The 131,189-nt window shown below is 30.7% G+C and overlaps 5 protein-coding genes, 1 non-coding gene and 1 pseudogene across 11 annotated transcripts; 4 read left to right on the top strand and 3 right to left on the bottom strand.

Annotated features, from left to right (window-relative positions):
* Positions 1–9,443: 9,443 nt before the first annotated feature.
* LOC132938850 (uncharacterized) lies at positions 9,444–10,091 on the bottom strand (annotated as a pseudogene).
* A 26,120-nt stretch (positions 10,092–36,211) lies between these two features.
* On the top strand, positions 36,212–36,790 carry LOC132938849 (uncharacterized). The gene has a single exon (XM_061005852.1). It carries the CDS (start codon positions 36,212–36,214, stop codon positions 36,788–36,790), a length of 579 nt encoding a protein of 192 aa, XP_060861835.1.
* Positions 36,791–40,794: 4,004 nt separating this feature from the next.
* Positions 40,795–95,814, bottom strand: LOC132938559 (serine/threonine-protein kinase NIM1-like). Of its 4 annotated transcripts, none has more exons than XM_061005471.1 (8): positions 95,347–95,814; positions 51,320–51,395; positions 51,017–51,169; positions 49,727–49,838; positions 48,471–48,627; positions 48,273–48,378; positions 46,331–46,570; positions 40,795–42,320 (listed from the first exon to the last, which is right to left on the bottom strand). In XM_061005471.1, exons 2-8 carry the CDS (start codon positions 51,369–51,371, stop codon positions 41,902–41,904), a joined length of 1,239 nt encoding a protein of 412 aa, XP_060861454.1. In that variant the 5' UTR covers positions 51,372–51,395; positions 95,347–95,814; the 3' UTR covers positions 40,795–41,901. The 4 variants fall into 4 exon arrangements, with proteins under 4 accessions (XP_060861454.1, XP_060861452.1, XP_060861456.1 ...); XM_061005469.1 differs by lacking the exon at positions 95,347–95,814 and adding an exon at positions 57,223–57,638; XM_061005473.1 differs by lacking the exon at positions 95,347–95,814 and adding an exon at positions 54,286–54,304.
* Positions 76,747–77,412, top strand: LOC132937878 (uncharacterized). Its single transcript, XM_061004462.1, has 2 exons — positions 76,747–77,098; positions 77,176–77,412. The coding sequence occupies exons 1-2, from the start codon at positions 76,747–76,749 to the stop codon at positions 77,187–77,189; spliced, it is 366 nt and encodes a 121-aa protein (XP_060860445.1). The 3' UTR covers positions 77,190–77,412.
* Positions 95,815–113,045: 17,231 nt separating the features above from the next.
* Positions 113,046–113,164, top strand: LOC132940000 (5S ribosomal RNA). Its single transcript, XR_009664052.1, has one exon. It is a non-coding gene; the product is annotated as a 5S ribosomal RNA (ribosomal RNA).
* A 3,415-nt stretch (positions 113,165–116,579) lies between these two features.
* LOC132939558 (uncharacterized protein C3orf18-like) lies at positions 116,580–119,999 on the top strand. Of its 3 annotated transcripts, none has more exons than XM_061006797.1 (5): positions 116,580–117,106; positions 117,166–117,321; positions 117,389–117,529; positions 118,214–118,284; positions 119,003–119,999. In XM_061006797.1, the coding sequence occupies exons 2-5, from the start codon at positions 117,166–117,168 to the stop codon at positions 119,022–119,024; spliced, it is 390 nt and encodes a 129-aa protein (XP_060862780.1). In that variant the 5' UTR covers positions 116,580–117,106; the 3' UTR covers positions 119,025–119,999. The 3 variants fall into 3 exon arrangements, with proteins under 3 accessions (XP_060862780.1, XP_060862781.1, XP_060862782.1); XM_061006798.1 differs by having other exon boundaries at positions 116,582–117,106; positions 118,217–118,284; XM_061006799.1 differs by lacking the exon at positions 118,214–118,284 and having other exon boundaries at positions 116,587–117,106.
* A 5,427-nt stretch (positions 120,000–125,426) lies between these two features.
* Positions 125,427–130,107, bottom strand: LOC132939314 (high mobility group protein I). Its single transcript, XM_061006407.1, has 4 exons — positions 129,921–130,107; positions 126,578–126,678; positions 126,346–126,504; positions 125,427–126,268 (listed from the first exon to the last, which is right to left on the bottom strand). Exons 2-4 carry the CDS (start codon positions 126,638–126,640, stop codon positions 126,155–126,157), a joined length of 336 nt encoding a protein of 111 aa, XP_060862390.1. The 5' UTR covers positions 126,641–126,678; positions 129,921–130,107; the 3' UTR covers positions 125,427–126,154.
* Positions 130,108–131,189: the final 1,082 nt, after the last annotated feature.

Genomic DNA, 131,189 nt, shown 5'->3' with positions numbered 1-131,189 from the left:
GTTTTTCCAAAAAATGTATATACGTCTGCTGCAGGCCTGCAGCAGCAGGTCAGATCACATTATAGTATCATTCACATCGTGCTCAGGTTTGATTCCAGCCTCCCCCGCCACCCCGTCACACGACCGAAGTTTCAAGATAATTGATTTCGAAAAATTGCACGCGTTTACCTATACCACACCCATCAGGCCATAATCGTGAGTTTTTCCAGCTCAATTATTAGCCGACCTGACAATAATATAATAATAATGAATTAATATCAATTGACAACCACAGTAAGGGTAGACGCATTTTGCATAGTGCCGAGATTTAGAGGCACAACAATTAAATATCCACTTATAGTAATCAAGATACAATTCAGCGGTGGGTTACGTATAGCTATTTTTTTGGTAAAAAAATTATTATTGATTGTTAATTTTCATTTAAATATAAAACTGGTGGCATCGTCAAAATGAGACATTAAAATACATATTATAAAAAAATGTCCATATTTTTGATATTTTTAATTTGTCTCAAGATGAACTACACTTAAAAGTTAAAACAATTAAATCTAATGTATTTTATAATACCTATTAGACATATATTTTAAATGTATTATCAATATTATTATTACTTTCTAAAAAATATATTCAATTTATACTTATTGTATTAAATAAGGATCAGTTATAGATAGAACTATAATAGAAGTAGGTATAGTTAAGAAGTAAAATCTGTTTTCCAGGTACCATAATGCGCCCAAATGCGTCACTATAAACTAAACATGGTCGGTATGTATCATTAGTATTTTGATTCATTACGAACCACTCAGTGACGTGTAGAATATATTTTTCAGGTGAGGCTCTTACATTTTCTACCACCTACCGGCGCTACCACCCATTTATCGGTGCAGCACGTTTGGGCATTTTTACCTGTTTAGTATTCAAAATCCACACAACGTTTGGGCCCTCTATGTCTCTAAAAAGATACCACGTTCGGGCAATAAAATGTAAAATATATACACCTTTATGTATATCAAAATAATATAGATAACAAGTTTTATAAAGTGTAAATTACTATTTATTTTGTAAAATAATCAAAAGAATATAAGTACAAATAAAATAAATAATAATGTAGCTAAAAAGTGTTATAAAATACGTAAGTTATTTATACTCGTGTTAAATAAAAATAGTAATATTATATTAATCAAAATAATGAAGGTATCAAGTTTTATAAGAAAAAAAAATAATATATTATGTAAATTATAATATTTATATTTTATTTCCTTGATAACGAATTCCCATAATTTTTAAGTATTCAATTAGTTATGTCTCCTTTGTCATAACTCATAAGCATTCCAATTATCAATCAAAAATGTCCTTTTAAGTTCAGCCTCTTTTCTAGTGTAATTGAATTGACATTTTTTCATACTATTTATTTTTAATGCAGTTTCTGCCTGAATGTTAGTTAGAACGTCTACTACATGGTGTATGTTTGGATGCGGATGGTAAAATTGTGCATTGAAATGTTTATGAAAAGCTTCGGGTCCGTTGGTTGTCCTAGTATTATTTATGGGAGTTTCTGCCCAAATGATTGGTGGAAATTGAGACTCTTTATTAATATAATTTTCTAAAATATAATCAGTAAACGTATGGTTATCTGTAGGAGCTATAGAAATGAGCTCAACAAAACCATCATCAACTTGTTCAGGTGGTAAGAATGCTAGACCAAAAAAATATTTTAGCCATAACCCTATTCTGTATTATTTTTATACTGATTAAGTAAATAATTATTTGATTGGATTTTACGATACCAGCTTTGAACCAAATCAAATTGGCACGCAATAATGTGTACAATTGGAAATGATTCTTCGATTGCAATATGTGCACTTTTTTCAAAATCCAAATGTATATTGTTAATTTGTATTTCTTTGTTAATTAATTTTTTACAAAGTTCTTTAATTAATGTCCACATTTCCTTATATTTATCAGTTGATTTCGAATTTAAAAAACAATAAATCTAAGGCAGATAATAATTGTTTTGTAATATGTAGATTGTATATAGTTGATAAAAATATGACGAACTATATGTAAAAGTATCATCAGCAAAAATTTCACGTACTTCCCGCGACATAACTAAATTTGTATAACAAGTGAATATTGGTATGCTTTCATTATTTTTCATAAAACAAAATTGTTCTTTATTATTAGCAATGATATCGTTTTGATTTGAAAACAGTTGATGCTTAGCCTCGTCTATTGATTTAGGAATAGTTAATATTAGTTTTCGCTTAGCTTCATACATAGATTTCCTAAATATACGCACATCTGAATGACTTATATTAACAGTAGTTTGATCTTTAAGTACTTTTCTGATTATTTTATTTGGTTTAGTAAACACATCATAAATGGCCTTTCATTTAAGTGTAGGCATTATTTTTTGTCGATTTAAAATATTTTCAGAAGATGATTTTCCATTCGCCAAATCTTAACTGTATACTAGACGTCTCACAGAGCCAGACGAGTTCATATCATTGCCGTACCAAGGATGGTACATTGCACCAGCAGCACAACCTCCCACAACCTGACCTTAATCAGTCGGCTTCCCAAAATCGATAAGAGGAACCTGCGTCGAACACGTTCTGTTTCAGCTTCCTGGACGCCGTCATCAATATCAGCTGATAATAGTCTGGATCCTCCAGTATCTCGATTTTTCCAGAAGACTTTTCTTCGATGACGTCAACATTGATTCGCCGTGGAAAAATCACTGGCAGTACCGGTTTCATTTTCAGCATTACAATAATCTCAACCTGCATAGCCCGCGTAGTCAATACCAATATGCTTATTACTGAGTCATTATATTTGTTAAATTATTGATTTTTATCCATATACCTAATAATTAAATAAATGTACCAAATGGGTGTACCTATCTCCATGGGCAACCTGGAAAATATTTGAAAAGAAATGGGAATTTTTAATTTTGACCTTCCAAAAGTATCAACTAAGTATCAGATTTCCTACCAAAAACCTCTGTTGAAGTTGATGTGATCAGAGCATGTTTTCAGGTTTTTACTAGAAATAAAAGGGTTTTCATACACGAAAATAAAACTATAAAAATAAAAAACACACGTACTTGTATTATCAATACGATTATTGCTCCACTTAGTATCTAAAATTACTTTAAAAAACTGAAAAAATAAAAACGTCAGTACGACACTAAAGTGTATGTAACCTAACCTGCGGTCCGCAATACTCATAGGGGGGGGGGGGGTCCGCGGTAAGCTTAACATATAACATACGTCAATAAGTGTCATGAGTGCATTATTACAATATTATTGGATTATTATTATTATTTTTCATATATAATATGTAGATTCTACACAAAAAATTTGGTAAGGGGGTCCTCGATTTCTAAAAATCTTTCATCAGTGATCTACAAAAGGTCAAGAACTGCTGGTATGGACTATAGAGAAGTACAAAATGTCAAGTGTCAACATTTTAGATTCTGAGCGAAGCGATGAATGTATTGATTTTACAATGATGTGTGTTTTTTTTTTAATTTTAGATTCTAAGCGGAGCGATGAATGTATTGATTCTACAATGATGTGTGTTTTTTTTTTTATTTTTGTGTCTGTCATCACCTTTTAGGACAGTAAAAGTGCTTGGATTTTCTTCAATAGTAACTTTTCTGATAGGAAAGTGAATCTAGTTAGTACTTTGGGGGGTCAAAAGTAAAAATTTCCCAGTAGTTTTCACAAGCGACGTGAAAAACAAAAGAAAAATTAAGGAAAAACGGGAATTTTTACGCAAAATCTGTTTTCGAGAAAATCGATTTTGGTTTTTGGTGTAACTCTAAAACAAATGACCGTAGGGACATGAAATTTTGACTGAATGTTTATATTAGCATTTTCTATATACCATACAATTTACAAAATATTTTGACTCTTTTTGAGCTGTTTACGGCCATTGTCAGTTTTCAATTTTTTTAGTTTTTTTTTCTATAAATATCAATACAATTTTATCTGTTGAGTAAAAAAGCTTGAAAATTTAATAGAAGGCTCCTAGGTTATTGTTTCAAAGGCAGATGAAAAAAATTAAAAATCCTTAGTCACAGTTTTTATTTATAAGCATTTAAAGTTCAAATTTTGACAAAATACGGAAAAATCACGAAAAATAGCAAATTATTTTGAGTTGAGAATTCATAAAAATTTTTTTTTTTAAATCTAAGATTTGAAAATGTAATATAAGATTACTCATAAGTTTGTCTACCTTTATCAAAAAAAAAATGTCTAGAAGAAACTTAAATTAAATTTTTATGAGCGTCTGAAATTTATATTTTTACAACATTTGATATTTACTCGATTTCTCATGTAACTATTTTCTTATTTTATTGTAATTAAAAAACGAATGACTGTAGATACTTGAAAATTTCACTTAATGTTTATATTAGCATTTTATATACACCATAAAATGTTGAAAATATTTTGACTCTTTTTGAGCTGTTTACGGACATTGTCAGTTTTCAATTTTTTTTGGTTTTTTTTCTATAAATATCAATAAATTTTTATTTGTTGGGTAAAAAAGCGTGAAAATTTAATATAAGGCTCCTGATATATCGTTCTAATAGCAGTTGAAAAATATTAAAAATACATAGGCACAATTTTTTTTTATAAGCATTTAAAGTTCAAATGTTGACAACATTTATCAAATTTATAATTTATTAATTATTTTGTGGTTAAAAATTTATAAATTTTCAACTTTTATGGCTAAGGATTGAAAATTTAAAACAAGGCCCCACGTAAATAGGTTATATATAAATTACTTTATTCACAATAATATCATCAAATATACTTGGAAAAATCATAGGCTGACTTACCGTTTTCGCTCAGAATCGTTTTTCTTATACAATGATATAATATCATTGAATTCAAATTTAACACCATCCATTACAGTGACCCACTTGTAACCTACTGTACAGCAGAGTGACATCCACTTATCCACCTTTTTTTTTATTATATATATTTTTTAATTTTTTAATTTTTCAATTTTTTAGTTATTAATTTTTTTAATTAAAGTGCGAAATAAATGTTTCAAAATCGTTTTCATTATTTCAAGGACACCCACAGGAATGGAGCCAGAGGCCCTTCCCCCCTCCCCTTAGAATTTTTAACTAAATTAAATTTAATATCAATAGGTATCACTATAAAAACTTTTATTAGATTATAACGCTAGCGTAGATACTAAATACAGTTACCTAAATGTATAGGATAGAACTCAGAAGTATAATTATACACACTCGCTGTTTGTTAGTTATGTTATGGACAATGGCTATAGTAGACAGTATAGGTACACTACATATTATAATCTACACTGACTACATTTCTATATAGATTGTGCCGCGGTAAGTTAAATATGTAAGTACCTAATACATTTATTATTGGTTATTAGTTTATTGCCTCAAACTCACTAATTGGATAATCTACTTGATTATATACAGTCTTACGCGTCCGACCACCCTGGTCACCGATTTTGGTTGAGGCACGGGCCTCGAAAATATAGCCTTCGCCACGCCCAATGTGAACTATATATGTATCATATTATTATATCCGTTTTCACGCACCATATAATATTGAGATATCAATTGTATAATACTACATAGAACATCACTACGCGTCGTGTACACCCCGCGATGAGGTGGCGGTCATTAATTGTCATTACTCATTAGTCACTATACTCATTACGGTTACAGGATAGTTTCGTGTGCGCTTTGGTTAACGCAACCTCGTGTAGGCCTGCAACCGCTGCGGGCGTAATGTATAATATTATAACTAGGGTTCGGATTTAAAGGCAATAAAATCAAAAAAAAAAAAACATTTAAAATGTCAAAAAAGGGAAAAAAAGTATTTAATTTATATAAAAAAGCAATTATAAAAAAATTAACAACAAATTAAATAGTTTGAATATTGTATATTTAACTAGTGTTTATTAAAAAAAATCACTATCATGTAGGTACTTAGATAGACTGTCTTCTGCAAAACGTTGATGGTTTGGGCTTAAACTATTTTTGTACATGTAGAAAATGATCTTTCTACGTCCACGGAAGTTATCGAGGCGGACTGACGAACAATTTTGAACCTATAGTATATACGCATTATGAACATATTTTAATATATATATAGGTAGAATGGGAACTTTTGTAAACGTTAAATTAACTGGCCATACCAAATACTCGATAAAGTATTTAGCGATATTGATAAATATCACCGATATTAAAACCCAGTAAAAATAATTAACATGCAGACGCAATGCAAAGTCTTCAGAAAATCTCATCGATCTGTACCACTAATTTGTACGTCGTGTATAAATCTATTAAATCAAATGAAAATTAAACACAATAAAGGTATTTATAAGTGAAAAAGGTAAATAATTAAAATAGTACGATAATAGGTACCTATATCACATTTTTCCTTCCGTTCTCATCTATCGTATAATTTTTTCGCCGTCGGCTCGGATATTATTATATTTTCCTATGACGAACGTAAGAAAATCGCGTCGCGTCGTGATCTCGCGTTGACTCAGTGACGGACGTCTGTGACGACGAGGTACATACGCACAGGCTTATGACGATGTTCTGTCTATACTTGCCGTCACGTGACGTCGGCGGGAAACGCACTGGCGCGTGTATATTATTATCGTCGTCGCCGCCATCTTATAATATAATTATCGCGGTTCACTCTCGCGGGATGATCTAAATCCCGAATCTGTTTCTCTTCGCTCAGGGGGTCTGTATATACATAATATTATATTTATATATATAGATATGATAACGACGATAACGTGTATTGTACATCCTAAACTTTCTTCTAAACGTTATATTGTTACCACAACTATAGATACGAATAGTATCTATATAGCCGTGATTGTTGCTCGTAAACGGCTAAACAATCACGTTATATGTGTGTTCGACCGCCCGACGACAATACAACGAGCTAAATGGGACAGTGGCGCAATTATATAGACGTTTTTTTTTTCCAATGGAGGTGTCCATCACTAGTATATACTTCGTTATTCGATGTGCGCGGCACGTTACGAAACGTTCTTCGTAGCTGAGTTCGTCATATTTTCTTATCATAACGCGAAATTAACATAATATCGTTAATAATTGATTATAACAGGTATATAATATTATTATGCTTAAATAAATACACTATTATAGTTGATACATCGTTTTGTATGGCTCAAGTAGGGGAACACGTCCTAGTTTGCACCCCTGTCATGGGCGTTTAGCAGGTAGATCACTTCGTCGATAGCCGTTTCCCAGTAGCTTTATATCCCCGGGAGGCCTCAGCACCACAGACTTTTGAGTATTTCTGTTGCGATAGGACTTTTGGTGTTGTCACATTTGGCCCGGAACCAGGATAAGAGTTTACCGGCCGTCATAACGGGTGGTCCTTGAACGATCGGTGCCAGAGGAGGAGGCGGTGGAGGCTGTGGCCTCCCACTGCAGGAGGAATGTTAATGTTGTTGTATGCGGTTTAGGAATGAATAATACAATTGTAGAGAGGTTTAATTGATTAAGAAATTATCAATAGTTTGTAATAAAATAGACTTTTGTTAAAATAAAACACGAGCTCAAAATGTAATGGTACAAGTCGTGTGGCGCGTCCAACAAACGATGTTACATTGGGGTAAGTATTGTGCAAACAGTTTATTACGAGGTGAAAGTTATATATTTTATATAATACACCTTTTTGTCCTTTGGTTATTTTTGGTACAGATCAGTATGTTGGGTACATGACATTATGCCCGCTTAACGATTTCACTCATTATTTATTTGCTTATAGTATAGGAATGACGAATGAGTAAATTGTCTTAAAAATTTATTAAATATAATGAAATATTATCAAATGTATCAGGTTGATATTTTAGATAGAATTTAAGTGATTGTGAAATTATAGAATCATAATATTCGATACCAATAAAATATTTGAAGAAGTTATCTTATTTTTAAAATAACTAAAACAAAATGTTTTAGGTACTTGAAAGTACTCAAGTATTTAACTTGCATAAATTATAGATCAAATGCAAACATCAACATGAAGATATTTCTAACAACTTGGTGTGCGCCCGTAGGATAAAATCCTACCCAGGGCAAGATAAAAATTACTTATAAATTATAATCTAATATTAGTTATAGCGATATTGATAATAAAGTACATGTAAAGAATTTCCAGAGGGAGGGGGGGAATGGCGCTCTTAGCACCCCCTGGACGCCCATGTAACCTATAATCAATGCATTTAAATAGTTTTATTTTTAACTAATTGTTATTTAATATTTATCGTCTGATATTCTAATAGCTTGTTAGATGTATAAATTCCTAGAGATTATAGTTTATAAAAGTAAAAAGAGATAATTATTGTTAATATTAAAATAATAATGATAAAATATATACATTGCAACTACTAAGTTCTAATAATATATCGCAGAATGTATTACTTATTAGTTGTAAATTATAATAACGACTGATCTAATTATATAAATTAATAACAAATTTGTTTTACATTTCATTTTTCGATGCAGGTAACCTTGCTAACTTCGTATACTAACCTAAAACTGTAAAACGGTGAAGAAAGTATTATAAATAAATAATAACATATAAATATAAATATTATAATATTGCTATACAACATAATATTAGAATTATTATTGACTGATATAATTTCTTATATGACATCCGGCGCAAACGTAATTTTGTCCTCAAATATATATCTATGAGAATAATAAATTATCCTGTCCTGCGAAATTTACCACATTCGATTATTTTTATATTATTAATTTTTTTTAATTTTTTTAATTAATAGAGGGAATTATTTTACAGCTCACAAGAAAATATGTTAATTATTATTAATCTTTAAATCTTAAAAATCAGACTTCAATGTGGGCTGTAGAAAGTCCCGTTTTTTCCGATAAAAAAAAAACAGTCATCAAAATCCGCAAATTCTACGAGACCCGACAGTTTTTTTTTAATATTGTCTATTACCCGTAATGCCGTAAATATAGTTAGATAAGTAGTTGAAAGTTGATCGTTGTGGTATTTAATTGCAACTTTTTCTCTAAGTATGTAAACATTTTTAAAAACTTGGCTTTTTTATAGTGTTCGTATATGACCCCATTTTCATCAAAATGCTTAACTATTATGCGTTTAGTTTTTTAGGATTTAAAAAATGATTATAGTTTTAGTGAAACTTTAATAACTCATAATAATTGTAATGGTAATTTGAAAACCTATCTTATACAACAGACACGTTAGGTTTATATTAGTAAACAGATTTATTTTATACACACAAATATAAATACAAAATATGGTTCAACTGAACATAACTAGTACTATAACAATGAGCAGGGCCTGACGGAATGGTCACGACAACGTACTGCCAGAACTTGCCTTATACCGCTCAAGTCCGCCGCACTATACAGGCTTGAGTACGATGGACCTAAGAATCTTCTCATCTGTTATTGGGATACGGCCGTATGTTTTCTGGGCGTTTTTCTCGGGTCTGGCCGCCTTGGAGGCATACGTCTTGTTTCCGAGCTCACTCCGTATAAAGCCTGCGTATCGGTCGTCATCATCATCGGGGGCGGTGGTGGCTCAAAACCAGAGGTTACCGAGGCAGGTGGAGGTGGTGGCCTCGGGATCGAATGTACCGGTGCAGCCCTGCCAGGCGAGGACGTCGGCGTGGTGGGTTGGTGACAACGCGCGTTCGGCGGATTTCGGTCGAAACGGATTTCTTCTGCTGACCTCACAGCAGCCCCCACACCTGAGTTCACTCTCTTCAACAACAGTGCCCGAAACGTATATGGTCCATTCCAATTATTTGCGAAGAATTTTTCGTCACTTCTACACGCGCACACATCATTAGTAATCATCTAATACCTATTATCTGATATTTTAATATTTACTTTCGAGGGTTGAGATCCGAGTCTTCAATCTGCCAAGCTTGCAGATATCGGGTTTTTCGGTATTTCCTAAACGAACGCTAAATGAAACAACTATTGTGTTATTATTACATGTAGTCAGGTCGATGTATATTATAATATTACTTTCCGTGGACGTCATCTAGCTAAATTGTTTGGCAGTGAAATACCGTATGACCGACGCTATCCAGACGATACAACATACGGTTAACAAGCAAGATTTAACGATCGAGAGCTTGAAATTAGTCATGTAAATTGTCAGGCGTTAAAACTTATTTGAAGAGGTTGATCGACTACCTATATAATAGTATAACACAATAGTTGTTTCATTTAACGTTCGATTAGGAAACAACGAAAAACCCGATAGCTGCAAGCTTGGCGGATAGCGTCGGTCATATGGTATTACATTGCTAAACAATATAGAATACATTCTTCAAAATTATGCTGGAAATTAAATCAAAACCATTTATCACTATATTGGTATTATGATTACTGTACATTCGATTTTTCTAAAGTTATTTGTTTCATACTAGTAAATCTTTGAATGCCTGTTTCTCTAATGCGTCTTTATACAGATCTAGAAAGTATGGAATTATATGAAAAAGGTTCTATAGGTACTTAGTTTGTATTAAAATTTACAACGTATGTAAATTGTATGTACCATGCGTTATATATTATGTATACATTATACTACATACCTTTAAATAATATATTTACCTACCTATCTTACTTAAAAAGTATGGAATTTGTGTATACCTTTGTAGTTACCAGTGAATAATGACTTCCACAAAATCAAATATACCTATCCCTAGTAAGTTTCCGAAAACATTAAGTGAAATAATGATCGAACACTCACAAAATGTGTTTGGCTCCTCCTATAATTTTTAATTACAATTTTGATTGACTTATTAACCATTTTGCATTTTGAAACTCTTTCATAAATATAATATATGGAAAATACTCTTTGAAAAAAATAATTAATTTTTTTATTTCAGTTCTGAATCATATTATAATACACATTTAGCATTCTCATATCCGTTCATTCCGTTCTACCCGCTTCCCATCACTAACCTGGGCTACTCTAAGTAGATAAGATACGCCGAGCTATTGCATTATGATACATACATAATAATATGTATTATATTTTGTTTACCTCCAAGTGTTCTTTTATAGTTTTTGGTTCACAATCATCGGTAGATGGATACTTTTGCCTTGGGGATAGGAAAGACATTGCAGCGATACCGACACAAGCCAAGGAAATTCCAGTCGAAAATTCTTTTGAAAAATTCATTTTGCGAAAGTTTCAAACGTTCAACAAACAATATAATATACATTGTTTATTCATAGACCATAGTGATGTAGCATGTAAGTAGGTATATATTATATTATTATTATGTTATATTTTGATATTTAAACAATTAAACCAGATAAGATATAATAACAAACAATATTATCGTTTAATTTATAAAGTCTTAGTTTTTTATCGAACTGCATTCATAAATTATTGTTATGAAAATCTGAATATGTATAAAGTACGTCTATGTCTGATAAATAGGTATCATCACTTTTCTTATCGCTTAGATAATATTATAATTTTACTCTAAAAAGTAAAAACTATGTCTTTTGCATAAGAATATGCGATAAAATATATTATTATAATTATAGTAATAAATAATAATAAAAGATGGTTTATTCTCCATTCGGAGACGACTGTATATATGGGAATGTAGAATCAATGGGAATATTCTATTTCCAAAAAAAATATCGTGATATAATATAAATACTATATATTTTGTATTGGTATATATAGCTGTGGTATTTGTTTTGTACGTATAGTGGACTGTGCAATTTTCAGAGGGCGTGAAAAACGAAATATTTTTGCGACGACGGACGGCAGATTATAGATAGGACCGAGAAAAAAAATACTTAATATAGGTACGCGTACCTAGCTGTAAAGGATTATATTGTTTACGGCCGATTGATTCCATCCATTATTCGGCCGCGATATAGCCGCAAATCCCACGAGATCGCTCAATGATTTACAGTTTTTTTTACTACGCATAATAAATATCATGCATAGGTAAACCGATAGAATACTATGTGTGTTTTATGTTTCCACTGCGCGCCTATATTTCCTATAATACTGACACGTGTTCGCGCATGTGTCTTTTAAGCCGTGTCGGTTCTTATTTTGCACTGCAAATTTAATATCACCTTTTCACGTTTGTAGGTTAATGCCGTCCTTCGTACCTATATGCCGTACATTGCACGATAAACACAATATATAAAATATATCGATACACACAGATTACTATATAGATGGCTATCTATATATTATATTGGAGATGCTATTTGGTGAAGCCGATACAATGTAAATAGCGGCCGTCTCCTCTCATCCAAGAAGCGAGTGTTTACATTGCAGTATATTGCAGCATTGATGAAGAAAGTTGAAAACGATTTTTATAATAAAAATGAAAATAATGTTTACGCAAATAATTAAAATCAAAGTTTCAAAATATTTTACTGCCGCATTGAACTTTCCAAACACCGCAATGATTTTTTTTTTTAATATTGGTCAATATATACATTTATTTTATCTTTAAACAATTACAATTAATTATTATCTTAATAGTAGATAAGTAGATGTAATGCCCGATCACTAATAAATATTTTTGGAGGCCACATTAGGAATTGAAGAAGTTTTCACCCATCAAAATTGAATGTACTTAAATGTTTTTACAAAGAAAGTAAATACAAAATCAAATTAATATTGATGAAAACCTCTTTTAATTCACTACCTATATGTCTATCAAAAGAAAATAATTTAAAAAATGTATTTCCTGTCCGCAGGTCAGATAAAGTTAGTCCTCGGGCCGCATGTGGTATACAGTATACACTATAAAACTCAATAACTGCTTAGGCTTAACTAGGCATTTGAATTTAATGGGCTTTTGAAATATACTCATTTTTTCATACACCAATGACTTTTTTCCCCAGTGTATTACCTATATAAATAAATATAAATAAATATATAAAAAGTATATAAATATATAAAAGTAGATAAAGTATATATAGTATATTAATATATTATAAAGTAATCATTTAACTTTAAAACCCGTATTTTTGGCTGTAGGTTTTTTCCGCTTACCCCCTCCCCTCAATTCAAAAGTTATGTACACACCGTGGATTGCGTTCAGTATAATATTATATCTATACAATCTATGCATATATATCCTATAATTTAGGAAAAATTTTATGAAATAGCAAACATTTAAATTATTATTATTATTAAAACCAATAGCAACTATTTATAAATAAAAATGTCCATCGTAAATCTCAAAATCCCTGTTTGAGCCCCTCCCCGGGTTCCACCTATTGTCCAATTGTGAATCTAAATCGCCCAGGGAACCACTCAAACACTCACAAAAAATTTCATCAAAATCGGTCCAGCCGTTATTATAGGAATGCATTAAGGACAGACAGACATTAATTTTTATAGTTATAATAATATACATAACATTCGGCAACCGGCTGCAGTCGTGGTATCTTCGCGATTTATAATATAGAGGCACTGGTTTACGCGCATTTTTATTATACCGTCGTCGGGGGAATCCGACGATGAGCACATATTATTGAGGGTCAAGATACCTCTATCTGCACCCGCGATACGTGCCTACACCTATAATATTTTTGCGGTGCTCATCGCGTACAACAATCCTTCTGCAGTGGCGGAACCGGGAATCGTTTGCGTACACGTTAATTTCGTACCTATATAATATATTATACGACCGGAAGCTCGCGGTTACCTGTATATATATCTGTATACGTACGTGTAATTTCTGTGCGATCGACTCGACACGACTCGGAATACGAGTGTGAGAAATTACCGTACACTTATATTATGTTTTTATATAATATATTAATATAAACACAGCAGTAGTATATTATACCTACGTCTCATGGTTGTATATACGCACTCAATAAGAAAATTGTGTGCATCTGTGTTTTTTTTTATTATTATTTTACATCGTTTTAAATACCTAATTTTAACGGGAAACGTAATAATATTATAATATTACTCTGCAATAATACGCGCGTATAATATAGATACGCAGCACAGATTATATTGTGTATATTATAAAATGTCCATGGTGCAGCTGGGAAATATTATGTCGTGTCTAACAATGCGTATTATAATAATTATGTTAAATATTTAGGTTTTAGTGCGTTAACGATTCATAATAATTTCTTTCTCGTAGTATAACTGTGTAAAAAACAATCCGTTCGGATTAATCTTTCTTTTATTATTTTGTTACACACGCGATAACATAATATACCAGGTAATAATTTATTATATCCTTATTTAAATTCTAAACCGATGTTACTTTTTGGTTGAAAGACGAATGTGTTGACCATCATCACTTCATACAATGTTGGTAAAATATGGCAATGCAAAAATGGCCCCATAATACCATTAAGTATAAGGTTACTCAATGGTACCTAATGGCTAATACCATTGATTAAAATATATATAATAAGTATATGTGCTGATTACTTATTGATTTATTGCGGTTCAGTACGATGTACCGTGATTTCGATAGGTGTGCGTAGATACCTATCTCTTTTTCTATATTTTTAAATTTTTTATCATTGTTCTTAATATGCGCTTTTTTAATCACCACCAACCTGTTCATATAAAATATTACTAATATTATACTGGCGGTCGTATTCCAACACTCATTAATGGCGTTATATTTCAACGTTCGGTATTTTTATGATATTATGTGATCATTTTTTCTGATTTATAGAAACGAGTTTACCACGTGCGGTACATACAAACATAACCGGCGGCCAGAACTTTGAACGTGTCGTGGAAATCAGATAGAGCTGGTATTCTCGGTTGTTTATATATTATTATGTATAATATACACATCTTGTTTTTTTTAACTTATTCGTGACTATTTTGTGTTCTCGTTTTTGCGGTTTGAAAATCGCGAACGGTTCATATATTATAATATTCCGATCCTCGCGTCGGCACATCGCAGGCACAACAATAATAATATTATTAATAACAATTGCACGCATTATAATTAGGCACGATATCATAATATTGTAAACAATATAGGTAATACGCGTATAATTATTATATTATATTGTGATGTTGTATTCGTGTGTGTCTGGCCGACGGCACATCGGCGGTAGATCACGACTGCTGAAGCCGCTCTCCTTCATCACTCCTCATTGATCTCTGACCGCCCGCGCGAAAACAAAAAAAAATGAGCCGACTTTTTAAATGTTCATTGTTCAGTGACCCAAATCTAACACCGCCCCGCGTTCGTTTACTATGGATAGGAAGTAATATACCTACCGGATACAGCTGCTGACCACATATATATAATAGATATTATATATATATATACATAATATCATGTACCGACGGAAAATGGAAACTATAAATATACCTACGCCTACTACATACACTATAATATATATATATATATACGACGGACCGTAAACAGGTGTTTAAAAATATATAATAATATATAATGTGCACCTACCTATATATGTATTATTTTTATTTAAAATTTTTTTTTTATTAGAAATCATCGCCTCCTCCCCGCGTTTAACATGATAAATATAATATTTATTTGGTCATGGTCAAAAATACATTCGGGTGTACGGTAATTTAATGAGTCGTATCATACACCGCACGTGATCTGCAGGTTGCATGCAACAGGTACAACAATACACCCGATCGTATATTATAATACGATCATAATAATATTATAATATGCGTAAGTACGTTGTAAAGACACATTACGTTAATGTATTATACATAGATGACGACAACGTGTCCGCACGAGCAGACAAAAATTCGGTGTTTACGCACCAGAGACAAACTATAATAATTATTATTTCATACTATTTACCTATATTGGTTTTTTTTTTCGTATCATCTGTTCTTTCGACGACGCAATTTATTCAATCTCATAATAGTAATAATAATAATAAATAATTCGTAAGCGGCCCATTAATATTATTATTATTATTATTGTAATATTGTCACAACGCGCGTCATCGTCGTCTTTTTTCAGATATTTTGGCCGGAGCGGTTCACAGTCCACCGAATTCGCGGTAGCGGTATTTTGTCATGGCGAGATCCGCCAGCAGTGAAGAAGATTTTTTTCATTTTTTTAATTACGCTAAGACTACCGTTCCTATGATGTATTGTCTGAATTTTCAACAAAGAATAACGAAAGATAAAAAACCGGCCGCGTGAGAAATTAGGCTTTTGAAAAACCGTTTTTTCAGTATTTTAATTTAAAATTTTTATATTCCAGAAGATTAAATCCCACCGGATACCGACAAGTGGCTCGGATGTTTTAATGGCAATTATATCATCGTTTATTATTCGATTAAACGCTTCGCTTACATACAGAACGCAGCTTAAACCGAATAATTATTTGTGTAGGTACAATTGTATAAATGTACAATAAATTATTATAAGGTAGGTACCCAGGTAGGTTATTTGTTATTAGAACAGGATATAATATTTTTAAGTACTCATGCGCAAAATGTAAGACATTATACTGTTCTACAATAAATTGACCAATATTGAGATAAGGCGGAATTTTAATACAGTAGGTAACGTCTTAAAATATTAGTATTATAATAGTATGGATATTGGGAAAATATTTTTGTATTCTTATAAAATAAATTAATACATTTTAAAAGAAGTACCAATTATTGTGCTGTGCAGCTCTAAAAATCCAGTGATGTATTATTTGCAAAATAATTAAAAATAATTAGGAAAGTGATAAATTTTTTTTTATTAGTTTTATACCTGTTTGTTGACACTTGTGCGCATAATAGTATGGCACCTATAACAGTTATTGTGACAGTAACGTAATACAAAAAGAAAAGTATAGTTCATAAATAGAGCATTAGTAAGTGGTACCCAGTAGAGTTCAAAATAAACGGTTCGACGAAAATATTGACAAGTATATTAATATTGGTTGACGTAAATCGTTCACCACAGTGTACTGAAAGTTTAAATCTAGTCTATGTAATATATATATGTATTATGTATATGTATGCTGATATTCTTAAATTACTTATTATACATTTTTAGGTCAATCGATAACCATGATTGCCATTGTCTCGTCTAAATGATTACCTACTCTTTTTCATTAGTAGGCAGTCATCGAGTGGGCGATAATAAGGTCTACGCTGTCCATTGATTTAATGTTTAAATTTATAATATATATATATATATAGGTCTCCTCATTATTCATACCTACCGTTACCAAAACTTGTATCGATCGATCTAAATATTTTAAATACCTTTTTACCTCGGTCTTTTACTTGACAAAATGTTGACTTCATATTATTTAACTTTGTATAGTCGTGTAAGTACCTATATAACTCTTGGGGGTTGACATTTTCAGGCAGTACTTACGATCCAAACATTTCACAGGGGCTGAAAATTGTATGATATAAGCCGAAAAGTATGATACGCTTGTCGTCTTCCTTAGTTCCCTAATTGACGATTTATTCTCGGCAAATTTAAAATAAATCATGACAAAGGTACAATTATTAATACAAGACAAAGACAGTGTACGGTTAAAAATAATTAAAATATTAAATATAGATATGCACCTGGCTTATGTTTGAAGATGTAGGATTGTATTTATTTTAATCTATTATATTGAGAGCTATATAGATACAAGTATAGAACTATTGAAGGTGGCTAACCTCACGTTAACAGTGCATTATTGTGACTTGTGGAAACTATGAAAATAAATTATTAGTTGTATTATTAAAATACATTACAAAACCAATATTGCAGAACTATATAGGTACACGAACGCCTTCGTTAATATTATTATTTCTAAAAAATATGATCATCGAAACAGATCAAAACTATATACAGAAAGAAGGGGTTAAAAAACTCGGATGAAAAATAATAAGTTTCCACGGTTGAACAGCGACGGATATACGGACGCACTGTCTCGTACTCTCGTCTATAGATGTTCTGTGATCTTAGTTTGCGGAAAACAAAATATTATGTCTATGTTAGTATTATTGTTTAAAAATATTATGCTGTGATATTTTTTTATGGTTTTTTTATACGCTCAAGTACAATTATTTTACTATTACAAATAAGTACCCGCACATTATCTGTTGAACACTATTAAATATAAAAATATTCAGCAATGTTTTTGGTACACGATGACAATATTTTGATACTTTGAGTTGCATTAAAATTTAAAATTGATAAAATCAACCAAATATTAGGTACTAATTAGGTATCTATCATAATTGAATATTTATCAGAGTTAAAAATATATGAATATATGAATAGCTAATAGTTAATACAACTGTAAGTCCATACTTAATAAAGTATAGGTAGCTGATTTTTTTTTCATTTAGATCATTTTTAACAAGAATTACCTTAATTGAATTTAAATTACCGTACATTATACCCGCAAACTTACACATTTTATGTTATTTTTTTATGCGCTGTAATGACGTATACCATTAAAATATAATTTTATGACATTTTTCTATTCAAATATTATACGACTGCGCATTAGATGCATCTATACCATAATTCAGAGTAATAGAGCGACCATATTATTGCTTAAGACTGAGAAATGTATTTTTTTTTCTTAATGTATGATTTTTACTTCAATTTGTTGATAAAAATGTAATTGATTTATTTTGTGCTAAATTTTTTCCGCGAACCTAACATTTTACAAAATATCTTATACAGATGTATTAAACTAAATCGCTTACAATATTTTCTTTTTATCATATTTATTATTTATACATACCAGTAAACACGATAATCGCATGAAAATGGAAGTATGTATACCTACCTATTTTTCACGAATATAATATTATATCGTCGTCGTTTTCTTATTAATAACTTGCACGTATAATTAAAAAAAAAATTGTATTAAAAACAACAGCACAATATTACCGTTAGATATACCTCGTGCACAATTCGTTCGATTTATTTAATTAATAGTGCGTGCCATCGCGACGTATACGGAAAACGGATAGGACCATAATAATGGTATATAATTGAAAAGACATAGGTATTTTATAGGAAATTTTTTTTTTAACATACAACGATCGCGACCGAACGTCGTGCACGGGACTTATAAGTATAAGAAAAATCGTTGTACGCAAAGATATATGTTTGCGATTGCGATACACCTATACACGTCTCAATAGGTTTAAGATTATAACCGTTTGGTATGGTTTTCTCTCGGAGGGCATTAGAAAATTATGTTGTCCGAGCTTATATATATATAGGATAAACCTGCAGGTAAATGTAGTAACTTAGTATGTTATATTAAAAAAAATATTCATATAATATAGGTATTATAGGTATATAAATCATAAGCTATGAGGTTTTTCGCATAGTATAATATAATAATATAATAAAATAAAATCCAATTTCCTGGCAGACAGCTGTTATAAGAGATCTGAAGTATGTATAACTTATTCGGGTGACCGCGACACGGTTATTATTATATTATTTTATTATACGTTCGGCGTTCGCCCAATTTCTTATCACTCGCGTTGTGTATATCTTTCGAATACGACTATTACGACGTTGCCGTAGAACCAAATAATAGTAATAATATTAAGTAGGTGATATTTTGTCGGAAGAACGATTTACGGCGCTCTCGACATTTCGACATAGTTTCGCTATAACATAAAATACACGCATATATATATATATATAAGTACGTATAATATAAAGCCGCAACGGGTGGTACATATCATTTTTTTTTAATTTCCAGCTTAAAGTGTATAACACATAAATGACGGAATGCATTAAATAATTATTATTCTTCAGATATGTAGCGCACGTCGGCGAGATTAGCGGGGGATGCTATACACCTAACTATTATGAAAGTATAACGAACGATATTTAATTTTGGTGACTAATCGGCGATTAAATATTAATAATTGCAAACATTCTTGACAATGGCTTACGAAAAAAAGAACAGCTCAAATCACCTATATTTCCGGCACTATTTTACTGCAAGTCATTGTATACATGATACGTCGTAGGTACAGCTTATTAATTTCTTACTGGCAACTGTGTAATGAAGATCCTTATGTGGTGTATGATTGTATGAATGGTGAGCCTTACCTGCCCAAGTAAAAATATGATATATGTATATATAATATATATGTAATATGTTTATAATATAAATATAAAATATGTATATATGTATGATACATGATACAACATATATAACATATAGGTATATCGCATATATAAACAATACTTAAAAGTTACAACTTATAGAAATTTGTGCTCTGACCCTAATTTACTCTTTCCAATGCGCTAAAAATGTCGAATTGAATTTTTCATTCGGTGGAACAATTATTATCACTTTATAATAGGCAAACGAATACAAACGATCATATCATTCCAAAACATACGTTGTGTAGTAGTCTTGATGTGAGTCTCATTATAGTTATAACTAAAAATTGCTTTATAATATATAACCATTTTTTACACTATATTAATCACCATACACGGGCCTGCGTGCTTTTAAAATATATATTGAAATTTGGTTAAAAATTGGGGTTCAACTAAAAAAATACATAGTGTGGCGGTCAAACGAGGGTGATGAGGGAGATAAATCCCCGCCAAGACCTTTTTTTTCAACGTTTAAGATCTGATAACCATAAATTATATTTTTAATGTCTCTCCCTCCCCAAAAAAAAAATTACAAAATCATTTGACTACCACTGAACAGTGAACACACATTATGTTTAAAAACTTTCTTAAAAAATGTGTGTGTATGTCGGTACGTTATATTATAAAAGAGAGAATGACGAATTTCATATACTAAGTTTTACTTGGATTGCATTGATGCATGGCTTAGATAGTTAGATATATCACTATAGTGGTCTGATTCACAATATACTTACGGATCGAAAAGCTGAATAGTAAGTTTTCACCTTTCGATGTACCAGAAAATTGGAAAATCTAAATAAAACCAAAAGTCTTTAAGTTTTAAAATTATATAATAAAATATTTATTTAACATTTTTATACTTTCTCTAATTTAACGTACACATAAATGTCATTATGATTACAGTCATTATTATCATTTTTTTTTTTGCAAGAATGTATTGTGATACATTTCTATAAAAGTGTCATCTGTTAAAATACACACCAAAAATTCCACACATGTCTAACGAAAAGTAAAAAAAAAGTGTATTCAAAAACAAAATAATGAAGCATTAGTAAGTTATTTGTATGAATATTGAATACAAAAACACACTTTACTAGATAGTTTTTAAATAAATAATAATGCGTTTTGTTGAGTGTTTTTATTAAATAGTTCACAATAAAAGAAAAGTAGCATTAAATTCCAATATCAAGTTAAAAATAAAAATATTTTTAAATACACACAAAAAAATTGAATATATTTAGTATAAACTCCTTAAAAACCATTATGAATTACGTGTAACTATAGGTTTATTTTTTATTTATAAATCCATATTCCATATAATATATAAGTGGATCATTTTTTAATCAAACTATATTTATGGATTTGGACATTTGGTGATGCTATTTTTTTTACAAATATTATTGGATATTGCTCTGAAACATTGTTTACAAACCGTGAGATCGGTTAGCGAAATACTTCTGTATGAGTCGACGGGATACCTATGTTCTCTCGTTCTATTAAACATTTTTTTTACATTTTTTAATAAAATAATAAAACTGGCGTATCTTTTAAATCGTTTTGGTAGTCTGTGTACCAATTACCATTTATCTATTTTTGGTGGAACGAAATCAAACTGACATGTGTTTTTAAGTCATCAGATACGATTCCGTATCGATTAAAATTAATCTTGATTTACAATTAATACAAATATCTTTTAATATTTAATATTCAATATTTATACCGATATGCAACCATTCTGGAATACTATTTCCATGTAATTTAAATTCAAAATTGTATCTGAATGTAAAAATATATTTGTAGTTTTTATTCTTTATATCTATTATCAATAGACAATATTATATTTTTAATTACATTTTTGAACTTAAAAGCTTATCAAATAGTGTGAACTGTATAATAATATGTAAACTTCTAATCCATAAATTACATTTTTAAAGATTGCTATTTTTATACATAAAAATAATTGTTATAATAAAGCGTCATATATTAAGCAATGGATATATTATTATATATCCAAGGGAATACACCAATATACCATAAAATGTAATCTTATAAAATACAATTTAATGAATAATATTTTGTCTTAATAATTTTTTATGAAAATTACAAAATGGTTACTAATTGGCTTGAAATAAAAAAAACATGAACCTTTTGTATCAAAATAATTTAAAAAAAGAAAAGATTCATGTTATAATATAATAAATTGGACGTGTAGTTGATCTTTCCGTAATAATTTGTTTGCCCAGATTATTATGTTTAGTTTGAATATTGAATATTGATTATAACATAATTCAAAATAAGTTAGAATTAGCTAGTTAGTACAGATTTTCAAACTGGAAGTATTTAATTTCAATATTTGACCAGTTGAAGTATTTATCGAAGGTAAAAAAAATTAGCTGTTAACTATAGATAACCACATTAGTACGCAGAATATAAAATAGAACAATTTATTTCATTATTGATCTTTCAGTATACTAAGCGTGTAGATAGGTAGCTTAGTGTTGAAAGACGGTAGGTTTAAAATATAAATCAATATTGATTATTTCAAAAAAAATGTAGACTAACTAGGACTTAAGAAATGACAAGGAATATAGTAAGAAACATCACAAACATTGAAATATGTGTTATCTTAACCGTAACCGCGGCGGTCGTAACTCGTATGCAGAGTGGTACCAGCAACATAATAGTTGTTATTATTATTATTTATTATCCTCTTTCTCGTCCATCATAGGTCTCCACCATTATTATCGCGTTGTTCGGCCGATTGAAACGTAAATCGCGATCGATATTCAGGTATCGTTCTCTTAACGGTCGAGCGGACACAGCAAATAAGATAAAATCATAAGTTCATAACCATATGACTTATACATAGACCGTGCCTATATACCTACATGCCACTAAACTTGAGATCGTCGACTTCTTAGCTGTTACCAATGCCGGTTCAATGCCTATATAGGTACCAGCCACCCGGTATATCTAGTAAACGGTCTGACGCTACCGCGGTCGTCGTATACGCTATACCACGGTCGCTACCTACAGTCACATTTTCAAAGTCACTTTCGCCAAAAACATAATATTAATCTCATCGTCGATCGCCCGACTACTCAAGTAATAATTTATTATTATTATCAACGAAAACGCGAGATAGAAACGGAGAGAAAGATGATAATAATAATAGTTATTATTATTATACATTTATACAACTGCAGCCTCGTCTACGGGACCACGTAGACATAATAGATATTGTATGGACGTATGCAGGCCGTCTATATAATATGCATTATTATTTATTATTATTATTATTATGAGTCCGACGATCTAGGTCCGCGGTGCGATTAGGTTTCGCGTGTGGGTCAGCACACGCCGGACAATAATGCGTCTGGAAATAAATGGTACGTACAAAAAAAAAAAAAATGATAAAATAAATGAATGAAAAAACGAATTTCTCTCCTTAAACGGATCCGCTTATATATTGTATACGTGTGTATATATATATATATACACACACATATACATAAACGCCTATATGTATTCGAGTCGTATTGTGTAGTATTGCTATACAAGCGTTATCGTAGCGATAATTTCGTTCGCCTATTATATTATTATTATTACCATTACACTCGCGCCGCATACATAATATATATGTATATAGTATATATATGTAATACGCGTTATTATATTATATACAGCGGACGTATATCATATACATTGAAACCGTGGCAGCTGTGCCCTATATATTATTGATAGTAAAATAATATATAATATGAATAGCACTTACGACGGGCGCGAATAATAACGATCAATGCAATCCGCCGTCCGATCGCGAATGGCAGTTTTCGATAAAAAAAAAAAAATATGCTAAAAAATGGGTTTGTTATAATAGTACAGTATCGGCATTATTATAGGTGCACTATTAATATACGCTCGGGTTCGACGATTATTGTCCACCGTTGCGGCAGTGCGGTTACCGCGGTACATGTATATACTATAATATATACCTAGGTATATTATACATATTATTATTGCTACCGTGCGGCGCCGCTGCAGATGGCGAACCGCGATATTGTAATCGTACGATATGATCATGTCGCGGATGTAAAAAGCCGATCGGTACAAACGTACACCTACAGACATTATTATGTCGGACACTCTAGCGGTCGCTGTCGGCCGGTGGTACATTACTATACTATACGATGGTATTATTATTATTTATTAATATGCGTTTTACTCGTTTGAATGCAATTTAACATAATATTATAACGTGATAAAATATATCATCGAAAAGCTGTTCTGTCAACGTTTTGTTCGCAATCCCGCGTAGTCTTATACCTATTATTGCCCTTTGCAAGGTAATATCTATGCTGTCGACACGATTGAAAGACGATACATATTTTGCAATAATATAATAGGTGCCACGCGTGCATATACAGTGCTCGAATTGGAAAAAAAAATCGTAAGGGGATCCAAAATTCGCGTACCCGAATGTTTAAATTGTTTATTGTTTATAGGATACCTATATAATACGATTCAAGCACTTCGTGTACATAAATCCCCGATCCGAGTCGTTTACTTATCCAAAAAGGAGTACCGATAGAACGCAAAAGAAACAACACTATAAACTGATGAGAAAAAATCTGGTTTTAGATGACGAACTGGTCATGTTCTTAACTGAGTAAATATGTTCAACAAATATGTAAAAAATTTAAAAGTAAGTCTGCAAGTCGCACTATAATATATATAATACTATGGTATTATGCTAGATGTTGGTAAATGATAAATGTGCAAAACGGCGAATATTGTAGGCAACTGTATTTACATCAACGCGTAACAACAACAACGCGAATGGGCGAATAATGAATGTTAGTAATTTTACTTATTTTATTTTGTATTTTTCATATGCATTACTCGACGTATTATATATAATATGTATTATACTATATTTAATCAATTGTTTTCATATTGCATATATACTTTGAAATAGAATAATATTCTAGCGATTTAATGAGATTTATCATAGTAGGTACTATCTGAATATCATAACACGATTATCTGAAGCTGTAAAAATATGACATCTACAATTATTATGGTTAATTTTTGCGTAAAATGTGCAAGTGTGGTTATTATACACATCATTTCAACACCAACTATAGACAATAAAATCGTTTAATATTCATAAAGTGCTATGGAAATTATTACGGAATTAACAATGTTAATATTACACAATATATTATAAGTGTCACGAACTGTAAGACGAATACGCGAAATGGCTCGTTTAATTTCACAACGGAACGAAAACCTTTGGTGAACAGATCGATCGAAATAGACTCAATGTCATAGTATCGCGTACAAAGCGTATCGAGCTAAGCTCAATATATTATGTTAAACTTTCGAACGATACCTATTAATTATAATTATTTTCTGTTCTAACAATAATTATGAAACTCATAATATATTGGCTTGTTTGCTGGGACTTTATATTCAATTATTATTATAATTTATAAACCATCACATATTTTATCATGTGAGTAGCGTTTATCACTGACTAGTTACCAGTTGTAGACAACATATCGACTGATTTAAATTTTGTCATTTTTCGAGAATAGCCTTTTTGTGCTACAAACTGCAGTCGATTGATCTCAAGAATTGGCCCGCAGGTCCTGCAGCAGTTTAACTATATATCCTAATCGCATATTTTTTTTCTCTCCGGAAAACATAATAAATAACCACAACCATTATTAGGTATAATATGAATTCCAAAAAAAGTACACAACCCAGTATACTTGTATATAATGAGAAATTATAACGACATCGGATTTTTTGGAAAACAATCATCGAAAACGGACCGATGAAACACATTTGACAACTAATTCTGCAGGAAGTAGCTGGAAGAAGAAAACCCGCTGTTGATCTCGATACGATATTTTACCGAATAATGTGATATTTTTAACTACAAGAAATGTGATTTACCTTGAGAACTGTCCAATTCGTAGGAAACTGTCAACGAAAAGTTTGTGGGATACTCTATATAGCTCAATGACTAGATTTCAATGTGGTCGTATGGTAAATGTTTGTTAACCTTAACTAAGGTGAAATGCTCAATAATATTTTTAATACTAACAATTAGATTTGATTTAAAAAAATTCTAAATTGCCAATTTGTAAACCTGTAAATCTTAGAAAACTTTTGATTGTAAAAACATTTACCTAAGCCAAGTGGTTTTTTTTTAAAATTACAAAATGTTTTTAATATTTAATCACAGTATAATCATTGAAAAATCATTATTACTATATTATATTATATTTATATTTTAATTATATATACTTAATTTGGCAAATAAAATTTATTATATAATAATAAAATATAATTGTATTTAACTATCAAACGAATATTATTTTCTAACGGATTTAAAAATAATTCATTACCTATTATATTAACAAATACCAATATTATTAATCAAGATAAAAATGTTTTCCAGCAATTGTATTATTTTAACTCTCGACATTTTATTAAACAATAATATTTTTATAAACTCAGTCTATTAAAGTTTACGGTATTATTATGATAAACAATATTATTACAAATTCAGCCTATTACAATTTACAAATTACAGTATTACTATGGTCTACGATTTAGACACGGCACAAACACTAATTGGCATATATAGTACAATTTCAAGCTGGATGTCCGGCTGTAGCCTGTAATACAATTTGAGGAATTCGAAATAGTACTCTATACTTCACGTATACATTTTCATGGAAGTACTATGCTCCAAAATGTATGTGCTGTGAATTTTGTTTAATGTACACTCAGTGTCAATCGATTCTGGAAAGACACATGCGCCACTGTAACTAAATACCACCACCAGGCACTGTAATGGAAATTTGTGTGAAGTTAATTTCAAATAATGTAGGTATTGCCAAAAATCACGTATATTAGGAAAGTTGTTTTTGGACCATAAAATCGGACCTTTCAATTTTAGGTAGGAGATAACCTGAAAACATGAATTATACGCCATGATATATTTTGCTCAAACGATCGCCTAGGTCCATATGGATTTTACTTACTAAATTCGATGAGAATTCGTCCATACCCTTGTCTTTAATACTGTGGCATGGTTACAATACAAGCTGCATTACAATATTGTCCTCATTACGCTTTAATTTAGAAAAATAACCAACCAAATGACAGCTCTTAACATGTTTAATGAAACATTATTACAATAAAAGACAACTATGAAAAACATAAAATAAAAATATTTAAATATAGGTACACTTACAAAACCGTAATTTTTCGACGCCATATAGTCCAGTGTTTTAAGGTCCAAAATAATTTTCCAATTTGACATAATGTTTGGCAATACGTTATGTCCATATTTCCATCAACCTGTGTGCAAAAAAAATAAGGAAGTGTATGGTTTACCCTCTTATGAATTGTTTAAAAAATTAATTTACTTTAAAAACGGTCAAATGTCCATTTTGGTAGATTTCTGTGTCTAGTGGTTATCTCCAGTAACAGTACATGTGTCTTTCCATAATCGATTGACATTGAGTGTACTTTAAACAATATTCATAGAACATTTTGGAGCATCCTCCTCCTGTAATCCTGCAGAAATGGACATGAAAACCTATTGTATCCACTTTGAATTCCACAATTTGCATTATAAGCTTGTATTTGTACTCTATATGATAATTAGTGTCTGTGCCTTGTCTCAATCGTAAACCATAGCAATACTGTAAATTGTAATAGACTGAATATATAATAATATTGTTTATCGTCTTACTGGAGTTTGAATTATTATACTCTGTAATGTCAGATATCAATTAGAAATCAGAAACATAAGACGTATTATATTAAAATAAAATAAGCTATTTAAATTTTATATTATTCCCCTTACAGATTTCTACATTCTCGTGTACAACGCTTTGATGGTAAGCCATTTCCTTTTTCTCACTGCTCTGCGGAGTGAAAGCGGGGTTGTTTCAATTTCAGCTGAATCTACTGTAGGCAATCGTGTTTTCTTTCCGGAACTATGTTCGGAACTTATCGTGGGTTACAATGGTATAGGGTACACGATGGGTGTCTCGCTCCCAGTGGAACCACTCGGCGGGGAGCCAACCGTTACGACCCATATTAGTCTAAAATATAAGGCCGAAAGTCGGAAATAAACTAATAACGTAAAAAAAAACAACGAAATGTAATTGAACGATCTATATTATACTGGACGGCATTGTTCGACTATTCGAGTATTTTTTGTTTTATTTTTCTTAATATTCAATTATTGTTTATTACCATTATAATAATATACTATGGAGCCAACGTATTATTTTTACACACAAAAGCTGACACAAGATATTATTTTTCTAAAGAAGAAAGTATTAAATTCTAAAATGATATTGTCCCGTCTATAATCAAGTTAAGTGTTACTTATATTGTATATAATATTTATATAATAACAATAATCACTATATACATAACATTTTTATACCCTGCTTGCAATTATTAAAGAAAACATTATAATACGTATACATTTTGTATTTCTAAAGTAATCAACTATAATTTTATAAAAGCAATTTACATTATCATATAATAATAGTATAATCTACGTTTGAATTTAAATTAATTTGAAATAATTTTATTATAAGTACCAAAAAAAAATTTAATAAGACCTATTAAATACTATTATTATTTATTATCATGGTAATGCCTGACTTCTTGTTGTTTATATACAGACTAAAGTACACACTTAGATTGGAGATCCAAAAGGTTAGTACAAAACAAATCTTCATTCCGTTTCATTCTAAAAAAAATGAAATTTATTTATTATGTCATTATGAGCGTTAGAAGATCAAATTTTTTCGACATCGGATATTCAATTTTACCCGTAAATTAACGAATTCTCATTGAATGGTTTTATTATTTTATTGTAATATTAGCGAATATGCGATAATATAATATGGTTGGAGAATCACCCTGTATATTATGTATGTATGTTTTATTTTAAAATTCGTAAATTATACATTTCATATAGGTTCTCCAGGTAATCACATTAAAAAAAAATATGCGGACCCACGGATGCACTAAAATATGACACGCGCTGCACAACACGGCACACTTTCTCCCCCCCCCCCCCCCCAAATACCGCCCCATGGCTTACCACCGGGCACCGATGGTTGTGTTGTCTGGAGCAGCGAGTGGACGATCGGCATTGATAATACACTTGAACTTGGTCCAAATCTATATGTAATATAGGTAATGATCGAAGAATTGAAGACAGTCCAAACAATTTCAACTTCAGTCAAAATAGAAATATCGACGTAAAATATACGAGGTCATAATATAATATAATTGATTACGGTTCTCATATTCTCCACAGTGGTGGAATCAGCCCCCCCCCCCCCACCACCACCTCATTCCACCCCAAAATTAAGTACTGGATCCACCACTGCTTCTCCATACAAATGCTGTGTAATCGAACTCGAATCGGTGTAATTATTTTAAATCGGGAACGTGGGGGGGGGGGGGTGTATTGTGCGTATTATATTATGTAGGAGTGTAGGAGAACAGCTGGAGGTTAGGAGATTATATTATACTCGTTAATTAGAGACCTAAAGTCCCGTGAGTCTGATCTGCTACCAGTCCACCACCATATACTTAATTATATATAGGTTCGAAAATCAATTTTCCTATATAAATTGCGACGCGTGTGTATGACAATACGGTTATTATGTTACAACTATATTTAATAAATCTGTCAAGAAGTTTCATCACTGGATGGATTCTTCCTTCAAGCCTCCAACCCATCAACTACCACAGCGCTTGTACATATTGTAAAAAAACACTTTTACAGATTGTATAAATAAATATTGCAAAAAAAAAAAATGTATTATTTTATATCATTATATTATGTAGGTATAGGTAGTCTATTTAGGAGGCTTAGTAAAATGTAATTATAATATTGTAGCCAATCGAAAAAATAACAAAAAAAAATTATTGTTATATAGTTATATGATTGCTGATTATACATTTATACCATAGTTTAATGTATAATGAGTGTAATATTATTATATCGTATTATATTTTACAAGTACACTTTCCACACAATTTACGTGGTGCGAGGTTTAGATATATATTGATAATAATTATAATAATTATCATCAAAATATTTTCAACAACAACTAATTAATAAATAATATATTTTAAAAATTTGTAGTGGTCTGAGCACAAAAATAATGTGTTAAAATTGCTGTTAAATTATAAATTTTTTATTATGTTTACTACTGTTAAGAATTGGCAACTTTTGACTCTGCGCGTACGTCATTAATGCCCACGCTTTGTAATTATTTATATAATTAAAGCCTCGTTTGTTTAGTAGTGGAAATAATTGAGATGTAATATGAAAATATAAATTTGTATTATCTACTGGTTTTGGCTTACGAGGCTCGTGAATGATAAAACATAATAATAATAATATTTATTGAACTGTGTGGTAATTTTATCGGTAAAAATTAAAATGAATCGATAACATGCAGAAATACACATCGGTTCAATAAATCATCGATTCATACTATTATGTATACCTATATGAAACTGATTATTTGAACTCTATATAAGATCATTTTTGATAAGAAACTAAACATAAATTATTTTATTCATTATAATGATAATGATATTATAATGTACGTTTTTAGATTATTTTAGTTTTATTGACAGAATAATAGTTAATGTTATATCATCAATTTTTAAGTAATTTCAAATACCTATCTGTCATAAATCAAAAAACTGTTTGCGTATAAAATACATAAATTGTGTCTGATTAACTACTTATATTATGTAGGTGTATTATACGCTGTGTATGTATAGTTGAAGTAGGGTACTTATGAATATTGTATTTACAAATGAAATGGATTTAAAAACCGTATAATAACTAATAACAGTAATAACTAATAACTGAATAACTGATATAGTTGATACACCATTATTATATGTGCACACGTCTGTCGTTTCAGGTTTGCTCAGGGCGGGGCTGGAGAATTACTTGTCAATTCTCATGACACCATCGACTGCCGAGACGAAAACACAAAATGATAACTCAAAAAACTGTTTTCGTGGAAAATAAAATCGTGTGCGCATAATAATATTATAGTCAAGTTGAAACTGAAAAATATTTATGCTCTGTCTACAATCTAAGTATGTGTATATAATATTTATATCTACGCTTCATTTCCATATTTATAATTTTTTGCAATAATACACAGGTAGGTATTATATGATATAATGGTTTTTTGAAAAAAAATATTACGCTGACTTGGTTTTTTTGGGAATCCGAAAAAAGTACATTCTGTTTCCGGCGCTTGACTAAATAAGTATTTTTTTAGAAGATTACTAGCTTTATTTATTTGATGTTTGTTTTTTTTCCAAAGCGAAAAGATTAGGTTAGATTATCTGTAAAACTATATATACCTACTATAGATTGCGTGCGTAGGCAAACAGCTATAGAGTATTTGAACGCAAACGATTCATATTTTATGAACAATCTCGCTTTTTATTTACTCCATCAACAACTTAAAATATTGTTATCATTGAGTATACAACGTGTAAAAACTGAAATAACCATTACCTACAAACTGTTAAGTGTAAATAATAATAATAATAGTAACGAAACCCTGAGAAATAGTATGTTATCTATATTTTTTTTAAAAAAATGTTCTACAAAAATACTAATAATATATACACTCATAAATAAAAACCTCGATTATTATAAAGTATATACAATGTCTTGGCACATTTGGCATAGTTTTCACTGAAACATCACCATACTATTGCTATTATTATTTATGTTATATTTAGAATTTTCTAAGAATCATAAGCTGATACTTCAGATCCCGTGTGGTCCATTGTATTAAAAATATCTACATTTTCACGAGAATTTAGAACGATAAATAGTAATAGAGAGTGGCATGGCGAAGTGAAATATTTTATCGGGGAATTTATTTTTCGCATGACCTACCGCCCCTCGACTACTCAGCATAATACTTATTAAATATCATATTCAGATGAAGTTAGTCTTGCACTACAATTTCTCGCTAAATCCAGTAAGTACTCACCTTGCCACTCACCCCTTTAAAATTATCTGGCAAGTGCTCTTCAAAATAGAGGGTCAACACGCCACTGGACTTATATGTATCATAAACACCTCTCAATACCACCATTGTGATATGTGCAGTACCTAAATAACTGTATAAGCGCTGAATAGGTTAATAATATGGGTGAAATAAAAAACTGTGTTTAATATTGTATAAAATACGGTTTATAAAATGTATGCACGAATAGAAACAAATAAATACACAATAGGTCGTGTTTAATAATGATATACATACTTACCTTTAGTTACAAATTATACGTCGTTGATGATGTGTGCGCTCCGTGATGGAATAATATTCAACATTTCAATCACTCACTGCTCAGTGGATTATTTTTGTACCTACCTGAACTTTGTTACTTTTTAAGTGACATCTAACTTAGCGAGTACATTTTATTCCGTGGCTTATGAGTCAATTACTTTTGCCATCAGTTCGGAAAAAGTTGTGGACATTACGGACTAAGGACTATTAAGTATTAGGGGAAAAAAATGTACCTACGTTAATATAATTTAATTATTTCGTTGATTAAATTATTAAAGTATGCGAGTACCTCCTGCAGTGATTCATTTTAATACATACATTTTTTTTTAAATTGTAAGACCTATATATATTAAATTAATATGCTCATGGCTAAGGTCGTATTTGAGGGGGCTTGGGGGTTATTTTCTTATTTAGTTAATGAATTTAATTTATACAATTAAATTAATTATAATAATTTATTAATTTACCATGTTTCCCTAATACGATTCCTAACTATATTATGTTTGTATTGTTATATACATTATAGTGTATACCATTCATAATCGTGGGAATACGAATTTTATTGGCATTCATTTTTCTATGGATAATAAATATGTCACAAACGATATTCTATCAACGAATGATATAACTCATATTGAAGACCATAAGGTACCCGTATTGCCGTTTTTACGTTTTACCCGAATTCAGCTATTGAAGAATAAACTAAATTAATTCTGATTTTTTTCTAAATAAAACACTTTTCTTTTGAAACTATTAGCTACATTATCAGTTTTGACTTCAAAACCAGAACGCACATTTTCTACGACGAAAAGATTAAAAAAATATTTACGAAACTCATCACACCAAGTATATTGAAGTACTAGCCTTATATACTATCTCTTTTGAGTGTACAGATGATGTGATCGTTCCACAAAAGAAGAAAAAGACTGTTGGACTTAATACTATAAAATATTATTTTATTTAACATTTTATACATTCATCGCCTATGTAATTAGGTACATAAAAACCCTTATTTAAATGTATTATTATAATAATATTATATACCTAAATTTTTTTTTAAGTTCATTTTTTATATAATGAAAATATATGATTTGGTTTTAATCCCTTCCCGAAAAATTGTTCCAGTAGTCTTGGTCATGGCCATAACTGAAAACATTGCATTTGAAAATATTTTAATATACTCTATTAACATTTATTTACATTATAATAACATTTTTAACTTTAAATGCTTATAAAAAAAAACTGTACCTAAACTGTATCTTTAATTCTTTAGAACTGCTATTATATTAACTATAACTTATAATGAGTTCCTTCCATTAAATTTTGAAGTTTTTTGACCCAGCGTAAAATTTACTATCAATATTTATTATTTATAGAAAAAAATCAAAATCAGAGTACCTAACCGATGTTTGTCTTAATACTGGGCCTTTAATATAAGATCATCCATTCCTGCATTTTTGCTCTTCTAAATTTGTTACATGATTTTTGATTGCAGTGCATACTCTATAGAGTATATATACAACTTCTTCCCTTTAATACCTTTACATCGTATATTACAACGAAATTGACTAAAATCCGTAGCTTAAAACAAAATCAATCATAGTGATTCTGTATTTTAATTATTATGAATAAAATATACTATACAAAATAACAAACCCATTAACTAAGAGAGCATGACAAGCTAGTAAACAACGCAAAACTAGATTAGAAGATAAAATAGAATAAAATAATTTATACTGTTTTATTTTTAAAATATAAGTTAGAATTGATAATATTGTTCAAGTAAAATTAAAATCATTTAAATATTTATTTTGGATGTGTATCTTCCAATGACAATTGAATAGGTTAACGTGTACTATGTTAAATAGTCCTAAATGTCAAATATAACATTTTAGGACAGATCACACTAATTTGCAGTCTTGCTAAGAATACTTTACAAATTTACTCAGAATACGTATTTAAATATTTGATGTCATTTGTATTTGAAATACGCATTCGAGTACTGTCTTTAAAGTATTTGAATATAAATATAAATACTTAAAAAGTACTTTTTTTTGTAAATAAAAATATTTGTAAGTTTATCACAAATTTATAGGTACAAGCAATTATCGATAAATATCTAAATTAACTAATTAATAAATACATCTTATAACTAGTTCAAGAATTTCAGATGTTAGTATGTTACATACCTATTATATTGTGAAATCAAGCATCAGCAAGATAGATATGAATTTTAGTTACTTATTGTGTCACCAGCTGCATGTATTTAATAAAATCTTAAACATTTTTAGAAGCATTATAAAATATTATTTTTAGACAAATTTTTAAAATGATGATAAACAAAACAAAATTAATATTGTTTGTTGAAATACGACGGTAAAAATAAAAAGATAACTGTATAATAAAACACAAAGAAAAAGTATTTTGAAAATATTTAAAATACACTAATTGTCAAAAAGTATTTCAAATACTAATTCACTATAATTACTTTAGCTTACAACGCCACTCTGCTTTCAACCATGTGCAGACTGTAATATGGACATCCATGGTAACCACTAACCAATAATGATTATTGATTATTAATAAATTATTACTTAATTGATTTTATTCATTGAAAGTCATAGTAATATATTTGTTGAGTTTACACGTGTGTTAAACAACAATTATAATGTTTCGAAAACTGATATTGGCAATTTTTTTCTTTGCATTCCTTAACACTGTCATGAAGACTGAAGGTAGTTTGATAACTGACTTCAAAAAATGTCATGAATATACCAACATAAGGTCAAATGATGCTGATGAAAAGAGTGTCCAGGGATTTCGGCAGTCAGAAAGTATGTGTTTATCATTAAACCGTAGTTGGCATATTTCATTATTTTTAGACAATCTCATTATTACTTCCTTTCAAACTTATTTCATTAATTTGTAATAGAATTTAAAATTATCAGTTACGGTTTAATTTATTTCGATTAAGCGCAGATCCGTAAGATCAAAGTGTCCTTTTAAGTTTATACGAAATGTAGGTATAGAATATAGTTACAAGTATATTATGACAATCAAAAGCTTTTGAGACAATACCGGTTTCGTTGGTACTCTACAAACTATAATTACAATGCACAAAGTAAAAAAAATAACTTTTTTATCTGACATCAATGAATCGGATGAATTGTTAATTATCAAACCCTAATACCGGGTTGCATGTAAAATGTATTAATAAAATGTAATGGACCAATCACAGGCCACAATGTAATGGACCTTTGGACCTTAGGTTCACTATTGATTTGTTAAGTGTTTAGTGACTGTTCGTGCAACCCAGTGAAACCGTGTATTTTTATGTAGTTAAACACCGGCGTAAGCGTATCAAATATTTTTCGATTATTATTCTTATAAACGAGCAAAGTGGTATAGTACAAAATACAAATGAATAATTCATATTATTATCGCGAACTCGCTATTCCAGATTGTTTAATGTTTATAAGTTATTACCGTCTTACGATTACATATATAATTTTGTTAACTTTATAATGACTTTTGAAATACTAAACAGACACAGCCGAGCAGGATAATTCATTACAGCTGGTAAAACAACTGAAAGAGAATCATCCACCGAGATTCACTGGAAAAACATTGGGCATGGCTATGACAACAATTATTACGACGGGGAAATCAAAACGTTTGAATGTGAATGGGTTTGAGGGCAAGAGAGAAAAAACAAAATCGTTGATTAAGATGATCGGACATAATGATCGGTCAGTCGAGGCAGCCACGGTAAAGAGCACGAGTCCTAAAGACATCAATAGTAGAGCTGGTGACAAAGATCAGCCGGCCGTGATCGGCCGATCTTCGTCAACCAGCTGCGGTACCAGGAGGTCATTGGCGACAATAACCAGGGTAGGCGATCAGACGGCGGACCCTAACCAGATCACGACGCCGTTCGTGCCGTTCACGCCCCGGACCCGAACTCAACCACGACTGACTTCCACCGGCAGCAAGTGCACGACCAATAAGTGGATTTGCGACGAGGATGTAGAGGATGAACCGGCGACGGAAGAGTCAAATGGTATCGGGACGGTATGGCAAGACGTCACGTTGCCCACGCGACTGCCCAAGTACCCAACGCCCATAGACCCAGTGACCAAGTTGTTTCTGAAAATGACGTCCAACGATAGATGGAGAAGAAGGCCCGCCGACAAATGCACCAAACCTTACTAGGCGCTGCAGCGAGAGCCGATGTCACGTTCCTCATTGTAACTGACCGGCGATTTAGCTTGTTGGACGGTGCTCAACCAGACATCTGTCACGCCATCGTGCACTGACCACTCGTTTCACCGCCAGCCGACAAACTGTGCCAAAGGGCCACGACTACGGATTAACGAGCTCGTGTTTGGTAATTTACTGTATAGTTATATTGGACCAAGATAAATTTTTTTATGTGACTCTTGCAATCAGCAAGTACAAAAAAGTTTTCAGACACGTTTTACTTCTGTTTGTGTATAATATCTATAACTATGTATAACACTTGCAAATAGCTATATAGTATATAGTATATATTATATTTATATTTATAAGGTTATAATGTACATTGTAAATAAATGTTTTGGTATCATCTATATCTAATATCATAAGGACGTTATGATGACGAACGCGACATCCACCGTTGCGGCGCCATAAAAGCTTTGGAGCATCTGTCGGTGGATCAGGTCCTCAATCTATGACACCGTTGTTCGACTGGTCATGGAACAAGCGTAATGGTACGACGACCGCGGATCCGTGGCAGATTACCGTTCAAAAGGCCTAAGAGCAGGTTAATTGCGATGGGGCACTTGACATCGACTCTCGCAGAGCCACGTAATAGGTTTGGTGCATTTATCACCGAGTCTTCTCCTCCATCTGTCGGTGGACGTCATTTGCAGGAACCACTTGGTCGATGGGCGTCGGGTACTTCGGCTGTTGCGTAGGCAACACAAAAACGTATGGCAACATAACGTCCCGATGGTATCCGACAGGTCCTTTCTCCATCTCCTCGTGGAACTTCAACTTCTTCGTCGAGAACCTGCTGCCGATGGTAGTCGGCCGATGAGCAGCTGCTGTTCGGTCGCCAGGTTCGACTCGACTGTCTGATCGCCTACCTATGTCATGGTCATCACTAACCTCCTGGTATCTCAGCTGGTTGATCGCCAGCTCTACCATTGACGTATTCGGTACCGTGGCCACCAAGTGTTCAACTGGCCGACTAGTTGAATCAACGATTTCAGTTTCTCAGTCTCAAACCAGTTAAACTTCAACAACCTTAATTTCTCCGTTATCATAATTTTTATCGTGGTCGTGGCCGATATTTTCTCGGTGAATATCGGCTGAAATGGATCATTTTATTTGACCATGTCTATTTAATATTATTATTATTAATTTTGTTGAAAACATAAAGAAACTTATTTCTAATTGGATTTGATTTTTTTCATTCCAGTAAAATTAACTTTACGTTTAAGGGCGTCGGAGCCGATGACTTCACAGGAAAAACTCTCACGCCCTGTAGAATAGTCGGATTTCGTTAATTTTTTTTTTATTTAAAAGAAGAGAACTTGATTCAGGTTAGTTTCCCGATTTTCAAAATTATAATTGTAGAAGCTTTTGAATAATGCACAATATTTGTTCTTTTTCAAACGTATTTTTCTACCATTATTTCAAGTAAAACGAAAATTCAGCCTTTGATCCAACCAGAAAAAATGTACTCTTCTTTCAATAAAAAGAAATTAACGAAATCTGACGACTATTCTATAGGGCGTGAGAATTGCTCCTGTGAAGTCATTTTCATTGATATATACACCATCGTATCGAATATGGAAAAAGCCGGTACCGACACCTCTAAGACTAAAGTTATGAAAGAAATTAATATTATTATTATTATTATACCTAATATGACTATACCCTGTTCCAAAAGAAAATGCAGGCAGCCACGGGTTAAACCAGTTTTTTTTTACTTAAGACTGGTGCGTCTTATTTTTTGGAACTGGATATAGAGCTAGAAAACTTATATTAAATGTCATATTCAGATGAAATTAGTCGTTTCATTCTCACCAAGTCCATAACTCACTAAAATTTTTTTATCAAAACTAAAACATAAACATTTTTAAATTAAAAATTCCTATTAATATTTCAACTGTCTACACTATAAATATCTTAAGAAAAGTAAAAACATTTTGAAAATTATATCATGTATTGTATAGGAAATGCTTATACAAACATTTGGGGAAAGTATCTAAGATTATTCGTTTTCAAATTAGGTACTTACAACAAAATAAGAAAATCAATTTAGTCAAAATCTTATTTTTCGTAAAAATTCCTGTTTTCGGTATTTTTTTCTTTATTCCCAATTAAAGTACGAGGGTAATTTTTTCCTTTAACTCCCCCGAGTTAGATTTACCGGAAAAGATATTGAAGTTGAAGATTGAAGCATTTTTGCAGACACAAAAATCATAAAAGTGATGCATAATTCTCGTTTTGAAAATCAGCATCGATTCTCAGAATTCTGCTCCGCTCAGAATGTAAAACAGTGGTCTATCCAAAAGTCAAATCTCGTGTATTGCCAACCGTTTTAGTTGTTATTGAAACGGCGACATTTTTAGGAGTCCTTATTTATACATTTTTGGGTCAAATGTATAAAATCCCGTTATATTACATTACTATCTATCACATATAGACTCACTGAAGTTTTCTAAAACAATTTCAAATCCACGCGGACCACACGTACTTAACATAATATCCTATCCTTAAATCCATTTTTCAAGCAGGTCTCTATAGTTGATGTTGTGGTCGCATAACAATATACATTTATTATGACCATAGGTCGGAACTAATTTTATGCGCAGACAATGTGACCGCTTGTAAGTACCTATCTAAAGTATCTGTTCTCACGTATGACTATTATACTTCAAATTCGTCATTGTTCATGATAATAGCAATGACTGAAATACTATAATATGTTATATAATATGAAGCACTTGTCTACTGTAAACATTGATCTATTGCTCTCGTGTCTGACGTGATATTTTTTAAACATTATTTTTATCACATAAGTGTGTAATCGCACAATGACCGCATAATCCGACAATATGATTATTACAGTTTTTGTTACAATGTTGTGATAATGTTATAGGATGCAACTTATAATTAATTAGTAAGCTAGCTGTGTCCATTTGTAGCCCACTTAAGGCGATCGCACTCACATCGGTGTACTTTGGCTGATAGACAATTGCTAATCTATTGTAAACAATCCACTGACGATCGATCAATCGTACATTCGTATAGATCCGTCTTAATTATATAAAAGCTATTTATAGTTATCATCATATCTACAAAAGTTGATTGCTGTTCAATATATGGTTGCTCATTATATATTATATGATATTATCAGTTCTCATTATCATGATCGACGTACCTAATGTAAGGTAAGCAATTTTACTTTTACAACATATTATAATCTTTTTAGTTTTATATTCACTTTTGTAATGCACCATAATATTATGTAGAGATGTACGTCGTACTTGCACAAACAACGTCATATAATGGAACAATTAACAATCATTACAATCTTAGATAACAAATAATTATCAAAAATGTATTGATATTAGTTTTATCAGCCTTTATAATCAAGCTAAAAAAATGTAATCTTATAAAATATGTATACATATAGAATAAAGAATGCTTAAAAATAAATGAGCCGTAACTATTATGATTTGTTCATAATATGTTTAAATAATTGTTATATTCTAAAAAGAGTTAATTTGAATAAAAGCTATATTGTATGTTTTTTAATAATTGTAACAATAACGGTACCTATACCAACCGATCAGGACAGTATAAAACAGATATGAATAATAATTACTTCTAAAAACTTGAACTCTGCAGCGAGTTGCAACGATGAATTATGTATAGTTTTATATGCGGGGTACTTACCCAATATCGTACGAGTATAAGGCACCGTAAATCGACCACAGATAGGAATTAATAAACGGTTACCGACTACGGTATAAAGGAAAAATTTAAATAAATAAAATGCACTCCAATGTTTGTTATCAGGTCAATATATTTTCTCAATCGAGGTATCTACATTATAATAATATATAGACATATCTAGTATCAACTTTAATCGGGTTGAATATAGACATATATAATATATGGTAAAATGGTCTCGAGTAAATTCGTAATACAATAATAAATAATAATAATAATAATAATATTATTATAATGTTGTAGACAAAGTGTCAGTTTTTTGAAGAACTATATTATAGGTACACAAACAATATACGTTAAAACTATATAATAACACGAAATATCCAGACATATCGTATAACAATACTTAAGCTTAATAACATAATATGATGATAATAAATATATAATCGAATTCAATAAAAAAAAAAAAAAAAAAACCGTTGGTAATATTATTTTACCGTCGAATAATAACAAGACGTCGTAGGCATAAAGGTACGCGTCGAAAACAGTCTGTATTATTTGTTATAATATGATAAGTCTGTATAACGTTAAACAAATTAGATCTAGGTACATATACTATTATAACATTACATACCTATTACAATATATTATTATTATTATTTACTTAAAAACTATGCGCATGATCTCTTATAGTCGTATACACTTAAGTCTATAATATAACAATAACACATCAATCGTCTAATACAGTAAAACGTGTTTAGTAACTTTGACGTGACAATATCATATATTATAATATAATGTACACGTATATTCGTATCAATCTAAAATTATATAGGCAATAATAATTTATATAGTGTGTATAGATGGCACGTAGAGTGTGTATAGTATTATACGTTAAATTAATATTATAACAATATTATAAATCACTAACGAACGCAATATTGGCGTATATGTATATGTACATTTATTATTATAATATTTATAGTTAATAGGTGGTATTGTACCACGTCTGGTACAATAATGAGTAACAAATATTATACTTAATAATCGCACACTGGACTACTCGATAATATTATATTGTCTTAAACTCTATATACGGCGTTCTACATAGTAAAACAAATGTATCGTACAATTATTATGATACGAGTTTATATAATAAATTATTTATAAACAGGTATACGTCATAATATTATTAACATATTATACTTTCGACGACCACGTTCTAAATACACTCGTCGACACGCGGCCGGGGACCGTTATCGAGTAGTGTTAGGGGTCGTCGCGGTGGTGGTGGTGGTGGGGGGGGGGGGGGTTGTCTCGTGTGCAGCGAGGGCTTACTGAGCTAGAGGCGTTGGCGGTCGTTGTTCCGGTGCTCACGTTATGGCGCACAACCGGGACTTGGTTTTGGTGGGTTTCCGGCCGGAAGCGGTTTGCGGATGCTGCGCGGTCGAGTTCTGGTGTTGCATGTGGTTCTGCTGCCCCATGAGCCTGCGCTGCTGCAACAGCCTGTTGATCACTATCCGGTACGTGGCCACCACGTTGCTCCTCGACCCTCGGGAACCGTGTTCGTCGAGCATGACGTCGGTTATGCCGAGGACTTCCAGCGCCCGCCTGGCGTTCGTCTCGGTGTCGGTGAGCTCGGCGCCGGCCGCCGTCGGGTAAGCGCACCACTGACCGTATACCGAGTTGTTGTTGAACCGTATCTGGTACGCGGACGCCTCCCGCAGCCAGTCGGACTTGAGCACCTGATCGATGTTGAACCGGTGTACGGGCGACGTGTTGAGCATGGACTCTGTGGAATGCGAAAAACGTACGTATAAAATATATTATAAATATATCGTTATGTTATGAGTATAGGGCTCGGATTACAGTGCATTTGCATCTTTTTTTTCAAATGTCTTACACGTATAATGCTCTCGTATGAGCACGTGCCACCAATTCCACCCTCCAACGGCTACGACACTGTTATACTGGATTTTACAGATTTTTTTTTACTGTTTCAAACAGCGGCGGATTGGTCCACCGGGATTTCCGGATATATATATATATATATATATATTGTATATAACTCTGTCGATATTTACTTAGATTACAAATTATTTGATGATATTTAACTGCGTGTCTACGTTGATTATTGTCATATACTCGTATCACTAATCACGATTTTGGATGTAATTTTTGCTGCACTAAGTAGTATACATGAGTTAATTTATATTTTATTTTAAATCATAGACATTTTTACAAAATGTTTATACAATTTGTTTAGTATTTTATATATTATTCTAAACGGAGAAATGAATGTATTGATATTATAAATTATGATAATGTGTTTTAAAAAAAATTGTGAGTCATCACTTTTTGAGGCAGTAAAATGTTTTGATTTTCTATTTCAACATCTTTTCTGGTAGGAGAGTGAATGTGGTTGGTAACTTGGGTGGTCATAAAAAAAAGTCACGTACTCACACATTAAACGTATATTATATTAAATAATAAATAAGAGAATTCCTAAAAAAAAAGGCTTTTTATGGAAAATTATTACAGTATAATGACCGGCCTGTCCACGATAATTTCCCGGGCCGAAATGTTTAGCCAATCCGCCCCTGGTTACAAAATAGGTATTGGGATTGGCGTTTACAAATCAGCAAAATAATGTAATCCTCTACGGTTTTATAACGTGCAATTTTTATGAACCTGTATGTAGACCGCGGTCTATTGCGAATTCATCCTACCCGGCTACTATAAATTATAATACACCCACACGTCTAGGCATCCGTTAATAGTATAAAGTAAGGTTTATGAATTATGACGATTGTTAACCTAAACGAAAGAACATTATATTTGATTTCGATTTTAGGGCATACGTAAACTACGCCCAAATTTTTATCCATGTTAAAAGGTACTTACAACTTAAGCTGTGCGCCGTTTGTAAACTATATAAAACTTTTGAATTATTAAAGTCACTATGATTGTGTACTTTTGCAATTATATCACAGAAATTATATTGTTGTCTAAAAATTCCAACACGTTATCGAATAGTTATTGCAGTAATACGGCATATACTGATGGCTTATCAATCACTACATTCGGCATGGAGCTACTTAGTACATGTCGTATTCAGTTTAATCAGTGAAGTCACAATGGCCGAACAATTTGTTTCGCAGCGCGAAAAAAGCTTGAAAATAATTGAAAAATTTAAATTTCGGAAAACTAATCGGCCTCTGAGTTACATATATTAAACTAAATAGTATAAATGTACCCTTTAAATACTAAAATTCTAAGACAAAAAATAAACGCAAAACGTTACAACATTTTGTACTTTTTAAGATTATATATTATTTTTAATTTTTAATTTTATTTTATTAATTATTTATGCTATAATATGGCTGTAACGAATCATATATATTAAAGATTGTAATTTTAGATTAGTAATTCTGTAATTTTGTTTAATTTTGCAAAAATATAGCTATTCAATTTTTAAAAGTTTAGCCGGGCGCAGTTTACATGTATGATTTCGTGTTTACCTGTACGTTGGGCGCAGTTTACAATCGCCGCGATTTTAGGTGAACCGTATTTATATTTCTAAAACTCTATTTATATTTATATTTCACCCTGATCGGGTGAAAACATCGGGAGACATCATTATTCAGATAGACACTATACTTCAGTGCCCACACTGCAGTTAAGCGTATAAAGTATGAAGAGTTACTGAATAATGTTGCATTCAAACGCCGGCGCATGTATATAATAATCGCAACGATATGACACGCTGTTTTTAGATTTTCCGTGCTGAAAACATTCACATTGCGATTACATATATACTTTTGGATTATCCCCACTCACCGTCGTGGCGCAGTAATCGGGTATACGATTTATTTGTTTTTTGCTCTTGTGTGTGCGTCTACCCGCCCGTGCTATAACAACCATTATGTGAGAAAATATTATCTTTTTACCGAATTTTCAGAAATTACAAATTTTGTTCTCGTATAATTTTACGATACATAGACGACGGGGGCCGAATAATTATTAAAACGACGCGTGGCTTATTCGCAAGCAAAATCTAACTTATATGTATACTGCACTCTATATGCATACCTACCTAAACAATAAGTAGGTATAGACGATCGGATTTCTAAGCCTAAATACAACACTTACAGTCCTTCCGTGTATACACACACACGAGTATTGATTCGCAAAACAACAATGCATAATGTACAACTGTGTGCTAACATATTATTAAAATACGAGCGGCGAGTGCGGTGTATTATGTAAACACATATTATACAGAGTGATCTCGGACGTATACAAAACGTGTTCGCAGCTCGTCTATTTTTTAGAGGGGTAATGAAGTCATCGGTTATGCTGTATCGGTTATGCTTGTATCCCCGCCATAAAACATCGAGCATTGTGTTTACCGTTTAGTGAATCGCCGTGTAGGTACATTGATGATATTATGTATTATAATAAATCATAATATCCTATGTATACCTACTATATTACCTCCTAGTACACGGCTTATGCACCTATTATTAGAAAACGTATTTTTAAAATGTTAATGTTTTTTTTATTCTCGTACTCTAATTAGGAATAGGTGTGTATTAAATGTGTATTATTATAGTCAATATATCTGCAGGCCATCTAAACGTGACACCGAAGTATTATCAGCAGACTCTAATGCTGTTGTTTTCGTTATATAGACGTTAGTTGTATTCATTAAATATTGTCCAGGTCAAAGTACTCTATTTAAACATGTGTCTGTGTTTGTAATGAGTTGATGGTTGGAAGTTCATTTGTGCGATGAACCGTCATAAATCATAATATATGCACGGCTCCTTTTTTAAATCAATATATTGTTAATGGCACGAGTGCTGTTATTGTAATATAATTATAAACCAACTACAAAGTATAACTATGCTAAATCAGTACGCATGCACACACGTATAATTGACATATACCTACCTAATTATATTATATTATTTATATATATGGTGTAGCCCGGGGTAGGTACACGTGTAAATATTTTGTGTTGTGTATACATCGGACACAATCATATATTATTATTATTATTATTAAATTTATTATCATCACAATTATTGTATAATTGTATGATCCACGTGACATTCAGGGCCGATTTCACCAACACGGTTAATCACAGTTAAAGTTAACCGGAGTTTTAATCGGCCGAATTTGGCTGGTTAAATATCTGTTATCAGCCGATTAAGCGTTAACCGTGATTAACTGTGTTGGTGAAATCGGGCCTCCGCCATTATCCTAACCGGCAGATTCTGTAGGTCGGGGGGTGTCGTGACCACTTCGGTCATACAAATTCCCGTCCGTACCACTGCGTACCAATTCGTACTCTACAGCCTACTGAAGGATAGAAAAATAAAACTCCAATATTTTTAAAATGGGCCGAATAAGTGTCGTACGTCAGAAAACCGAATTTCATTTCGTATAATAGGAGCCGATAATAATAATAATATCCTTAGCTTTAATTTTTCCGGTGACATTCCTCTACTCGTTCGGGAATTTTGCGAGACAAGGTTTCAACGCGAATAAAAACTAAGATTATCTCATTTGAGACCACTTTACAGTATAATATACAACTACACTATGTGTACATCGTCGTCTATGCAACCCGAACAATACAACCATCGATTATGAATACTTGTATTTAATATTTATAACCGACAATCCAACGTCTACGACGTCCTCCTAGTGACGGATCCGTAAATATTATCGTTATCAAACAAATTCTATCACTCAATCGCGGTCTATTAATATTTAACAATTTGTAGCCGTTACCTATGAGTGACTTTAACAGCTGGGACATAGACGCCGGCGCTTGCACGTTACCGGCCAGTATTGACCGTCTGAGCCCGGCCATGTTGTCGCCAAGGAAAGGCATCGTGGCGGTGGTCATGAAGAACAGCAGCACGCCCAACGACCACACGTCCACGGGACGGCCGACGTAACGCTCGTCCTGGAACAGTTCGGGCGCCGCGTACGGCGGGGACCCGCAGAACGTCTCCAACTTTTCGGCGTCTGTAAAACACGAAAACGGATTTATACCACCTCGACATGGTAATATGTTATCATCATTTGATAGGTAGGTACGTGGTGATCGTATATGGTTATCGTCGGACAACCGCGGACCAAGTACCTGAATAATATTTAACTATATCAATATATAGGTAAACGTATATATAGATCATACTATAGAATATATAGATGTTCGATTTATTGAAAAAATCCCCTTAAAAAAAATCTCGCCTAAACGTGCTGTACGCGTGTTTAAGAATAACATTATATCATTTATATTTTTAATACGCTTAAAGTAACCGTTAAAATAATATTATACTAGCGGAACGAATTTTAGGATTTAAAATATTTTCAATCCTCGCTGAAATAATATACAGGTATCTCAGTATAATATTCTCGTTTTTTCGTCATTACGATTTTCATCAACTCAAAATGAATCTTTGACTGTCATATTCATAAAGCTTGCTGCACCTTCACGTCTGCAACTTATATATAAGTACATACTTCAAGTATAAGGTATTCCGAATACGACGGCATAGTGTCATTATAGTGAAATACTAAAAATATCAATCGAAACGGTTTATGTCTCCGAATTAATTGCGTGATTAATTTTCTCATTTTCCTCCACGACCAATTACACATAATAGGTAATAATATATAGGTACGTCGGGGCATTTGATATTATTACTATAATTCCATATTATAATTTATAATATTATTAATTTATACTAGCGTTGGGAATAAAACAAATTGTAATACAATATAATCGCAATCAATATTATTACATCGAAACAAATTCGTTTGGGAAATTACAATTTTGCAGCTGTTCGAAGTCAGTGGCTGTGTAGACGTAGAATTATATTGTATCGGTAATTAATAGTTATTAATTATTATTATTGTGTAGGTATGTCATGTTATAACGACATCGAATATAATGCTCGTGTGTACGAAATATCATCGATGATAATACTAGCTATACGATAATAATATGTAAAATAAATAACAGTATGATTGTAATAATACTAAACACGTGTACACGGCTGATATAATGTTATAATTTAATCGATGTATTATAGTTAAATTGGAATTTTTGGAACATTAATGCGTTATGTGTGACGTCGAAGAGCTTCTATGGAATTTACTTATATACAGTGTATGTTATCGTTTCGAAACCGTTGTTTAGGGACCTTAAATACACGCGATATAGATAAAATTGAGAATAAAATGTAAATCAATAGATATAAAGACGAAACAAAAATCATTAAGTATTCTAATTTAAAAATTTCGATCATAGGTTTCGGTCGCGTCCAATGAATCCAATATTGGCCAATAGCGATCCTATTTTCATTTTAGATATGAGCTTCCATCATGATTTATCTATCTAACGGACGACAACAATATGCTTAATCGTTCCTATAATATAGTATGTTTATTTTAAATTATTTGTTCATAAAAATAATTATGGGCCCCGCTGAACATATTAAATAAAGTCGAGTCTCGGTAACTAGGACTTTATTTTTTCCCCTTCAAGTGTTTTTAAGTAATTTGTGTTTGAGGTGTGCACCAGTTATACGTATAACTCAAAAAATACATGAGTAATACGTTTATTTTTATTTCTCCCTCGAGATTCGAGTTATCGAGACTCGAATGTTATTTAACTTGTTGGAAATAATGATATTATAAGTAAATATTTCTTAGTAAGTACTCGAGACTGTGATGCTAAAACCGAAGTCTCCTAATTTGGCGACGCCTCTGGAGCTCAAGAACACGTTCTCCGCTTTGATGTCTCTGTGAACGATGTTGCGGTCGTGCTGCAGAATGGGGAACATGGACGGACAAAAAATACGAATTAATAAATTATCATAGATACGAACGAAGGACGGCGGTAAGAAAATTTATTCACCAGGTGTTTGACGGCCAACACGATCTGAGAGAAAATGTTTTTCGCCTCCGACTCGTGCATTCTGCCCTCGGATATCAACCTCTTGAATAGTTCTCCGGCCGCCGCGTGCTCCATTATCAAATAGTATTTCGTGTACGTCTCGATCACTTCGAACAGTCTGTAATGGGGTTTATTCTGTATTATAATATTGTATTGTATAGTGCACATTTAGTGTGAGATTTGTGGGGGGGGGGGGGGGAGGAAGAAGGGAAAGAAACGTTTATTGATTTCATATAAATTTAGGGCTAGGGACTTTGTGCCCTTAATAACCTTAAAATATGCATTCATTTATGCCCTAAAAAAATCACTAAATATACACTTAAAATATGCTCAATCACATAAATAGTCTCTCAAAATATGCCTTAAAAACCGAAACATTTTCACTAGGCTAAATATAAGAAAAATATTTTTATCGGTAATATTATTAATTTTTGTTGTACAAAATAAACATAAATGTTCGTTGTATAAAAATCAAATTAATTTATTCAATCGATCCAAATCGATATTTATATTTTCAGACTTCAGGTTTTTTTTAAGCTTGTCTAAAAAAAATCAAAAATTCCATTTATTAATTTTCTATTTATTTTTCTATATTTAATTTAATAAAACATACTAAAATTACTACCCAAATTAATAGTTGTATTAATGTACAACATCGTGTGATTATGTTTGATAAAATCATATCGGTGGTTCATATAATTTCAACTATAAATGGTACCGCAGACGAGGAAAACACAACCCACACTAATTTCTTTGAATATTCTTTTAGGTGTAACTACAATCAATTTTTTTTTACAAAATTCAAAGAAAAATTATATTCTAATTAAAAAATGTATGTAAAATATGCACTCAAAATGAGAATATAACAAAATATGCACTAACACGTGAAGAAATGAAGTAAAATATGAAGGAAAGAGTGAAATAATATGCTAAATACGGAGAAAATAAAATTTTTGTAAAATAGATTATTGTGTCACTGAGCTATGTTTGGAATGAATATTGGTACACATGCAACCAGCTATGAGTCCCCTAGCCCTATAAGTTATACTATACCTATAAGATTTTGTATAATATAAATCGGGTGGAGAGAAATGAAAATAGAAAGAAACAAAATATAATATGAATGAATACGGCACATTACAATAATATCACGCACACAATATGTGATGAAAACATGTGAAATATATGTATTATATAGATGCAGTGGCCAGTTTTACCGAATAACGTTTTGATGATGTATCGATTCCATTACGGATATCTCCCGGGATAGCATTTTCTTCGCTTTCGCCGTCAATTTGGTCTTGTCTAATATTTTGATTGCAACTCGTTCTGAAAGTATAAAATTATAATGTAACAATAAAACGAAATTCGTATTATATACATTCGTCGGCTGTAAAAATGTGGTGCGGCGTACCTACCAATACGAAATAAAAAGTAACACATTTTTTTATTGTTCATTTTTTTTTTTTACTTCTTTTGACTGTAGGTACACCGCTCTGTTCTATAGAAAATGAAAAGTCGTAATAAGGAAAACGATTATAATACAAGTGCGTAAAATATTAATAATTATTATATACGAATGATTTCGGTTATTTGTTTAAGTATTATATAACATGTTTCTTTATTACGACTTTTGATTTTTGCATTTTTTTTTTCACTCTATAAACCTATTATATTATGATTTATTTGTGTATGCATAGTGCATACTACTGTGCACGTTTTATGAATACTGACAAATGACAATTAATATTAAACGATTGCATAACAGTATAAAAATATTTAGTATTTATTTTTTTACGACTCAAATAATTGTTAGTAAATATGTTAAAATGTTAAATAATATAATTGTATTCATAATCTACGAAGAAAATTATTGAGATGATATCTAACTAATTATTAGTTATTTCATTTTTTTTCCACAGCATAATTACATCTAAAATTCGTCTCTATAATTATTTTGTATTATTAATATTCCATCAATAATAAAAAATAAACAATATAATATGTATGTTACTTAAAAGGAGTATTAAGCTCAATTAAGTCGTAGATGTAGGTATTACTAAAGTATTACTTGGTAGTAGGTATATTTCAAAATTAGCGCGGTATAAAATAATATATATTAAAATACAGTACCTAATATTATATTATAAAATACATAATGATAAGTTTTGCAGTTTTATACTTAGAGCTAATAAAAAAAAAAAAAAACGGTAGTTAAAAACCGATAACCTAAACGTGGTACTGAAAAACAAATTCATTCGAACGTTGCAAAATGCAATTCACGAATTTCTTCTTGGACATAATATTATTATCTTCGTACATTAGCTCCATAAGCGCACACTATATAATAATTCTATGGACTACCTAGGTACACGTATAATAATGAAAACAAGGCGTGTCAATATACTTGTGTATTTTTGAAAATATCGATTCTAGTGTCATTTATAAATATCGTCAAAGTGTTTCATTTGATCCGTTTAATCAGTCAAGGTCGCGGCCCTAGGTACCTTTGGTCAACTCGTGGTATCCAGTTTTCACTTGCGAAAAATTCCCCTTGCCCAACTCTCCGCTGAGCTTGTACAGGCCGATCCTCTTTCCCACGGCCGTGTCGGTCTGCCATTTCCGGTCGTTGTCCAAGTTGTCGATCGCCTTTCGGTAAGCTAAAATCGGTACAACGAAAACTTTGAACGAAACTCCGTTGGTGTATAATATATAGAGTTCTACGTATATGATGTGTAGCTGTGGCATTTATATATTATTATAAGTACCTATTATAAGTATACGGTATATTCGTGCGACGGTGGACTTACCTGTTAACTTTGTTGGAGACGCCTTCTCCTCGGAAGACTCGCACAAGGTCATCGTCGTAACGTCATCGCGTGTTCTCTGAAACAAACCGAAACACTCAATAATAACATAATATTATATGAAATATACACATTCGCATTCTTCGCGATCCTGCCCTTCTCCCATTATCATTATTATTATTATTATTGTTGTTATTAATATGTAATATAGAGGTATCTCTAAAGTAGAGCAGTATTATAATGCTATTTTACAATAATATTCTTACGTATAGTGTCAGTATTATAGCGGTATAGTAAACACAAAACGCTACTCTCGATGTATTGTACACAGACAAGTCCTATTTATGTACCTACGGCGTGCATTTCATATTATTTTAATACCCATCAAAATAGATTGTATACGCACATAAACATACCTATATTACCTATATATAGGTATATAATGTATAACCCAGAACACTATATATGTATATATAATCCAGAACCCTGTATATATATATATATTACTTATGTAAGTAATGTATTTTATATAATAATATAATAATAATAATACGTTATAATACGCACCGTTGTACTTAGGCATACCCAAACATGTATATAATGTATAAAATAATATAGTGACGAACACGCGACGCGGTAAAGACGAAAAGCAACTGCCACGAATTACGCCCGACGTACACAATCTTTATGACGATTATTATTATATCGGACGTAATGAACAATAACGATTATATATTATTATTATCTATAAATAATAGCTCTAATGGTGTTTTTTTACGTACATACTTATCAATTATGATGGTTTTGGAAAAAAATTCTTTTTCACGTAAATAATTTCCACTTCGTAAACAAGTTTCTTCGACAGAGTGCTATCATCATTGTTATTGTTATTGTTGTGCGCATATTCCAGACGAATAATACACCGTCAAACCGATGACGTTGAGCACTATATTATAATTATTATTATTTATTTTTGGTTTTGATTTTGATCTGTTCGAACTGCGATAACAGCTAAGTAAATTGTTGACCGAAATCCATCTTAATAATATACAGTATTGTGTATATGTATTATGATTTCCATACACATAAGTCATAATATTCTAATATTTAGTCAACTGATAGGTATAGGTAATAAAATCCGCGCTCTGACACGATGCGCATAAAATGTAGAATACCCATATTATATCTTTTCGCGTTATTTTTATTATTTACGCACTCTATTGATAACTTGACGTATTGACTGCGGTTTGTCGTTGTCGACACCATCGCTGCATTTTTCATACACCTAAGTAACACATAATATTCCTCAACTCGCGGTTGTTCAACACTCGCTCGGCTCATTCCGTAAGTCTCGTGCTGAATAACGTGATAATTGCACTCGCACAGATACGTAATAAATGAATACATCTGCATATTATAAATGTGCAACGTTTAAATCGAAATACAAGCGACAGGTGCGAATATTATACATATAGATATCTGTCTTCTCTCTGTCGGCTCCAACATAATATGCCGTGGTGCTGCTGCAACGTAACATCAAAATAATAATCTCATAATATTATTCCGCAATAGAGACCTAATTAGTCGGCGAGCTCGGAGGCCTAAAGCAAATAGCCCCCTCAGGCACACGGAAAACTAATAACTTATGCGTGACGTAACACGAAATTACATCACTTCGAAGACGTCGATGAATCTCCACCACCGGCCGACGCAACGTCACAAGTATGCGTCGGTATAAAAAAAATCAAAAAAAAAATCACCATAAGTCTTATAATATTTTATAGTCTCTTATCGCCCTGCTCTAATGGAATGCCACTGCGGGTATTCTAAACCATTTAAATAAATTAATTGCACCGTGATATAATTATATTCATGCAAGAGCCATCGCGGTGGGTGGGTGGCATTTTTATCAAGGCAATCACGTTTTAATGCCTTTATAATCACATATGCTCATTGCATAAACATTAAGTAGATTGTATGCTTTGTATGTTTAAAAAACTAAAAAAATATTATTAAACTAATATTAATATATAACATTGTGTACATAAACGAGAACGAAGATAGTAATAATAATATGTGTCAGTGGCGTGATTATCTACACTTCTATAATAGTAAGTACATACTTAGTAATAGCCCAACTGCAATATGATATATATATAGGTACACACACGTAAAAGCTATTGTAGAAGTGGCGCCCCAAGGCCAATTTCAACAGGAGGGGGTGGGAACTCAATATTATATTGAAAAATATACTTTACACTTAGATATATAATATATATATATACGTAAATTTTTTTAAGTATAATAATAGGGATTCCATCATAAAAATAATTGGCCTATGATGAATTTTAGTATTCTCACATTAGAATTGTATCTGTATTTAATCGGTTGCATTATATTATTTGTTTTCGTTGTCCGTAATGGCCTTTGATTGTTGGTGGTTTTTGAACGAAGTACTGTGTGACAGGTAGGCAGGGGTGAGGTACTACACATCAATGTATGTTATTTTCGTTAAAACACCGAATGTGACGCATATTGGTTGCGATTGCTTGGCGATGTGGTATAGAAGAAGTATGAGACGTATGACGTGTTTCACTGTCCTGTTCGTAAGTCTGACAGCTATTGCTTACAATTGTCTAGACTCGTTGGCTGTTGACAACTTTGATATTTGTTTATTTTTTTTTTTTATATATTTCGAGACAATAAATGAGTAAACCATACCACCAAATATTAATAAATTCTGTTTCAGCAGTATTTTTTGGCATACCATACGACTATTAGTATACCATATACCGTAATAAGTATATATATATATATGTATACGGGTACTCGTGTGCCTACATACTTGGTCAGTTATATACGATAATTCATAGAAACAATTAATTGAATCGCTATATTTTTCTAAAGTAGCACCTACATATAATAATGGCGCATAAAATTAATATCAATGAAGGGTGAACGCTACTCACCTGGGAAGGTTACACCCGATCTTGAGCACCCCCGGACACAAATTTTGATACAGCTGATAATGTAGCGAACCCTAAATTTTGTTTTTCTATAGAATATTTTATTGTCGTATAACGTCGATTGGCGGTTACCTACCTACTGACATAACAACCATCGTATATACGCGATATGCTGACGGATTTCCTTGTTTCGGTCCTATGCCTCCGAACGCGGTTATTACTAATTAGTAATTACTAATTACCGTTAGATAGTAATTTTACAATGTACTTTTGGTGGCTGCTTGGCACATATAATGATCAAATCCCACGTATTGCCAAAAAAAAAACCGACACACGGAACAGCGGGAAAGCGTGATGTGCAACGATTTCCGTACGCGGCGAGATGTTCAGAATTTTCTTAAAAACACCAAACAGGTTTTAAAAGTGAAACTCGATCACTTACTGCGTTACGCGATGTGATGATTAGCGCCCCAACGGATCCGTTTCGTTACCTGTTCTAAATTGCGATTCAAGGTCATGCGATGAACACTATAATGATGTATTATCGTTTACGTATGTTTACACGTGTTTAGGTCTAATTAAGACAAAAGACGAAAATTATATAAAGACGTCACGACCGCGCGTTACACATTGAATCATTATATATATATATGGATTAAGTGGACCCTTACCTAGAGGTCCAATTGAGGCATATATTATAATTATTACATAGGCACCTATATTATTATCATTGTTTATATTATTTCAACTTCAATAAAACAATACTGTACATAATATGTTTATATGTCATATTATTGGCGTGGCCCGTTTTGTACGTCATATATAAATAAATAAATATTATGTACACAATAAAACCGTTCGCCGCTCTGTTTGGTTAATATAGTAAATAGTAGAATAATATAATTTGTGTAAAGAATTCAGGGTTGTTATGTTTAAAGCATGAATTTAAAACATTTGTTTTAAACGTTCTGTTCATTGCTTAAAACAAATAAAACATATGTTTAAAACAGTGCAAAGTTCAAGTGAATATTGAGTTTTTTTTTTGGTTTATAATACACGGCATATTGGCATATAAGTAAATTATATATTAAATTAAAATTAAGTTATTTTAAATATATGTAGGTACTGTTTAAACATTGTTTTCAGCCGTTTAAAACTTAAACAATTTATTTTGTTTAAGACATCGTTTCAAACAGAAAAAACAGCTTAAAACAAAAAATACACCAACTTTGGACTAAAGATCAACCTACTTTTGCAGGAAGCACACCGCAAGTCGAGGAATATTTTTCACTGACACATAAATGACGACGGTTATATTATACACCACATCGCGGTGTAAGTATATAGTGTATAATATTTTTCACGTACGTCATTGTTGTACCAAGCTCGGCTGACGTATACGTTTTAATCACGTGGAACATGATATGTTAGTGCTTCTATATAGGTCGTAGTGTTGCTTTTATTTTTTATTTTGATTAATTGACAAATAAGTACACGAGTAGACGCGTTGGGGTGTTGTTTCTTCGTGAATTTTCATAAATAATATTATAATAACATATAACATTTTTTATTTTTACCTCGCGCGCCGATCGATTTTTCCGAGTACTCGGCGATCGATGGAAAATCCTAACCGGGAACGTATAGTTGTCGCCCCATAGAGCGATCGAGTTTCAGTCACCATATTGTTCCACTATACCTGTACGACGAAGGGGATGTGAAGTTTAAAGTTTTTATACCGCGCAGTAACGCATAACGGCCAACTTTTCGTCAAATCCCAAAATACAAATATTATACTGTTATACAATATATAACCGTAGTATGACACTAACGTAAGCATGAATTATCGATATCCCAGACAGTTATGTAGGTACACAAACTATATACATCAATATTGACAAAGTCCACTCGAAATCTATGTGGATATCCAGGTAAATATTTACTGTAAATATTACTTGCAAGTTGTAACGTTGTTGTTTTATATGTCCTATATATGCGTGTGCGTGTGTGTTTCGTTCTAAAAATTTATCTGAAAAAACGTACCTATTTTATCTAAGGTTATGCGGTAAAGTTCTTGTACATGATAATCTTACAATAATTTTCGCTCTCCGTTTTTAATTTGTATTCTAGCTGATATTGATATACAACACAGATTACAATATATAACATGATGATGATGGGGTACGGCAACACTTTAATGCATCATATTATATTATTATTAACATAAGAAAAGTGTTATTTATTTTTTTAACTCGAACTCGCTCGGTTATAAAATTTTAAATATATACGTAAGCAGCTTGGAATGAATACTAATTTTTTACACGGGAATTCAGGAAAGACTATACGTAAGGAATTCAATCAGATCTTTTCGCCATTTCTCTAAACGACGGTAGTTGTAAACTTTTTAAGCTAGCCGTTGTTATAACAACCTCGGTACACACATTTATTACACATTAGTTGCAGGTGCTTACATTAAAAAAAGCAATATATGCATATATAGGTACGCAAGAAGTGTTGAATTAAGGCAATTTTTCTGGGTGAGGGTGGGCTCACTTTTTTTCATTTGTCGTACATATTAGTATCATGAATTATAACAGTCATAACAAATTGCAATAAAGAAATTTTAAAATTTAGAAATTATTACAAAACAATTAATAATTCTATTGAGCGCTCAGTATTATTGTTATAAGTTCTAGTTGGCAATCGTAACGACAGTAGGTATTGTACATTTAATAAATACCTACATTTCGTCGACATTTATCAGGTGGGGGAGGGTGGTATATGGAATTTCAGGGGGACAATTCTCCCCTCTAGAGTATTCTTGGATTCAACTCGTTGCGACGTACGTGCGCGTGGTAATGTGATATACCTGGTTTAATACAATATATTATACCATATAGGATACCGCGTATAGTAAGTATGTACATATAAGTTGGTACTCACGGCGGGTTTCCTCCAGCAAAATGTCGGCATCTTCGTCTGTCACCGCGGAACACTACCACGGTTATAACACTGTTCGGAATACTCGGTTCCGGTGATTATATAATATATTTATATTATATTACTCTGACGACGACGGCGGCGTCGACGATCGCGAATCTATCGCTGCAACGTCTCGCGGTCTTCGCCCGACGCGGTACAGCCGTGACTCGGGCGGAAAACAAAAGTAATATAATAATAATAATATATAATTTAATACATTATCGCGTCGTTATATTATTATTATACGCGTAAGGTTATTACGGGAGAAGAACGACGACGACGACGATAACAAGGCGGCGGCGTACATAATAATATAGGTGTGCCCGGCAGCTCGAGCATGTGTAGAATAACACGCGTACATAAGGTAATAGACTTTATGATATTTTTACTATGGCAAATAGCCGCGAGCCCGTGAACTTCGCACTCCCGCGTTGGAGAGCAGCGAATGAACGTCTACTGTTCGGCGAGATTAGAAACGCGTCAGTGTGCATGATTGGTATATGTGTGTAACCTATGTACACTTTCGGGTCCTGCGTCTTATCGCGCCTTGGTACCTACATATTTCGGTAATAACTATATAATAATAATAATGGTTATAGTAACCCACGCGTTTGATACGGCCCACGCGGGGTAAAGAAGACGTCTTTTTGTGACCAGGGGGGGGGGGGGGCGGAGGGGTGTATTCGTACGAAATATAATAATAATGCGATACGAAACACTGCACAGGTAGGTACACGTGTGGATTATTATAGCGTCGGTTCGTTTTGCTATTATTACTCCATAACGTGCTCCGCGGTTCACATGCGATTATGTGATATCGTGATATACTTACAAATGGTATATAACTATATAAGTAATATGTGTATTATTTTTATCCAGCTGATAAGAACGCCCGATCAGGATTTCGTTAAATATAATATAATATAGATATTCTCGTCGTGCCGGTCTATATCCACGCGGGTTAACATATACAGTGACCGTGTCAACTCTCTAAGCCCGTATTTCTAAAAAATGTAAATTGTCCAAAGCAAAGTAATAAAAAAAAACCCATATTATTATGCTATTGACATTTTCTGAAAATGACGACTTAGCCCCCCCCCCAACCAAGTGCCCCCCTCTGGAGCCACCTTTGACCATATATATCATATACACACACCGTGAAGGTGTGTCGCTACATAGCGAAAGGAAACAATTTCGAATTGATGAGCACAGCAAAGAGCAAAGTATTATTTTTGAAACATGATGTCTTTTATAAATTTACGGAAACAGCACTTCTTATTGTTTAAGTCGCAGCTCTTTTTTGTCATGGATTCGGCACGGTCCTCTATGTTCCTTGGTTTAGCTCAGACACAGCGTCGTATCTACTCTGTGGACTGTGAATTATTGTCACCTATATTGTATCAATTTCAACAGTTGCCAAGTAGGCCTATCAGTGATTGAAGTGGTTTAAAATAAGTCAGGGGATTCCTAAATTTTGCATTTTCCTAAGCCCCAGCACAGCTGTTAGTTATCTGCATTGTTCTATACTGGGGTCAGACCTCAGTTATTAGTAAGTGCCAGGTGCCTACTTAGTATATTATTTCAGATGTGAAATTATATTATCTTGTTATAAGATTTTGATAGAAAATATATGTTAAAACCCGAAATCTGTCAAAAATAGTTTTTAAACTACTCAATACTATGACAGATTAGTGATTTAAACTAATTAAGACTAAGGAAATATAGGTATAGAGATATAAGGAGAAATTTAACCAGGATCCTCAAGCATTGGAACTTGTTTTAACTTACTTTTTTTAGTTAGAACTAGCTGTGTCTTAAAATATATAATGGTGAAAACTAAAATTAACTGTTATCTGTAATTGATTTTCAGAAATTTTTTGAAAATTTATTTCACTCATAGTTAGTATTAAAAATATTGTTAAATATAACTGAAAAACTTCCGGGCCAAGAAAAATGCAAAAAAAGAACATGTTAACATGTTAACATTTAACACTATAACGCACTGCAGGGTAAAAACAGAACCAGATTTTATTTTATTATCATTAATCATCGTCCTTCGATCTTCACAAGTACAACGGTTGTGTGCTTGTGTCTGATGATTAATTCCTATATTCTGGTCAACGTCGTTATTATTATTATAATAATAAATCAGTCAAATTATGTTTTCTTATGTTTTCAGGCTAAATATAATATAAATGAAACTGAATATAATTAAAACCAGAAATGTTGGTTAGATCATAAATTATTAATAATTTAATTGTATTATCATTTAACAATCACCAGGGTAATTTAAAACGTCTAAAAAGTATTTTTCAAAAATCTGTTATACCAAAATTATATAAAATACCACATTTATCACTCTGTTCCGCAACAAGTTCTGCGTCTAGTGAAAGAACATTTTCAGCAATGCGTCGAATAGATACTTATATGAGGGCAACTATCCAGATATTGATTTTCTAAGTTCTCTATTATAGCTATTGTAGCATTTTAAAATAAAATCACCAATATTGAGCTCTCAGTGAGCAGAGGTTTGGACTGTAATGTATTTTTACTACCTAATATAGCAATGGGTATTATTCCTTTTTTTGCTCTTCATACTATTTGGTTCGCTACTTTCTTATCGCTGGCCACCTCTGATAATATAATATATTATGTATTTGGCAATATAATAATTAATAGACAAGTAAAACACGAGTGATCTATACAACTATAAAAGTATATATGTCCGTGACCGGTGGTGCAGCAGTGAACAATAAGTGTTTTTCCGAGCGTCGATTTTCATCGATCGAGACATTTGCATTTACCGGATGATATGAAAAAAGTTTCGATTACAATCACTCGTAACGCGGTTAGTCGCTTGGTTTTTCATCTCTTTCGGAAATTGTTGTGACACCGAGCAGTGATTACGTGTTCCGATAACACTGTTTTTTAATGGGTATCCGTGCAAAGGCCGAAATGCGAAGCCTTAACGCTATAGGTTACCGTCGATAACAAAAACGGAATTTGTTTTACTACAAAGTCTAAAATTTACTGCGTATATTCAACTTATTATATATGTATACATGGTCGATTGTTTTATAAGTATTTTTGTTTACTAGATTTTTTTGTTGTAATATCGACTATGACTTGAGAATTTCAGGATAATTTAGATAATTATTTAAAATACTATATTTACATGCGTGCACTCGTTGTTATACAGCGAAGGAGTAATTATAGCTTGAAGGTAAACAATAATGTCAAGAACTATTATTATTATTTTACTGTAAATATCACGTAACACATAAGTACTCAAATAATAGATAATAATATACATAGAAAATTAATAACGTTTCAATATTTCGAAAGTATTTTACCAATTGCATATTATAATATTATATTTATCTATATAATAATATTAAATTTTAATCGAACTGCAATTTAAATTGTTAATCCTCAAATCTTAATACGTTTTGAAATAATTTAGATTTATAATAGGTTCTACCTATATTATAGTCAAGACTACATAGGTGCAAATAAAGTCTGGGATTTGGGGGCTAAATCCTTACTTTGATAATATATACCTTGAAACAAAATGTAGGAAATGTTTGAGGGGCTATGAACATTTCAGCTTAGCCCCTAAAGCCTCCCCCTCCTATTTGCGCCTATGCAAGACTATCATGTCAGTGTGGTTATATTGAAGTTAGTATTGTATAAGTACCGTAATAAGTTTATAACTTCATAAATAAAGTCCTTAGTAATCATTTCCAACTTTAAAAACTTTTAAGACAGCTGAATTGTCTTGTGTTTGACTTTATCTATAAAAGAAAGCAAATTAATTATTCTGTCTAAACAAAACAAAAAAAATAATAATAAGTAAATAATAGTATAAACACTCATTTGAATAACTTAAGAGAACTGACCTTTTCAAACACTTTGTCACGCAAAAGTTAAGTATCAATAATAGTTTATAACTATAGGTTTGTTTTATTTGAACTGTATTCACTTTAATGTACATTTTTCTACAGTTGTGTAACAAAGCGTGGGCTTTTTGGTAGTTATCCAAAGTGTCACACATGGAATATATAAATAAAATAATAATAATAATAATAATAAAATGAACAAGCAAATGAAATGAGAGATGAATGACCGACCTATTATAAACGAAAACTTAGTTTTTCAAAAATATTCTTCTTGGTCTACACTCGACCTACACGCGACGATATTATACTATCCGATATAATAATAATATATATGTGTGTATACTGTATGAGTCACGGCTGGTTATATTTTCCAATTGGCACATGAAGACTTTTTCAAAAAATGATTACTAGGTATTTTTTTTTGTTTTTAATACATAAAATATAAATTAAATTGAATATATATTATTTCGTTTTGGGCAAGGTTTAATAATTATAGTTATAGTATAATATATACAACTATACATTAACAGAATAGCAGCGAATATTTGTTTGTAACGATATATTAAATAAATATAATATATATACCTATAGCCACAGTGGTGCACACGATGGCGGGGGGAAGGTATCACCCTCCCCCTAAAATTACTCCCTCTTTCGTGAAAATGTATTATCTTCTCTATAGTAGGTACCAGTCAGTAGCGTGTTATTTCGTGAAAATTTGCACAACCTCCTCCAGGAAATAAAAACTCTGTGCGGTACTGCCCGTCAAAATAATATTATTATGCAAATAGTACAGTTATAGCAACATATAGGAACATACTCGTTTTAATAACAATGCAGTAACATTTTATTTTGAGATAAATATGTTTTTGGGATGAATACAAGATTTTTTTGTTTCTGACCGATTTTTCGTAAAATTTTCGTATAGTCATGCGGTTACTTATAATTGACAAAAACATATTTATGATTCATTATAGATTTTCCTCGGATAAGAATAATATATATCGAGTAGTAGCTATGATGGTTATAATAAAAAAATAATCTATTGCGTATTGTCTGTCATAAAATCAAAGATAGTATATACAAATTGTGCATGTTATTATCACTTATATCGTGGCCATATCATATTTTATGTTACACTTAATGCATGCCTAACATATATTTATGGGTCGTATAATATACATATTATTTTATTATGTGTAGCACATTTGATTGAACAAATTGATCAATGGAATTATTATGCGTCTTTTGACTACACACATATGTATACGAATGCGTATCATTTGTCGGTACAGAACATAATATTATAGGAGTGGATACAGGATATAACTACTGTAGTGTCTATATAGTTGAAATGATTGACTAAAAGTTAATTAATTAATATACCCGTCAGACGCTCGTAATATGGGCGATTAAAATAAAAATCTAGTAAAAAGTAATTACGTGTAATGAACTAATGTGTACACTGCAGTGTAAACACTTTTAAAAATAATATTATAAAAACGTGCATTTGGTGAGTAGGACCTCCTCATAAATCAAAAAGTATTATTTGCTATTTGCGACATGTTCTGATATTCATATTTCATATTATTCATAATATTATGTGACCAGTTTGAAATCACTATAGTTGATGAGTTCAGAAACTAACATAACTATAAATAAATAAAATAAAGAGCAATGAATATTTTACATTTGTGGCGGGGTGCCCCCTGCAGCAGTGTACCCCGGATCCGGAGTTATTACAATAATATGTAAAATTACTTTTTCTCTTACACATAAATTAATATATAACGCGACCAATAGTGAGAATTAACTTTAAAAACGTTATTTGGTTAGTGCCTACTATAACTAATAATCACATCAAACGAAACGCAATTCCCGAGACATTACACGCGCAACTTGACAACACGATGGTAACGCATTATTATTACACTTATGGCTCAATGTTTTTATAAATATTAAACTTGATTAAAAATGATTTGATTTTAATGTTTTTAACGTAATTGTGTTATACATTAATTATGATGTTTAATTTATTGGTTATAAAATGTTAATCATTTTTAACCATTACAGTGTTATTGAAATATTATCGAAATTGTGTAAACCGTATCATTTAATATACCATTATATAAGTGTTTGAAATTGTTCGTGTTTTCTCGTTTCTGAATTACAGTTATTGGTAATTAGTACTATTAATTACTTACTAATTATTATATATATCCCATGTTCCGTATACGATTGATGTTTCTTGACCCAGTTTATTGATTGATAATTCATTCTTTTGAAAATTGTTCGTGCGCATGAAAATATTTATTTATTATTTTTAATTTTAATTTTTAATCCTAACCTTTAAAATAATTATCCTGTATGGCTATTGGAAATATATATATATATATAAATAAGTGTACATTTTTAATACATTTTATAACTCAAGATCCACCAAACCGATTTCGATAAAAATTTCAGGGGGCATATTAAAATTGATATGTATATAGTTTCTGTGAAGTTTTTACGCTGTGCGATAAGTGATTCCGGAGTTATGGCCTCTTAAGTGCACACCTGGCGACATGGCCAAATATATTATAATATTAAGTTAATAAGAACTCTGATATTATTATAAATTTTTAGTATATAGTAACCTGTTGCAACATGGGCCATCGGGATTTATATAATTTTTCAATTGTATTTATAATTATTATGAGTTAATTAATAATAGTAGACTAAGATAGACGGAACAGAGATAAAATATAAAAATAAATAAAAGTACATGTTTCAAAATTTGATTTCGGTGATTGTGGAGATTAGATATCTATATATTATTGTTATTACAAATTATGTTGTTCAACTTCATACATAATATTATATTTAAGCTAAAAGTTTAAAACACGTGCCCATATTGGCATCTAGACATCTTATCAAAATCTTTGAACAGTAAAACTAAAATAGTAAATTAAATTAATTTCCATAACTAGAATTTAATCAAGGAGTTATAGCGTTTTTATTGAAAGTTTAAAACGAAACATAATATAAAACTGTTTTTAAATTACATTTGTATTTGAACATAATTAGATAATTTATGCAAGAACGTCAAATTTATATTTTCGTACTCCCTTCGAGACTATATATAAAGTATATTAAGTAGATATAATATACATTTTTAATGTGTTCGAAGTTTGCCAAAAGTAATTTCAGTCTGCTCCATTCGGGTCGTAATAATTTCAGTAATTTCACCAATTACCAAAATAATATCGTTTTCAGTCTTTTGTTGGTCCCCATAGTCCAGCGAGTCCCGTCGGTCTCAATACACGAAATTAAAAAATAAATAAATACAATTAGGTATATGAACTCCGAAGCACAGACAAATAGGTATGTATATATATATATATATATATATATAGTAGATACTAGATACTAAGTATAATACATATCCGTTATCTATATATAGGATAAAACTTAACTGTATAGTGTGAAAAAAATGTATAATATACTGTCCATACTTGTCAAAAGTTTGAAAACGATTTATTCTGTTTTTATAATATTGGACGTTTCCGTGGTAACTTTCGTATTTTCGCCATTGTTTTGACTAGGCATACAACATACAACTTATATTAAATATGTGTTGTAAACGAAATCAATTGTATTGTAAATTGTTATATCTTTTACTTTTATTTAAAATTTTTTTTTCTAATTAAATAAATCTAATTATTTACTTGAATATAAAATTTCAGTGATTTATCTATCTCTTTGCTTATTGCATGTGATGGTAGACGGAAATAGATCGTTTGGATATATACTATTATATATTAACAAAATACATTTATATAGATATTGATATTATATGATTTTAATGCATTTTGAGAAAAAGAGTGTCAGAAAAAGAAAATGATTAACGAAAAAAAAATAAACACAATAAATAAAACAAAAATAATATGAAATGTGATAAAACATAAAAATATTTTCATACATATTTATCAATTTAAACAGTAATCCAAAATATTCGGTACATTTTATATAGGTACCTAATTTAAATTGATCACGCATAAAAACCTGAAACTTTAGGAGGGGGGTGAAGTGGATTTCACAGGGAATTTATCTGTAGTCCAGTAAAGGTATTTCAATAATGTATTATAGTTGCCGAAATGTTTTCCACTCGCAAACTAACGGTGGCGGGATGATAAAATATTTTTACTGGGTTCGAAATGTTATACAAAATTTATCGTTAATTTGTTTAATTTAATTTCCTACATATTAGCCATTTTTCGCCGAGAGAAATCAGCGCAAAGGCCCAAAAATATGTACATAAAATATCACATGACACTGTTTTTTATATTGTAGGCATTAAGTATATTAGTCATCATAAATACTAACCCTTAGGTATATAATAATATCGTATAGCTCCGATGCAGCGTTGGACGCGTATCTCGATGTTTCAATACTTATTGTTTTCGGGTTTATCAACAGCGCCAAACGGAAAATAATAAATATCGTGCAGCAGCTGACAGTCGAGGACGAACTATATGTCTCACGTGCAAAATTGTATATTATATAAGACAAGCAAAAGCTATAGGTAAAAAAGCAAAGGCGGAAGATCTCGGACGATTTCAAAGGTTATCCCACTTTGATAGGATTTATTATTATACATTATACATTTTTAATAGATATTATTATAATATAGTTACGTGCATATTTCACATTAACCAGTCGTTAGTATAAAACGGCATCTTCTCACTTCAAAGTTTTTATTTTTTTGAAATTTAATGCGAAACACTCATTTTTAGATAACTTTACAGTTTTCACTTTAGTTTTATTATATACTAATATTTATATACCTGTTGGCTGTTAAATTATACGTGAAAATAAAATGTTTAACATAAATATGTTTCTGGGCTAGATACGCGTTTTTTGTTTCTCACCAATTTTTCATTTTAGCGTTTCTTCGTCATGGTTACTGCTTATTAACAAAAACATATTTATGATTCACAGATTTTCCTTGTAGAGGAAAAATATCGAGTGGCGTTAGGCGATCGTCAAAGGAACATTATATTCTCAGCAGATCATAATCAACTAAAGTTTGGTCACCCCTGCAGGTATATATAGGTCTAATGAGGTATTGGTATATAGTGAGTTTACGTGCGCTCAGCGTATTATAGATCTGCGGAAAATGGAAAATGAGAAATTCGCGCAATAGGATCCTCGCACGCATTGCGAACCCTCCTCTTCCTCCAACTCCCACCACGTGGTACGTGACATATTTGGTGCCGATGTTTATTCGCTTAGGTATATACCTAGGTATACCTAAAATATATTATTATATTATTTATAATCCCATTCGGGCCTGCTTCTTCCTCCTACGACGACGAGTGCGCTTAATTAAGTTACACCGTATATACGCGCTGTCGAGATTTATGTGTGTCTTTTGCGAGTGTGTTGTGTGTACAATGTATGTCAAAATAATGTATATGGATGGCGTAAAGTAATTATTATACCGCACCGTAAGACCCCACAACTCGCGCACAAAATATAATTCCGCACGAATATAATATATGAGGAAAATTGTGATTAGAGACAACAAAATTTCGCAAGCCTATACATGTGGGACGCATTTCTTAAAAAATATACCGTGGTGTCTGCAGTCATCTGCAGGGCAAAGTCGGTAAGAAAAAAATGTTTGACTTTAAGTATTTTGATTTATGGGTACCTTCGTCATGTCGTCATAATAGTATTATTGTTACCTATTATTATAGACGTGTATTCAAAACGCAAATAATCGATTGTTGTGTTGTGGAAAATTATGTTTTGTTATAATATATTAATTTAGGGCACGGATGATTACGATGCATTTGTATTTTTTTCCTAGAATGCTTTTCATGACACAAATGTGTTTCAAGTACCTACAAACTATATAGCATAGTATAATATGCAAGCAATTCACTTTTTTGGGAGCATTTTTCTATTCGAACGTTTATCTTGGTTTCTGAAGAAATCCAGGGTAAATTACATGGAATTTTTCATGACATTTTTTAAAGACGGTTTGCGTTTGGGCGAATTTGTAACAATTGTATTGTGTTTAACAATTTAGCATAATCATTTTGGGTGAGTGATTTTAAAACATTTTAAAGTGTTTGGGCGACCATTTTTTTAATATCCTTGGATGCATCAATTATGAATCCATTTCCCCTCATTTTGAGAGACTTGGGGCTATCCGTGAATTCAACGGGTATGATTAAAAGTGGATTGTTTATTTTTTGTGTGTATTTAAAAATCAAAATAATTGAAATGATTAAAAATGAAGTTAAAATATTATTAAAATTAAAATAATATTTATGTGAAATATAAGTGTGCATGTGATTAAAAATTTATATATTGTGCCATAATTAAGTTGATATAAAATTCCCTATAGATTTTATATAATATTTTAATCTTAATCTTTACAATTTTATCTTTTATCTTTTATATTTTATATTATACTCGCTCAAACACATTATAAGAGACTCGCCCAAACACACTACTTTTAATATGAGGATAAAAAGGTGATTCCGCCCATAGGTGACCTAACCCTAGGCGGCCCGCCCACTTTTAAGAGTCTTGAGGTCATAAATGCTTTTTTTTAAAGGACATCTTTATCGATATTTCAACCACTTGGGCTAACAACACAACATTGGAGGAATTTCTGGACGTATATTTTTATATAATATATTATTCGTTAGTAAGACGGAGACAACACATGCGGGTACGACGTCATCTTAATACTATTCAGTGTGCGTGCAGGTCGTTATATTTTTTTTGTGACAAACAGTTTTTTTCTGCTTAAAATCGCGGCGGAGTTTCCTTTGTTTTTGGTGTTAAAACTACCTATAATAAAATATAAAACACGACAGTACACAATATATATTATCATAATATATAATGTTTACCCAACTCGACGCAACGGGTAAAGTATATGACTCGCTGATAACAGATACCTCAATATTATAATTATTGTGTGGTATAAAATTATTTTTATTATAACGCCAACGGTCATTGTAAGCTCGTGTAGTAATTAAGTGCTGTTATAGCAGCAGTCACTATAGTCATATCTTTTAATGTGTTTTATTACCAGAGGATAACCAAATTTTACTTTAGACAGTGCTCGAGATGGGAAATTATCCAAACCAGAACGCATTTTATTTTCAACTAAGTATACGAAATTTTAGTGGTTCGTTTTTAAAATGTTTTTTTAATACGTACTATTTAGTTGTACTATTCGTATAATGTAACTCACCTTGAACTTTTTAGTTCTCTTAAAACTTTAAACGAATTTCCACCATTGGTACTTTTTATAGTCTTATCTAATCACACACACACACGTTTTAATATGTTCAACTTTAGAGGTCTCTATAAACGAATCGACTATTAAAGATAGAGGTTTGAAACTCTTCACTTCACTTCTCCTAGCCAATGTGATTTTAAACTAGACCGTAAACAACAAAATCTGTTCTCCAGTTTCGGATATCTGTGTTGCTAAAGACCAATTTATCTAAAATTGACAGTTATTTCTGACGCTTAAAAAATAAGTAAATAAATTTTAATTTTAAAATGTCACATCTTTTAGGTATTACTTGAAAAGTCCTTTTAATGAGCTATCAACCAATTATCCAGCTCTAATAGCTTAAGAGAAAAGTTAAAAGAATACGAGTATTCAAGGCTAAACACGCCAACGTTTTTCTGGATTCAAATCATTGTAATATGTATATACCGCTTGTACATGATATACTTATATGGGATCTATCTCATCTTATATTAAACCTAACTTAATTACCCACATATTCATTATTACTGAGTTAGCTATTTTTATTATTTTCGTATTACCCACAAACTCTTGAAGTTTTCAGAGTTTAGATTTTTTTTCATTCCAATTCTTAAAAATCAAGAATGTAAAGCATAATATAATTCGTAAATGATTTCCAAATTAACTAAAGTGCCAATAATTAATAGCTATATAGGTAGCAAAATATAGGTGGTAGTAAATAGTTATATTATAATGGGATTATTTTTTCATAAAGTTATAAATTATAATACAAATATTTGACAATCGTCATAATCAATTATTATTTTTTTTTTACTTTGTGCAATTTTATATACATATATTTTTTTTTATTGGAGCTTTTTTTCTATCCTTTGGATTGAAACCCTGGACTTTCATCTGTTATATATTTCAACCTTGGGTATTTTAAGTCGGATATTTTGTAGGTACTGGATATTCGTTCCTTGATGTTTTATCTTAAAATCAACTCTCAAATAAATCAACCGATCAGTATTCAGTTAAACAATTTATTTTTAGTCAAGTTCTAACATGTAGATGTTAAGTAAGTATACATCCCCTCCCTGAAATTAAAAAATAATCTGATTGAAAAGTCAATATATTAATACAAACCATATAACGCAATGCACCACTGCAGTAGTTGTGAGTTATGACAAAATATTATATATAATTTAATATGTTATAATATCGTTTGAAAACGAATCGCGTTATTTTTTCCCCATACAATTATGTTACTAGTGAGTTAACGTTATTTCGCACAACGCTTCGAGATAATCCGCCAATAGTCGACGGGCGTCGGTGATAAATAGACGATGTTTATGCCAAGTCTACAATATGTATTATATATTATTGGCGTAAACACTGCCCGCGGGTTGCGAACTGTTATTGCGTGTCAACCCAATGTCTAATCCATCGGACACAATTCGTCGTGACATAGACCTTACACGTATATAATGATAATAATAATATATATATAGTGTACCTACATTATTTCTTTTAAAATCAGAAAAACTCGGGCATTGTATTATATATTTATTCTGAGATCAGAAAAATCCGGGCATATTGTTTCTTTGTCCTTGGATTCAATGCCCGAAAATTATAAGTATTGGGGAGCTGTAAATAGAATATATATGTAGTATATACTGCACTTTAGTACTCTATATATATATTATATACAGTGTATTTATATGTTAAATGTATCCACAAAATTAAAATGTTATAATCCCTTCCGATTATTGTACATAGTGTAAACCGCCAGCGATAACTGCAGGATTTGGTTAGACTTGAATTTAATTCATTATTATATTCATATTGACGATTAGTTTTATGTAGGATATACTATATGGCATATTCCAATGAGCAATAAGTGTATTATAGTGTCACCTTCGAAATTCGTTGCGCGCCGTGTTATGCGGATTTCGATTATATACCTACTATCTCTAGACACCAAATTATACATAAGCCAATGTAAAGATTTGTAAGGCACCATGGGGTTGGGATATGCGGATACATACTAGCGATCGCTAAGGAAGGTATGCCACTTCCCCATGTGATCCGAAACACATGTGTAAACATTTATATTAAATAAACGATGCTACATGGGGTCTAAGCAATGCCACAGCAGTACGGCCTTCATGTAGTAGTGCTTATTTTCTAGGAAAAAAAATACACCTAATACATATTATACGCCATTCAATAACGTCCCTCGAAGAATCTGGTTCACCCTCGAAATCCATATTATGCTTCAAATAATATTTCAGTATCACATGTTAAAAAAATTCCCGTTAGAAATATCCTAAAGTTCAAAATATTATACCTTACTTCAGAGAATCCCATTTTATAAATTCTGAGCCGAGCGACGATGAATGTTTATTTAGGCGTTTAAATAATAATGGGTATTTTTTTTTTGTCTGCTGCAGTGTACATCATGTTGTAAAATAGAAGAAATGCTTCGATTTTCAACTTCAAGAATGACTGCTGCTAGTAACTATTGTTATACTGGCAAGTCAGATCTTTTTTTTTTTTTTTTCCGTTTGAACCGACAGCAGAGGAGGATCTGTGTGAACACTACTACTCCTCTGCTGCCATTGTTTATTTATATTTAATAAAAACTTTAATACATGCACATTCTTAACACATAACTAATTATGGTTGCTTCACCTTAAAAATAAACATTAATACAATAGGTACAATACAATGCAATACAATGCGATACAATAAATAATAAAGTCAGTCAGTTGGAGCGACTGCCACTGCATTCGCTCTTCGTTCGGTCTCAGCTATCCTTTCATCGTGCTCCTTGCAGCTTAAAATGTTGTCAACCATGTCATAAAAGGACTGAGTGGCACGTTGGGAGGCAGCCCGTAGCCGGTCGTTCTCGCTGAACGGGACATCAGAGGGGCCGCACAACAAATCCTGGACGTCTCCCGGTGTTATATTTCGGTTACCAACAAAGTCAGATCTATAGTTGGTTATTATGAAAAAGTCACAGTATAAACTTTTGAAATACTCGGGAAAATAATTTTAAAACGAGAATTACTATCAGTTTAATTTATCAAAAATACATAGGTATAGTCGCAATCTTTTTCAGGATTTAAAGTTTATCAGTCTAAACGAAAAAAATGTGTAAGCTATTTTGAACTAAACTTTACGTTGGAACTACTTTTTTAATAATTTTAAATATTTAAAATTACCTTAGAAATTTTTTTCATTGCATTTTATTATGTAAATTCAATTATATCCGCATTATGCATCTCACTGATTCAGTAGGTCAATCATAACAATTAATTTTACAATTTATATTCATATTAAATTTTAATTTATAACAATCATATTATTTTTCAATCTAAATGTATACCACTATTGCGCTATAGAGTATTGATCTTTTTGATATTTCCATTATTATACAACCAGTATAGAGATTATGTCGTACGAACGTACTTTAATTTGATTCCTTAAATTTATATAGGTACATTTTCAACACAATGTTATCGTATAATAATAATAATATGTAACAGCTGTTATAACTAGTTAACTCGGTGGGACAACGGCCTGTTGCAGTAATTTCGAATTTATGGCACTACACTATTGTGCGATGATGTGTTGAGTGGCTGTCTGTCAAAATATTATTTTTTTTAATTTTATAATTTTGTTATTAAATCAAAATTTTAAAACGTCAAATTTAACTTTTGTAAATAGCCACAAAAGTCAAATCTACTAGCAAATAGTTAGATTACGTGGTTTACACAGATCCGGTGAAAATATATTTGTATTTTCAGCTATGTTTAGCATATAAATTATAATTAATATAAAGACTAAAGGTTTTTGTGACCCACAACCAATGACGAAAAACGAGGTAAATATATATACATCAAAACATAAAATTATTAGAATAAAAAAAAAATAATGATCATTAATTATTTTAATTTAAAAGCATTTATTTTTATATATTTAGGTATAAATACAGATCAATCTTTAAACGTAATCTGGTAGTTTTAAATAAAAATAACTAAAACAATATAAATTAAAGTGGTGCGCATAGGTATATTTATATAATTATTTTCATTGCAATATTTTATATAATTCGAAATATACCGTTGGGATTATTATGTTGATCCAACTTAAAAAATTAAAAATGTGAAAATGATTTTAAACACGAGATAGTTTTAACGGGGATTATTTTGAACGAGAGATATTATTAAGAAGGTGGGGTGATATTTTGAAGAAAATTATTTGAGGGTGCATCAAAAAACTTCCATCAAACACGCCCACAGAGCATAACATTATCATACGACGTATAACATGATAATTTAGTGTAACTTGCAGATGTACACTGACTCGTAAATATGTATGAGCTGATTTACTGCGTTTGATATGCCTTATACAAGATTATTATTTTATTCCGAAACAGCTGCGCGTGTCACGTACGGTATCAACATTTTCCCGGGAAACGTCCTCGCTCCCGACCGGAAAACTCACAAATATTACAATACATATATATATATATAATTCAACAAATAAATACATACCGATTAAAATAATTATAATATTATATAGAAAAAGTCTCCGAGTTCCAACTTTACGCTGTTCGTGTACCGCCGGTTAAAAAATAACGTTTATGAATTAATAATAATACTATACATAATTTTCCACGAGCTTATACAATACGCATAGTGTCTATTATAGTTATTAGATAATATATTATACAGTTCCATGGCCATACTATGTACATGGCCGCGGAGAGAAAAACCAGATCCCGCGGGGGTCATCAAATTCTTATTTGTGATCATATTTTTGAAAAAAAATAGTAGTCCCTAATTTTATAAAATACCGAGCCCTAAGGAATTACCCCTTTCCCCATTCTCGTCTGGCCTGCAGACTATGTATGTATAATTATTAATAGTATCAGTAAAAAAGATTTATATTATAATAGCATAACATTCACTATAATAATATAGTATGAAATTTTTGTAAATATCAACCTAACGTCCGAAGTCCTAACTCGTATGCATGCACACATAACTTTTCATCATTTCAATAAATCATGATTTTGTTACTCAGGTACTCTCTAAAGTCCAAATGATTACGTTACTTAGTTTTAGATGTCATCTCTCGCTTCGGTTAGGTTAGGTTAATTTAAAAATAAGTTCACTTTTATAATATATCATGAAAGCCATGTATTGAAGCATCAATACATTGAATCAATTTATAATAATGACTAATAAATAATATGATTATGTATTTATAGATATTATACAAGACGTGTAGAAAAATTGCAAGTAACTATTTTTGCTGGTCCGATATCGATAAGAACATCTTCATTCTCGGAGTTCAATGCGGTGGAGTGTGTCGTTTGATGAACATATATTTCGTTTTTCGAAATAAATCTCTTTCACGTCGTTATAATATGCATTCATTGCCGATCAATCTATTCCAATTGATATAATATTATACTGCTCATTAGTCATTAGTAATTTTCGACACATACAAGTGACTACGTCGTCGATAATTATTAAATCATTATACCTAAATTTTTCCTATCAGATGTGTATTATATAATACATGCCGTAGTATTGTCAAATGCTTAAATACGCCCGACTATAATATACATAAACGAGCGGTTTGTGCCATTTAATATTTAACAATTATAACGAGTGTGTGTGGGTGCAGCGTTGCGCAGATATATAGTGACGTGTACCTATATATATATACGACAGCAGGGACACGGGGACTTTGTAACAAATTGGACCAATGAAATATAAATTGGCGGTGGCGGCCACCGTGGCCATCTCGAAATTGCATAATAATAATAAAATAATTTAAAACAAATTAAATAGGTAGTGCGATATATAGACTCCTGCAACATGTAGTTGGACTACCGGTTTTGCATATAAAATATATAATAACATACGATACCTACTTACTATAGAGTCATATAATATTATGCTACTTATACGACTATGTACATAGAGGAGTTGGCTATATAGCACGCACGATAAATAATAAACTTGGCAAAGTCGCCCCCGCCGCTCATGGATGATGTCAAACTCGATTTACATTTTTATATTTGATACAAATAATAATATCATAACAACTCTGCGTGCAAATATTGTGAGTTGTTTTCCACTCTCGACGCGCATCTTCGAGACGTGCACATAACATATAGGTATCAATGCTGTTAATTAATTATATCCGCTTATAATATAATTACGCCTTCCTGCACGACAATGTACACAATCATATTAAACTGATCAATGAGTATACGCGTCATATATAATACTCGTGCACGCATTTCCATATGGGCTTTCGGAAATATTTTCGTACATATAAATATTATTCCAAAATATAATCGTACAGTAATAATATAACGATATGGAAAACAAATATGTTCGATAAATTGATTTTATTCAAAAAAAAATGTATTTAATCGAAATACTTGTGTCGATCAAGACTTGCGTAGTTATTAAGTATAATGGCAGTGCGTTACTTATGAGCAGGGCTCGGAACTTTATGCATTTGCATCTTTCTCAGGAAGCTGCATATTTAAAATCTGATTCGATACAAATTCGTTTCATGAACCATACAGTTGAAATACAAAAGTTGATGTTGCATTTTTTTGCATATTTTACCAAATTTATATGATTATGCATATTTAAAGATTTTGAGTATATAAATGCATTTTATGGCAAAAATGTATAAGAAATCAACAACAAACAAGTTTTTGATAATTGAATATTGTTTAAAATGTTTTCAAGAATAAAATATTTATTTTTCCAATAGCTGTCACTATTACCGTCGGCGACGCTCGCCCGCATAGTTTATAGTGTTTTTACTAAGAAATAAGAATTGGCTGTTACTCTTACCGTAATGACTGCACAGATTATAATTTATATTGAAGTCGCTCGTTAGATAAAATTAAACAAAATACCCATATACCAATGGGCAATGATATTGGCATATTGTATATTTGTGGTGTGTGTTAGTATGTGTTTGATCGTGTGTCGAAAACATATTCGATAACGGTGGTCTGTTACTTTAATAAATTAGTGTGTTCACTGTGTTCGTAGTTCGTATTGTTCGCTTACCGTGCTCGATTACCGCTTATGTGCCACGTAATATTCTGATTTTAATATTTGTCAGACAAAAGTTAAAATGCCTAAAGAAAAAAAAAATTTAAGTAGTCGTTTAAATACTTTCGTGTCTGAGTTCGGTAAAAATGTTTTTAGTATTGACACTAGGGTATTATTTTGCAAATATTGCGAAACGAAAGTCGATTCGGAAAGAAGATCCAGCGTAATACAGCACTTGAAAACAGAAAAACATTTGCGTTCTGTTAAACGTAAAGAAAATCAAAAAGAGACCAAGTGCCAACAACTATTAACCAATGATTTACCGTCTAAAAAATCGAAGTTCAACCTGGATTTATGCAAAGCTATGGTCTCGGCTAATATACCACTAAATAAACTATCAAATATAGAGTTTCGGACATTTTTGGAAGTTTATTCTGGAAAAGATGTCCCCACAGAATCTGTGCTTCGAAAATTCTATTTAGACGACTGCTACAACGAAATGATGGAAAAAATTAGGCAACGTGTTTTCGACCGAAAAATTTGGGTGTCACTTGATGAAACAACAGACGCAGAAGGTCGGTATATAACTAATGTAATAATAGGGACTTTAGAAGAGGATACTGCTGGTCCAATTTTTTTACTGAATACTGAAGCCCTAGAAAAGACCAATCACTCTACAGTTTGTAAACTTTTTGACAAATCTTTAAGCATTTTATGGCCTCATGGGATAAGACACGACGACGTTTTATTATTTTTGTCCGACGCTGCGCCGTATATGGTAAAGTGTGGAAAATCTCTGAATGCACTCTACTCTAAAATGTTACATGTGACTTGTGCTGCTCATGGCCTCCATAGAGTTTCGGAGGAAGTACGAAATCAATTTGGTACTGTTGATAAAATTGTAGCTAATGTAAAAAAAATATTTAAAAAAGCACCATCACGCATACAAATTTTAAAAAAATACGCACCGGATATCCCTTTACCTCCAGAACCAATCATAACCCGATGGGGTACCTGGATCAATGCTGTACTTTATTATTGTAAATATTACGAAAAAATTCGTGATGTTGTAAATATGTTGGACTCCAATGATGCTTTAAGTATAAAAGTTTCAAAAAAAAATTTGGTAAAAGAACACGTTCAAAATAATTTGGTTTATATTACTTCAAATTTTAAAGTTCTTTCTGAATCAATTTTGAAACTGCAGACTAAAAACATGCCTTTAGCTGAATCATTGAGTATCGTGGACAATGTTCAAACACAATTAAAATCCGTTCAAGGTGAACCAGGGAAAAAAGTCTATGAAAAAATGGAAAATGTTTTGTCTAAAAATATCGGTTTAAAAACATTAAAACAAATCTCGTCAATACTTAATGGATCTATCTCCACCATGGATGGTCTTCCCGAAGATCTAACAACAAATGACCTTATTTTCTACAAGTACGCACCAATTACGTCAGTGGATGTCGAAAGATCATTTTCTGTTTACAAAAACCTTCTGAGCCACAACAGACGATCATTTAAACTTGAAAACATAAAAAAGCATCTTATCATTCAGTGTAATTCAGGTAAATATAATAATGAATACCTAACATGATTTAATAATCGCTGTATTTGATAAATTCTATTTTTTTTTTAAATTTAGGACTCTGGGAATAGATCCAGTATAGAACAGCTTCATTATCAAAAGAAAAATACAAATAAAATAAAAAAAAATTTTGTTTCTGTAATTATTAATTATGCTTTTAAATACATCTTTTATAAAATAATAAATGCATATTATACCGCATATTTTGGTTTTTTTTAGTGCATACGTATGCACATATTTCATGGTTTTTTAGCGCATAAAGTTCCGAGCCCTGCTTATGAGTTATCACACTAATCTACCGGAAAATTATAAGTGTTTTATTCCAATATAAAATGGCTGGTGGGTAAACAAAGATAGATTTACGAAAAATGTTAAAAATGTTACCGTTTTGAACACGTGTATCTACTGCGGCGTGTTTGTAAATTAAAATCGTTTTAGCTACATCAAATAATGGGCAAACGCGTTAGTATAGGTAAGTATACTGTTTACTTGTTTTCACTTGCAAAATACATTCGTGTTGATGTCCTGTGTGGATTTGTATATGTAAACTAAACTTAAACAGTTACACTGCATGGTCAGCACCTCCTATCTATAATTGCAGACATTTTACAATTATTCTTTTACAATGCAGACTATTTTTTTTATATATGGTATGTATTTACAATTAATTCATATTCAGAACAATAAGCAAATGTGAGAGAGAGGAATCATATATTGCGAAGCTTTTGAGGGAAGGAACCACCCATTAGTGACACTTATTTTGAGTTTTTTTTTATAAAACTAAATCAGCTTAATGATCATTTAGAAGATCGTGACATCATCTTCGCGTTATTTGATTTGAAAAACGTGAAACTTATAACTACAACACTATAACACATTATCATCATGCACATAGAATTATAGTAATATATACTAATATATTGATCCTGCACTACGGAAGTCGCAGAAACACCACAGTATCCTAATCGGTATCGATTTAACGGCATGATTTAGTTTTTTTCAAACGTCGACGAATAAATAAAAATTATTCGGTCGGTATCGATATAAACGGTATGATTCAGTTTTTTAAACGTCAACGAATTAATAAAAATTATTCAGTAAATACGCTTACGCCGCACTGTACACAAACAATAATGGTACCGCGGCTACCGGACATGAACTTTGTTTTGCGTTAATAGACATTTAAGTGTTTATAGCCCATAATTGGTCAATTGAGCGTATTATGCTGCCATTGTTGCTATATACGCTTCACTGCAGCTATACTGTCACACAATTAAATAATATATTATACTATTGTCCCTCTCGAATCTCGATCACAAAAAATAACATTATATCGTGCAATTTATCGTCATTTGCGTTTTATCAAATCCCACGTCGGTGTGAGTAAAACCAAAATACTATTCGTTTCTGTTGCCTTGCATGTTGTGCCTATTATACAAATGTACAACGTGTCCCGTGGGGAAATGACCGGCCCACGTCATATAGGTAAAATCATAGTATCCCTTTAAGTTTTTGAAAAAATACTTAGAGGTCTAACTTTGTATTTTTTTAGTTATGGACAATTTAACTTTTTTTTAACAAGACTTGTCAACTATTTCGTCGATAATATTATTATGTACCTACCTACTTATATTTCAATAACAATGGCGTTATACTATTATACTAATAATAATAATAATAATAATAATAATAATAAAACGATCTTTGACTCCTGCTTGCGCTCATTGATATTTTTCTAGAGTATAATATATTATACTCACAGTATGTATTTTATATATGTATAAGTGTATAGGACCTACAGATATTTTTTTTCGTCCGCACAAACGCACGCCATTCTAATAACACTTATCAGCTGTAATTATATACATTTATAAAGGTCAAATTGACTGCATAATAATACATTGGACGCCGTTTATAATAGACTCACTTTGGAGTTTGGGACGACCAGCACAAAGTAAGTCTTAGAACCGAATGAACATTGTATATATAAATATAGGCAAAGTTGCAAGGAGAAACGAATAAATAACCTTTTTTTTATTAATTATCAACTTTAATATATACTAATTATTTTTTTTAACTTTATTTTACATTTTCATAATATAGTATTATTCATTTTTATTAAAAAAAAACTATTTTTTTTGATTTTTGGCTGCTTTTTTCCATTTTGAAAATGTGCACCACCCGTAGGTACTAGTGTTGCTAATTACATTGTGTGTCTCGATGAGGTGAAACGCGATAAAGATTGTTGTAAAATATAAAGGTATGAATTACATATCAATATTTAAGGTAAAAATTATATATCTTTTGCGGCAAAATATGTGTAGGACATATAAGCGCCAATCTAATAGTATATACCATTATACCATGTATAGTATACACCATTATACCTGTTATACCCAACATATGACAGAAGCGCCAAAGGTGCAAAAATTACATATCATTTGCGCCAAAATTTATATTTTATATATAAGTAGTTATTTAAAAATATCGATCTTATAAAAAATTGTCAATAAAATAATATAATGGAAATTAATAAATTACAATTACAAAATTATAATTTTAATAAATCGGTTGATTTTTCGATCTTATTTAAAATCGTCAATAATAAATTGTTAAAATATAATATATAGTTCTAAATTTAATATCTATTAACCGTGGCTCACATGTATCTAGAATTTTGGCGCTTTCATACGATACGATTTTGGCGCATTCATACGATACAACTTTTTTTTCTTCAACACCTACAACACAAACAACTTTTTAAAAATGTATTTACTTCGAAATTTTAGCAAACATGTTTACATTTGATATAACTTTATTGTTGGTAAAATTGGAAGGGACCTTGAGCAAAATATAATAAGTCTTATAACGGACCTTTTTTTTTTAATCTATTTAGTTCCGGGCGATTTTCAGTCTTATCGACTGAACATTATTATATCCGTGAGTCTATAATAAGCGGCGTCCACTGTATATTAATATTACACACGCACTGCACTGCACAATAACTTTAATACCTTTAATACAATGCCTTTTTTAAGACGCATACACTATACACGCGTATACAATACTTGGTAGTTCAAATCATTAAATTGTAAACCAATAAAAGGTTATGTTTTGCATATTATATTATTGTTTTAAATATATTGAACGGACTCTAGGTAAGTACAGGTTCGGTTGAAATAATGCGTAAACAGTTCCGCATAGATAATAAAGAAATGGATGGGCCCTATATACCTTATACACAGTCACGCAGAGCATTCTGTGATCGAAGAGAACTTTTGTTACTACCGTGGTCAGACAGTGGCACAGATATCTCATATCTATATACTTACTAGATAAGGTACTCCTATATAATTTACATTGTTATCAAGTGAAGCTCAGCTGTCTACGGCCGCCATTTTCTCGGGGGGCAAAACATTTCATTCATTATACAAAATGTATTAGGAACAACATCGTTTTTAATGGTAAAATAAAATAGTAAATGTAAAATGACTTACATAAAATATTTTGTTTGTTTTTAAAACTACAGGTTTAGAAATAATAAAATACAATACAAAATAAATCGTAATTAATCTTATTTGTCATATGAAATACCATGCAATGGCCCCCCGACCTTGATGCTTCAATTCACGGTGGGAGCTATCTAGTACTATATGTATGTCTGTGGATAGTGGTTGCCGGCGATAATTGATAATGTTAAATGATAATATTTTGTTATCGTCAATAATAATGATAACCAATTACAAATAACCAATAACCATCGATACCAATATTCAGTAACCAATGTTACATGTTGTAACCATATTGGTAACAAAAGTTCTCTCCCGCCAAAGAAGAGCACAATAGCATGGCCTATCCATTTCTTTATTAACTATTCAGTTCTGTCCCCGGTTTTAAAAAAAGTATAGGCAGGTATATGGATAATAAATATGATAAAATATGAATTTATAAAAAAACCAAATATTTTAAAAATTGTCTTTATAGATGACTCTGAAAAACATAACAGTTCCGAGAATTGTGTGGAAATTGCACGAACGCAATACTAAAGGGTAAAGATAAATAAATGTAAGTATCTATAATACTATTGTTTTACCGAAATATTTTGCACTAATATAAGGTACCTACATAGTGGTAACAGTCTGCAGTTACACATATTATTATATACCTACATACGACGATATGGTATTGGTATATGAGCACACTGCGGTAACCTTAGTAACTGCAGTAGTGGATGTACCTTGCGCGAAGTGTGCGGTATGTATGGGTACGCCGTGACGTCATTGTGGATTTTTAGTCAGAGATAATTTAGTCGGGTCAACTCGTTCCGAATGATAATATCATTATGCATGTCATATCGCCATGAAATTAACCTATCAGCACGTCTACTTAATAACACAAAATCCGGAGACATTATGGTTAAAAACAAAAAAACGTCAGACAGCCGTCTGTTCGTACATCATAATAATATATGATAGGTACCCCGCGGCCCAAATCATAAGCGTAAATAGGGAAGGCTCGGGAGGGTGGCTTAGCCCCGGTGGAAATTAAGGCCCCTAATCTATACCAATATATTTAATTCATTTCAACTGTACCCTGCGGCTTTGCATGCATTGTTATAGAACAATAATTAATAAACGTATACAACCATCGTGTTCATAATAATTAATAACATTATATTAACGATGTAGGTACCTATTTGAATGATAATTTTCCGCCATGCGAATATTAAAAACAAACAGTAGGTCAACAATGCTGTAAATGTGATTTGATGAATGTTTATATAAATAATGATGATTATTGATTATATAGCCTTAAATGATTTTGAAATTTAAGTATCAATATAATCGATTTAGTATTATAATATATACTAGCTGATCCCGTGCACGGTCGTTACCCGTTAAATGTACAAACTGTATATGACTCAAACTTTGTTCAATGCGTTATTTAATATTCGGTGTATGATGTTCTAGATTTATCATAACTTTTCTGTTGCCCGAAATAAAAATAACCCTGTGCTGTTTGTACGTAAGTGTATGATTTAACTCTAAAGTATCAAAGTTATACCAAGTTTGTCGTTTTTACTTAATTCCACCTACGGTGGATTAATATAATCAATTAATACAAACTTCTAACCTAACCTAACCGTACTAAAATCCGATGAATAAAAAAAAACATATTTAATCCTTTTTTAAATTAGCCTATCTTCTTTCCAGAGGTCTAATCTACACACAAACATTCATTTATATATATGTATTGACAAAAAATAATAATTCAAATCAAGGAACATGCCCGATTAACCAATATATAATACACTATTATTATTTTAATAATAATAATATTTTTATTTTTATTTTTTTCTGGACAACCCTTATCACTTAGGGGGATGAAAAATAGATAGTAGCCGATTCTCAGACCTACTGAATATGCATATTAAATTTTATAATAATCGGTCAAGCCGTTTCGGAGGAGTATGGTAACTAACATTGTGACACGAGAATTTTAATATTATATTAATTTTAGATTATATTAATAATATTAGTTCGTGATAAAATAAATGTATTCATTTTACGTAAAAATTATTGTAAAATTGTATTGTTATTCAGAATTTCTACTGGGGAGGGGGGAAGCTCCCCGCGACAGTTTTCCACGTACGATATTTCCCCAGAGCCCCTACATACGATTTTCATAATTTTTTTTTAATATTTCCTATGCAATTAGTATGAATTTGTATGATAATTTTTAAATTTTGTTCGCATTTAGTTTTCGCCCCACAAACAAAAAACTGGGGCGCGGCTTAAGAAACATATCCACGGCACCACAAGAATCGTTGACGTCAGAAATGTTTTTTTTTTGTACCATCTATGGGGCTCAATCCGCCGTTAATCAAAATTCCTATACTCGCCTTTGTATAGTGTATATATTCTATACATACCTGCAAAATACATTTCGGTTGTCTGAGAAAATCGGGTATATAATAGTATTATAATATTATCATATACACAGCTCACACCACGGAAACAACCATACAGGGCTGCACTTTATCGGTCCGTCGACCCACCGCCCCTGTCAAAGGACGTCCGGACATTCTCGAGCCTTCGAACCGGACTGCGTGTGTATAGCGTATAAGTGTTATTATATTATTGTTCGAATTTCACTATACCTATATACAATTACGCGTTGTACACACATTCAGCGGTGGTGCGATTTTGTGTTGATAATTATTGTTATTATTATTATTATTATTATTATTATTATAGTTTTAACGAGTAAAACACGCGAAAACCGTTGTGCTCCGAAGGTCTTCTGGCGGAGGAGAGCACACCGCCGCACCATGGTGGGTGGTGAGAAGGTCGTGGTGGTACTTAACCGTGTATATATGTGTGATCCTATCTACCTGTCTACCGCACGAGACTGTTTTAATAGTACTGTCCGGTGGTGGTTATGGTATATATGTAAATGGGTGCGCTGCTGCAGGGATCGATATGTGTGTGTGTGTGCGTCGGACGTTACTCGGGGGCCTCACAAACTTTGGGTTCCACGCGCGGGGTGCATGCCAAGGGGATTTGTTATCGTCGTGTAGAAGACATTAACCTCTACGTATAATATTGTATTAAGCAGCTCGCTATATATATTATAATATATGTATACCCGTATTAAATCGCCTACTAAAGGGGAACCGCGAGGGCGGGGGATGAGACGGGCTTAAAAGTTCGTATTTTATTATTATTATTAATGTGAAAAAAACTTTATAACGTGGTGTTATACCAGAACTCGAGTACCATCACTAATGCGGTGAGATAACCGATCGGAATATATCACTCGAGTGTATATAATATTATAATACCAGCTATGTGTCAGCTATATATGCACGAAAATCTACTACCAGACTATATAAACTTATATTATAGTTTTTAACCAGGTATGAGGTATACCACACAAGAGTCGGGAAACGCGTCGGACGTCGGTGGTCAGAAAGTGTATAATATGTATTATGTTACCGTTGTAAAGTATTCGAATCAATGTGTTCAAATACTTGTTTTTATTCGAATACGTATTCTATTATTCTGAATATTTTTTTTGTATTTTTTATTCATTAAAAAAGACGTTTTTTGAACTCGAAAAATAGTTTATATTTGTGATAAAAGTGATCAAACCAATTTTTCTATTGAAAATCAGGCACATTATAATAGTTATAAACAATATATATATATATTATATATATAATAGTATTTTTTCTTTGATATGATTGACCCACGTTAATTTCCAACCATTCCAAAACTGACAATTAATATTAGTGGGGAAAAAAATAATGTATTCGAATACCTTATCGAGCATTAGAATATGTATTCAGAATATATATTTTTTAAATGTATTCGAATACTTATTCGGAATATTTTAACACTCACTTTTTCAAATACATACTTTAAATACAAAATAAATATATTCTTTACAAGACTGGAAATCAGTTTTTTTTTAATTTAACTTACCTACTATATAGTACATAGATAACCAATAGATACTACTGTAGAAGTGTAGACTTTAAATCATTTACATCAGTTCAAACTGCAGTCAAATTAAATTAATACTACGCATCCATAGAAATCCCCAATAATTGAGAATACCTATTACCTATACCTACCTAGTTAAAGTGTGGATATAAAATTTTTATAATTTTTATATTTTTTAGATTAAAAAATTTCGTAAACGTTCAGGAATAATAAAATATTTTATAAAATATTATAATATCTAGGTATTATTATCGCCTTTAGATAGGCTTTACATCTATGGAGCTGTACATACTTACGCGATGACTATAATAATATAATATTTTACTCATTCGCTATATTTTTCCGGAAACGGAACGTGTGTTGTACCTACGACACGCGAATGATAAGGCACTACTTATTATGATGTATTATAAGTTATAAAATAATATATTATATTGTATATTACACTGTATATACCTATCCGTACAATAATACGTTGATATAACGCGCGGTGTTGACTATAGGTATAAATATAAATGTGGGTAAGTGTACTGTATAGTATAATATCGTGTGTCTTTCGAATAATGACATAACGTGCGTACCTCTACGGCACCTATATATATAATAATAATACCTATATTATGTGCAGCTCGTTATATTCTACCACGAAACGTTATTCCCGACGACGATCACGCGTTAAATGTGTTTTACGATTGTTGGCGGTGAGGCACGATATGGCCACGATACAGCCCCACGGGCTCTTTTCGCTTAAAAAAAACCACCCCTAGCTATAATAATAATAATCATAATATCAATAGAATATTATATAATATGCATTTTTGCTATGCCTAAAGTGTGTGCGTGCAGTGCCCGTGACCCAGAAGACAAAAATATTATATTATATGTATGTATTATACATATACAGACATGATGCGTGCGCGGTCATCGAAACGTTTTAATATTGTTTCGCCGTACATTAATATTATGTATTTATGTTTGACACTGTTTTCTGAAGACCAACATTTTATGGACGACGAAATATGGATAAGAAAATGTTGAACAAAATAATACATCAATATTTTGATGCATTGTAAAACTTCTTTTACTGCTACCTTACTGCAGTAGTTGGAACATGATACATCACTTGCATTGGAACAGTAGGTGTACATCTGTTTTTTTGTCGATAGACAGAATAAATCTGAATAACTATTGTGATGTTTGTTATAGTTTGTACTCTACAGATTTCTTTTCCTTTGCGGACACGGGAAAATAATAAGTATAATTTATTATTAATCGACTGGTTTTCATTCTAAAATAATATACATAGGACCTCCTAATTATTATTTATCAATTACAATTTTTTTTTATCAACTAAAATATACAATAATGTGTATATTTTCACACGCTCTATAAGTACTTATTTGTAAAAATAAGTTGTGGATTTATCTCAACTTACATATTTTAAGTTTATGCGTGGATACATATATATATATATATATATATATATATATATATATATATTACCCATGTATTTGTATTATGTGTATCAAGTAGGTATAAACCAAAATATTGTATTTCATTTGGATTGCGCGTTTTTGAGACTTTATATTATTCTACTTAAAAACAAACACTAGTGTTTTAGTCTTTATGGATTCCTCAAGGATGACTAACACTATGAACACAATGCCAATGTGTATATTATACTACAATACTGCAGTATTAAAAACATTTATATTTACTATCCCAACCCTCACACTCGAGTGTGCATCATATATAATTATATCCTGGTTTATTAATTTTATTAATACCCAGTTTTCAATTTTGTTTAACATTTCATCCAAATGCTACACTTATATCATTAGTAGTTACTATATCAGTATGGAATATTATCATATTCTATCGTATCTACTTTCCGTATATTATTATGAATAAAAATTATTATTATCATTAAAATATGCGATAATTTTAAGCAGCAAAAATCGTTAGTAATGTAGTCGCGTGAATGGAATACATAAATAACAAAAAATCGTTCTCATGTAAAAACAAAACTCCAATGCTCTATTTATCAATATTTTAAATAGAAACGTAGGCAATTATTTTTTTCCAAATAAAATGTGTTCTTTGTCAATTAAATGGCTATACAAACGTGTATTATATTATATTCTGTTCCCCTGTAGCCTGCGGTGTCGATTTAAATTTTAATCGATAAAGTCGTAACAATTGTACCTACGTCACAGAATTGGTTAAAATAAATTCGATCCCTCAATACCCTAACATCCACAGAATACCTAAAGAAAAGTACCTAAAAATACGAATAGAATACCTAAGAAAAATATTGTAATAAACACTGCTAGCTTTGGATTTTAAATAAACACACGCCATAACATGGCTCGTGCAAACATTCTCGAGAGTCGAGACTCATATCATACCACGTGTGGCGATAACCCGACAAGATTTTTTATTTACACCGATATGATTCTCTCTTGACATACGTTTGAAACACAAAAAAAAAACAGTTCCATTGATATGTTTAAACACCGATCGAGGTTAACAATAAGATGATACAATAATGATGAACACGCATATGCAGTGTCTTTTATACCCACCATTCAATATGAAATTAAATAAAAGAAACGTTTCGAAACCGCAAAAAAATTAATTTTCGCCTCACCGGACTACGTTGTAATAATATAACGTTCACGTTTTTTACGATTGAAAAAAAAAATGATATGCAAAAAATGCATTCACCAACCAACATTTATAAATGCATTGCGTGATATAATTAATCAAAACGTTAATACGCTATTAAACAATTAGAGGGAATATTTTATTTTTCTATACATAATATTATATATACACTGCACATAACATTATATACATAGGTAGTTAATACTTAATATTATTCGTGTTGTAAAATATTCTATTACGATATTAATTTTAATTTAACACGTATTGGTGTTTGTTAACACATATTTAATGGTCAAAAATGGTTATTTTTTAATTATTTCTCGAAAGAAAAACAACGGATTCGTCTATAATATAATATTATTTACACTCAAGGCTGTCATCGCCGCGCGAAGTATAACAAAATGGTTCGTGATTGTGATCATGTGTTTATGTATAAAGCCATTTGTGTGTACATAATACACAATGACATAATTTGTATATATTATATTATACATATTACATACACATTTTCTTATCAAATGAAATATTCAAGTTTATAAGGTTTGACATATTATAAAGTTCTTCTCATCGATATTCCTTACTGTTTATTTTTAATTGATTGTAATCCATTTTAACTAAATTTAATAAATGAAAATGGGTTTGACTTAAAGGCTATATAATATGTGACGTGTAAATTATAACAACCAGATCGTCTTGAAATTATATTTGAGATTTAAGTTCATGGTTCCGATTTGTTTACAATCCGGTTTCAATAAATATATTAAGTACTCGCTTATAACGTAGAAAAGGTAATGCTCGATATTATTTGCTTAGATATCGGAGCTGGTATAGGTACCTAGGTATTGGAATGTTAAAAAAATTTATAAGCCGCACGAAAGGTAAAGAGCTGCAATGACCATTAGTAATTGTATATTGTACAATTACAAATTTACAATAGTAATCGATATTATTATGGATCTACGGAAATAAAATATATATAAAAAAATCAACTATACAATATCGGTAACTACGGTTAGATTAAAACTTATATTTTATAGAAATTGTTATTAAAAAATTATCAATGTACTTCTGTAGAACATAAATATATTTTTGAGCTACATAGTAACGCGTTTTGTTAATATATTATATAGTCAATTCGTATACAGGGTGATTCATTGAGCCCCCTCACCCCCTTTTTTCTTCAATAATGAAGTTATTTAAAATCGGATTATTTGAATTTTGAAATACACTCAAAAAACATTTTTTTGAATTCTTGAATATTTTTGTAGTATTTAAGGTCTTAAAGAATGACCTGTGGCTACTCAAATATTGAATTTTATACAGTAACTAAATAGTTATTATAATATGTATAATCATTAATATCCGCTGGCTTTTTTTTACTGCAGCGGCATTGATGGTATTTTTATTTTTATTTTTCTACGGAATTTTCAGAAAACACTCGTTTCTTAGTATCTAAAGATTGGTTATTAAACGCAGATCAAAAAGACTTTTTTCTCTGTAGCTTAAAAAACAAATTTAGTTCAAAAACTATTTGATGTATACCTACCTACCTGTAGTAAGCTTTTATAACAGTCTGTGTACTGTGTGTGGAGTGGCTGTGTAGTGTGTAGTGTAAGTATTGTGTAACGTGGTCTTCCCGACCTTATTACGATATTAGTTTTCCCGGGAAGCCCGAAGGATTACTTCTTTAAAGGATGAGTTTTCTGTATCTGGGAGTTTGAGCAGCACTCGTGCAAGACTTTTTTATCAATAAAAATACACGTTTGGTTTTGATAATCTAAAATACATTATAAATATATATTTTAAATGGTAGCATTGAGTATATATTAATACGAAGTACAATTATACTCAATGATTGTAGCTAGTAGGTACTTTACTGTTGATATATCGGAAGATGGCTGGTAATAATTTTATTTTTGAGTTCGCTTGTATTGATGGTGACTGTTGAACTACAACTGTCCACCGTGTGTTATTTACAAATAATAAATAATAATTTGGACGGAGTCAAAAATGTCGAGTGTATTTATTTATTTATTTTTTTTTATTGAACTTAAGCCCGGTGACTATGGGGCTATTGGCTGATTTATTTTGCATTAGTCAATTGTATAGACAGTGTGTATTTAGTGAATAATTTATACATAGGATGTATAACAAATGCTACTGTAGTAGTGTAGTGTGTTTACAATATACATATTTATTGTTTACAAAAAATAAAACTGATTTCTATTTTATCACTTCATCAATCATCAGTGATATTTAGATTTTAACCAGAATATTTGTACATAGCTATAGGCACTATAAAATATTAAACTAAAAGTTAATTTATAAGCATTTAACGTCTATAATAGATGCGCAGATTAGTATGGTATACATTTAAAGGGTACACATGTATTTCCTTGTCGGCTGTCGTACACCCTTTGTAAATATTTTAGATGCTTTTTTAAGTTATAAATTACTAATAAAAACTAACTTTGTTTCAAAATACAAAATTATTAATAACCTGGTGATCGTTGTTTTTAAAACTGCACACCCGATATGCACAGCTACTTAGCTTTTCTGACCTTAAATTTTTTTTTTTTTTAATGTCAAATACCGAACTGTATTATTATAGGTGTAATTAACATCTTGATATTTAAGAATTTATTATGATTAATACGTACATATTACTTGAACTAACTTAAAGCATAATTTACTATGCCCCACCCCTTCATCGAATCCGTACTATTTTATTTAACCTTCATAGTTTCATATTCATATGCATTGGATACAATCAGGAGCTGAAGATTACTACAGTAGGCCAACTTTTACGCGTGACTATGGAAGAGAATCCTGCTGTAGGAAAAAGGACACCCTTGGGAGACGTCATTTGAAATGGAATGATATAATTAAAAAGAATGTAGAGTCCCTGAGTGGAGGACCAGGCTGGAAAACACGCTGATAAGGAAAATCGGAGGATTGGTGTGTGTTAGGGGTGGTCTTAATGGTTGATATACGCTAAAATTAAGTTTCATATATTATATATTATTAAACCTTTTAAGATGTGAATATAGGTTACCCAATAATTATTAATTAGTAAATAATATATTTTTCCTGAGGATTATAGGTAAATAGACGATCTACATATAGTTAAACTTGATTCTTGAACAATTTTAATTATAAATATCATATTACTTGAAATAAACTATTGACTGTTAAAGATTCTATAATGTATGGGTATTCTTACAATTAATGTATATCAAACACGTTTATACTAATGTTGACCAAACAAATCAATAGATAATAATTTACGACAACAATACGTGGTATATACAAATATTTTTGGTAAATTATAATATTATTTAAAAACAATTTTGTAAAAAAAGCTTACAAAACTGTTTACTTATTGTTTTTTTTTTGTTTTAGTTGATTAGGTACATATTAAGTTTTTCTTTATGACACTACTTTTAAGGACATTATATTGCTTTTATAAAATATACCTTTATGGGGTTATAAATGAAAAGTAGCAAATTAGGTTAAAACAAATTACACTAAAACCAAATAACACTATACATAGGTTCTCAGGGCCAGGGATTGCAATCTCTGAAAATTGCAATATTTAAAAGTGGTAGATCCACTTAGTATACTTGTATATCGACAGATCTAGCCATGTAGTTAGTATAGGGAAATATATTTTATTTTTATTTTTTTATAAATAAATGGATAGGTAACAAAATTATACAAATCAAATTTTCTTTTTCTACTAACAATTAATAAGTAATAACCGATTTTTATCGCCTTGTAAATCGAGTATATTATATTATTTATAATATATTTTATGTTGTTTAAGTTTTTATCTACGACTATCGTAATAACCATATAATATATTCATGTTTGAAAGAAAAAAGGTTTGTATACCTACCAAGGAAACATCTACCTATTAATATTTTATATAAATTCGAGGCATCATTTTTAGGTCAAACGAAACAATTATAATGACCTTTAAGAGTGGTCAGCTGTCCATACTTATAATATAATTATATATTGTATCGTACTATCGTTGTGCGCTGCAGTAGGTATATAGGAATATGCAGAGAATTCTAAATAATACAATTTATGTATGATTGTATGAATCCAATACCGATATAATTATTTTATACATGATATATATATAAAAAAAAAGCTAAAACTATTTTCCTCAAAACACACACATAGATTGGGATAAAAAAAAATGTATCAGTAAAATAATATTTTAAGTGTTTTACAATTTTATTTAAAGTTATATGAATTATTATGATTTGTAAATTAATATTTCTAGTTTCTACATCACACATTATTTTTCGACCATGTACGGCGAAACATTTATAATAATATTATAATTACTATTTACGGCAATAATAATAATAATAATAGTAATAATGTAACTGCCTACCTATTTTAAGTAAAAAAACAATCTACACACACAGGCAGTCGTACCTATATAATAATCGTGTAATATTATTTACGTGTGCGTGTCGTCGTCGGTAATGTGAAATGTGCAGACATGACGTGTCCATATAGTTTTGTGTTTAAGCACTACGTATAGTGGGTCGAAAATTGAGATGTCGATGGTCCGATTGTCGTGTGTGTTCGTAAGGGATTATATTGTTAAAAAATATATCCACGTGTTAATTGCCATAATAATATACCTACGATTACGGTTCGAAATAAAACATTTAAAAAAAACGTCTGAGGTTCGCACGTGCCTCACACAAATCCCTCGTTGCAGAATACACACTCCGGTAGGCCATCATTATAATATTATAATTTCGTTCTCGTCTTGTCAGCCTGCCAAATCTATTTCACCGCATAAAATACCGCAACTGAATTGTACGGGATTGTCATAAAATAATTTATATTATTATGAATCTTTGGTCGTGTATCTATATATAGTAGGTAGTGTTATCGACCGAAAAAAATCAACTAATAAAGTCACCTAATGATATTATAATATGATTTGGTATTTATTACTTACGATTTACCTACGACAAATTGCACAACCCACAAACGCATATTATATATTATTATATACGCGCGATTTGCGTTAAATATCCCCGTAATTTTATTATAGTCGTTCTTAATTCCCTGCACTATTATAATTATTGTCACGAAGTATTACCTAATGTGATAATGTCTCACAGTCCAATTTTAGTATATTTTTTACTGACGAATATCAATTTTTATTTGCATTCAAAGAAATTCGTTACCTACTACGAAATTGTTTAAATAATTAATTTAAATGATTTTTTTTTTTTTAATCGATATATTGAATTTACATTTTATACCGCTTTTGTTTATACATAAAAATATAAAAGATAGGTATATCTTGCCCAATACGCAGAGTACTTTTAAAATAATTTTATAGCGTATCGAAGTGAAATGATTTGTCTGTTGTCAAACTGATCTATCGTAATAGAAATATAGTTCACACAATTCTGCGTGGTGGGTGTCTAATTCGTAATACTTTCTACTGCAATATAATTTATTATCTGTAAAAATTCTAAAACTCAAAAATTGGTTTACAAACCAATTAAGTCTTATTTAGAATGTAACCGTTGAGGTCGGTACCTCATAAATCGTGCATCCTAATGGGACGTGCTAATACTACTTATACAGAGTGTGTCGGATTGTTTCGTACAAACTTTGAGAATGATCTCATTTTAGTAAATGTCGAATGGAATCAAAATGGAAAGCGATTTTGAGATTTACAATAAGATATATACTTATAGTGTTTACCTCATATTTAAGTATTTTATTCTCAATAAGTACATGTACATTTTAGAATACCTATATCATTGTTCATTTTTTTATTTTTTTAATAAGTCCTCACATTTTTATTTTACTCAAAAATGAATTTCCTCACACGACAAGTTTTGTGATTGTTTAATCCTTAAAAATCCCAAATTCACAAAAGCATCCTGTACAAACAAAAATATGATTTTAATCTGTTTACTTGATTAATGAATACTAATCAATAATAATTAGGTACAGTAATTGCTTAAATGTGTAACCATAAATTTACATAATATTATACAATTATTCAAAATAAAAATAAATAGTTTGGTTTGTAACGTTTTTGAAGTTTATATACAGAACAAAGTAAATAAAATCAACACTATTCACGAATTTAAATTAGGTGTTTAAAATTGACGCGTTATGTATTTTGTCATTGGAAGTTGAATAATTGTAGTTTTCAAAGTTCAAAATGTTTAAATGCCTACATTATAATTGTGTTTCACGAGTTTATAAATTAATACACATACTATTCGTAATTCAACGACTTCGTGTTTAAATAAACACAGATTAGATTTATATTTTCACGTTTAAATCACAACGATCACGAGTAACAAAAACGCGACAAAGACGTAACTATGATGGCGACTGCAGTAATGTTAGTGTAGGCTGTAGGTAATATGATAATAATTGCACTCTGGCCTTAGATTTCAAATCGTCAATATGTCAGTCTTTCGTGTTTATATTTTCTATCGACTATGTACGATAGTAGGTAAATCGTAGTTGTTACGTAGGTCTTATATAATATATTATGGGTAAAAACTAAAAACAAAACTGCGATCTGGATCGCATAGACGCATGTAAAATATATGCGATAGGTACATGTAAATAAACATCGAGAGGGAACAAACATCTCTCGGCAACGCGAGGGCAACAATATTGTACTTTACCGACAAAAATCATTTCCTTGTTCATCCCACCCATCACCCGGCTGTATTGCGGAAATATAATATAATGTACAAAGCAAAAAGTTATAATTATTTTGGATCTTTAAGATTTTTTTTATTGAATTTGATAATTTTACCTATGTACCTTTAATATAATGAATATTAAATACACATACTCGCAAAGAGATCTAAAATTTCAAATCATTTTAAATAGCTCAAAAAGTAACGAAATATTTTTTAAATTTCGTATTTTATAGTCAATGCGCAAACCACCGCAATCGTGGCAATGATTTGAATATCACATTATATAGGTACCTAGTATATTATTAAATATTTTATATTTATTGAATTGGACGAATCCAGAAGAAAACATTGTTCATTAATAACTGTGGTAGGTACACACACTTTATCGATGGTTATAGATACGCCGTAGCATTATATAATTTTACGTTGATATATTTAATATATAATGTAACACAAATAAAAACATTATGGACATATTATATTGAATAGGTATATCATAATAATATCATACACATCACACAAGCAGTATCACTACGAATATTATAATATATTATTATTCTAATATATAATATCATGATTAAATGATTATCATTATACGGTCGTACACAAGATTAATATGATAATAATGCATTATGCAGTTATGCGTGCAATTAACTCCAGGTAGCTACTCAAATACATCAAAGCATCAATACTGCAGTATAATTAGATAGATACCTATAAATTAATAACTATAATATTATACACAATACACCCAAGGGCATCCAAAGATAATCATTTCTAAAGTCGCTGTAAATTAAATTTGAAAAATTTCAACCATAACTCCCTTTCAAATTTACCTGTATAACTTATTTGAAAACGACAAAATTAGTAAATTAACGATATTTTAACTTACTGAATTGTTGCTCTGCGCAACTTGTGCCTATATAGGTATGACAAGAATATTTTTGATAATTTTCACAGATCGTATGGGCTTTTCTAAACATGATTGCGAATAATCCTAACTTACCTCCTTAAATAATAGTACCAAAGGTATATTTATTTTAAAAATGTTGATACCAAAATCCTGGTTTTGAATAAAATCTCAGCGGGACTACCGCCCTTATACGGTCGTGGCCGTACACATCGTACGACTTCGGCTATGTACCTATACTTTATGTCTACTTCTACAAAGCACGGTCAATACCTATAATACTTATACCTTATATATAATATATATAACATCTGAGTCTCCAATACATGATAATAATATGTGTTCTCTATGTTTGTATAGATTACAAACATTATAGACACGAGTTGATAAATAAACAATAATAATCAACTGCAGTGAGACTTACGAAATATGACGCGCGTCGTTGTCGCGGTTCGTTTTTCTGGTAGTCGTGGTTGGCGGCGATCGACACGGATTTTCTCTGGCGCTTTATGCTACGCACACATTTATACGCACGCCTAATGTAGATAATATTAAAGATCTAAAAGGTCGATTTGACGTGCTGCAGACTTCGGTCTTGTGTCGGTCTCAGACGACGGAAAAAACGGTATCGCCTTAAACTCGTGCGAAAAAATAAACACGTGATGGAAACGATATTGCTCGCGCTAGGAACGTATTATTATAATATTTTATCGTCGTGACAAACAATAATAATATTAACAGTATACACTCACTCACTGTACGCGTATAATCGGCGGAAAAAAAACCGTATTAAAAATCGTGTACAACAATATTGTAATAATATGACGCGCGAGGACGGGCGACGCGTTGACGGCCGTGTTCTCAGACCGACGGCGGTCAAACGTTTAAAAAACGAAAAACCTCCACGCGCCGCCACTGCCGCCGAGCGCGCCGCCGATGCACGCAGGAAACGTCAGGCGGCGCGGCGGCGGCTCGTTCTGGCGGGGAAAAGAGTGAGAAAAAAACGGTTCACCGGCGGAAGTTTTGCAGCGATCGGTCGCGCACATAATTATACGCTGTACCCTTACCTAGGTTATGGTATTATCTGCGGCTCGTATAATATATAGGTACCTACCTACTTTATAGGCTTTTTTTTCCTCCTGTCACATATATTATTATTTCTATTGTGTCATCGGAATGACATTATCGTAGTCTGCTGCTCGCCATATTATATGCCAGTATAATATATAAATACCCGTCACCGTCGTTGACGTCGTCGAACGGGTTTCCTCCACCACACTGCGTGTTTTTCCCAGACGGGAAATCCACTGTCCTGACAACAGCTCTTCCGTATCTTTTTTTAACAAAAAAAAAATGTATTTTACGCACACACATTTTATCCCCTACGCTATATTATATTGTCTGAGTGATAACATCATAACAGCGTGGCGTGTGTCTGTTAATTTTTTCTCAAAAACAACCCCGCGGATTTTGTTGGAATTTCGTCAATGGATAATATAGGGGTTTCTCGATAAAATTCATCAATGACTCGTCACCGAAGAAATTCGTGTTTTTAAGTTATGCTCGACATTTTGAAAAATGTTCTCAAAAATCCGAAATATTGAAATCGAGAGAACACAAAATATTCGAAACATATTGTTGTTCCATTAAAAAGATAAAAAAGTCGATTTTTATAATAATTTTAATTACGTGTGGGGTTATGTCGTGAAAGACGCCATAAATAAAGGAGTAAAATGAATAATAAAAAAATATTATACACGGTTATAGTTATTATAATATTATGGTATGATTAATATAGGTACGCGAAACGGGCGCGCTAACACGTAATTGACGGTACTGCGAATTCGGTGGTAATTGGTAATAGTCGGCGACACTTATAAGTTATAAGTTATAGATAACTTGGATATTTCAGAAAGACAACGTAACGGGATCAGATTAATTATAAATGAATTATGTAATGATATTACATATTGAAGCTAAATGCTAATATAATTACTGGAGGAAATTCGCGAAAAGATGTGATATTCCGAGAATTAGTCTAAGACCCTATCATATAGGTCAAGTTGGCTGTACCATTCCAAAGACATAAATTTCCCGTTAGACTAGCATTTTCTGTACGACAACTCACAAGGTTCAGGGTTAAATATTTGTGTATGTTGGTGTAGACTTACAAACACTAGTTTTTATGTACGGAATTGTTGCTAATTACGTCGCTTTTTCTCCAGTGAAATGAAAAAGAAGTATAAAAATGCTTTTACCACAAGAAAATCCTCGTCAGTCATGCTCATCACACTTTTAATATAGTTTGGAAAGGAACATTAATACATAATAATATGTACAGACTATATTCTAATAATTGTTATAATGTACAAAATAATCATTAACAAATAATAGATTTCGATTATGAAACTATCTTTTCCAGACTCTTGAAGTCCAGACGACTTGAATGATTTCGACCTAATCTAAATTGATCTGAAATCGCCGAATCATTAAAACCATCACCTCAAATTGTGTAGGTACATATTATATATAAAACGCTCTAATAACTCGCACTAAATTTTCGTTTTTCTTTAAGAAAAATATATAAATAACACATTATGTATTAACATATTCAAACAAATATATGGTCATGAAGTTAGCCCCCCCACTTTGGCGGATTCACTTCAAACCAGCGGCAATATTTAGCAAATTAATTGCAAATAATTGCAAATTGGTTTTTAGAATTTGCAAATTTAGTGCACGCTCGCAAACTAAAAAAATGATTTGGGGGGGGCTAACTTCATGCAGCCCCCCACTTTGTCCGATCCGTTCCTAACCAACGCCAATATTTAGCAAATTAATTGCAAATAATTGCAAATTGGTTATTAGAATTTGCAAAACAAAATTGGAATTTTGGGTGAATTTTTTAAAAAATCGATAAAAGTCGCATTTTTTTATAAAGTCCGAATTTTTTTATCAAAAATCGATTTTTTTTTTTTTTTATTAATTTTCCTTGAAATACAGATTTTTATTGATTTTTATCCAACAGATACATTTTTTTAGACTAGATTTTTTAAATTATGATTTTTTCCATCAAACAGATTTGTATTCAATTTATATTTTTTACAAAAAATCTAAATTGAATTAAATTCTAAAAAAAATCTGTTAGATAAAAAAGCAATAAAAAAAACTAATAAAAAATGTAAAATCAATAAAAAAACCATATTTGATAAGAAAAAATTTTGGGTAAAAAATTCACTTTAAAAATATTAATTAAAATATGTTTGATAAAATAATCTTATTATATAAAAATTCTTAGTAAAATTAAAATCTTAAAAAATCTGTTTGATAAAAAATCTATATTTAATAAAAAATATCTAAATTTGATAAGACATTTTATTTTTAAAATAATCTGTATTTTAAAAAAGAAATCTAAATTTGAAAAAAAAATCAATAAAAATTCTGTATTAAATAAAAAAATATGTACTTGATAAAAAGATTTTGGTATATTTGAAAAAAAATTAATAAAAAATCTATATTTGATAAAACCATTAAAATTTGCAAATCAAAATTCGTCCGATCCGTTCCAAACCAATAGCAATATTTAGCAAATTAATTGCAAATTGGTGAAAATATTTTTGTATTATTGTTATAATGTTTATGAATGTCTATGAATTTTACGAACACTAACACTAACACAAAAACTAACACTTCTTGCGATCCGATCCAAACAAACTCCAATATTTAGCAAATTAATAACAAATAATTGCAAATTGGTTTTTAGAATACGATTATATGATTATATGATTTATTATTTGTATTTTGTTTCTCTTATTTATTACACCATGCTACTAAACAGTGTCGAGCTTCTGTAATATACATTATTTTTGCACTATTTATAAATATTTTACTTTTAAGAATTTTCAATAAACATAATTTTTACTAATTACTTTTAGTGTTTTGATATTTTATATTTATAATCCTTAATTAGTATATTCAATTTATTGTTTTTATTTAAAATTAATTCAATACTTTAATTTTAATTTTAATTAAATGTATTAATTATTTATGTATAAATCATTATTATTAATTATTCTTATAACTTTTAGATACCTATACCTAGTAAACTTACATAATTTTAATTAATTATTTTTAGAAATCTTTTTGATCATTATTATTAAATTTAAAAAAATTCATAAACATTCATAAACATTATAACAATAATACAAATATATTTTCACCAATTTGCAATTATTTGCAATTAATTTACTAAATTTAATATTATCACTGGTTTGAAACGAATCGGAAAAAGTGGGGGATGTGTGTATTAAATAAAAAATCTATATTTGATAAAACCATTAAAATTAAAAAAAAAATCAGTATTTAATTAAAAAATCTGTATTTAATAAAAATTTATATTTGATAAAAAAATCGATATAAAATATATATTTGTTAAAAGAATCTATGTTTAATAAAAAATCTGTATTTAATAAAATGATCAATGCTAATAGAAACTATAAATTAAAGTGACTAAAGATATATATATATTAAATATAATAATTATAATGATTCAAAATGATAAATCTCTGTTTTAAATATTTTTTAATCATTTATTGTAGACAATTTTGTTTATTAAATTTGTAAATATTTTTTTTATATGATTTTTTTAAATTATATTATTTATTTAATAAGTTTTAACTAATTATTATGTTTTTTATTAGTTTCATATTATTTCCACATTTATTTTATAAATTATTTCTGAGCCATTTTTGGCCATTTTAAAAAAAAATATATTTTTCGTTAATTATTAATATTATACAGAATTGTACCTACTAATTATTTTGTAAATTACAATTTACATTTGCAAATTCAAAAACCGATTTGCAATTATTTGCAATTAGATTTCTAAACATTGACCTTGGTAAAAATAAATTGTTTTATCAAATTTAGATTTTTTTATTAAACAAATTTTTATTAAATACAGATTTTTTAATAAAATACTGTTTTTTTTTTAATTTTTATGGTTTTATCAAATATAGATTTTTTATTGATTTTTCTTCAAATATACCAAAATCCTTTTATCAAGTACATATTTTTTTATTTAATACAGAATTTTTATTGATTTTTTTTTCAAATTTAGATTTCTTTTTTAAAATACAGATTATTTTAAAAATAAAATGTCTTATCAAATTTAGATTTTTTTTATTAAATATAGATTTTTTATCAAACAGATTTTTTTAAGATTTTAATTTTACTAAGAATTTTTATATAGTAAGATTATTTTATCAAACATATTTTAATTAATATTTTTAAAGTGAATTTTTTAACCAAAAATTTTTTTTATCAAATATGGTTTTTTTATTGATTTTACATTTTTATTATTTTTTTTTTATTGCTTTTTAATCTAACAGATTTTTTTTAGAATTTAATTCAATTTAGATTTTTTGTAAAAAATATAAATTGAATACAAATCTGTTTGATGGAAAATTCATAATTTAAAAAATCTAGTCTAAAAAAATGTATCTGTTGGATAAAAATCAATAAAAATCTGTATCTCAAGGAAAATTAATAAAAAAAAAAATCGATTTTTGATAAAAAAAAATGCGACTTTTATCGTTTTTTTAAAAAATTCGCCAAAATTCCAATTTTGATTTGCAACTTCTAAAAACCAATTTGCAATTATTTGCAATTAATTTGTTAAATATTGACGTTGGTTTGGAACGGATCGGACGAAGTGGGGGGGCTAACCAAATTTGCAAAAAAATTCGCCAAAATTCCAATTTTGATTTGCAATTTCTAAAAACCAATTTGCAATTATTTTGCAATTAATTTGCTAAATATTGGTGTTGGTTTGGAACGGATCGGACAAAGTGGGGGGCTGCATGAAGTTAGCCCCCCCAAAACATTTTTTTAGTTTGCGAGCGTGCACTAAATTTGCAAATTCTAAAAACCAATTTGCAATTATTTGCAATTAATTTGCTAAATATTGCCGCTGGTTTGAAGTGAATCCGCCAAAGTGGGGGGGCTAACTTCATGACCATAGCAAATATATAATTTTTGAAATACTATACCCGAGCTAAAATCTCTGCCAGTCGTGGTCACTCATTATTATTTACATTATTGTCTACATTATTATTTATTACTTATTAGTTACCTATTACAAACAAATTTTATACTCCACGACCCACGTTCTGCACATATGGATGATAATATGGGTGTGATACTATGATAGTTTTAATTTCTATTTTTTGCTCATAATATTTCATATGAGCCGATATATATCATATTATTATACTTGATACAATTACTTATTACCAAATCCTATAGTAAATTAATCCCTTTAACAATTTTTTGTCCCTTGTCATCGTATCATTCGTAGAAATATACGTTATACAATTGTAATTACAACGTTATATAATTCTATATTTAATTATACAGTATAATTAATAAACCATACAAGTAATCGTAATGGTGAAAATGACATTTTAGACCGTATTATACCGTAATTATATTATATTGTACTCGTGTCAATCATCTTCACGATGATATACTTGGATTAAGTATATTGAAGAACCGGGAAAATAAGTATCGCTCATCTCTCTATTCTCTAATACCTACCTATTTATTAGTATACTGTATATAGTTTTTTATCTTGTTTACGAGTATATTAAATAATACTACAGCATTATAGGTATCTTACAGAGTATATATTTTAAGTGGCTTAGATAGAGGATTTGAAAATAGTTCATTTAACCATTGTCAATTTATCCTCTATAACACGCGTGATGATTTAAAAACACGCGATTCATTCGGTCCTGCAAAACACGAATAACATACTCGCGATACGGTTTCGTATCCCATATATAAACGGTAGGGAAGTATATATAGACATATTACAAACAATTTTAAAGGGAGAATGGGGACGTACGCGTATTCTAAGGGTGCGGATACTAAAACGCGCGTCGTCGGAATCATGCTTATGATTACGATGTTAATCTCTATATACATTATAAAAATTTGTCCAAAACTTATGCCACATCGAGCCTTATAATGTGACCTTCAACTGGGTTTTGTGTATAATATTATAATCAAAGGCCAATGAACCACACGACGGTGGTTAGGTTAGGTTGGGTTGTAGACATTTTTTTTTTTTGAAAACGGTAGACAAACTTATGAGTAATCTTATATTACATTTTCAAATCTTAGATTTAAAAAGAAAAATTTTTATGAATTCTCAACTCAAAATAATTTGCTAATTTTCGTGATTTTTCGGTATTTTGTAAAATTTGAACTTTAAATGCTTATAAATAAAAACTGTGACTAAGGATTTTTAATTTTTTTCATCTGCCTTTGAAACAATAACCTAGGTCCTAGGAGCCTTCTATTAAATTTTCAAGCTTTTTTACTCTACAGGTAAAATTTTATTGATATTTATAGAAAAAAAAACTAAAAAAAATGGAAATTGACAATGTCCGTAAATAGCTCAAAATAAGTCAAAATATTTGGAAAATGTTATGGTATATAGGAAATTCAATCATAAACATTCAGTCAAAATTTCATGTCCCTACGGTCATTTGTTTTAGAGTTACACCAAAAACCAAAATCGATTTTCTCGAAAACAGATTTTGCGTAAAAATTCCCGTTTTTCCTTAATTTTTCTTTTGTTTTTCACGTCGCTTTTGAAAACTACTGGGAAATTTACTTTTGACCCCCCCAAAGTACCAACTAGATTCTCTTTCCTATCAAAAAAGTTACTGTTGAAGAAAATCCAAGCACTTTTACTGTCCTAAAAGGTGATGACAAACACAAAAATAAAAAAAAAACACACATTGTAAAATCAATACATTCATCGCTTCGCTCAGAATCTAAAATAAATGAAAAATACAAAAAAAACATACATCATTGTAAAATCAATACATTCATCGCTTCGCTCAGAATCTAAAAATAGAACGTTATCTTTTAGCTTTTATTTGCGTGACAAAACTTTTACTGCCCGTGTAAACCAATCGAATACATATATAAAATAATTATAAAACTAAAAACAAAGAACGCAAAAAAGAAACTATATACCTACATAAAATATTCATATTTGGCGATCGTATACATATAGGGTTCGGATAATATGGGTATATGCAGATATAGAAGGGACGGTGAAAATATGGATGGGTACCCATTTAATCACTGTAATTATTTTATGTTTCCGATTATTTAGTTTACAAAAAATTAATTCTGGGTGTTTACTACTAAATGATACGTATAAAATGTCGAAAATATATCGAATGAAGTCACAAAAAATATACATATTTGCCACACGTCAACGACTTGACTATCAAAAACTTTATCCCTCACATCAAATTATCTACAGTTAAAGTAACTACAACTGCAGATTCCATCATATCGTTAGTTTTATGTCTTTCCCCGATTTCTATATTTGGAGTGCTCAAATGCTTATACAAAGTATATTAACTATAATTACACTATCTCTGATATAAAATCTTATTTCTGATTTTTACTGTATTGGCCCATAAGCCATAGGTCATAGGTGCACGTCCTATGTCTGCAAAACCAGAACGAGGGGCTAAAAGCGTATAATAAGCACATATGCATCATGAATGAGCATGATACCCTTCTGATGATAACTTTATGGTTAGCGAAATCAATAAATCATACAAATTAGTAATTAGGTGATAGGTATAATCATACTATGAAAAATACGAGAAATTAAGTGAGATTTCAGTTGTTAACAAATAAAAACCAACCAGTCGAGAGTTATAAATATTGGGTAATAAAATAAAATAACAAGTAATTATTTAAAATTATTGAAAGCATAGTGTATTCAAATATATAATTAGAAAAAATCATTTCTGGTAAATTTTAATATTTATATAATAACATCAATATTTTGCTATAATGAATATTGAATATTATATAGTATAATATACTATATACCTAATTTAAAAGTCAACTAAATTAATTCGGTAACCGGAAGTAGCCACAGATGGTAGACATTGTGAGTCGCAGTAGTTATATTATTTTGTCATCCACGTGACCCACAGTGGACGGCTGTCTGTTCGGAAAAACGCAGTAGGAGAAACAACGGGTGGACCGAGGGCTTTTGATTTTAAAAAGATTTAAAAGGACTTGTAAGTCTACTAAAATTCTGTGATAATAGGTACGCCACGTCACCACTCACCACTGTATACTTGTAAAGCGTATCATAAATCAAACAACGAATAAATTATGAGATAAATGGTTGATGTTTATATTATAATTTGAACATAAATCATAAACTTTACTTTAACGTTTCATATTATATACGTTCCGCATGTAGTTACTATAGGTACCTAAGAAATTTGAATATAAGAAGAACATATTATTGTTTAAATAAGAGTATAAGACAGAAAATCCAACATTTATTTCAATTGAATAAATTATATTTATGTTATTTCAGAATCCAGATTGTAATATTAGCCATTAGGTAACATTATTTTTTTTCCACGGACATTTTTAATCGGAAAATTAAAATGTATATTTAGGTATGTAAAAATTATTTAACTTGATTATTTGTTGACCACAATGAAAACATTTTTAAAACAACCTTGACATTACACATTTACACAGTCAAATTTTAAGTAATAATCAAATTAATAAAATCAAATTCCGATATATTTTAATATTTACCATATTATCAAACAACTTCTCAATGGTGAATAATTACATTAAGAAAGTGTTCGGACGAGTTCTGTGATGCCCAAAGGTGATGTGTAATACTGTGTTCGATCGCATCAAATATAGGTATATAGGTACAGTATAACTATATAATATTACTTATTAATTTATTAGTTATTTGGCTTTGGCTAGGTATTACGCCATGCAGTATGCACTACTCGCCTGCCACTCGAACACAAAAAATTCAAGTTTGAAACGCGGTTTCAAAAAAAAAATGTGTGAAATAGTCAAGGTCACGTTTGTTTTTAAAACAAGTTTTTTTTTAAACATATTACAAATATTGTAAGAAAAACGTTCTTGCAAGACACTAAAATCAATGTAAGCAACAATAATACGCGCCCAATACAAATATTATTTATGATGCGCTGGTTGCCAGAATTTGGCATAGAACTTAAGTATAATTAACCGAAGATAAAAACAAAACAACAGATTTATCAGACAGAATAATCGAATACATCGCTGACTTTTAATACATGTTTCAGAAACTTTCGTATACGCATTCAAGGACGTGAGCATTGCGAGCATAATGCATATATTATAATATTATAATATGTAGAATATATATGGTACATAATATTTAGAAAAATAACTCCAAACAGACTGAAATAACAAGAACGCTAATAAAGAAAAGAAAATTTAAAAAATGTTGACATGACATATAGGCTTATAGATTTTCTACGATTCTCGCTTAATAATTTGTTTCAATTGTTTTTATTCTGTTTAAGTATGTTGCGTGTAGATAGTTACCTATTAGTAAATTTACATAGAATAGAAAATGTATACTATACGACTTAATATAATGTAGACTTATAGTTTTAAATTGCTTTAGTTACCCCTTCAATATTGCCGTTTCAGAAGGTATATCTAACACCCTTACCAATAGTAACGCGAGGGTGGAAATTAGTGGGTCGTACGACATACAAACCCCTCACAGTACCTTTTTTTATATCTTCAAACTAACAATAAAATTACACCATGAGATTTGGTACAAAATACTCATTAAAAAATTGGAACTATTTCGTTTTTTTACGTTTTTGGCACTATTGTGATGCTCCAAGTAAAAAATAAAATAAAAACATGTGACACATCATAGTACTTACATTAGTCTGGTAATTGTGTACGTTAGATTTGAGTTAACGTAAATCGCCATCATAAGGTTTAAGTTGTGTGTTGTAATAGTTCCCAGTGGGATTAGATCAAGAGGTCATTATTTTAATATTTTTTTTATATACATCAACGATAGGGTTATAGCTTAATTTAGGTTAAACATTAAATTAAATTATAAATTTCAATTTTTGAATAGTTGGTTGTATTTTTGCAACGTTTATTATTAATTTTGTTAAATCAAGAAATGTCTGCACTCAGCAGTACATATTACCAAAGGTTCCTATTTTATCGTAAGCTGTATAAGTCTTGTGCTTCTTAAATCAGTTTAATCTTTAATTCCATCGTCGTATCATGTCAAAGCGTTAATATATATATATATTAATATTATATTATTATACTATTTGTCTTATAAAGCATCATCATTAATTAATGACTGTACTAAAACGACAACTTTTAGCACAGCGTTCAATATTACATAATAATATTAGTGTTGACTCTATCGAAATCATTACTTGATTTTCAAGTTTTTAAAGAGTTATATAACTTCAGTGCTTTTTTATTTCACTGTTATTATACATTTATACCAATATACCATTATTATATTCAGAAGCAACTTTTTGTTTGGAATTCATTATAAGTAAGTGGTAATAATAATGCTGCTGAAAAAATCGACATTATTATAATATATTATATTATTATGTACGCAATATGCTGGCAATGAGAAGTTCTATTCGATTAAATAATAAGTATGATGAGACAATATGTTGACAATAAACCACTATACAAAATTCAGCCGGTTGGTCTCAATCCAAAACAATCTTATTCTTAAGCACGGAATCGTGTTAATTTGATCGTTAAATATATTATTTTAACTTTGCAGGATCTAGTGTTATTTTGATTGTCACACAATTACATGACCGTGCCATAAATCGTAAAATTGTTGACAAAAGTTCAACGAAATGTCGTCTATCTTGTTTAAGTCAAAGTACCTACCTAATTATAAAATGTAATTATTTTATTTTAATGATTTAATTAAATCGAAGCATATAAAATATATAAAACACTTTTATTATTAAGTGTGTGTATATACAGACGACAATGTGTCTTCAATACGAAAATAAACCAAGCGCGGTTATAAATAATAATATACACGTGACGTTTGTTTTCAGGAGTATTAAATAGGCAACTTTTCAATCTTATCTCGTGACATACGTCGCGTAATGCGTAGGATACGATTATTAAATTATTATGTATTATAATTTATAATATATCATTCTTTATATATATAATTCTACTGTACGTGTGTTGTGATTGAACTCCTCCTAAACGGTTGGACCGATTTGAATGAATTTTTTTGTATGCGTTTGGGTGACGCCCCGGATGGTTTAGATTCACATATCATCCCCCTAGGTCCAATTAGGGGATGTGCTCAAACGGGGATCTAGAGATTTACGGTGGAAATTTTTGTCTATAAATGGTTACCATGGGTTTTAAAACTATTATAATAATAATTATTGGTTGCCGTGAAATCGGTGTATTCATTCAATGCATTTAATTTGTTTGTACGCTGTTTTTTGATATTATACCTATGTATCGCAATTACGTAAATATTGAGCGTATTATACTCACATATAAGTTACGTACATAATGCTTGCTCTGTCTTTGTGGACGAGGGGGAAATATTGGTCGACAGACTCGGCATTCACAATTAGTCCAGCCGTTTAGGAGGAGTTCAGTGACATACTTGGTATAACTTTGATACTTCAGAGTTAAATTATAAAGTTACGTACAAACAGCACGGGGTCCGCGATCTACCACAGGTAGATTGCCTACCTGATAATATACTGCTGCGAATCAGAATTTTCATTCCAGGCAACAGAAAAGTTAAGATAAATTTTGAACATCATACACCGAATATTAAATAATGAATTTAACAAAGTTTGAGTCATATATAATTGGTACATTTAACGGGAAACGAAGTGCACGGGATCAGCTAGTATAATATATAATCTATAGTTAATAACTTAATATTTTAATATATTATTTCTTCTTCTTCTTCTTCTTCTTCTTCTTCTTCTTCTTCTTCTTCTTGCATTGGCCAAACTACTCTCTAATAGTAAATTAAACATACTTCCTGAAGTTCAAATTTAATTTCGAAAAAATAGTTGAATTTATAATCTTCCATAGTCTAGACTATGCTCTTTAGGAATCACATTCTTGATTTAAAATTAGATGTGCCCAAAATAAATACAAATGTAATGCAATTATTTCATGGGATTTTTGAAAAAAATCTTAATTTTAAGGTCCTTTAAAAATTAAAATCGACTTCCTAAAAAGCATAAATGTTTTGTCAAAAAGGTTATACATGTATAAAAATTAAAATCGGACATTCTGAAGTATGTGTAATTTACCACAGCTTATATTGGTCTAAAACGTATGAAAAATACGTGCACTGCGATCCCCTTAACATTAAATTGTTTTTACCATTAATATGATGTTGATTTATTCACACAATAAACATATAGAGTTCGTAATTGTTAGTAATTAAATATCACTAAAACCATTAAACGCACAATACACACATATCACAAATCCATAAGAAAATCATCTTATATATTTATAGTATACTTTTCAATGACATTAGTTGTATACTTGTGTTAGTGCGTGGGTATATTAAGATTAATTTCTTTGATATAACTACAATTTTACATTTTTACCTCCAATCAACCGTATTAGGTATATTATATTTATATACAGTATAATTATTGCCGTACCTACATATTTTAGAATATTAATTACTTACTAATTATTATAGGTACTAGGTATATATTATATAGGGTGCCTCGCCAGTCGCCGGAACGTAATAATATCAATAATGCACTGAATTTTAATAAATTGTATGTATGCTTAACTACATTCTAGTACCTATACAGGAACCAGAAGTTTTTTTTATTTTTGTTTAGTGGGGAAATAAGAAAGTTTTTGCAAAATATTATAAAATATTAACTTAAATATACCAGTTAGACACCATGTCAACTGTTAAATATTTAGCATGTAACTATGTGTTCGACATTTGGTTATAGACTAGACTGATTACGACGGAAACATACAAATTTATTATCTAGTAGATAAAAATAGAAAACTATGGTAAAATACTGTTTTGAATAACGTTTGAATGTAAAAAAATTGACACAAAACAAAAGTATTAAACATTATGATACGCACAGATAGAATAATGATGATAAGACGTAATAACTACATATTTCATATTGTGAATGATTGCTTAAAATCAAACGGAAACCAATTCGGATCATAGTTGAATGAAAGTATATGAGAAGTGTGATATGGGAAATGGGACCCAATTCGGCCGCATCAGCGTAAAGATCGTGCAGGGAAAAAAATACGGTATCAACCGGTGTCTGAACTGCATTATATTGGGTAATTATATGCGCTCACCTCCACACATCGGCTTACGAACAAATTATAAATATAAATTATTATAATTATTATACCGAGCATAGGGTAATAAGTAAATTAAATAACTAATAGACATTATAATATTATATTATACTAATACCAAAAATAACGGCTGTTCATTATGAGCGTGGTGTAACTGTATAGGTGCAATTTGTTTGGTCGTTTTAACATAATTTCTTTTTTTACGAAAACAATTTAATATTGTATTATGACCGTTCGTCGCGCAATATTTACCATATAATTATATAGTTATTTGCACACTTTTTAAAACCATTTTAAACCCACTCGATTTAAACGCACACACTTGAAATCGATTGTTCTAAATCGGTTTAGTTCGTGTAATTAAGTAGTATATTTTATGGGTGGACTACACTACTACAGGTGGAGATCAGAGGCGACAATATTCAGTATTGCACAGTTATGTGTTCAGAGCTTAACCCTTCAATTTGTGATTTAACCCAACTGTATAATAAAAATATGTATGTTTAATATATTATTATGCATATATTATACCTATGCATTATATTTACTGCGTATACCTTAGAAGTTAGTCGAGTCGTGTGTAAAAGTTACTCTATTTCAAATTTTTCATGAATTTAAATAGTAGTAGGGTTAAACAAAATGTCAATATGCATAGGTGCGTATAAAAACGCAAGTACTGGTGAAAAACCACCACAACGACGTTTGTATAAATCCCCCGTACTGCTGCACTTATACATATTTTAAAATACACGACTATCGTCTGAGCCGAATCGTATTTTTATTTTTTAAGTTTGAACATTCGCCAAAACCCACTCATGATTAACGTCCTGTATTGTTTTTTTGAAATATATATTATAAAAATAATATATTTTTTTTATCTAGCTTGGATAGTAAAAAACTAAAAATCACAAAGCACAAACATTCAAAATTTTAAATTAAGTGAAAATACGATTTGATTAGGTACCTAATTGTCTTAAGATTTAGGTATTTTCTATACCTACCTAGTACTGTAATAGTGAAAGCTAAGACAATTTTTTTGTAACTATAGAATACAAAAACTTAGTTTTCAATTTAAATGTCAAAGTCTTATCGTATATATAGGTACCTAGTGACATTAATGTATTATTGTGTATTTTTAAACAGTTTAGTACAAATAAATATCTTATAAGTTTATATTGATAATTTATTTCTGATTAATAATTAATTAAATTGGCACCCGCACAATTTGTGATAAAAGCGCGATTCTATTTATTTTTCACATACAAGTGTTTTATACGCGAATCGAGTATTCAAATACCTGTGTCAATATTATTATTTGTTGTTTGTTTTTAATATCGTATACACTTGTATTTAAATGTGAATATTATAATATGAATGAATAAAGTAAACAAATTAATACCTTTTAACGGGTAGAAAATACCATTGATTATAAATGCTAGTATTTATAATCAATGGTAAGTACTACCTATTGGCTATTATTGAATTAAAAGCAAACCAACAAATAACTAAAAGAAATAGCGTAAAAACCAAAAAATAATAGGATGAATTCACGTTCACCCTTATAGGTCGCCTAAGAAAGTGGGTTTTTTATACCACGTTTTCTGATATCTAAAAATATGAATAACTAATTTTTTAATTATTTTCTGATGTATTAAATCATATGAATTAAATTAAATTTAAAACGTTTGTATGTTGCATTCTAATTTCCAATATAAGAGTGCTAAGACTAACTATAGGTATACCTATCATTAACTCAAGCCGAATGACTGGAACTCTGAGATTATCTAATGAGATACCTAAGTAAGTTATAATGCCTAATTAATTAAAATACATAAATTATATTTTATAATATTTAATGAATGGTAGGTACTTATTATTATTTGACATCACATATTTTCGGTTTATAGTGCTATTTTGCTTATTTAGAATTTTAAGTGCTATTTTTATATAATATTATATTATACAAGAATGGAATCGAACACATCTGATTGGATTTATGTTCATCGAACATATTATTTACAATTATTAAAAATGGAATAATTGAAAAGGTATAGAACAGCCGCCTGTTCGAAAATAATGGAAAAGATGAACCTACAACTAATTATAGTTCCCGAGCAGTGAGAACTTATACTTGTCTTATACATCTTATGCTTACAAAAAAATATATACAAGTTGTAAAATTTAAAGTAAACCTAAAAAGTATTTAAAAAAATATATTTTATGTATTTTTAATAAAAATATTTTGCATGTTTTCTAATACATGGTTCTATGTATAGGTATAGCACATATTCTGACGTTATAAAGTGCATATTACTGTAGCCCTAATGATAACTTTTTAGTGCTATAACTTCCGAGCCCTGCTAATTATTCACTAATATTGAAATTTGTAGGTACCTGTAGTCTGTACTTGGTTTGTGTTAATATTTAATAGTAGCTCAAATATATCTACTACTACAGTCTATAGTTTCAATGGTCAAAGTTTATTATTATAATATAATTTCAGATTGGCAAGAATAATTATCAATGTATACTCTTATTATGTATAAATGTAAATAGTAGATAGGTACCTAGTCACTGATTATTATTATTCTAATTGCATCAAATACATTATATTTATACATAACTAGCTGAACCTGTGCACTCCGTTTCCCGTAAAATATAGCAACTCATAAAGAAATTATGATTGTTCAACTCCTTTTGGGTGTAACTTGCTGCAGTAAGTGCAACTCAGCCACCCTGGTAGGCAATCAGACTGATCGCGGACAAACTAGCTGTAACTATTTCACCTTGGTAGGCAATGTTCATTTATTTGATTTGATGCAAGCTTGTACCTGATCTTCCCGAATAACCAATAATAAATAAATACTAATTTCTACTTTAGACTGTAAAATATGGCAACTATTAATAAATAAAAACGTCCCTGTTTGAGCACCTCTTTAAAATGCGAATTTCGGCAAATCCTTTCTTATTGCACGGTGAAAGTATTAGAGGAACCACGCTCCGGTTCGAACCTCAGTCTCGGGCGGCACTTCTGTTCGGGCAGTCACGGTGTCTGGAGAGAGAGGCCGCCATCCCCCACCCGGGCTCAACCTAACCAACCTAACCAGAATCCATTAAAAAAAATCGTAGTTACCATTTGAAAAAATAAAGTTGATTTTGCTATTGGTACTCCTGCGTGTTAAAAAAAATTAAAACTGTTATAAAAAAATTGCCTGTTAAAAATAAAGAATCTCGTCTTTTTTTGTTTTAACGAAATTCTATGTCATCGATCCATAATCGTTAACAAACCCCGCCCGTACAATGACATAAGATACACCCTGTATATAAAGATAAGGATTATAATCGTGCAATTTATATAATTACATTACAATTTCAATTTTTAAAATAAATGTCGGTTTTGTTGGCAGGTATGTACATGTTAAAATATAATAGGTCGATATAAACTTAATTGATTCATATATGTCATATACAGTCACTATAGCTACCCCCTCCCCCCCCCATGACACTTGGCAAATATATATTATGTACTAACATATAATTATAATTATCATATTTCTTAATTTTAGATCAGGCAATTTGCATTTTTTTTTAAGCCTCTCCTCCACAATTCAAAATTCCTGAGCACCCCTCTGATTTTTATAATTCATAACGTTGTAAAAAATAAATTATAAATAGTTACATTCATATATCATATAGATACTAGATATTTTATTAATTCATTATTCACTACACTTCTATAGTTTTATGGGTTCACACTTTACAGCATTACTGCAAGTCTGCAATACAAAGACGTAAGTTACATTATCTTGGTTAGTTAATTTAAATATTGTTATTTTCCCTCAAAACATCGCCAACGACCACACCACGTTGAATACACCAGTTCTCGTCCGATCACTGAAGTTAAGCAACGTCGGGCGTAGTTAGTACTTGGATGGGTGACCGCTTGGGAACACTACGTGCCGTTGGCTTTTATTTACTTTTTTAATTTCTAACTTTGTGAATATAAAAATATTTTTTTGCCCCCTTGACTTTCGAGAATTGTTATAGGACTCTTTCTCGCCATACATTTAAATAATAAAATAATTATATCACATCGCAAACCTAATAATACCCACCCTTTCTTATATATGAGTTTAACATATTTTATTTTATTCTCAAAGCCGATCATCATAGTTCATCAAATTCTGATTTACTTTGTTTAGCCACCCCCTCCCCCCCTCCCCATTGAATAATCAAATCTAAGAAAAAAAGCCCCTTACCAACAAACTCTAAATATTCAATGATTATGCTCTAATTATTGATATTTATTATTATTTATTCTAACATTTAAAATAAGTTATCTAGACGATCAAGATCGTTGACTCCTAAAATTGCACACTTGTAATAAAATACAGGACAAACCACATACTTTTGGTAGGTTAAAACCACACAATTTTTAAAATTGTTGTACCCCCCTAACTAAGCACTGGATCCGCCACTGACTAAAATTTAATTTAATTAAAAATCAAAAATATTACTATTATGTATTTACTAACTTGTTTTTGTTTTTCAATTGGACGGACAATATTTTACACTCCCTAATGGGACTACGTTTTAAGTTTTAACCACTATATAGGTACACAAGACCAACTAATAACGAGTGGTGACTAAAGATGTGACTATAAAGACTTAAGACTTAAAACGTGTTAACATGATTATTGCATAGTATCTTTTTATCTTCTTATCTTATGCGTTTTCAGCACTGAAAATAGTATGTTGTTTTAACCCACTATATAGTCTATAAGTCTAGTTATACAATGACCGATAAAGTGTGCAGTTTAGGGGTCAAAATCAAAAATGTGTGGTTTTCGAATGCAATCGTCTAGTCTGTCCCTATTTTGTAGTCATTAACTAATTGTTTAACTGTATCCTTTTTGCATTTTCTGGACGATTCGGTCGATATATATAACCTAGTCTCAAGAACATAAACTTAATTTATAATATATGGGTAGGTCCAACAACATCGTGTATTTGGATGAAGCTAACCAACTAACCTTAACTGGATAGGCTATTAGGTCATTAGAATTTGGTATAAAATAATATATCGACAGGCGACAGACACTTGGGTTGAAAGAACAAAGGAGGTGCCGCAGTCGTGTTGCAATATTTGGTTTCAAATTGTAAAATTTGAAATATTTAACACTACCTACGTAATTTAATTTAATTTTAATTTTAAATGTATAATATTATGTAGTCGTAATAATATAACGACTTAAGAATGTTATGATACATCGATACGACAGTACGACACTGATAAAATATTCGGACAACGGACGACTCAGCAGTGATAACTAATGGTTAGGTTCAAGCAGTGCCGTAGCCAAGGGGTGGGCACTGGGGGAACGTGCTGCCCCCCCCCCCGAAATTTTTATTTGGCTTGTTTTATATTATATGTTTGATAAAAATTAAAAATTAAGGCTGTTGAAAGCGAACCATTTTAAAGGGATCGGATTTAGGAAATATCGTAGATCCATCGTTAATGCTGTGTGACTGTGTGTGTGAGTTCCCCGAACTCTTTATGTACCTAATTAAAGATAAACGACGGCTAAGATTCTTAGACCTCAGTAACGTACATACGCGCAGTCACGTCACTTTATTTTGTGATAAAAAATGTTCAACTCCCATGTGCCGCACAAAACTCACAAAAAGCGGAAGAAAAATTCACCCAGTACCAAAAGCCCTATTTTAATTTTGAAAACATATTTGAATTCCATAATCTCTTTTCTAGGTTATGACGTAGGAAATGGATTTGTTTTGTAGTATAATTGTTTAATCAGTATAGACGTATAGTACCAAATAAATTTTTTTTTTTCAAAATTCACTTTTACTTAAGTATTATTAAAAAAAAATTTGCTTCCTACAATACACAAACAAAAAGTGGAGATATTCTTATATTTTTCCGAAATTAAAATTGTACTTCTGGAAGTATATTTTGTTCCGCTTATTGGTCTAAATGCACAAAAAGCGACCAGCTTTCAAAAGCCCTAATATATAGTCTAGTATTTTTGTTAGTAAATTTTAATAATACCTATTCGAACAAAAAATGGAATGTTTTGTTTACAACACATTTTGATATAATGATAATATTATATTAATATGCTTATATTAATGAATACATTAACCTATGGCTTACAATAATATTAATACATTGTTATATTAAATGTAGGTACTATAGTAGTTGTTAACACAAATATATAGCCATAAAAAGAGTAGATACACTTTATGAACAAATAAGGGGTCATAATTAGTTTAGAAAAAAATCAAGTGCCCTTCCCCCCAAAAAACATTGTGTTCAAGTATTCAAATGTTGCTTAACTTCATTACGTGATCTAGGATCCAAAGACCAAAAGTACAGATTGACATTAATTATCTAGTATTATTATTTATTATTAGTCATGAGTTTTATTATGATGCCTTGATTTGTGGTCTCGACGGCAGTTACACAGTTGCAACGCTATATATCTAAGAAAATGATTACGGGAGCTGAAAGTTGAAACACTACATACAATATACTTAGTATAAATAATATACTGTTGTAGTAATAAACTATATTATACTTCCTACTATAAATTATATGCAATATTGTAATATTATAATAATGAATAATAAATAAATAATTATGTATTTATGTGCATGTCCAGCGACGGATCTAAGTATAGGACTATAAGAGTATTTTATATGGGTTGCAGACTGCAGGATGCTTTAATATATACGATTATTATTTCACACTTTTATTAAACACAAGTACACAACAATGGTAGTATATAATACAATTTCTTACCGAAAAAATTAAAGGTCTATACGATTCAAGTGGGTTAAGGATGCTCTAGCTCCAAAGCACTCGCTTGTCCTCCTGATCCCCATGTGTAGGCGGTATGCGTCTGCCGTCTAATGCCTATGATTACCTACACTCAATAATTATTTCAAGTAGCCCGAGTAGGTATATTTTATAGGTATTTATACATATCTGTGATTACCTATAGCAGAAATATTGTGAATTTGAAAGTTGGAAGTGTTAACAATAATATTAAAATAATTTAATACCTATTAGCTATTATTCATAAGGCGTTATAGACGTAATCGTGTCTTGTTCGATTGAAATTATGGCATCGACCAGACTGCCAGAGGCTCACTGTGAAGACGAGAGTTTAGAGAGGATAATAATGAAAATCTAGAATATTCTAGTCTTTAGTCTTCACGAAGTTCATAAACGTCGTAGTCACAGCAAGCGGTTCGAACTTCCGAAGCCGCGGACCACGGTTAATAGATACTATATTTACCTAACCGTGGTTCAAAGCGTTCGAGCTGATAGCGACTAGTGAGTCGTTGAGCGTGATAAGAGAATTCGTTCGTCGAAAATAAAATAAAAATATTATTTTACTGTTGTCTGTTATTAATTATTATCTCAAACCGTGGCAGCACGGACGCACAGTCGCATGGATTTACGTGCGGATTTTGGACTGAAATTAATCTCCGCTTTACAATAATACTTATTTTATAACCATAATATGTAATAATTATATGATTTGGATTTATTTCTGATTTATTACGACTTAGTTACTTGTGCGCGTGCGCGTGGGTGTGTTTATGTTTGTAAAGTATGCATTTATGCTCGCCATGTAACTACTATTATATAGTTAGTTGTCTTTAACAAACACTGTTCATTGTTCTGCACGATGACGATGATGTTGACGTCCCGGGGTTAACGTCTGGTTTTGTTTGATCATTTGATGTGCAGACAAAACTGAATAGATAAAATTCATCGTCTTGGTCCATTCATCCCGCTGTGTCAGTGGTGAGATGCCATCGTATGAAGTCCTACCCCACAGATTGTCTGTGTAAAAGACCACCCCCATTATCAACCATTTACAGTAACTATAATATTGGATATTATGTATAATTATTATGATTAACAACAGTTTTTCTATAGATGGTGATAAACGTTTCCGTTACTAATCTCACAAACGATGCAGCTTCCACTGCACCAGCGCCGGTCAAATCTGTGGCAGTTCCACATCCGCCTATCCAGTTCAATCCACTCACTGTTGTGATCATCGTTATTGTTGCTTGTTTGATGCTCGTTGCTGTAAGTGCACAATAATACTCTCTTTCCCCAGGCTTATTTGTTTCAAATTCATGACTAGTGCTTTTAGGTAATAATTGTAATTAGAAGAAAGAGAAGACTCGACAGGCTGCGGCATTCATTGATACCTTTCTATTCGTTTGATGCTAACGAAGAGGAAGACTGGGATTCAGATCTGTTACAACACGAAGGTGGAACTCAGACCATTCGTGTAAGTGGTTTTAAATATTAATACTTTTCATTTTTAATAGAATTAAATACAACCTAAACGTATTGTTCCATTGAAAATATTATCACAAACATATACCTAGGTCATTTTTTATGAATAGTATTAAATAAGCTGCAACAACTATGTTTTATGGTCTTAAGTATATAATTTAAATGTTTGAACAACCATAAGTTTTATAAATTATTAATAGCCGTATACAATAATTGTTACTGATTATTTGTTCTGTGTGGATTTAATGTCAAACATTTTATAAATTTATTAAATACAAAATGACATACTTCTTTACTGTGTTAAGGATTGTATGTATATAATATTATTTACTCCTTATTAGCTGCTGCTGTTATATAATTAGTGATGCTACATTTTCACAAACAATACTGATAATTTACTATTCATTAAAACCCGTAGCATTTAGAATTATGTACATTTTCTATAATCTATATTTTGTAGCAGAAATATATTAGAACTTAATCACTTCCAGTTTTCAAACAAAACTACTATATGTAAAATGTAAATGTAAATTAACTCTTTTTGTACTGAACACAAATCATTCAGAGCTCAGAGGTTTCTTGATTACAAGTTACTACATACATTACTTACCTACTAATATTGTATACATTTAATCGTTATACTGTTGTGTATAATGCTTTATTGGATATCTTTTAGCAGCATGGTCAAACATTTAGACACGAGGGCAGTTTCCACAGCTGGCATGAGAGATTTAGTCCGATTCAAAGGTTTTTTTAAACTTTTTTTCCAAAAGAATAAAATAATAACAATTGCTTGATGTTGTACTGTATCGAATAACAAAATAATTGATTTTGTTTTCATGTATACACATTTTAGTCATCTATTCTCAGTAGAATCACCTATAGTCTCTAGATGATAATATTATAGTAGACTATATTGTATTTCTTCATTAGAAGTACCACTGTTATGCCTGACTTTATAGTAAGTGGTAATGTAGTATAGTTCAATAAAATGTTGCTACAATGTTCATGTCTTTATGTATTTGTTATTTCATAAAAGTTTTTCTATTTGATTACAATAAACACTAATTGATTTAATTTAATATAATTTTATTTTATATAATTCTAGTTAATTATATTCAATTTAAACTATAAATTAAATTTTTTTCCTATTTGGTTGACTAGACCATAATAATTAACTCTTTAATATCTATTTATACATAAAATATAATAGTGTACAATAAGATATATATAAACATACAATTTTATTTAAATTGTATCTAACAATAGCTTTTATGTAATAATTTAGATGTAGTTAAAAGTTTTGCAATTTATTGTAATCCAGTGAAACAGTTGTTTGCTTGTAGTTTTGAATTGAGTTTTTTTTCGCATCCAGTATCGTCTTTGGTTCAACTTGATTGTGAAAATATTATTATTGATGCCATTTCTTATTGTATATTAATATTTTGATGATAATAATTTTCAGAGCTATGGATCGGTCGAACTGAACATCATGGCTACAGAGACAAGAAGCAAAAAGGGATCCTTCTTATGATGAAAAAATATCTGTTGCTTCTACCATCTGTGTCGTACAATTTAAATATTAGTTATTTGTAAATTGTATATTGTCTGGTCATGGTACAAGTATAAGTTTGCACATTTCCATCCATCACAATCCTATTTTCAAATATATTGACAATCACCATGTCACTCTAAAAATACATCCTTATGTCATTTAAATTGGGATGATCTGTTCAAACTATGATCAGACAATGCCAATGTGTGAGTTTATTTGTGTTTATAGAATTTGTAACTTTTAATGTGGTATTGTTGTTGTTGTTGTTGTTGTTGTTATTGTTGTTGGAATTTTTTTTTAATCTACTTAACTGTATATAATTATATAAGCAATAAGTATACACACATACACACACCAACCACAAGCTTGATGCTCAATATATTTATAAATGTTTAAGAATATTTATAATTTTATAGCTTTTGGTAGCACCTGCTCACCGTGCTCTCACAATTTATTTTTATTTTTCATTAGCATATTATAGTTTTGATAATATTTAAGTGTTATGCCTAGGTACTTATAACATTGTATACTTGTATTGTTGATTTGAAAACTGGTCAGTTTTCAGATAGTAATGATTGACTTGAACATTTAATTGCAGATAAAAAATACATTACTTGTACCAAATATTTTTTACCATGTCCCCAACATTGTCAACCGTGTTTGTTAATGAGTCAATGGCTGCAAAATGTATTATTTTTTAATAAAATGTATACTTTTAATTTAATAAGTCAAAGGTACAATAATTCCAAAACGAACAATTCATGTCTGATTAAAAATTGTTGTTAGTTAAATAAATATAAAATAGACTGAATTAGTTTATTAGTCACTTGTCCTAGGGAGTCGAATCTGCTAAATGTTTTTATAAAAATATGTATTGTGTTGATTAAAATTCACCGTTATTTGCTTATGCCTGTTTACTTTCATTTGTATTTAAGATTGTTGTATTTGTCATTGTCTCAACTGGTGCTTCTAAGAGCCTGCTGGTAAACATGATTATGTTCAATGACACTGAACATATTTTGTCTCAGTTATAGACCCACCTTCAAACATAGTAAAATAATGTAAGAGATTTCTTTGTATGACTAACATTTTTTAAAAAACAAGTTGGTTGTATGTGGGCATGCACTATGCAGTAAATTAAGAAGAAAAAACAGATCAATATAAGTATTGTAGTTATTAGTGGTGTAACCACAGAATATGACAATAATTATTTTCTAAGTGTTCCCAGAGGGCTCCCTTTGATTTATCGACGTCTAAGTAAAGAATAGGTAGTGTATATAATATACAACTGTAAAAATATTTAATATTATTTTAGTCTAAGGAGAACCGAGGTATGATTTTTCAAAGTTCCAGCCGGCCGGACAGTAGTGTAAATGTGTAATATACATTATACAAGGTGGCTCGCAATCATAAAATAATTATATTTTTCTAAGTGTTCCAACTCTGAACTCACAGCAAATATTAGTTACGTTAATGTAGACAGCCAATTTATTTATTTAAAAAAATTTATGTTGCCAAATATTATGAATTATATAACAATAGTGTTTTGTAGTAATGAAAGTATTAATTTAACAATGTGTATTTATTTATTTTTATTAGGGGGATTTTTCATACGTTTTGGACCAATAAGTGGTGGTAAATTACACATACTTCGGAATATCAGATTTTAATTATTTATACATCTATGAACTCTTTGACAAAATATCTAGACTTTTTAGGAAGTCGATTATGAATTTTCATTTTAAAGAACCTTAAAATAGGAATTTTTTTACAAAAGTCCCATGAAACAATTGCATTACATTTGTATGTTTTTTTTGGGGCACATCTGATCAAAATAGTGATTTCTAAAAAGCATAGATAGTCTAGAAGCTTATACATCCAACCATTTTTTCGAAATTGAACTTCAGGAAGTATGTTTAATTTACTACCGTTTTAGTTGTTTTTATTGATATTATGCAAACAAGAATATATTTTATTTTTCGCGAAGTATATTGACATGTGCGTGCGTGTGCGAAAGTTAGGTACATCTGGCGGCGTTTTAGAGCGATTCTTGGAAACGCACCTTAATGTTCATTTAATACTCACACAGACATAATATATATTATAAATGTTATGTCATGTGAATTGCCTAATTATTACTCCTTAAAACATGATACGCTAGACTGCTGGAGCCCCCTTGAAAACTTCATTCAACTTATTTTTAACTTCGGTAACTTTTCTGGTGGCAAAATTAATGGCCAGTCAGTAATTTTTAAAAGCATGGAAAACGAAACAAAAAAAAGGTGGGTAAATGGATGTCGCTCTGCTGTACAGTAGGTTACAAGTGGGTCACCGTAATGGATGGTGTTAAATTTGAATTCAATGATATATCAATTATATCATTGTATAAGAAAAACGATTCTGAGCGAAAACAGTCAGTCAGCCTATGGTATTAGTAATATATTTGATGATATTATTGTGAATAAAGTTATTAATAAAGTTATAAATTTTATATATAACCTATTTACGTGTAAACTTGTTTTAAATGTTCAATCCTTAGCTATAAAATTTGAACATTTTATACATTTTTAACTACAAAATAATTATTAAATTTTATATTTGATACATTTTGTCAAAATTTTAACTTTAAATCCTTACAAAAAAAAATTATGCTTATGTATTTTTAATATTTTTCAACTACTATTGTAAAAATATATCAGGAGCCTGGCATTAAATTTTCACGCTTTTTTTAGCCAACAAATAAAATGTTATTGATATTTATCGAAAAAAAAAACTAAACAAATTGAAAACTGACAATGTCCGTAAACAGCTCAAAAAGAGTCAAAATATTTTCTAAATGTTATGGTGCAGTATGGAAAATTAAAATATAAACATTCAGTAAAATTTTCATGTATCAACAGTTATTCGTTTTTGAATAACAATAAAATAACAAAACCGCTGCATGAGAAATCGAGTAAATATCCAATATTGTGAAAATATGAACTTCAAACGCTCGTAAAATTTTAATTTTACTTTCTTATAGACAATATTTAATTATTATAATCGTGTATAATTCTATGTTCAATAATATTATATGATTATTGTTATTAACTTTTAATTCAATACCACTTTACCCTAGAACGGTGAGAATGGGTTAAAGTATAATAAAATAGGTACAAATTAAAATCATAGATGAAATTACGATTCAGGCAAGTCAGGACATCAGAAATGGAAAGGGAAATGGCAAAGTCCTGACAAAATGACTGGATAACATACTAACTTAATACAATTTAGATTAAAAACTTATTTCGTAATTAGAATGGTTTTTCATATTTATAATTTGACCTGTTCTAATAACATTTCACAGTTTTTCAAACGGAAATGGTTTTAATATTATTTTATTGACATTTCAAAACAAATTTGACTGTAATAAAAATTGAACATTTGTTTTATATATTTTATATGTTATTAAAATCGTATTACAAATTAATTATGACTAAAAAAATTGACTATTTGTTTTTAAATCATGCATATATATATTATACTATATATATGCATATATTTTTGGGTTATTTTTTCACGGGGTTTTTTTTTGGGGGGGGGACTAAATTTCCAGAGTTATTTATTAGGCAAATCATAGCATAAGTCTAATATAACTTAATATAATATGTAGTTCATACTTCATTTATTAATTCATACAGCCCATACCTATACCTACATTTAAAAAAAATCGTCCTAGTGTCCTAGTGTACAAAGTATATAATTATACTAACTATTAACTTTATGTGTAAGACATAAGTCAATTTATTTCGAGATAATTTGTAGCTTATCCACAAAATACCATGTTATTTTTGTTCAATTTATGACATATTGGCATTTTACCGAAAGGAATTCCCTTAAAAAGTTAAAACCTTTTTTCATTCTTGGCCCTTGGGTTAAGATGGAACTGTTTTATAAACTTCTTTCAGTCTCACATATTATCTATCTCCAGAGTTAGGATTTGTCTTATTTTTCAGTGTATTTACTAGTCTTCTGTAATATTTTAACAGTGGAAATGATAAATTCTAATAAAAATAAATAATAAATTATGTTTTGAGGGTTATATACGTAACCACTAACCCTATATCATCCTATATAAAAATGTTTTATATATTTATTTATTTGATCTGTCTTGTTTTCCGTGGCTTTTTTTTTTTTTTTTTTGGCTACCCACTATAGTAACTAGCATGACAAAATATTAAATAGATCTATTTCGTCATGGTAACTAGTAAGTTTTTTAAAATTATTTATAATAAAGTTTTTTATAGAATAGAGATTGTCTTATCAATAATAAGATCTGATTCATGGTTAGGTGTCTATTATCCGTGGGCCGGTGCCATACCCCATAGACTATAATAATTATAGAGTAATACCACAGTCCACATCAGTATAAAGAATAATATTACTCTTTATACTGTGGCCATATCACGACAAAATATAATGTATAAATTAATATATTTTGTCATGGGCCATATAGAGCCGTGAGTAATACTATTACAATATTCAAAAACATTTAACAACTGACTATGAGCTAACCATAGATGAGAATATTGTCAACTTTTGCCGCAATGGTTTTTGCAGATTTGGTTCAAAGACTGATATTTTCGACAAAAGTTGTATGTAAAGTTATTGTTCTATGGTTGTGTTTATCTTAAGGTACCAACTTCAATACTTCATTATAATTTATTACTTAACATCACAGATAAAATGAACTTTGTCTTCGCGTCCGTGTTCAACATTCATGCTTGTGAGGACTTTTTACCAATTAGTACATAGGTGATAGGTACCTGGGTAATAATACAATATTATTTCGTTTTTTTCAATATTTTACTAATACACTGTTCTGTTTACACAGAAATAAAGCAAGATGAGAAATCTTATTCCACTCGAAAAATACTAGGAACACTATAAAACGGTTAATCATTCGGAAAATTTCACTGATCCAAAAACTAGTGCTGAGACACAAACTATAGAAACTCGTTGGAGACATGTCCAAAATAAAAACACGCGGAGTGACTAACATAATATTAGTATCCCAACTTCCAGAAGAGTGGTGGCGCTCGTTACAAAAACCAACCGAAGACTTGTTCAAATCATTCCTCGGACTGGTCAGAAATTCGTATACATAACTACACAGTACCACATGAAAAACTGTGACAAAGTGGAAATACTGCATTTATCATACTAAACCATCATTAAATGACCGTAGATAAAATATTTACGGTAGGATACCAATATAGCATACTAAACCATCAGACGTGCGGTAGATAGCATATTGGACGAGTACTTTGTTTTCCCATGTTTATTTGTGATACTGCCGATACTGGCGATTTTTATTTTATAAAAATTGTTAAGAGATTTTGAACATTTTGTACAGTGTATACATAATTACATATAAACCAGAAATCTATTACTATTATCGGAAATAATATTAAAAGTTTTTGTTTTATGTTTGTGTTAAGCACGATAATCTAGACAATAGATATCAATTTCGTTTTAGTAGTTTGGGCTTACTTAGTATAGAAAAAGACATAAATATTGATGTGGAATCGCCGGAATCGGTCTTAAATGATTTTGCAAAAACTTACAGAAGAATTAATTTAATTTTGTAAATATTAATTAAAATAAAATTGTGTACATTTAGTATTTTATATGATTGTGATTTTTAAATTTTAATTAAGCTTATCTTGCAACATTATAGCTGTTAGTGAATATAACTAAAAATAATAATTCAATGATTAATTTGGATCATTTAAAGGTATGGGGACGAAGCCTCAACTTATAATTTTTAGTTAAAAAACAGTAGAACTGAAGCCCCCTTTCCCATTGAAATTCCTTATTTGCTCCTATGAGGGTGGGCCGAGAAGATTATAGGGGGGCTACAATAAAACGCAGTTTTTCAGATTTTGATGTATGGTAGAAAAGTGATCAACAGAATAGCCTTTAGTTTTTTACCTTTACCAAAACATTGAATCTATCAATCACACTAGTGATTTATACATTTTGTGAGTTGGCTGTGTTTTCCACATGACCACATGTTCAATAATTTAAATTTCATGCGATTACTTACCTTGTTTTGTACATTATGTACTTCTTTAAGACTTAAACCTTTTTAATTAAAACTTCAGTTTCAGCTACACTTCAAATCTTTAAGGTAAATAATATAATTTTCATGTTACAAGCAAAAATAAATAATACTAAATTAACCCAAATCATGTACGCACTACGTAATAAGATCTCAAAATCTTGGTCATTTATCAAGTATGCAGTTTACTTAGGAGAAAGTTTAGTGAACTTTTTCTATTTTAACACAATGTTAAGTAATTTTCATTTATTATTACTAATTCACATAAATTTTAATTAATTTAATCAATTATAATTCCGAAATTATTTTATTATTTGCACAATATTTTCAGGTACAATAGTCATTTTTAAATATTATATGCAAGTAGGTAAGTACAAATCAATACAATATATCTATTAGACTTGTAAGATTCATATTTTTGTTTTTTGATAACATGTGTCTATAATACATAAGTCATTTGTTAATGCAATGAAAGAGTCACTCTGAATGTAGGTACCGAAAAATATTAAGACTGTTTTTTAAGTTTGTTTTTGTAGTGTAAATATAATGGCAGAGATTAGACAATCGGAAAATTATATAATTATATGTATAAAAAGTAATCACAATTACTTTCAATAATCATAGGGTAGGTTACTATTTATACATAACATCGAAATAAAATAAATCATATACATGACAAATGAAAAATTGGTTTAACAACTGTATGGTTGATACAATATAAATGCTTTAAGATTTTTATGTTTTTTTTTTTCTTAAAATGTTTCATTTTGAAAAAAACAATGTTTACAAATTGTTAATTCTTTCCATATCACGAAATAGAACAAAATAATTATAAACCTATTCTAAGCCTATAAAAATTGTTCCGAAATAAATTAAAAATTAAAATTATTCTTGATCCTTATTAAATAAATGTAAAATTAATGGCGAAGTATATAGTATGAGATACAATTAATTTGTATTTAATCTTCATCCTCAACTTCTTCTTCTTCTTCCTCGTCATTTTCTTCTGCAGATTCCTCTTTCTCTACCTTTTTTGCTGGTGGTCTGCCTCGTCCTCTTCCTGACGACGGAGCCTGTAATATTAATAAATATTAATACATTTTTTGTTAAACAATTAGAAGACATACTACAAAATTTGTTATGAACATACTTTGGCCTTCTTTTGACTCTTCTTTGGCCTTCCTCTACCTCTTTTGGCTGCTGGTTCACCATTTTCACCTTCTTTTTCAATCTTCTTTTCAGCTTTAGCTGGTAGTTTGCTTGCTGGTCTGCCGCGTTTTTTCGTTTCTTTAGAGTCTTTGTCATTTACCTATAATTTACAACATATTAGTAAATAATTTTCTAGAACAAGTATGCATCATGTAAGTCTTAACAAAACATACGTCATTCAGTTTTGGGGCTCTTCCACGATTCCTCTTTTCTGCAACAACTCCATCGTCAGACATTATGTTTATTTTTTTATGGGATCAATGTAGTCAATATTCTGAAAAAATATAATTAACACATCATTAAATAATAAATATTGAAGGAAAAAACGGTCTAAATATAAAATTAAATTTATTCTGTTATTGCAGAAGTTGTCAACACGGATAAATAGATTATTTTTTCTTGTTGACATTTTTAGAGCTTACAATTGATACAAATTGTTGAGTATAATAATACAGCATTGAAATTATGCAATATTAATCAATGCGCATTATTATCATACAAAATTAAAAATAAATTAGGACAATAAACCCACGTTTAAGGCTTACAAACATACCGGTAAATTTGTGTTTAGCTTTATATTAGAGCGAATTGATCATTTATCAAACTTTAAGGTAAGATTAGTATCTATGTTGTAGGTACCTATATTAGTTTTTACATTATTAATATATGTGAGTCAAGAGTGGAAGATATTACAACTTAAAAATGCTTACTATTTAATATAATATATGTAAGTAATAGTTATTGTTAATATTGTGTTTTATTTTTATATTTTAAATTTAACGATAAAATAAAATAAATAATATATAGGTAGTTAAAGACCCGGGGGTAAACGACTAAGAGAAAAAGAAAGGAATTAAGATTTATTTTATCTCCAACAATACATTTTCATTAATATTATCATCAGAAAAAAAAACAGATTATACCTAGGTTATTTATTTTAGGAGGGGAGTGTATAAATCTCGAAGCCATGTAGTTTACAATACGCGGATTTTTCGGAGGGAGCTCCTCGACACAATCTCACCCACCCACCCATTATAAACGAGTAATAACGACATAAACCCATAGTCGAGACTCGAGGCTAGACCGCCGGGTCACTGTTTCTATCGGGGAGCAGCTACTAATTACTATTTATATTATGTACTTGTCCGTTGGTAAGGGCCTAGGAACGCTGAGGAATAAATCAATAAAGCCGCCAATTTAATATATACGTACGCGAAATCTACAGACTGACTATACGTCATTTTGTTTTACGGCCACAATAAAAACTAATAATTTTACATTTTTACGAAGGTTATTAAAAACGCAATACCTACCGTTATAATATAAAAATATAATACTGTACATTAATCGCACGGGAAAATAAATAAATAAAATACCCGAAACAAAAAAAAAATAGTTTCCCAATGCTAATTATTTTTAAAGATCGAATAATACTACAATATCCGTTGTACGTACGCGTCCGCTTCGATCAATTAAGCTCCATCGAATATAAAAATGTTACGTACGCGCGTCGTCGTACTTTGTTTATTATTTAATATTTTTTTTATGAAGCCGATTGATTAGAAATGAATACGAACGCCGTGTCAGTGATATTCCAGAAACGGAAACAAGGAAAATATCAACAAGTTCGATCAAAGTACGTCGTTCCGATAAAATAAATAATACAAAAATATATACAGAGCAACAGTGACCAAGACGTCGAGGTAATAATATTATATTATTATTTTTATAATAATACGCGTGTTCCAACACATTTAATTCTGACGAATTGCAACTGGAAATTAGTGCGCCCTCTCCCCGATCGATACTCACACTGCAATCGTGATTGGCCGAATCGGAATATAATTTTTTATCAAACGTTAAAAACAACAACTATACGACTTACGAGGAGTTGAGGAATAAACGGCGACGAATAGAGCAAAAGGGTCGCGAAATTTGTCGACCCTTACCCGGCGTATACTTGTACCCTCACATCCCCCGCGAGGGAGGAGCACGTACGGTTTTTTCGAATCCTCACAATTGAGATTTTCCTCTCGCCCCACCATCATTGGACATATTGTGAAATAAGTTGTAATGTCACACACGCCTTGTCATTCGTCCACACGGTGTTTACAACGGGAGGGGGAAGGAGGCTTACAATGACTTTTCCCGCTCGAAAAATTTTTTTTTCATAAACAAAAACCGCTTTAGCGCGATAAATGAAAGAACATAATATATATTTTTAGTATGATACGTCGTAATGATGACATTGGTATCGCATACTAACCTAATTATTAATATTGACATATTTATTTTTATCCCGTAAAATCCCACAATTTATAATATTACCTATAATTATTAATTAAATTCGATAAGTAATCTCAACACGTGCACAGGTACATATTAATATCATTATATATTTTATATTTAATATAATATTATTTGTTAACTTATATGCTATATTAATACATTATATATTCATAATTAATATTACAATGGCGCTATAAGACTACAAAAAAACACAGTTAAATTATTATGCAAAATCAGAATAAACAACTAAAAAAAAATTGGGAAAAAAATAAATATAAAACGGCGACAGACCCATCGTCAAAAATCTGTCTTAGTAGGCAAACAAAAAACAAACCACCATCTCCTAATGTGGCGGACGAAGCAGGTAAGTCTAAACAAATTTTAACATCCCGATCCCGCCCCCCAAAAAATCAATACGCACACGTAGTCACACGGACAAGTACTAATAAACGTAATACGCGGCGCGGGTTCCCTCCAGAAATCTGGTAGCTCGACAGCGACGGCGGCGGCCGTTAAATTTTAAGTTCCGCCGCCGTAAAGATGAACAACAGAGTGGATCACCGACCGACGGTAGATCCGATTGAACAACCCTCCCACCGATTACGATCAAGGCATTAGGCAATAACGAAAATAACGGTGGAAAAAAAAGTCAAGAGAACACGCACAAGCACGGCCATTTTGGTAGTTACGCGCCGGATAAAGAAACGACCAACTAAGGAAAATTGCTACGCGCCAAGGAGGAATAACAATAATAATGACGGTGATCATCAAAAACAAGAACACGGCCGCAGCCGCCGGATCGGCGATATTATTTATCAGCGCGACAGCCGACAGGGAAACCGCGAAAATGGTATCAGTTCGGGCGCCGTCCAAATTAATAATTGTAAAATTAAAGTGCGCGCGCAATTACCGGCGGCAGCGGCCGGTGGCGCGCGCGCCGTGAGTGTGTGACGTCTATTGCCGCCGCAGTAAAATAATAACAGTGATATAGGTACGCGGATTTACGCAGTTTCGAATAATTATTTTCGTCGTCATCCCACGAATAACCGTAAAGATCAGTACGTACGACCTACGAATAAGGAAAACCGACGAAAAAGTAACTGCGAAAACCGAAAACCGCACCACGGCAATTCGGTATAAACAAAACAAAAAAAAAAATCCCCCCGTAAGACTTAATATTACGAATTAATTATTATTGTTGTTAATAATCGTTATTTCATACGATACCTGGATATGGGAGCGGGGCGGCTTCGATGCGTTGAAAACGTACAAAAAATAATACAATTATGTAGTGTGCAGCTTTGATAAACACCACCGGCGAGGAGATGCGGAGCAGACGACTTGAGACGGACCAGAGAAAAAGCGTATGCACAATACACTATAAAGGCGGCGGTTTGTGAATGGCAGTTATCCCGCCGCCACCGTCGTTGTCGGCGGCGGCGGCGGCGGCAGTGGCGTGCAGTGTCGCCACGGCGGCCGCGCAAACGGTAAACCGCTCTGCGATGACACTGCGCGACCGCGCGCGCACGCCAACGGTTGTTCTAAACCATAGTACACCACTTGAGTATAATATTCTCGAGTTTATACCGTATAATATTGTATTAACTATTATTTATGTATACAGGGTGATTCACGTATGTTCACCCCCCAAATTCTATTCAAATTATGAATTATCGAATTTTTCAGTCGAGGGCCATGTTTTCGATTATTTAGATTTTATACACCATTAAAAGAGTGTCCTGTGGTAGTATAAACTTACTTTACTGCAAATGAGTTGGTACTTGGTATCCTTATGACTGAAAATGACTGTTTTGAAAATGTATATATTTCTAAACAAAAATTTGAACGTGCCGTTTCTGCGTCATTAAAAATGTTTGTACTAAGGATAAAAGTCCTAAAAAAAATTTAAAAAAAAAATATAAAATAGATATAATATTGGATCTTGAGTAATACATTGTTATTATTAATTATTAAACTCTGAAAATGTTTATAAATTATAAAACGTTGATAGATAAATATAATTCCTAAAATTTTCAAATCATTATTGACCATATCTAGTATCTTCCAAACCCATTATTATGGACCAATTATTCTCTGTTCACAAATTTTTATAATTCACTCGTTCAGATTTCGATTTAGATAGGTACATCAACGTCTTTTTACTAACAATTTACAGAAAAAGAGTGATTCTCATAAAAAAAAAGTTGTTATCGCCACAGAATACTCCTTAGATGGTGTAAAAAATCCAAGTATTTGAAAATAATAAACGGTCGGTGAGTCTCAAGCATATTTGAAAATTGTTTATTAAAGGTAATAATGGGGGTTAGCATGCTTGGTGAATCACTCTGTATAATATTTTGATTTTATTTTTATTATTATAATCGAATGGGCCCCGCCATTTTGCCCATTTTCCCGCCTCGGACGGTTAGTTGGCGGGTGGGTTGCGTCGTTCGTTTGCTTCGACCACCGGCCGTCTATATAGTACACTATACCACG

Source organism: Metopolophium dirhodum, chromosome 2, assembly GCF_019925205.1.
Source record: "Metopolophium dirhodum isolate CAU chromosome 2, ASM1992520v1, whole genome shotgun sequence".
Taxonomy (NCBI): domain Eukaryota; kingdom Metazoa; phylum Arthropoda; class Insecta; order Hemiptera; family Aphididae; genus Metopolophium; species Metopolophium dirhodum.
Note: the sequence above shows the minus strand (reverse complement) of the source record. Positions and strands in the feature narration are given on the sequence as shown.

Coding starts and splice junctions, on each gene's coding strand:
- LOC132938849 (XM_061005852.1), top strand. CDS start 36,212: ATGGCTATGACAACAATTATTACGACGGGGAAATCAAAACGTTTGAAT.
- LOC132938559 (XM_061005469.1), bottom strand. CDS start 57,252: ATGCCGACATTTTGCTGGAGGAAACCCGCC. Junction 48,628..49,726: donor CATCATCAAAACGTTATTCG/GTAAAACTGGCC, acceptor ACCCCATTACAG/ACTGTTCGAAGTGATCGAGA. Junction 46,571..48,272: donor TTTTAGCATCACAGTCTCGA/GTACTTACTAAG, acceptor CGTGTTTTACAG/ACGCCGAAAAGTTGGAGACG.
- LOC132937878 (XM_061004462.1), top strand. CDS start 76,747: ATGCCTTTAGCTGAATCATTGAGTATCGTGGACAATGTTCAAACACAA.
- LOC132939558 (XM_061006797.1), top strand. CDS start 117,166: ATGGTGATAAACGTTTCCGTTACTAATCTCACAAACGATGCAGCTTCC. Junction 117,530..118,213: donor GTGGAACTCAGACCATTCGT/GTAAGTGGTTTT, acceptor GATATCTTTTAG/CAGCATGGTCAAACATTTAG. Junction 118,285..119,002: donor AGATTTAGTCCGATTCAAAG/GTTTTTTTAAAC, acceptor AATAATTTTCAG/AGCTATGGATCGGTCGAACT.
- LOC132939314 (XM_061006407.1), bottom strand. CDS start 126,640: ATGTCTGACGATGGAGTTGTTGCAGAAAAGAGGAATCGTGGAAGAGCC. Junction 126,505..126,577: donor GAGCCCCAAAACTGAATGAC/GTATGTTTTGTT, acceptor TGTAAATTATAG/GTAAATGACAAAGACTCTAA. Junction 126,269..126,345: donor AGAGTCAAAAGAAGGCCAAA/GTATGTTCATAA, acceptor TTAATATTACAG/GCTCCGTCGTCAGGAAGAGG.